The sequence below is a fragment of the Talpa occidentalis genome, unplaced genomic scaffold (genome assembly GCF_014898055.3).
Source record: "Talpa occidentalis isolate TD23 unplaced genomic scaffold, MPIMG_talOcc4v2.1, whole genome shotgun sequence".
Lineage (NCBI taxonomy): Eukaryota > Metazoa > Chordata > Mammalia > Eulipotyphla > Talpidae > Talpa > Talpa occidentalis.
Genome location: NW_026555331.1, coordinates 53,610,315 through 53,754,493, shown reverse-complemented (window position 1 = coordinate 53,754,493; position 144,179 = coordinate 53,610,315). Strand labels below are relative to the sequence as shown.

The window sequence follows — 144,179 nt, the reverse complement described above, 5'->3', positions numbered from 1 at the left end:
TTAGCTAATATCCAAAATGAAAAAAGTGACTGTTGGATTAAAACTGATTAGATAGTATAGAAATAAAGAATGATAAATTTGTAGAAATGATCCAAAATGAAAATCAGAGAAAAAAAAAATGAAATGAATGCTTGTGACCTGAGTAATAACCTTGAGTAGTGTAACATAAACAGTGAGAATCCCAGAAAGAGGAAAGAGAAACAGCTAGGGACAGAAAAAAATAATAAATAATGTCTAAAACTACTCTGTTACTCTTCAATAACATTTATAAACGTTAACTCAAAATGTATATATAGCTCTGTATATAGGAACAAATATGCTGCAACTTCTAGAAGTGAACCAAGGGAAAAAAATTGGGGCTGCTGATGTAGCCAAAGATTTCTTTAGACACAAAACACATGAACCATAAAGGAAAATATTCTATATATAGTTACACTTTGTAGAAAACTTTAAAAAGTCAACTAACTGTAAGAATTTTTGACCTATATACATCTCATAAATGACTTATGTCTAGAAAAATATTTTTTAAAGATTGATTTTACTTATTTATGCATACAAGAACTTATTTATGCATATATAAGAACTGGGCATAGGCCAGAGGTACAGGAAGGGGGCAGTGGTGAGAAGATTCACCAGAAACAGAGTGCGGAGCAGAACAGGCAGATGTACTGAAATACACTGCTGAGGGGAACAGCAGCTGAGACAGGAGAGATCTGCTGCACCATGTAGGTTAGCTCCCTGACTGGGGATGGAACTTAGGACACAAGCTGGCAATAGCTTGATAATGCTGAGACTAACTCCTGTGGCAACAGGGAGGTCCCTAGAAAAATAATTTTATATTCAATTAAAAGATAATAATCCAATAAAAATTGAAGATGTATAGATGATTCATAAAAATATTTAATACATTATTATCAGAGAAATTCAAATTCAAATTTTAATGATAATTCACTATATACCATCAGAACTACTAAAATTAAAAAGTCTCACAATACCAAGAGTTGGTGAGGATATAGAGGGGCACTAATATTCTCATATTGCTGGTAGAATATAAAATGTCATAACCACTTTGGGAAATTATTTGTTTAATTATTGCAATTAAACACATTTACCAGCAATTCTTATCTAGGTAGCTGCCAAGATAGATTAAAACATATGCCCACACACCTCCCCGGTGGCGCAGAGGTTGAGCGCTGGGTTGCGATGCTGCCCGCAGCCTCTGAGGCATCGGTTCGATCCCCAGCTGCTCCCCAGCCACTGGAGGAGGGTCCCACATGGCGTGCAGACCTCTCCTGCCGCCCGCTGCTCCCCTCAGCAGTGTACTTCGTTCCTTCTGCCTGTTCTGCTCCCCGCTCTGGCTCTGGTGAATTCTCTCACCCTCCTGCGCTTCTGACTGTACCCATTGCATGTATAAACAAAACAAACAAACAAACAAATAAATAAATAAATAAAACATGCCTCTATTAAAAAAAAAAAAAAAAACATATGCCCACACAAATATTTGTACATGAAACATGAATGTTCATAACAGCTTTATTTATAATTGCTCAAAACTATAAATAACCAAAATGTCCATTAACAGATGAATGAATAGAAAGCTATAGTTTACCTTTATGATAAAATATTATTTATCTAAAAAGAATAAACACTGATGATAACAAAACAACATAACTTCCAAAAACATACTAAGCAAAAAAGAAATAAGACACAGATGAGCATCTGTCTGATTTCCTTTATATGAAATTCTAATCTGTATAAATCTATACTAATCAAACAGATGATATCATTGGTTTCCTGGAGCAGGGTTTAAGGATGATTGACTGAAAAGAAGCCAGGGTAAACATTGGGTTATGGAAATATTTTATATCCTGACTGAGGTGGTGATCAGTTAAGTGTATACCTGAATAAAAACTCATAATCTGTATATTTAAAATTGGTGCATTTTGTGTATAAAATAAGCCTAAGTAATACTGATTAAAAATATATATATATACTTGAGAAAAATAGTTGACATTGAGATCTTTAGTGATATAAAGTGAATTTTCATTAAATGAGCAGACACTAATTTTTGAATAATTTTTTGTCCAATAGAGATGAGCAAATGTGGTATCATGATCTGTTTGCCAGATGATGCTAAACCCTACATCACCCTCATTGCCAACTAGATTTTAACTTTCCCATCTTTGATTGCAAATGCAATGAGATTAGAAAAAGACTCTTTGAGAACGCCTGTGTAAAAATTAGGGAAATAATAATTCTATGCATTATTCAGATTATTATTATGAAGGCAAAACTTTGCTCATTGATTTAAGCATATTTCATTGCCAGGGATCTCACTCACAATCATTCCAACTACCTTCTCGAAACTCAGTTTTTAAGGTATTCAAATATTTTATCATTTACATCTCATTTAAATATAAAATTAGTACAATTCCAGCAGAGTTGTAAGAAATAGCATGAAAGGGGCAACAGAATATATTTTACATGATTCATTTATTATATACGTACGTAAAAGCTTTGAGAGATTAATGCTTTCCCTACCTATTTGGTAATTCCAAACATCCTGCCCACCCCCAATATTAACTTAGCACATTTAGATTTGACATTTAAATTTACTCATGATAGTGCCTTTGATAGCTGGAAAGATTCATGAATAATGAAATTTTGATGTTAACTAAGGCACGCACACCTTCATTCCTCATTTTGGCTTTGTGGCCGCCACTTACATGACTTACAAGGACTAACTAAAATATATCACAAGTGTTCAGAAATGATCATGATATTGAAGCAATTTATGTGTTTTCCAGAAAAAGGTACAAAACCCCCCAACATTATACAAAGAAATATTCATAATTTGTTAAGTCTGTAAACCAGATTCAAGGCCAGTTTAATCTCAAGGCAGAGTTATAAAACATGCGGCTATTATAGCAGAGTAAGATAAAAACCATTATGCACATTTTGTGGTTATCCAATGATTTCTCTGAGGAGATGCTGAACAAAGAATACTTAAATTAAAACCATAGATGGGCATAATTTTGATACTTTAGTAAACTTCTGGGCTTTAATAACTAAGTCATGAATCAGATATGAGGATTTAAATATTTTAGATTCAATAGGTTCCATATTAAGACTGAAATTCTATGGAAATCCTTATAAGACTCTCCAGGCAATAAAACCAAATATGTGGCTTTGGTTACCACTGAGTTGTTTTTCTTTTTTTAAATTATGAACATTTGCTCATACCTTCATGGTAAATATCAATACACCATAATAAAATATTTTATATAATACTTGAGCAAATATACAACTTTAGGATACATGAAACTCATTCTTGGACAGTTGTAGTAAGTAAAAAGAGGTTATAAAGAAGGGTCTAAAATTAATACATAGTCTTCAGATGTAAAAAGACTTTCCGTAAAGTCAAAGGGGCATTGTGTTGCGGGTGAGGAGAGACTCTTTAGACTTTGGAGTCATTCAAGTACATTTTTCTACCAGGGGTTGTAAATGGACAATTTTTAAATGACAGTAGCAACATTTTTTTAGATTTATTTTTATTTTATTTATACAAGAGCTTGGGGTAGAGGTCAGAGGTGCGGGAGGGTGAGGGAATTCACCAGAGATAGAGTGGGGAGCAGAACAGGCAGACGAACCAAAGACACTGCCGAGGGGAGCAGTGGGCAAGGTAGGAGAGGTCTGCTGCACCCTGTGGGAATCTCCCTGGCCGGCTGGGAATCGAACCCGCGTTGCTGAGGCTGTGGACAGCTTCACAGCCCTGTGTTAAACCCACTGCGCCACCCAGGAGGCCCGGACAGTGACAACTTTTACCAAGCAATTAGCTTTTGCTAACAGTTGAATTGGTATTTCTACTAGAAAAGAATGCATTTTAGTCTCTTATTGCCAAAATTACACCCAACTGAATAGATTTCTTTCTTTTTTTTTTTTTTTTTTCATGAAACACGGAGTTAGAGGCAGTCTTCTCAGGACTACAAAGTCACCAGTGGCGCAGGCTCCTTCCTGCTTTATGTTCAGCAGCCCATCAAGCAGCATTCATAGGTGTAGTTATGGCTCCATAGTCACAGACTGGATACTCTGCAGCCAATACTTCAGGCAGGAATAACTGGGAGCACAAATGTTAAATCCAAGTGAATTCAATCTCTTTTAAAAGTTTTTTTTTTAGAACTCCTAAAAACAAAACAAAACAAAACAAAAAACCCACCTTTGGCCTCCCTGGTGGTGTGAGGGGTTAAGCACAGCATAGTGAAGCTATCCGCAGCCTCTGCAGCAAGAGTTAAGTCTCCAGCCGCCCAGGGAGCTGACCCATATGGTGCGGCAGATCTCCCCTGTCTTGCCCACTGCTCTCCTCAGCAGTGTATTTCAGTCAGTCTGCCTGTTCTGTTCCCCACTCTGTCTCTGATGAATCCTCTCACCCCCCATACCTCTGGCCTGTACCCCAGTTCTTGTATGCATAAATAAATGACTCTTTAAAAAAAAAAAGCCGCCTTCATTTCATGGCCATGATTGCCACACATCCCTTGTAGCTGCAAGAGAGGCTAGGGAATTTAAGTTTGCACCTGGCTACATACAAACACCACCAAAAGCTGGTTACACCACAAAGATGAAGGGGAGAATAAACAGTGAGTAGGCAAGTGGAATGGTCTGTCACAGTGCACAAAGGTTTTGACTAAATAATATAAACATTGCATCTGTCTAATATGGTGGGGATATTCTCCCCCTAAAAACAGAAGTTCTTTTGTACTTAAACTTTAAATTATTTGCTCCCAGGGCAAATGTCATGCATTGTTGTTTAACTTTCTTAGTCAAATGAGTTTGGAAATAGTGTGTATGCTGGATTTAAGATAAAAATAGAAATGCTTTGTTTTGGCAACAGAGGCATCTGGACCAAATTTTTTATAATATAGGTGAACACCTTTGCCAAATTATCTCATAATATTTAATGTAGTTAATATTCTTTCAAAAATCAACTTTGTATACAATAATCCAAATGGTTCATTTTTTAAAACCAGTTAAATGGCTCTGGTACTGCTATGATGAGGTATTTCCAAAAGACCTTGTAACTAAAATATAACACTTATAATTAATCCCTTTAAAATGAATTGTACATGTGTGTGTATTTGCATTAAACATAATTAGCTAACCACAGCCCACAGCTTGTGTCTGTGCAGTGTGTGTAATCTGTTTATAGAACAGAGCAGATGACATAATGTAGATTTTGGCGAGTAATCACATTCTCTTTCCACAAACAACATCTGAAATGATGAAAACAACATACAGATGAATAGCTCTCAATAGGTAAAATCATTATAACCCACATTTGCCAACACAATTTTAGTCAAGAGGGAGGTAATGATTCAAGTGCTCGATATTTCATTTTAAAAGGAGAGTAACTCTCAGGCATTAAGAATGTGGGACCAGGAAAGCCTGCAATTGCAAAGCTGAGCTAAGAACTGAACCACATGCTTCAGAAAATGCCAATGCCTATGATCCTATACAGAGTCTTAATCTCATTGAGCCTTTTATTTTATTCTTTGAAACAGAGTTCTCATAAGAGCTGCTTCTCCAACAAGAAAAAAAGAAATATCATCTAAAGATGTAGAGTCCTCCCTTCTGAACTGCTTCCTACCTCATAAAAACATGGAAATTCCTTACTCTACAACCAGTATGGAAGGGCAGGTCTCCCCCTAGATTGATTCAAAATGATGACTGTGTTACCATTAATCACTGATTTTTGCACTATATCCTGTTAGGGTCCTGACTGCTCTTAATTGAATGTCCAGTTACTTTCTCATAATTAAAGTTTTCTATTTCCTAAAGAATTCATTTAATTATACTTATATGATTTCCTGATTATAGAATACTTCCTATTCATTGTATGTTGTATTGAACATTTAGACAGATAATCATAAATTTTAAATTATCTAAAATTATGTTTGTTGCTATATAGACACATATATATATTTAATAATGAAATATCTAAACTCTGTATACAGTGGGAATTGAGATAATATCTATTTTCTAATACCCTAAATGATTTCTTGAATATCTGTGGTATCTTCATCATTTCTGTTACCCATAATAACATAATTGAAATCTTCTATTGTTCCATTTTTTATATAATTAACATCAGTCTTATACAAAAATAATATCTGTGTTTCTGATTAAGCTTTTTATATCAATTGGGAAGTTTTCAGCTTACAGAAAAAGGACAAAGTTTCAGTGGGTTTAGAAAAAAAGAGATTTACTACCTCACTTAACTAAAATTCTTGCTATAACAGGGTAGCATGTTAAAAATTGCATATGATTTCAGATGATTTGTCTTTAATAAAAGAATGTAGAGTGACAGTAAGATATACTCTTAATTATGGCCAATAGGCAGATTCCTTTTCTCTCCAGTTGTTTTTTTTTAATATTTTATATAATTCTTACATCATTTTTCATTTTTGCACAATGTATGCATTTTCATTTTGGTTATATTCCCCATACAATTGCACCTCCCCTTATTTTGACCCTAATCCTTCCTCTCCCCTCCCCGCCACATAGTGTGTCTCTGGTTTATAGTTTCTTGTTGATTTTGATTTTTACTTTGTATTAATTAGTCTTTTTCTTTCTGACTTATTTTGCTGAGCATGATCCCTTCTAGCTCCATCCATGTTGCTGCAAACTGCAGGTGTTTATCTTTTTTGATTGCTGCGTAATATTCCATTGTATATATGTACCACATCTTGATTCAGTCATCTATTTTTGGGCATTTGGGTTGTTTCCATAGCTTAGCTATTGTAAATAGTGCTGCTATAAACATAGGGGTGCAGGGGCCCTTTGGAATTAATGTTTCTGTGTCCTTTGGGTAAATACCTAGGAGTGGAATTGCTGGATCATATAGAAGCTCTATGTTTAGTAGTTCAAGAAATCTCCACACAGCTCTCCATAGTGGTTGGACCAGTTTGTACTCCCACAAGCAGTGCAGGAGAGTTCCTTCATTTCTTAAGCACACCCCAGAATTGAGCTGTAATGCCAGAAGTTCACCTTCCTGCAGCTTCCTGCAGGTTTGCTCATCTCTAGCATCCCCAGTCAAAAGGGACATTGAGACCCACCTTGAACCATCAGGTTAATTGGGCACTGTATTTCCCACACTAATCATATCAATCGCCCTGTCTTCCCATGGCCTCTTGAATATAACAAAGATTTCATATGCGTCTTAGGCCTTCTAAAATCCCTAAGGTTAAAACATTTAACCTGACTTGAATTCTCATCATATACCAGGTAATAACCTAAGATTCTCAACAGCTCTGTAAGGTATTTAAACATAATCCCCCTTCTCAATAAAAGTGCAAAAGCATACTTGCAAGTGGATTGCATGAGCACATTTCTCACACATTCAGCATTCCTCATCTACCTAACATCATGGCTTGCAGTTAACATGTGGTAACATTTTGTACTTTTATTTTCATGAGGCTTCAGTGACTTTTGGGTGAGGATCTTGAAATAGGCAGTTTTAACAGCCTCTTATATGATTTCTACCTGTGACTCATCCATTGATAAATAGTTACTTAGGGTTTTTATTCCTTGTGCTGGCAACTGTACTCGAATAGAGCTAAATTGTCAATCTCTCTCTCTCTCTCTCTTTTTTCCTTTTAAACATCCTTGTTTATTTTTTTTCACAATATAGGACTTTTCTGGTCAGCTGTGGTCACCATAGTTTTCCACAACCAAAGTGCCCACAATCCTCTACCATACTCCATCTTGGTCTCCTCCCGCCCTGTTCGCTACTCTGTCACCTCCCCCAACCCCTCTCCTTTCCCTCCTGAGTGTCTCAAAAATCTATGGTCAGCTTTCAAGGGTCAGTTTTACAGTTTGTCTGCTCCCTTTTTCAGTTTCTCTAGATTCCACATGTAAGTGAAATTATCTTTTAAAAAGTGTTAATATTTTCAGTTACAAAATGGCCTTATTCAATGTATCTAATTACTTCCAAAGCTACTAAAAGAATTAGTTTCTATTTGGCTTGTCTGTTAGGATCAGGTCTGTCCTTTATCTTACAAGAGAGTTTGTAAAAATTAAGCTATCATCAGTATGGAGGAAAGGTGAGAAACACAATGGTTTGTATACCCTATTGGAAACAAATTTTTAAAAACTTTAATTTGTATTTGGCATGTGTGACTGATCTAATATTTATCACCAAATTGTTGCTTGTGTGTCCAGGCTTCTAACTTTGGTTTTTACAATAGGCTGTGCACAAGGGACTTTTAAAGAAATGTTTCTTTTTCTGTAAGTGATGTTTTAGAAGAAGGTAGAGTGATCTCCTTATAATCATCATTACATTAAGCAACACTATATGTTGTTTAACTGGTCCTTGTTTGATTTTCTGGAGATGGTTTTTAATATTACAACTTTAGAAATGAGGATAATCTAATGAAAAAATAATAATTGCATTCTAATTAACATATAAAGATCGTTACAATAAGCCCATTTCTATATTCATTTAGACACAAATGAAATTTTGGATCAGGTCTCCAATTTCATTTTACGTCGATATGTTAATTAATAAAAGTAAAACAAGCTTCAGAGAAATTCAATTCTATAAGAAAGTCTTTCAAAAATTGAAATTAAGAACTAATAAAATTATGTAGCTTGCACTGCTAGCCAACTTGTATCTATTTTATTCAGATTCTGAAAATCTTACTGTAATATTAGTCATTACAAAATAAACTGCCACACCAGAACACATTTATTTAGCACCCTTCTTTTAGCACTGTAGGGGCAGGAATGGGCATAGTGCAGGTTTTCGGATCCAGCAGACCTGGTAAAGGAGGAGTTAGAGTCCTCAGTGGCTTTTGCAGGTCTTTTATATTGGGATTACCAGGTACCTGGCAGGCAGGGGCGCTGGGGGGCCGGGAGGCAGGCAGGCCTCCCAGCCCCCAGCAAGTCTTCCCTCTATCTGGGTTCTCTGGTGTTCTCTCTGCTTCTCTGCTCTTCCGTTCATTCTGCTGCTTCTCGGCTTCTCTTTCGGCTTCTACTGGTGTCCCTGTGACACTGCCCTTAAAAGCCCAGTCTTAGCCCAGGTGAATCCCATCTACCTAGGCCCACACCCTACTCCAGGTGCCCGCCATCAGGCATACATTGAGGACCGCAAGGATCCATCATCTATCCTGATGGCGGGAGGGCAGAAAAGCCTGACATTTTTCCTTACCCTACAAGCACCTAGGGAGAAAAGTGTATGGATTCGAGGAGGCCGGGAGCCTGCCAGCCTCCTGGCTTCTTGGCCCCCTGCCTGCCCTGCACCTGATTGCTTCACTACAAATGGTGTAGAAAGGTCATTAAAAGCCTTAAAAAGGTACTGAGGACTCCATGACTCTACCAGTCTGTCCTGATCCATAGAGAACCTGCCCCGGGCCTTGCTGGTACTACAGTGCCTAATTCTTGTATGTGCTACATATCCTTAAAGAAATATCTCATGTCCTAGTGCCCAATACACTCTTTAGATTAAACATAAGAAGAATGACAATGCACAAATACATATTTATAGTGAGCAATTTCACCATTTTAAAAAGTGTTATTTCTAGCACACGTTTTCATATTTTTAAATATTCCAGAAATAATTGAAAGTATTATTGAAAGTAGATAATTGAAAGTATTTAAATTGAAATTAAAAGTAACACGTTCAACAGCACTTTCATTCAGATTATCTTATAAAAATTACAAATCAAACCACAATGCAATAAGATCTCATACCCATGAGAATGACCCATATCAAAAAGGCCAAAAACAACAAGTATTGGTGAGAATATGTGGAGATAGGAAACTTTGTACACAGTTGATGGGGATGCAGACTGCTCCAGTCCCTATGGAAAAATAGTATGGATGTTCCTCAAGACATTAAAAATAGACCTATCATATGACTCAGATATTCCACTTCTAGGTATTTATCTGAAGAATACAAAAACACTAATTTGAACTATTTATGTACTCCTGTGTTTATGTCAGTTCTGTTTATAATATCTAGCAACTTAAGTATCTAAGGGCAGAGAAGTGGATCAGAAAATTAAATATTAAATATATAATGGAATAATACTCAGCTGTTAAAAGGGATGAACTCCTGTCATTTGCAATAACATGTATGGAACTGGAGAAGATAATGCTAAGTGAAATAAGTCATAAGGAAACTTATATCTGATGTTCTCACTTATGTGAGAATACCAAACGATAATGAATTTTAACAAAAGTGAAGCAACTAGAACGGGAGGTAGTATGGTGGGAGAGGGGCATGGAGGAGACCCAATGGAACATGATGAAGGAGTATCGGGACGCTGGTTGTGGTAGTGTTGTGACAGTATGTACTTGTGGAGGTTTGAACATATAACCTCCAAAGGCACAACGATGTAAACCAACTTTACTTCAATAAATATAATTTTTAAAAAATTACGAAGGACCTCCATGGTGGTGCAGCGGTTGAGGGCTGTGCTGAGAGAACCTGACTGTGTTGTGCTACTTGTGTAATGCAGTGATTCAAGGCTTAGAATAAAATAGACTTGGTTTAAGCCCCAGCTCTATCACTTCCTTGCTGTATTGACAGGTTAACTAACTTTCCTAATTCCCAGCTTGCTCACATGTGAAATACAGCAAGTATTAAAATCAACTCAAAACATTTGTTAAATTAAATAACAGTCAAATATTGTCCTAGAGCAAGAGATCTGGCAAAGAGCAAGTTTCAGTGATGATCACTTTGCTATTCATCATTGTGATACTAAGTGTGAATACTATTTTTTGTTGCTGTCCACAAATCAGGAAACAAAGGGACATCAATTAAGTCGAATCTATCTAAAGCCATGTAGTTAAGACTGGATCAAGAAGATGTGGTAGATATACACCATGGAATATTACTCAGCATTCAAGAAAGATAAACACATGCAATTTGCAGCAACATGGATGGAGCTAGAAGGGATCATGCTCAGCGAAATAAGCCAGAAAGAAAAAGAAAAATACTGGATGGTCTCACTCATAGCAGGAATCTAGAAAACCTAAATAAGGGACCAGGAAAAAGAATAACTATAAGAAAGAAAATATCAAAATCAACAAACAACTATGAACCAGAGACGCTCTATCGGGGGTGGGGAGCAGAGAAAGGAGGAATTGGGGTCAAAATAAGGGGGTTGTAATTGTATGGGGAATATAAAAATAAAATTTAAATTAAAAAATCATTAAAAAATAAATAGGGCCTCCCCGGTGGGGCAGCGGTGGAGCGCTGGGTTGCGAAGCTGCCCGCAGCCTCTGCGGCGCCGGTTCGATCCCCGGCTGCTCCCCGGCCACTGGAGGAGGGTCCCACATGGCGCGCAGACCTCTCCTGCCACCCGCTGCTCCCCTCAGCAGTGTACTTCGGTCCTTCTGCCTGCTCTGCTCCCAGCTCTGGCTCTGGTGAATTCTCTCACCCTCCCGCGCTTCTGACTGTACCCAGTGCTGGTATAAATAAATAAATAAATAAATCTTTAAAAAAATAAAAGAAAAACAGAGACAAGCTTGTTTTTTAAAAAAAAAAAAATAATAAATAAATAAATAAAATTTTAAAAAAAGTGGTGAATCTGAGCTTGAACCCCAGGCTGTATGACTCCCCATAAACAGAACATTAATACTTAACCACTAAGCTAAGCTATCACCAGGCAGTTGCATTCAGATTCCACTATCTGAGACACATTTCCCTTCTTATTTTTCCTTCAATAAATTCAGCTTTCTTGGTTCCTTAAGTTGGCATAAAACTTGAATAGGTCAAATGACCTTCTACAACTAAATGAACAGTTGATGGGAATGGTGTCTACTAATTCTCAATGTGGTTCAGGATTTCATACACTCTTGACTTGAAATAGGGTCTTTCCTTTGCCTTCTGTCTGGTTCTTTGAGGTTCTGGAAAACATGTATACAGAGATAACAATATTCCCCTTCATACTTAAAATACAATACGTGTATCTATCCCTACTTAAAATATAGTACCAGGGAAGGTAACACCTCCCGAGGTATAGGAGTTCACCACTCATCTTCCTTTCTTAAACATTTTCTGGGTTGCAGTCTCAGCATTGACATATATAGAAAGAAAAGCTTACGGAAGTTAAAACATAACCTGGCCGGCCACCTTCAGGTTTCTGTGCAAAAGTGAAATAACTCCCTGGTTTTCTACATGGTGCTGAGACTGGAACTTGACTTGGAGGGAGGATAGGGGAAAGAAGAGGTTTTCCCACCTTTCAGTTGGATAGGTACTTTTTTGTTGCATGGGACAAAACATGGATGCGCTACACATTCTCATCTTCAGACCTGGTCCATGCTGTGTGGGGGCTCTTGGACAATGTAGGCAAGCAGGATAAGGGAGTCCCTGGGCTCTGAGAACACAAAATTAGGTGTTTGTCTTATTTCTAAGGAGGTAGAGACAACTGAATGAGCAATGATTGTTCAGATTGATGAGTTCTGTAATAGAGATAATACATGGCACCAAGGAGACTCAGATGCGAAGTAGATAAATCCAGTGTTTGGATGGTATTTGCTTGGAGGAAAGAAAAGCACAAAGTAAAATATCATGGAATGCTGGCTGTTCAGCCAACACTGTATTTATGTAAGTTCTAGACTAGATACATAGACATGAGTATCTATCCCAAGAAGGAAGACAAGGTGACACTTAAGCACAAAACCCTTTGTGGAGGACTAAGAAGCATTGTCTTATGCAATTCATGTAGAGGGAAATGGAAAAGTACATTTTATCCCAAAGCACATAGAAATGTGCTTTTTAAATATGAGGTGAGAGTAAGAGAGTAAGATTTGGGTTCTCATCCTGTTTCACTTGCTACTATATACAGCAAGTAAAATCCCATGTCTGGATCCCATCCCTCAGCCATGAGCAAGATGGGTAGAAAACATGGACTCTGAAAGGCGCTCTAGTGCTCTCTGGTTCTGTGTCTTAGTATTCAAAAGAAATAACAATTGGCAGTTCCAGTGAAATGGTTACAGTCATAGGAGGCAGAGACATGTCCTCTATTATCTTCTGGAAGAAAAGAAGCAGCCCTGAGCAATGACAGTCAGTGGGCAAATCACAAATGCTGGAGATTTAGAAATAATAGCTGTTGAGTAGTTTTAAATGTAAAGTCTCAACCTCATATCATACCAAAAATAAATGAAATTATGTTTTTGCATTAAAACAATGCCAAAAGGCAAAGAATGAGTGTGCAAATTAAACTTGAACAGTTAATTCCAGCAAGGAAAAAATAGGTTTGCACATAAAGCTAAACTAAAATGAATAAAATTAACATGGATGATGGTTCTCAGCATTCACATATCTTTAGGTCAGCTGTTTATAATAAACTTAAACTTTAAGTTGATTAATTATTTTATTGAACTGACTTTTCTTTTGAAAATAGTTACATCAAATAGCTTGAAAATGGATCCAGATGTAGTTGCTTCTTTGACATTATTTGGGTTGTATGAGCAAATGGAGATAGATCATTTGATTAAAATAGTTAAAAACTCATTTTATGCATTGAAATATCTGAAAAAGTCTCAGTTGCAAAAGCATGATAATAAAATTAAAATGACAACTAGCCTATTTGTAATAGTGGATGACTACCTTGACGTTTTTGCTAATTACTGAGAATTAGTGTATGCAGTGACTCATTTTTGTAGAGATAATTCTTTCTTTTAAAGGAAAGTGGAAATGTGTGGAATTGTCATGAGTGGTAACTCTCACAGCTGTTACAATAGGTCTTTGTTTACAGCGGCAAAAAGATTATGGGAATTTAAGTAATTGGAGAGAGCATTTATTTAATTATAGATAGTTTCACTATAATTTTAGAGGAAATACCACACAATTACATAAACACTGAATATAATATCTTTTTAATTTGCATAGTGTGTTGTTAGATCTATACTCTAAAAATAAGTCAGAGCCATAATTATATATACTTTTGAAGTTAATACCTGATCTTTACAGCAAATACAACCCTCTGTTATTTTATTTGTAAATATGTTAGCATATCACCACTTTTAGCCACTAATATATGATGATTTCTTGAGGATAATTATTTCTATTCCCTGGCCCTTTAAAAAAATATCGACATAGTTTTACCAGGTTAATATTTTGGAAGAACATAACTTTTAGAAATTCCATGCCTGAAGTTCTTTGTGGGATACACTTTGTACTATTTGCAATATATCTGTAAGGCTCTATTTCAAGAGTAGTTCTTTCTACTCTGAACTTCAATTGATATGCTTATGCTTTAATAATTTTATGCATGCATACTGAAGTGGTTTTTGAGTAAAGTGTATGTTGCTAATATAATTTTCACAGTGTTTTCTATAATGTACATTTTTATAACTGTTAGATCAAAGAAGTGATTTACTCATCTGAATTTACTAAAATATACAGTGGCTCTTTGAATAAAGAGACATATTTTGTTAGCCTAAATAAAAGTTTCTGGGAAGTGGAGTGCATTTTATTTTTATTTTTATTTTTTTTTTTTTTTATAGAGGCATGCTTTATTTATTTGTTTGCTGGTTTGTTTGTTTGTTTTGTTTATACATGCACTGGGTACAGTCAGAAGCGCGGGAGGGTGAGAGAATTCACCAGAGCCAGAGCGGGGAGCAGAGCAGGCAGAAGGACCGAAGTACACTGCTGAGAGGAGCAGCGGGCGGCAGGAGAGGTCTGCACGCCATGCGGGACCCTCCTCCGGTGGCCGGGGAGCAGCCAGGGATCGAACCGGCGCCACAGAGGCCGCGGGCAGCTTCGCAACCCAGCGCTCAACCGCTGCGCCACCGGGGAGGCCCGCATTTTATTTTTAAATATTTAAATTGTCACCATAAATCTTCATTGCTCTACTATCAAGACTGAAGCATAGGGATTCACACATGAACTGACTTGCGTTCCACCTGCAGAGAATTTAGAAACTCTGAAGAGAGATAGGACACATGTATCATCAAGAAGATAAAAAACAAGATAGAAATTCACAAGTTTTATAACAGATGAACAAATTCTGAAAAGATATAATGCAAAAATGTTGAGCATTAAGACAGACACGAAGGGGTTAGGTCTTTTACACTTTTTATTAATTCTCACTCTCAACAAAGTGCTACCTGACATTTTTATTCACAGAGAAAGTTGAAGCAAAGAGAAGTTAGGAAGCATGAGAAAGAAAAGAAATGAAAAAGTTAGAGAAAATAATCAGAGAGCAATCTCTATTTACTCTAGAATTTTTATCTACAGGTGATGCACATAAATATTCTGCTTGAATTTTTATTGATTTGCAACTTGGTTAGGCACCTAAGATAAGATATGACATGATGTGATATAATAAGCTAGATAATGTGATATACATGTATGTGTAATTGCAAATCCATATATTCCTGGGTATGTGTTTGAGTGTTAGCAGCTCTCATTGAGGCAGGCCATAATGTTATTTGAATAAAATGCAATATCAAAATCATAAAAAAAAGAAAGAGAAATTCCATTCAATACAACAGCCACTTCCACTCACTTCCCAGCATCCAGACCATACACTCCATCTTTTCATTGGGTATTGTTGATGATCTTTGTGTCTCTCCTGCAGGAACAAAAATCCACAAAATTCCTTCCTTTTCATTCTGGATTCTGTTCTCTCTTTCCTTACAAGAACGTTTCCTCTGTTATCTCTCTTTTTTTAAATTTTTTTATTTAAATTTTATTTTTTATATTCCCCATACAATTACAACCCCCTTATTTTGACCCCAACCCCTCCTTTCCCCGCCCCCCACCCCCATAGAGTGTCCCTGGTTCATAGTTGTTTGTTGATTTTGATATTTTCTTTCTTATAGTTATTCTTTTTCCTGGTCCCTTATTTAAGTTTTCTAGATTCCTGCTATGAGGGATCTCTTTTTAAAGTTGCTTGCATTGTTAACTTTTCACTCTCTTTGAATCTTGGATCATACTGATGAGTGTATAAAGTTTCTGTTACGTATTTCATAAAAAAGTAAGCCTCTTCTGACCTCATTTTCCTCTACAACTAATGACATGCTCCTTTTCTTCAATTTATAAGACTCCTTGGCAGAATTGTCTCTATTTGCCACTACAGAAAAAAAAAATCTGAACACATTCTTGGTCAGACTTTTCACAACTTAACAAAAATTCTTTCACCAAGATCATTAACTATATCTTCTTTGATATGTGTCTTCTCAGTCCTTGTCTTCATCATCCTTCACCTGTTATCAGCAATAGCCAGAGTTAATTGCTTCTACTTGAAACCCTTCTTTACTCTGGCTTCCAATATACCACATTCACCTGGCTTCTCTTCTCTTTGTCCTCTCCTTCTTAGTATCCTTTACCATTTCACCTTCACACCTGATCTGTACACTGACTGCTGGGAAGCAATTCTTAGATATCTTTACATTTCTATTCATGCTCGATCCTTTCATGATCCCATCCAATCACATGGCTCTAAAAATGGTCTTTAGGGGCCTCCCCTGGTGGCGCGGCGGTTGAGCTCTGGGCTGCGAAGCTGCGCGCAGCCTCAGCAGTGCCGGTTCGATCTGCACCCATGGGGGGAAGGTCCCACATGGAGTGACAGACCTCTCCTGCCGCCCGCTGCACCCCTCAGCAGTGTACTTCGTCACTCTGCCTGTTCTGCTCCCTGCTCTGGCTCTGGTGTATTCTCTCACCCTCCCTCGCTTCTGACTGTACCCAGTGCTTGTATGAATAAATAAATAAATCTTTAAAAAAAAAAAATTAAAAATGGTCTTTAGGTTGAACACTGCAATCAAATACCTCTTCCTTATCATCCAATTGTCCATTTGATATGCATACCAGTCTTATCAAATGAAAATAGAGAACACAGTAAAGTTGGAATTTCAAAGGTAACTTTTTTAGTATAAGTATATACCATAAAATATTTGAGGCAAACTTAAAATTGTTTTATATTTATCTGAAATTCTACTTTAACTGGATATCCTCTACCTAATAATCTTGCCTCTTGATATCTCTATATCTCCACTTTGATGTCCAAAAGGCAACTCAAATAAGAAATATCCAAAATTGAACTCTTGACATTCCCGTTACACCAAAAACATTGCAGGCACCTTGAGTCTTGTCTTTTTCTCACATCACAGGTAATTTATCATCACATCCTATTGGATCTAACCTCAAATGGTGCATATTCAGAATGACTTTTTCTCATGGCCCTGTTGCTATCATTACTAGCCCCCCATAGTTCTCTCTCTTGCTGCCAATAGATTCCTTTGTCTTTTCTCAAAATAGCAACCAGAACACATAAATGGATGGGTTAAGATTTGGTATCAATAATATAGGTGATTGTTTAAAATGACAGCACCAACCCTGGAAGAAAAATCTTTAGAATTAAATAAATACAGACTTGAATTTTACTCAGGTTGTCTTTAGTAACTTTTTTCTAGTAAAACTTTGCTGTCTACTGAAGATTTTCTTCCAAGGTTGATGATAGAATGATAAGCCCTTATTTATATCCCTGGAGTTATATCATAGTACAATGAAAATACCAAAAATTCCATACTGCATAGCCAAAGACTGAATTTTTTAAAAGGTTTAAGAAATTTAAAAGATCAACAATTCAAATAGCTATTAAATGTCTATGTACTCTGTTTTCTGAAAAATAATAATAGTTTCCCACTTATTGTGTGCCAGAACTTGGTCTAAGTAGTTTTTAAAAGTCCACACTGTTCTAACTCCATTTACAAATAATGAGTAGAAATGTTTCTTTTTTAATTTTTATTTTCTTTCATTTAAGGTAATATTTGGATGTCCTCATCAGGTATTGCCACCATAATGCACCCACCACCAACTCACCCATTGTCCACTACCATAGTCCGTTGGGCTTCCCGCCCTCTTTGCTCTTCCTCCATTGCCTCCATTCCTGGGTGCTTCAGTTCTTAAAAAAAGGAGTAGAAAAGTTAAGTGCCTTGCCTAGGGCCAGTAGTTTAACTTTGAAATCCCCCATACTAACCACAGCTCAAGAGCATTAGGGACTTCTCCATGTGAGTTGTTCAGAATCCTTTTTTTGTTCTCCTAAAAGCTAGAGGTGCAATGAACATGTCCATGTCTTAGTTATATGTACTTCTTTTATTTCTTAAAAATTACCTTTGCAAGATTTTACCGCTGGCCTTTTGTTTTCAGGTAAAAATATGTAAATGACCTTGAAAATATAAATTGGCTATTAAAATTCATACATCCACACATACACGCATTTCCAGAGTTTGAAAGGGCTATTCTGTTGACAACTATAGTCTCAACCTGCAGAGAATGTTTGGAAGATTAGAACTTAATAATTATGCTTTTCTGTGACTCCTTGAAATTATGTTGGTTAAACAATGCAACTGTATTCTGAAGCCCAACAGTTATTACTGATGAGTTAAATAGTAGGCTTAGTATTATTAGAGGGGTGTCTCTTATGGTGCTTAGGAGGATTAAGCAGCTGTCCTTTGTCTCTTTTGGAATTCCACAGACCCAAGAAGAAAATTGGCACAAACTCATGATGGAATCCATCCACCAAAGAGCATGACATCCCTCCCATTCTTTTCTGGCCACACAGGAGAAACTTTTCCAACCTAAACAAAGAGATTAAATAAAAAGTCTAATTAGCAATTATGAGTCAGCAGTTCTGCAGTTTAATGCTGATTGTGCTCATCATCTGGCAGTGAAAAGTAAATCTTCATTTAGGGCTCCTGGATTTCTCTAAAAGAGTGGTTCATGGAGTCAGTCATGGATCATGTCACATGCTGATGACAGAATACAATGGCCATGATCAGGAGGACAGTTGGCCTCACTCTCAGACAGACTTTATTTTTAGTGAAAGGAACTTGTTAAGTAAAGCTAGTTCCTTTGGATGTAATTTCATACAAAAAGGCTAAGACAGAAAGTGTTGAATATTTATTGTCAAAATATCACCTTGATTTACTTAAGACAGAAATAGCCAGTTTAATTTTTGTGCTTTTCATAATAGCAAAACAATTGATTAGAAGACTGATTTTTGTTCACTTTTCAATTAATTGAGCAATATACTTTTGGGAAGAAAACAGAAGATGACTGCCACATTGGCTAGACATAATTGTCTTTTATTTTTAAACTAAATTGAACACATGGTCTTTTTTTTTAACCTTAATTCAAAACCAATGGCCAATGAATTAAACCATCAAAAATTGGAGAGTGATTTCCAGTATTTTTCTTTCAAATACAAAAATTGTTGGCAGCTTACATGCGGAGATTAAAAAATTAAAATGATGCTAAACAAGTCAGCAAATTTAGAAAGATATCATTACCACATCACAGCATTGTCCCTCATTCCTGCACTAATCACTTGCTTACCATTCAGCACAATTGGTATTTAGGAAGACATGTTTGCTATCTGACTGCAGTGACTAAAGAACCCATAAGGGAAAGTCCTTGCAAAGGTTATCTGTACTATTCATTGAATGTTACCTGTAGCAAAATGAACCCCAATCTAGACCAAAGCAAATGTTCTTCCAGTTCACAGTTTATGTTAATAGACATTGCTCTAAGAGCTTGTCTCTTAGAGGACATACACAGCTATGCTAGCTACAGCAGAGCTTAAAGTAGTAAAAACAAACAAAAAGGAAAACGCTGAAAGTCTATCACAAAGAGATCATCTGGTAAGAATTTTCCCACAGAAAGATCACTATAGACAACCGTAGTGATGGATTGAGAAGAGGTAAGACTGGCATCAATAAGGCTTGGTAAAAGAGCATTGAGGTGGTTTGAGCAAAAATAATAATCGCAAGGTTATTTACATGTTCCAAGTAATGTTCTAAAAATATACCACAGTTCATTTAACCCTCCCAACAATTCTATGCAGTAGATATTACTATTGTAGAGAAATAGAGAGGGTAAACAACCTTCCCAAGATCACACCATAGTAGTGAATGCAAACTCCAAAACAGGCAGTCTGAGTCATTGTTTTAACAATGATTAGCTATGCTACATACTATATGTTCTCAGTAAGCATAAGAATAGAAAAAGTGTGAAGAATTGCCACAGGAGAATTTTCCTGGAAATATAATCTCATTTCCTTCTACCAAACTGCCATCACCTATGCTTTGTGATTCCAGGGAAAAGGTATTGTATGGAGACTAATTTCTATGTAAGAAATTCCAAAGATAATATTTGAGAAGGGAATGTCTTATATTCCACATTCAGTTGACAGAACAAGTTCCATTTTCATCAATATGTTCTCAGAGCTATTTGTATTCCTAGAAAAGTTTAGAAATATTTGGAAGTAGGAGAGTTGTATGTATTTCATAAAAATATAATAGACCTTTATCTGCTCTAAGAGAAATTTCATTAAGCACTGAATTATGAAATCTAATATTATAACAGGTATTTTTATCTTTTTATTTCATCATATATATTTTCATGTTGTTATTAATCCCGTTGATTTAGTGCCAAACTAAATTTTTGGTTATTCCATTATCGTTTTGAGTATGCATCATAAATACAACATTTTAGCAAGGATAAATGGTTTAAAGTAAGGCATTAATAGTTCCAAATTTAATGGGCGCAGATTTCTTTTTATTGTGGCCATCTTTTTTCCCTCAATTGGGAGATTAAGTGTGAGCTATAGAGTAAGGTTATTAGTGCCAAGACTTATAAAACAGTCATACTTATACCAAACCTATTAGAAATGGTTTTTTACAATGTCAGTATAAGGGCTACTGATAATTTAGAACATGGTGATCTTTCTCTTGGTTTCTCCTTAGAAGCGTTATTATATGCTTTTAATACATGTATCCTTATAAACAGTTTGTTTCATTGATTACCTGTAAAAAGAAAATATAATAATCTTTTAGATACATTATTAGATATATTATCATCAACATATCTATTTTGGAATAGTGAAAAACTGAGCATCAAAGACTTAAGTATGGTATAGCACATTTTATAATTTACCATATGTGCTTTGTGCAACATCAAAATTTTCAGAACTTTATAAATGTTCATACCTTGTAATAAATATGCTAATTAGCTGTAAAATACTTTCACTTTCTGGTATGTCTTGGGCATGTCAATAACCTTAAAATACTGTGATTCTTTCTGTAAGCAGGAAATTATCATAACAAATGCATTCTCAAATTAAGCCTATCATTGGGTAAATTTAGAAACTCTTTTTATGAGGGATCAACTTCAAAATTTCCATGTACTATGGAAAAGCATTCTCTGTTTTATTTTTTTTTTTATTTTTTTATTTTTTATTTTTATTTTTTTTTAAATATTAAATTTTATTTTTATATTCCCCCATACAATTGCAAACGCCCCATTCTGACCCCAGATTGTATTTAATTTAGAGGTATAGGATCACACCCTTTCGGTATATGTAACCAGACCACACCCACCACCAGGGCACTGAAAGTCCTCCAACATTGTTCATCTGTACTCTCCCCAATTTTCTCTCTCCCCACCCCTTCCCATCTGGTAGCCTCAATTCTACAGTCAGGTTTCTAGGATTTGTTATTTGTTTGGTTTTATCTGGCCTTGGTTTTGTTTCTCTATAGTCCACATTTAAGTGACAACATCTGATATTTTTCTTTCTCCCTCTGTATTATTTTGCTTAGTATAATCCCCTCCAGTGCCCTCCATGTTGTCTCAAATAGCAGGCATTCATCTTTTATTAATATAGCTGAGTAATATTTTGGAGTGTATATATATATATATATATATCATCCTAATCCACTCATCTGTCTTTGGGCATTTAGGTTGTTTTCAAAGCACACCTACTGTAAATAGTGCTGCAATGAACACAGGAGTATATATATCTGCAAATAATGTTTTGGCATTCATTAGTAGATACCTAGGAGTGAAATTTATGGATAATATGGTATATCTATTTTTAATAGTTTGAGAAATCCCCATGCTCTTTTCATAGGGGCTGGACAATTCTGCGTTCCTACCAACAGTTAAGAGGATTCCTTTTTCTCCTCACCCTCACCAAAACTTGTTCAACCAGGTGTCCTTTAGCTTTATGGACATGCATATTTAGTTCCTCCCCAAGTATGGGAAGCTTTTGTCTATTATTTATTTGATTAATGCAAGTCAAAATTACACATAAATTCCATTTCACAACTATTGGTGTATAATAAAAAAGTATTGGGAAGAAATTAGAATTTTCATATGTTTCTCAAAAATTACCATATGATAAGCAGCAAGTATACTCCCAAATATGTATTCAAAATACAGAAAACAGGTGTTCAAATGAAAACTTGTACATGGATGTTTATAGCAGTGCTATTCTCAATAAGCAAAATATGGAACCCCCAGTGTGTATCAGTGAATGAATGAATAAATTATGGAAAATACATACAGTAAAATATAAGTCAGTCATATAAAGGAATTGAATAACTGATAAAAAGCTACAGTGTGTATGAATCTTGAAAACATTATGTTATGTGAAAGAAGCCACACAAAAAAGTCACACATTGTATCTTTCCATCAGAAGGGGAAAATTCACAGAGAAAGGAAGCAGACTGGTGGCTGCAAGGGGCATGGGGAGTTAAAAATGACTGCTTAATCAGTACATGTGTTTTTTGGGGGTGGTAATATTATGTTTGGGTATTAGGTCGAGATGCTATGAATGTACTAAGTCACTGAATTATGTATTTTAAAATGACTAATTTTATACAGGGTCAATTTTGCCTCAATTTTAAACTAAAATCAAAATTTACCTTGCCCCTAGAATATATAACATCTGATGGCACTTTTTATAATAAAAAAAATTTAAAAATCAGAGCCCTGCACATATTAAAGGGCAAAATAAGTCACTTGGTCAGGTGCGGGATCTCTTCTAATCTCAGCTATCTAGTCTAGCTAGACTTCCTGGGCTCTGGACTGAGGTTTCTAGGCTCTGAGTCAGAAAGAAAAGACCTAAACTCTCTTGATAATGTGAATTCTCTTAGGTAAGCTCCCAGAGCCCCTAAAATTTTCTGTTATATGTGTCTTCCTAATCCTAATTACCATCCATCTGTACCACAAGAGTTTGGTAATCTATTGCATTCCGATCTCTCAATCTAAACTTCCACTCTTAAAAGAATAGCCTAAATGAAATGAAACCATGTGGGTCACCTTTATATAAATCCGTCTAGCACTTTTTTTTAAAATATTTTTTTTATCTATGCATACAAGAGCTACGGTACAGGCCACAGATGTGAGGGTAGGTGAATGAGAGGATCCACGAGAGACAAAGAGGGGAACAGAACAGTCAGACCAACTAAAACACACTGCTGAGGGGAGCAGCAGATGAGATAGGAGAGGTCCGCCGCGCCATGCTGGCTGTTCCCCGACTGGCCGGGGATTGAACTCCTGTTGCAGGGGCTGTGGACTGCTTCATAGTGCGGTGCTTAACCCTTTGTGCCACCAGGGAGGCTCCATCTAGCACATTTCCCTCACTGTCCAGATTGTCCCCACAATCTAGCCAGATAAATGTAAATGTCTCTTCCTAAAGTCACACTCAACTAGAATTTGTGTCGTTACAGCCCTGCTCCCACCAAGCATTAATTCTTTTTAAGACTAACATTAATTAGTATTATTTAAAGGCTGCTTGATTTAAGCTAACTTCTGATCCTTCTTTATGAGTTTCTGGCCTTGGGCTTTCATTAATCTATGTTAAGAATGTTAAACTGGGCCTCCCCGGTGGCACAGCAGTTGAGCGCTGGGTTGCGAAGCTGCCTGCAGCCTCTGCAGTGCCGGTTCCATCCCTGGCCACCAGGTAAGGGTCCCACACGGTGCAACAGACCTCTCCTGCCGCCCCCTGCTTCCTTCAGTAGTGTACTTCGTCAGTCTGCCTGCTCTGCTCTCCCCTCTGGCTCTGGTGAATTCTCTCACCCTCCCACGCTTCTGACTGTACCCAGTGCTTGTATAAATAAATAAATCAATCTTTAAAAAAAAAAAAAAGAATGTTAAACCCTGTTCTTGCCATACTCCTTTTCATAATAATTTTTAATAAGCTTGAAAATGCTAACACACAGTCACTCCCAAACTACAGCACTATTTCTGTGTCCAAATATTTGATTTCTAAGAAGGATATATAAAGGCAGAGCATGGGTTTTGAACTTCATGTAGGGAATTGCTAAAATGCAATATTGAAAAATTGTAAAATTTGTGGTTCAGAAATGTTGGGCCAGTATTTTGCAAAGCTAATTAGCAGAAAAGTCTTGAGTATTTTTCAGTCACCAAGTAAACATCACTGCCCTTACAGAAGCCTTTAATTTGGAGACATTCTTGCTAGAGTTAGAGAATGAGTAGAGTTATGTGATAAGATCCCTTTCCATTTTCACTTTTGAAAAGACTTTTACCTTGTCTATGCCCATTTAAGCATGAAATTCTAATGTTTCATAAACTTCCATAAGATAGTGACTTCTGCAGTTAAAACTAGCAATTATGTGATTACCAGCAATTTCATATGCGCTGCTCATTTGATAGAGCAGAAAATATAAATATTACCACCCTTATTTTGAGATGAGAAGTTATACAATCAAAGTGTTTAATGCAAACTGATAAGCCACTAATCTGGAAATCAAAGCCATGTCTTCTGATTTTCATATTTTCTATTTTTTTTTAAAATTCTAAAAATTTTTTTTAGATTTATTTATTTATTTATACAAGCACTGGGTACAGTCAGAAGCACGGGAGGGTGAGAGAATTCACCAGAGCCAGAGCAGGGAGCAGACCAGACAGACTGAAGTACACTGCTGAGGGGAGCAGCAGGCGGCAGGAGAGGTCTGCACGCCATGTGGGACCCTCGCAGGGGGCCGGGGATCGAACCGGCGCTGTAGAAGCTGCGGGCAACTTTGCAGCCCAGCGCTCAACCGCTGCGCCACCGGGGAGGCCCAAGATTTTCATATTTTCTAAATGCATTATACAGTTTCTAAAATGATGTGTTATACCTGACATCAGACTATCTGTATGTCTTGATCATTCAAGTCAATTTCTGTTGTTATATACACAATTTATTTGTTATATTAAAAAAATGTACAAAATGAGTGAGTGTTTCCAAACATTTCATGAGGCCAATACTAGTCTGATACCCAAGTCAGGCAGAAACATCAAAGAAAGAAAGAAAGGAAGAAAGGAAGGAAAGAAGGAAGGGAAAAAGGCAGGGAGGGAGGGAGGGAGGGAAGGAGGGAGGAAGACATCAATATGCCAAATTAACATAGGTACAAAATCCTCAACAAAATCATAGCAAACCAAATTCAACAATACATTAAAAAGATAGTATATCATGACCTAGTGTTAATTACTCCAGGAATGCAATGATGATTCAATATCTATAAATCTATTATAATTCACCGCATCGACAAAAGGAAAAATTAAAATCATATGATCATATTAATAGATACAGATAATTCATTTATTTGACTAGTTTCATCATCCATTCATTTAAAAAAACCAAGATATAAAGAGCATATTTCAATATGATAATGACTATATATGACAACCCACAATTCACATCCTACCAAGTAGTGAAATAAAAAAACTTTTCTTCTAAGATAAGGCACAAGACATGTATGTCCACTGTTAAATAAAGCATTGGGAGTCCTAACTAAAGCAATTAGACAAGAAACTTATATAAAAGGAATCCAAATTAAGAAAAACATGAAGCTGACAATACTTGCAGATGACATGATAATATAGATAGAAATCTCTATAAAGAGTTAGCTAAAAACTAATTGTAAACAAATAGAATAGTGAGGTAGCAGGTAAAATCAATCTACAAAAACCAGTTGTGTAACTATACACTACAAACTTCTTAGAAAAGAAAGAAACCAAAAATCAACCCCATATACAAACACATGACAAAGAATTAAAAATTTAGGAATAAGTTTTATTCCTGTAAAACATATACTTTAAGTTTTATATAGTATAAAACATACTATATAAAGATAGATAAACAAAATCTATTGTTAAAATATTTTCCTTGCTCATGAATGGGAAGAATTAAGGAAGAATTAAGGAATTAAATGGTTCATCATGGAACAATGATGTAAAAATAAAAAAAATTAGTATTAAAGAAAGTGAAAAACTGTTCATCATGAACAAAGCAATATACAAATTTAATGCATTCCCTATAAAGTTTTCAATGGCATTCTCAATGAAATAGACCAAATATTACTGAAATTTATATGAAACCATGAAGGATTAAAATAGCCAAAGAAGTTTTGACAAAACAAAAACAAAAATAGTAGAGGTATTATACTTCCAAACTTCAAACTATACTACAAAGCTATAGTAATCATAAAACATATGTATGGTGTTGGAATAAAAACACACACATTATCAATGGAACAGAATTGAGTCTAGAAATAAGACCACCATTATATGGATGGTTAATTTATAACAAAGGGTGCAAGAAATCCAATAAATAAAGGAAACTCTTCACAAATGGTGTTGGGAAAAATCAACAGCCAAATGCAAAAGAATGAAATTAGTTTTATATCATACACAAAAATTAGCATAAATGGATTAAAGATTTGGAGGTAAGACTTGAAACCATAGATGAAATCATAGACCAAGCACTCTATGACACTAGTCTCAGAGATGTCTTGGGAAAATCAAACATGAGGAAATACAAACATGAGAAATCAAAAGCAAATATAAACTCACGAGTCTTTATCAAGATTTCTCTACAGAAAAAGAAACCATCATTAAAACAAAAAGATACTAACAAGCATATGAAAAATGTTCAACATCAGTAGTTATCAGGGAAATGCAAATCAAAACTACAGTGAGATACCTCATCACTGCAGTAAGAATGGCCTACGTTAAAAAAACTGGAGGGCCTCCCTGGTGGCACAGCAGGTTGAGCACTGCACTATGAAGCTGTCCACAGCCTCTGTAGTGCGGGTTCAATTCCCGGCCATCCGGGGAAATACCCACATGGCATGGCAGATGTCTCCTGTCTCACCCACTGCTCCTCTCAGCAGTGTATTTCGTTCTGCCTGTTTTGCTCCCTGCTCTGTCTCTGGTGGGTCCTCTCAAACTCCACACCTCTGACATGTACCCCAGCTCTTGTATAAATAAATAAAAATCTTTAAAAAAAAACTGGAAAAAAGCAGAGAATGTGAAGGAAAAGATAAACAGTTGGGATTACATCAAACTAAAAAGCTCTGTACAGCAAAAGAAACATTAACCAAAACAAAGAGAGACTCTACTAATTGGGAGAAAATTTTTGTTCTCCACAAAGATCTACAAAGAACTCACATGACTCAACAAAAACAAAGTAAATAATCCAGTCAAAAATGGGCAGAAGAGCTAAAAAGACACTGCTCCAAAGAGGAAATGCAAATGGCCAACAGGTATATGAAAAAATGTTCAACATTGTTTATAATCAGGAAAATGCAAATCAGAGCCACGATGAGATACCACCTTACATCAATAGGAATGGCACATATTAAAAAAAAAAAAAACTAGCAACAGCAGATGATGGTGAGGACGTGGAGAAAAAGGAGCTCTCCTACATTGCTGGAGGGAATGCAAACTGGTCCAACCGCTATGGAAAGCTGTAGAAAAATAATACCTGTGAATATCAGGAATAAAGTTTTCTAATAATGTCCAAAGAAAGTGAAACAAACCTCCTAAATATACAGCAGTGTCACATGAACACTCTACCACTAGGAAACTAATATAACAATTTCAATTTGAATAATCCATACTAATATCCCATCTTCCTGAAGGAAGAACATGTGTAGGATATTGGTGAAGAAGGAAGGGTGGCTGAAAACTTTGGCTAATAAGTATGCAATTATTTTTTTTCAAGTGGGCAAAGCTTTTATCTCAAGAAATCTACTGAGCATTATATAATATAAAGACTACACCTATTTATTATTTTATTTTTTTAAATTTTATTTTTATATTCCCCATATAATTGCAATCCCCTTATTTTGACCCCTCTCTCTCCTTTCCCCACCCCGCAGTGTGTCTCTGGTTCATAGTTGTTTGTTTATGTTGATTTTTTCTTTCTTTCAGTTATTCTTTTTCCTGCTCCCTTATTTAGGTTTTCTAGATTCCTGCTATGAGTGAGACCATCCGGTATTTTTCTTTTTCTTTCTCGCTTATTTTGCTGAGCACTATCCCTTCCAACTCCATCCATGTTGCTACAAATTGCATGTGTTTATCTTTTTTGAATGCTAAGTAATATTCCATGGTGTATATGTACCACATCTTCTTGATCCAGTCATCTGTTTTTGGGCATTTGGGTTGTTTTCATAGCTTAGCTATTGTAAATAGTGCTGCTATAAACATAGGGGTGCAGGTGCTCTTTGGAATTGATGTTTCTGTGTCCTTTGGGTAAATACCTAGGAGTGGAACTGCTGGATCATATGGAAGCTCTATCTTTAGTAGGTTGCGGAATCTCCACACAGCTCTCCATAGTGGTTGGACCGGTTTGCACTCCCACCAGCAGTGCAGGCAATCAGGGAAATGCAAATCAAAATTACAATGAGCTACCATCTCACACCAGTGAGAATGGCACATATTAAAAAAACTAGCAACAACAGATGTTCCTGAGGATGTGGAGAAAAAGACTACACCTATTTAAATGCCTTATTATCATCCTTTGGGATGATAATAAAAGTGAGAAAAGAAAAATAATCAGATTTGTGAGTACTGATCTTCATTTATCAAGTACAACTTCATACAAATATCTGTCTCTTTAGAAGAAATACTTTATGTGGTTAAAATAGTGAATACTTACCCATCTAAATCTTTTGTATCAGAGTAGGATTAAGACAGAGGTCTTCAATCTGCCCACCTTGACTTTAGTTTGCTTTCCTTGTAATATGTCAATTACAGTTTTAAAGCATGGTAGTGATGACTAAGTATTCAGTTTTCAACCACTCTCTAGCTATGTAGAAATTGTGGCTACCTTTTCATGCCCCACTTTACTGTTTAATCTAAATGGCATGGAGTCTCATTTCTTCCCTTAATTCAAAATCAAACTCACATGATTCCAGAAAGATTAACATTTAGTTAAATAGAAAAGTGATTGGCCTCCTTGGTGGCACAAGGGGTTATGTCTCAGCACTATGAAGCTACATGCAGCCACTGCAGCACAAATTCAATCCCCGGCCAGGGAGCTAACCCACATGGCACAGCAGACCTTTCCTGGCTTGTCCACTGCTCCCCTCAGCAGTGTATTTCAGTCAATCTGCCTGTTCTGTTCCCTACTCTGTCTTTTGTGAATCCTCTTACCCCTCCACCTCTGGCCTACACCCCAGCTCTTATATGCATAAATAAATAATCTTTAAAAAAAAAGTGAATGTGTGGTTTAAAAATGTGCTAGTGAAGTAGAACACATTACTCAATCAGAAAAATATGCTAAATTGTCTGGGAACCAGGTGGAACCAAGTATCTGACAACTCAGTTTCTATTACTTCTGAATGTTTTTTAATATTTAAAGTTTTTTTCATTCAATGTAAACACAGATACTCTAGAGGCCAGAGTTGTCCATTCAGTACTGTAGTACTTCAGTGCTGTACTGCATACAGCCATTAGAGCAGAAAAGTGTGGAAAACTAAGTGATGTTGGAGAGACCTGTCACATAAGCTATTTCTGCAGGCAGCCTTTCTGTCTGTTCAGCTGGGAATGAAGCAGAACTACCTAGATGATGTTTGATTCCTTTTCTTTAAAACTGAGATGAAATCTCAAAATAGTCTCATAAGTATATTCTATTTTTTTTTTGTTTTGTACATAGCATCCAAATTTAATTGAAAAAATTAACATTTCTGTCTTTGAAAGTCTGAGGACCCAAGGCTCCAACTCAATAAATAATAACTAAAAAAATAAAAAATAAATTGGTAGTTTTATATCATACTTCATCATACCGAAGAAAAATGCCATATTCAAAATTCTCAGAATTGTTCCTTTCATCTCTTTCCTTCTATCTTCTATTGATTTATTCATTTAAAGTATTTTTGAGCATAGAGTGTAATAAATGCTAGTGATATAAGAGAACAAGACAGTGAAAGGTGGGACTAAGATGCTAACCTTCCCTCCTCCCATGGACACATGGAATGTACATAAATACATGGAGCAATTTCCTCAGAAAGAAATGCAGAAACCAGCTGAGTAACTCCTACACATCAAATCAAATAAAAAATATCCACATTAGCATGCATATGAGACTGAGAGATGGTTTTGCCATAAGCCCCACTCCCCACATAGCACCATACAGTTGAAAGGCAGCTGCCAACTCCAGGATTCTCCCTAAGGCGTGAATTGTTTTGACCACACATTTAGCAGTCAACTTTTAGGACTCCTACCTGAGGGACAGGCCCCAAAACACTACTTCTGAAAGCCCGTGAAGCTTGTGTTCACAAGACCCACAAGACTATAGCAAACAAATGAACAGTTCTTAACGTGTAGCCTGCAACAGGTAGTTTGCTCTACAGCTCCCCACCACCTGGCTGAGACTCTCAGAGCTCTGGCATCTGGTTTTTTGAAGCAGATTAAGCTCTGGCATCAGATTTTTTGAAGACTTACTCTGGGGAAAGATGTACTAAAAGAATCCTTGAACTCTGCTATCTTTTGGAACCAGTCTAAACAAGTATCAAAAGAAGGCATTCATTGCAGGACTGAGTTTTTCTACTTTTGCCATAACACTATGCTTTGGGGAAATCCATTATTTCTTATTTGCTCTATTCATAAATATGAATTATGTTTCATTCACAGGAATGTTGGAATATTTAAGGGCTTAAAATGAAAGGCACATGATGTTCAACCCCTTTCCTCACTACCTGTGGTGCCTCTACTATCAACAATGTAAAGAATGTCTAGAATGTTTTTGTGTGTGGCTTAGACACACTGGCTCTGTTGCGATGTTTCTGTTTCTGTAGAAAACAAAGAATCACCAATCGACAGCAATCTGTAAAAAAAAAAACTGAGGACCACAATCAAGATTCGATATTACTCTTCCAAAGAGTTCATGCTCAGATATATTTTTTATCAACTTTTTGCACTAAGCACAAATAAGAGGATGCAAAAAAATTGGTAGGTAGAGATATTTATTTTCCTTTAAGCTATATAAACCAGTATAAACCATTTTAAGAGTCATGCTGATTTATTTATTTATTTATTTATTTATTAGAAATAGATTCAGAGAACTATCAGATGATTTCATGAAAAATCAGAAAATAAAAATATTAAAGTAGTTAAAAGATTCTATAAAAGAAACCCCACACTTAGGCTAAGTAGGAATAAAATGAACTCCTCTTCATATTCACTTATATTTATTGTGTAGAAATAATCTGAAAGAATAATAATTGAATGTTTATTGAAAATGGAGTGACAGAATTTTCAAAAAATAGTCTGAACTATGGAAAGAAATAGAAATATATTTTCCTAAGGAGTAGGAGACTCATAGATATTCTAATCCCCTGACTTGTCTCGGAATAGTAGCTTCTTGGTCACACACACTACATTTATATGGGTAAAAAATGTGTTGTCTTCTTCTTCCAAGTTTCCAAATAGTGGACTGGATCACACTTAGAAATGTCTTTCTTTTCACCAAACATACTAAAGGAGTCTTAATTGGCTCCCAATGAAAAACTAAAAAAAAAAAGGTTTTGTGATGAAGGAACAAAGTAGTTATTTTATAAAGAATTATAAAATAGGACATATAAAGTTTTCAGTGATTTTTGGTAGAGAAATTCTGCTCCACTTATTCTGTTACATAAAAATACTTAAACTGCAGTATTATATTATACCAATGAGGGGAAAATCATGTAAATCCTTTTAGAATATGTTCATATGCTCGCAGGATATAATTTACTACTTTTTGAAGTCAAATAAGGGAAATATCATTAGATTTTTATTTTTTAACAGGGATTATCAACATAACTTTCTCCATTTCTGGTTGGATGTGATACACATCAAAATGGAATTCCTCTGAATAAATTCTTTCTTCAGTTTCCAGGAATTATTTCTTATATTTATTAGTACATTAGCAAAGATTGATTAAAATTTGACTTGGGAGTGATTCTTGTTCTGAATAGTATTTGTAGGACTTATTCTCCTGCATTTTTTTTTAACTTCATGCATTTTATTTTCATTTGCCTAAAAACTAAAAGAGCCTTCACTGAGATATAATAAAATGGGAACTTGGTACTTTGTAAATGGAATATGAAAAATCAGTTTAGAGAATAGGATTTTCTTAGTTTTAATTTTTAAAATGTATTAATTTTATCTTGTTTATTGAGGTAACGTTGGTTTAAAATACTATATATGATTTAAGGATACATGTTTGTACCTCTTCAGAATGTATATCACCACACTATGCTAGCCACCATAATCATCCACTATATGTTTTCTTTAATTGAATGCATAAGAAAAGTTGAAAGTGGATTTTTAGCTTTTTGGTTATGGTTATATTTTGTTTTACTAATGGGATAATTTTGGAATGTCATTGCCATTAGTGCAAAGGACTTATTCTAGTTTCATTGGATAGAGGTCAAGGTAGAAGGAGAGAAAGAGAGCTAGAAAATATGATTGATGGATCTCCATGTTGCAAACATTTCTTCTAAAGGATAGATTTATATTCTTTCTGATTTATTCCACTCAGCATAACCCCTCCACTTCCATCCATGCTTTCTCAAATAACAAGATTCATCTTTTTCTGATAACTGAGTAGTATTCCATCCTGTATATACACCATATCTCTTTTTTAATCTGTTTTTTTAAATTTTATTTTACATATTTTTACCCAAAGGACACAGAATCATTAATTCAAAAGGGCATCTGCACCCCTATGTTTATAGCAGCACTATTTACAATAGCTAAGCTATGGAAACAGCCCAAATGCTCAAAAATAGATGACTGGATCAAGAAGATGTGGTACAGGGCCTCCCCTGGTGGCACAGCCGTTGAGCGCTGGGTTGTGAGGCTGCCCCCAGCCTCTGCAGCGCCAGTTCGATCCCCAGCCACCGGCAAGGGTCCCACCAAAAAAAAAAAATGTGGTACATATATACCATATCTTCTTAATCCACTTATTTGCCATTGGGCACTTTAGTTGTTTTCATAAGTTGGCTATTGTAGCTAGTGTTGCAATGAGCATAAAATTGTACGTACCCTTTGAATTAGTGTTTTTGATTTCTTTGGGTAGATATCTAGGATTGCAATCAATGGACTATGCTGGAAGAATATAGGTGCCATGTTGGTGGGTGTGATGTGGTAACATACATCTGAAGAGGTGTGAACCTATTTCCTAAATCATATACAGTGTTGTAAACCAACATTACCTCAATAAAAAAAAAATACAGCTAAAATAAAAGGAATAAGACAGCCTGGAAATGTGTGCCAGACTTCACACTGAGTTCAGAAAAGAAAAACAAAATAGAGGATTATGAGGTGAGATTTTTATCCTCACCCCAGTTCAAATGACTATATGTACTCTCCAAGCACAATATGTAGGCAAAGAGGTGCCAAGAGGGAAAATATAAATAAAAGATAGAGTTCTAATGTGTAGCCCTTTATTTATGTATGACAGAAATACAGAGGAGAAAGTGACATATCAAACATGTATTATTAACATAAAATAAATACCTTTTTAAAAGATGATAAAAGTTCATAAGCATTTTAGAATAATCTGATAGAACAAATGTTTTAAAAATGCAACTTCATGTGGAACAGAATATATGCGTCTAAATAACCTTTTCTGAAATATCAGAGAGTTTTATAAGCCCAACAAGGGAGAACTATCTGTAAAATTTTATGTAATATGGACTTTCTCCTACTTTTAATAGAAATGTGCCATTTCTATCTCTGGAGTCCTCCTGTCAAATGTCACTTCTCAGATCAGCAATTCAATAATGCCTCCTTTTTTTGTACTTGATTTTAAGAATCTCAGATGTTATTCCAGAAGTATACTTAGCTCTTATAAAATTGTGAGCCAGAAAGTGGACACAAAGTCTACACAGTATTTTAAAAGTTAATCCCATTTTAACTAACAATCAATCATTGCTCAACTGAAAATAAGACATTTATTCATTTTTTTCTTTGAGAGACGGAAGAAATGATGCCTCACAAATAAAGTTATGTTTTCTCGACTCATTATCCATCTGTGTGCATGATTGCCTTCCTTCTTTCCTTCCTTCTCTCCCTTTCTATTTTCCTTTCAAAAACTTGTCAGAAATAGGCCAACATTTTTTTAAAAAAATGTATTCCATTCTCACTGGTGTAAGATGGTATCTCATTGTAGTTTTGATTTGCATTTCCCTGATTACAAGTGATGTTGAACATTTTTTCATATGCCTGTTGTCCATTTGCATTTCATCTTTGGAGAAGTTTCTTTTTAGCTCTTCCACCCATCTAGGGTACCTGCACCCCTATATTTATAGCAGCACTGTTTACAATAGCTAAGCTTTGGAAACAACCCAAATGTCCAAATAGATGACTGGATCAAGAAGATGTGGTACATATACACAATGGAATATTACTCAGCAATCAAAAAGATAAACTCATACAATTTGCAGCAACACGGATGGAGCTAGAAGGGATCATGCTCAGCAAAATAAGCCAGAAAGAAAAAGAAAAATACCGATGGTCTCACTCATAGCAGGAATCTAGGAAACCTAAATAAGGGACCAGGAAAAAAAATAACTATAATAAAGAAAAAATCAAAGTCAACAAGCAACTATAAACCAGAGACACACTACCGGGGGGTGTGGGCCGGGAGAGGAGGGATTGGGGTCAAAATAAGGGGGGTGCAATTGTATGGGGAATATAACCAAGATGAAAATGCATACATTGTGCAATAATGAAAAATGATGTAAGAAATATATAAAATAAAAAATACATTAAAAAAATGTATTCCAACATGGAAAACAAAACAATGGAGCAGAATAGGGATAGTTTGGGTAGTGGCCTAGAGTCCACACTTCCATTTTCCCTCTCTTAACTTCACAAACAACTGCTATGATTAAAAAAAAGAAATTAAAAATCTTATTACTCACAAAACCGTGTAGTCAAAAAATTGATAATATATGATGCAATTATACAATGTCCAACATATAAATATGCTAAAAATAAAAAATTGTCCAAGTGGATAGTGCCATTTACACAATAGTGTGTTGAAGGCTTTTGTTTGTGTTTGTATTTTGCCCCACACTTCATATCATAAATTTGTTTGTGTTAACATTCATCAGTTTGGGAAATACATTTTTAAAAATTTAATTCAAATTTATATTTGGGATTTGAACTGAGTTTTGATAGCAGTGGGACCTCCCTAATAATCAAAATGGCAAATGACAATTTCATTGGGCAAATAAATATTCCACAGTCTTCTGTGGGCTTGCATTCCCCTGGATAAAAAGAGACAAAAGATATTTGATGTTTTGAAAGGGTTCTTTGATATACACTAACTTCTCATTTGCTTTATTTTTAAGAATGGTTAGCTCTGCATGACTAGTTCAACAAAGAAATTATGACATTAAATCATCAATTGAATTGTTCTTAGGCACTGGTGAAAAGTGTCTGCTTATTCATTATGAATTTTTATCTACTAGGGAAGTGATTATCTATACAATTTTTAGATAAAGAATAAAAATAATTATTTCTAAGTTTTTGTGCCCTTTCACATATTAAGTATTTATTGAATTTCTAATATGTGCATATTTGCCATTACTGCTTTTAACTACATAACAAGAAAAACAGATATAGTTGTAGAAGTTTTATGAAACTAACAGAAACATTTCTTCATATATTTCAATATTGAGGCTAATTATATGGCATTCACATGATGAATAATCTATTTCTCTAGCAGTTTGTTCTTAGAATAAACATAAGGGATTATTTAAAAGGAGTTGTTCAATGTAGTCATGGATATTATATACACACTTTTTTTCCTCCCTCATTGCTTGAAATAAAAATAATAAATCTGTTTTTCCCCTTCTGGTAGGGTGGCAGACATAAATTTATGAAGTTTTAGTAAGAGTTGAAACTGACAGGTGTGATTTTGCAGTTTTCCATTCTAATTCAGTTTTAAAATTATTCCGAACTACTCTTATGAGAGTGCTGGTTTTCTTGTTGAAGTATGTAAACATTTTGTCTTCAAAGGAGGAATTTTGGATAAAAAATTAAGATTTCTTCTGTTCTAAATGAATTATAAGTATACATGAATAACTGTAATGATTTTGAATCCTATTGAACTGCTATACAAATATACAGACCTAAAATAAGCAACCGAAATACTTTGCAATATTTTGAAATGTCATATTCTCTTTATACTTTACTACTTTGCAATCTTTCCCCCTGTTAGTTTTTTTACTTTCTACATTTATAATTATTTTCCCTCTAGTAGTCTACCTTTTGTCATGGGTCTGCTATTCAACTTTAAGGATACTGATGAGACAATAACTCTTTATAAAGAGATTTCTGTTGCCTTGATACAATCACCCACATTTCAACGAGATAAGTATATATTCTTTCACAAAGTTTTGAATTTACTTCAATGATAATTCCTAGAAATTTTGCACAATGATAATTCTTAGAAATTTGATAGTTCTTAGAAATAACTACTCATGTATTTTTCTGACATGAGATTCTCATCTAGAGTGTGAAATTATTTTATTTCATTCTTCTGTGTTTCAGCTTTCAATACAGCACCTATAATACTACACAGTTGAAAGTGGAAGTTCAGATAAAAGTCAATAAATGGAATGAGTATCAGTTTCTCATTAGCTCATAGCGAAAATAAGATAAGCATGATTTTTTTTCTGAACTAGCATCACTGATTCATACAAAGTAAAATCCACTAGAAATACACAGGAAAATAGCAGAAATATAAATGTAGGAAAGATTTGGAAATGCCACACTTAAGTTTTTGAAAGACTGAATATTGACGATGATGCTATTAATCATATCTAACATTAATTGCCCAACAAGTTGCTAAGATCTTTCCATGAGTTATCTTATTTAATATTTTATTTTTTTAAAGATTTATTTGTTTATGCATACAAGAACTGGGGTATAGGCCAAAGGTGTGGGGGGATGAGAGGATTCACAAGAGACAGAGTAGGAAACAGAACAGACAGACTGACTGAAATACACTACTGAGGGGAGCAGTGGGGGAGACAGGAGAGGTCTGCTGTGCCATGTGGGTCACCTCCCTGGCCGGGGATTGAACTAGTGCTGCAATGGTTGCGGACAGCTTCATAGTGCTGTGTCTTAAGCCCTTGTGCCACGAGGGAGGGCCCCTCAATTCTAGATTTTTTTTAATTTTGTGAAATGTTTGTATACATTAATTGAGATGATGATGTGATATTTTTTTCTGTAGCCCATTAATAGATTTTGAGTGTTAAATTACTTTCATCCACTAAATAAATTGCTGTTAGTCATGGCACATAATTATTTTTACAAACTACTGTTCTATCTGCTTTTTGTTAAAAATATTTGCATCGGGAAAGCTTTGGCTATTCGGGATTTTTGGTGATTCCATATGAATTTTATCAATAATTGTTCTATTTCTTTGATGAATGTCATTAAAATTTTTATTGGAATAACATTGAATCTGTACATTGCTTTTGATAGGATGGCCATTTTGATAATGTTAATTCTTTCAATCCATGAGAAGGGAATGTCTTTCCATTTCTTTGTGTCTTCTTCTATTTCTTTTAACAGTGTTTTATAATTTTCTTTGTATAGGTCCTTTACCTCTTTGGTGGGTTTATTCCCAAGTGTTTGATTATTTTTATTTCAATAATAGAAGGGATTGGTTTTTTATTTCTTCTTCAGATTTATTGTTTGTGTATAGGAAGGCTACTGATTTTTGCGTGTTGATTTTGTATCCTGCCACTTTACTAAACTGATTGATTAGTTTAATTAGTTTTTCTGTGGAGTTTTTGGGATTCTCTATGTATGTTATCATATCATCTGCGAATAGTGATAGTTTAACTTCTTCTTTCCCTAATTTGGATTCCTTGTATGTCTTTCTCTTGTCTTATTGCTCTGGCTAGGACTTCTAGTATTATATTGAAAAAAAAAAAAAAAAAAAGAAGGGAATGGAAGCATCATACTCCCAGACTTCAAACTATGCTACAAAACCATAATCATCAAAACTGCATGGTATTGGAACAAGAACAGACACACCGACCAATGGAACCAAATAGAAAATCCAGAAATAAACCCACAGTTTATGGTCAACTAATCTTTGACAAAGGAGCAAAGATATGCATTGGAGCAAAGAAAGTTTGTTCAATAAATGGTGCTAGGAAAACTGGGTTGCTACATGCAAAAGAATGAAGCTTGATTACTACCTCACACCATGCACAAAAATCAACTCAAAATGGATTAAAGAACTAGACATAAGACCTGAAACCATAAAATATATAGAAGGAAATATAGGTGAAACACTACCTGACATGCACCTCAAAGACATCTTTACAGACACATCACCCAAAGCAGTGATAGTGAAGGCAAAGATAAATAGCTGGGACTACATCAAATTAAAGAGCTTCTACACAGCAAAAGAGACAATAACCAAAACAAAGAGAAACCCCACTAACTGGGAGAACATTTTTGCACCCAACACTAATGATAAAGGACTGATCACAAAAATCTGCAAAGAGCTGATGAGACTCAACAACAACAAAGAAAATATCCAGTCAAAAAATGGGCAGAAGAGCTAAAAAGAAACTTCTCTGAAGAGGAAATGCAAATGGCCAACAGGCATATGAAAAAATGTTCAACATCACTTGTCATCAGGGAAATGCAAATCAAAACTACCATGAGATACCATCTCACACCAGTGAGAATGGCACATATTAAAATAACTAGCAACAACAAATGTTGGTGAGGTTGTGGAGAAAAAGGAACTCTTCTGCACTGCTGGTGGGAGTGCAAACTGGTCCAACCACTATGGAGAGCTGTGTGGAGATTTCTTGACCTACTAAACATAGAGCTTCCATACCACCCAGCAATTCCATCCTTAGATATTTACCCAAACGACACAGAAACATTAATTCCAAAGGGCACCTGCACCCCTATGTTTATAACAGCACTATTTACAATAGCTAAGCTATGGAAACAACCCAAATGCCCAAAAATAGATGACTGGATCAAGAAGATGTGGTACATATACACCATGGAATATTACTCAGCAATCAAAAAAAGATAAACACATGCAGTTTGCAGCAACATGCATGGAGCTAGATGGGATCATGCTCAGCGAAATAAGTCAGAAAGCAAAAGAAAAATACCGGATGGTCTCACTCATAGGAATTTAGAAAACCTAAATAAGTGACCAGGAAAAAGACTAACTAATACAAAGTAAAAATCAAAATCAACAAGCAACTACAAACCAGAGAACACACTGGTGGTGGGGAGAGGAAGGATTAGGTTAAAAATAAGGGGAGGTGCAATTGTATGGGGAATATAACCAAAATGAAAATGTATACATTGTGCAAAAATGAAGAATGATGTAAGAATTATATAAAATAAAATATTAAAAAAAAATTGCATCGGGCCTCCCCTGGTGGCGCAGATGGTTGAGTGCAGTGCTGTGGAGCTGTCCACAGCCTCTGCAGCACCGGTTCGATCCAGGCCGGCCGGCAAGGGTCCTGGCGAGGGTCCCACATGGCACAGCAGACCTCTCCTGTCATGCGGGCTGCTCCCCTCAGCAGTGTATTTCGTCAGTCTGCCTGTTCTGTTCCTGCTCTGTCTCTGGTGAGTCCTCTCACCTTCCCACGCATCTGACCTGTGCCCCGGTACTTTTATAGATAAATAAATCTTTAAAAAAATTTTGCATCTATGTTCATGTATAATGTTGGTCTATAGTTTATTTTGTTTTGTTTTGTTTTCTTGAACTGTCTTGATTTTGTTTTGCTGCCTGGGTAAAACTAACTTCATGGAATGCATTAAGAACCTTTCTCTGCTATTTTCTGGAAGAGGTTGTATAGAATTGATATTGATGCTTCTTAAAACATTTTGTATAATTCTCCAGTGAAACTCTCTGGGTCAGGAGATTTTTTTAGCGAGTTTTAAATGATGAGAAGTATTCTGAATATCTTTTTATATTGGGTGAGTCATTGTAATTTGTCTATTTTCTCCACATTATATCAAATTTCTGTGTGTAGAGTTTTTGACAATGTCTTCTTATCTCTTTCATGTCTGTTGTATGTGTTCCATTCGTCATATGAAATTTTCTTTAAAATTAAAACTAGTTTAGGTTTCCATTTTATAGACATTTTCAATGAACCAACTATTTGTTTCATTGCTTTTTCTTTACTGTTTTTCTGTTTTGAAATTCTCTGGTTTCTGCTTTTATCTTTATTATTTCCTTCCTTCTGTTTCCTTCCAGTTAATTATTCTCTTTATTTTCTAGATTCTTGAAATGGAGGCTTAAATATTTATTTCAAAATTTGTCCTTTTATGCTATATGTATTTAGTATAAAAGTACTTTAGGCATTAAATAGATGACTGGATCAAGAAGATGTGGTACATATACACCATGGAATATTACTTAGCATTCAAAAAAGATAAACACATGCAATTTGCAGCAACATGGATGGTGCTGGAAGGGATCATGCTCAGTGAAATAAGCCAGAAAGAAAAAAAAAAATACTGGATGGTCTCACTCATAGCAGGAATCTAGAAAACTTAAATAAGGGACCAGGAAAATGAATATCTATAAGAAAGTGAAAATCAAAATCAACAAACAACTATGAACCAGAGACACTCTATGGGGGGTGGGGGGGGCGGGGAGGGGAGGGATTGGGGTCAAAATAAGGGGGTTGCAATTGTATGGGGAATATAAAAATAAAATTTATTTTTAAAAAAAGTACTTTAGGCATTGTTCTTGTATTCCATTCATTTTGAAATGCATTTTTATTTTATTCAGTACAATGTTTTTTCCTGATTTTTCATGATACTTTTTCTTTGACTATGGGTTATTAGCTGTGTTCCCTTTATTTCTCAAATGTTTGGAGGTTTTCCTGTTATCTTTTTGTCATCGACTCCGAATTTGATTCATATTGATCAGATAACACATTCTGAATGATTTTAATTCTTTTTGTTGAGGTATTTTGTAGCCTAGGTATTATTTATCTTCACAGGTATTCCATGGACATTTGAAAAGAATTTATTCTGTTGGTGGGTGAAATGTTCAATAAGTGTTACTTAGATTCTCTTAGTTGATAATTTTAGTGAGTTATTCTATATCCTTGTTAACATTGTGTTTAGTTTTTTAATCAGTGTTAAGAAAGCGTATAAAGTCTCTATATAGTTATAAATATATCTATTATCCCTTTCATTTCTCTGCTTTTCATATATCTTCAATTCTGTTGTTTTGTGCACAAGTATTTATAATTGTGATGTTCTCTTTTCAAATTGACCCATTTAACATTATTAATGTTTATAATGATCTGTCCCTGTTAATTTTTTTTCTACTTAACTAACTTTTGTCTGATATTAATGTTGTCATAATTGCTTTCTGAAAGTATTAATACGTACATAGTGTGACAGCTTTATTTGTCAGCATGGTCAGGCTGTTAATATAGTTTTTCATTTTATTTTCAGCCATCCTCTCATGTTATTGAAATTGTTTTTTGTTTTTTTATTATTTTTTAATTTTTTTACATCATTGTTCATTTTAAAACAATATTTGCTTTCCCCCACCCCCTCAGGTGTAGTCCCCATAGTTTCCTTCACCAAGGCACCCGTGCACCATCACCTCAGTCCCCTGTGCTCCTCCCTCTCTCCCTCTGATCCCTCTCCCTCCTCCTCTCCTGCAGTATGTCTCTGATTTATAATTGTCTGTTTTTGCTTTGTTGTGCTTTGTACTGTTATTATTTTTTTACACTTATGTCTTATTTGGTTCCCCTATATCCCTGCTATAAGTGAAACCATCTGATATTTTTCTTTTTTCTTCTGGCTTATTGCAGTTAGCATAATTCCTTTTAGCTCCATCCACATTGCTGCGAATGGCATAATTTTATCTTTTTTGATTGCTGAATAATATTCTATTGTGTTTACATGCCACATCTTGATCTAGTCATCTATTTTTGGGCATCTGGGTTGTTTTCAGGTTTTACCTACTGTAAATAGTGCTAAAATAAATATAGGGGTACAGGTGGTCTTTTGAATCAGTGTTTTTGTGTCCTCTGGGTAGATCCCTAGGAATGGAATTGCCAGGTCATATGGTAACTCCATTTTAGTAGACTGAGGAAACTCCAGACAGCTTTCCACAGTGGTTGGGCCAGTTTTTGCACTCCAACCAGCAATGTAGGAGAGTTCCTTTTTCACCACATCCTTGCCTCATGTTATTGAAATTGAAGTAAACTTCTGTAAACAGCTTATAGTTAGCTTTTTTAAATTCCTACTGAATATAGAAATCTCATTAGAAGGAAAAACACACAAGATAATATCTAAAACACATTAATAATTCTCATAATAAAGTAAGAAATTTAAGATATTACATATTTTAAGATGTGTAAGCACTCATACTATATAAACGACAGATTCATATGAAAATACTTGAAGATGTGTAATAATCAGTGGAGAAATAATTCAGTGTAGAGGAATGGAGAAAGCAGAGCATGTGATCTAAAACAGATAGTAAAGATCACTTAAAGCTGTAAAATATAATGTTTAGAAATCATAAGAAAAAAAGTTGATCAAACTTTTCACTTAAGGACTGTCATGAACCCATGGAATATTGTGCTGAGTTAAAAGGTATTAGTCTAGAATAAGTAGATCCACAAGAGCCCGAACCACCCTTGAGAAAGAGAAGAAAGATTCTCTGGGTTAAGGTTGTTCAGTGATCTTAGTAGCCTATGGTCATTCAGGAAGCTGCTCACCTAATCCCACATAACCCTGACCTCTGTTCAGATGGTTAACTATTAGGGTACCATGCGATAATTTTCAAGCATAACTATTTGTACAGAGACTGTCCTACAGTGTCATTCTAGTTTTTCCATGATTTGAGATTAGTTTATTGACATTTTTATGCTGTGAATGATATATTTATTTGTATGTCATGAAAACAAATGAACCTGCAAATTTAAGATAAACCATTGCTTTAGAAAAATAAGCTTTTGAGGTCCCATTTTGATTAATGGTGTACTCATCAATTTAAGTGTCCTAAAAATCAATCTTTAAATTAATCTTTAAGAAATGTTCATGCAAAAAGAAACTATACAGAAGTTTGCAAAATATTTTAATTTTTTGAAGTTAAATGTAAATGTTGAGAATTCAGTTGAAAATGTTGAGAATAAGTTATAATGCTACCAAATTAGACCTATGGAAGATTCTTGGGATACTCAAGTAATAACAGCCACATTATAAAGGCTTTACCCAAAATAATTTCTCCTTTAAAAGGATTTTTTAAATGGGGTTTATTACCAGGTATGCACCTATGGTATTTAAAATGAATCTATCCTGCATTCAAATGCTAACTCTCTAGACAATGAGAATAATTGTTCTTAACCAATTCCTTAGTTGGAATATTACTTACCATTTTTGAGCTATAAATGAGGATTTAAATTTAAGAAGCAGGCACCTAAATTTATGATAGGTATTACATGTGAGGTAATGTCCTGAGATTTCATATGTTTGTGTAAAATTTATATTTTTTCAACCTCCACAAGAACCCATCTTAGAATAATTTTAGGGAAACAGAGTTCTGAAGCAGAATGAATATTTAATTTATGGCAATAAGTGATTAATTTTCACAACAGAACTACACATAGAACCCTAATTAATGAAATTGGTAATGATTAGCTTTTTTCTGTTGAGCGCACATGCAGTCACATTATAAAGTTGATGAATTACAGATAGCTGACAGCCAAGGAAAGAAGATAATCACTAACACAGTCATTAGAACACCACTTAAGTCTTTTTATAGAGGGAAGTTAGTGGTTGGCTTCAGATTCTCTATCTTACTACCAATCGTATTATGTAAATCAGTGTGTGAAGCTGGGTCCCTCCAAGAAATATACCATATGATGTGTGCATATGCCTAATTTATAGATGTGTGTAATTAAATGAATTCAAGTCTACTAGTTCAAAGGAAAAAGTGTTTACAATTAATGTAAGATATCATTATGGAAATTATTTTCCTAAAATCAGTTTGCTTTAAATATATCCACCACCCCTCTATGGCTATGACTATATATATATTATATCTATTATTGAATTTATCTTACAGACTTTAGTGGTATCAACATAAGTGTCCTAGATAAAGATTTTGAGCAAACTTTCAGCCTGCAAAATATTCCAACAATCCAAGTGCCTAAGCACAGGGGAGTAGATTGGAAAATTGTGGTATATATAAATAATGGAATACTACTTAGCTATAAAAAAGAACTCCTGCCGTTTGTGACAATATGGATGAAACTGTAGGGGATGATGCTTAGTGAAAGAAGTCAGAAAGAAAAATAGAAATCCCAGATAGTTTCACTTAGATGTAGAATATAGAGAAACAAAGCAAAGCCACATCAATAATGAACCCTAGGGGCCTCCTTGGTGGTGCAAGGCGTTAAGACACAGCACCAGGAGGCTATTCACAGCCACTGCAGCATGATTTCGATCCCCGGCCAGGGACGTTACCCACATGGCACAGCAGACCTCTCCTGTCTCACCTGATGCTCCCCTCAGCAGTATATTTCTGTTAGTCTGCCTGTTCTGTTCCTCACTCTGTCTCTGGTGGATCCTCTCACCCTGTGCACCTCTCCAGTTCTTGTATGCATAAATAAACCTTTAAAAATAATAATGAACCCTAAAATATGACTGTGGAATTGAGGCTACAGGAAAAGAAAGGGGAGATGAAAAAGAGGCACAATAGATGATGGCAGAAAACTGAGGGAGCCTTGGTGGTGAGTGAAGTGTAGTGACATGCATCTGAGGAGGTGTGTGATCCTATGCCTCTGAATCATATACATTATTGCAAACAAATGTTACCTCAATTAAAAAAGTAAAAAAAAAATCCATTCATCCTCAACATTTACTATTTTGAAGTTGTTTATGATGCTCAAATAAATGCAAACATGTATGAAGGGATAGATATGTGTACATACATATATGTGTATACATGTATATATGTACATATATGGGTGTGTGTGTATATACATACACATGCACACAGGAGTGTATATATATCAGCATACACATATATCAGCATATATATGTATGTAGTCAGTGACATTTCATTATTCATCCATTATTAGAGAATTTCAAGTTCGCTTAAAATGGGTTTTGGTGTATCTGAGGGGAGAAGGAAGTGTTGGAGTCTGAAACTAAAATCAATCCTGTTTGGAAAAGTATAGGTAGCAGGAAGACATTTAAAAGATCAAGGAGGACATGAGAAGAAGAGCATCAACAATGAGGTGGCAATGAATTATAGTAACAAACCATATCTAATTAACATTCTTAGATTTTTCTCATGGTGTATTCTGTCCACCAGAATCAAGTATTACAGCAAATCCTAACAAATTTTATGGTGTGGTTCCAAAATTACAAATAAGTTATTCAAAAGTGATTTATATGCTAGTTGTTCAGATGCAGAAAACATTTTCCCAGATTGGTTGATAGGATCCTGGTTCAGTCCTATTTAAATAATTCTATTTAAGCAATATAGACACATATTATCTATTGTTTGTATATTGCTACATAATAAACCATAACAAAATTTAGTAAGTACAACCATTTTATTATTTATTCTACAAGGTGAACTGGTGATGAGACTTCCTGTGAGGTTATTTTGGGGTGCAGTTATCTGGGGGCTGGATGAGCAGAAATGTCCAAAATAGGTGCTCACATTTGATGCTAGCTTTGACTTGGAGCTCAGCAGGCCAGCAACCAAAGCATTCACATCTGGCCTCTCATTAGATTTGGCTTCCTATCACATAACTGTTGGTTCCAAGACAGAAAACCCCAAAACACGAAGGCCACGAGGCAGAAATATCCATTTTATCTTATGTTCTCTTTGCTCCCTCTCATTTGCTCATTCATTAATTCAACAAGCAGCTACTCGCTTCTATATTGAGCTATTCTTTGTAAGGATACAAAAATCAATAGAACATGGTTTCTATTTTCAAGGAGCTTATACACCTGCAGGAGAAACAACCATATAAATATATAATTAAAGACTGTATCATGAATGAAACAAAATAATATAGTTTTATGTGATGTGGCTCTTTTTCCATGGTACTTAATTGTCAGTAGACTATATTTTCTTTAGCTTGAAATCTTGGGTCTCTATTTTTCTTCTTCCTATTGGTCAGAGACCACTCTCAAACACCAAAGAACAACCTCAGTTTTTGCCACCTGACAGGCAGTTCACAACATGGACATAGGTGCTTTCTTTCAGGTAAGAAAATGTGTATCTCTCTGACTTCCTTGTCTGTGATCTGCTGAAAAAAAATTCTTGGCTTTTAAAAGGCTCATGTGATTAATTCACACCTACTGGTTTATGTCCCTTCTTGAGGTCAACTAATTTTGGAACTTGTTTCATCCACAAAATACCTTCATAGCAGGAGCATAATTATTATTTGACTGTACACCAGGGGGCAGGAATTGGAATGGGGGTGGGAATTTAGAACTCTGTCTACCACATTGAAGGGAAGTAGCATGATCTCTTAATAGGCAAAATCACAAAGATCTCAGGGTTGTGGTGCCCTGGCATTTCAGATATTATCAGTGTTGTATTTGTTTACAAACCAGATTAAAATTTTAAGTTTCGGATTCATAGAATTGAGTCAATTACTAATCTTCAGTCTACAGCCTCCTATCATATGTCATTTATAAGGCACACTCTTGTTTAATATTAATTTTTCTTCTATATCCTTTTCATTCCTACTCATTCCTACTGCTAAACCACCTTCTCTGTATTCATTACATATATGTGCATCCTTGAAAAATAAGTAACATTGTTTTGCATGCTTTTTTTCATATTTTATTATTTCTGTTAACATATTCTATCATTTCTCATTTCCCAAACTTATATAATAGCATTTTGATCAAGTTGTCATACACGAAAAACCTGATTCTCAGCTCTCTATTCTGGTAAATGGGTCTTCTTGACAGTTGCTGCCCAAGACACATTATTTGAAATCTGATGACTTTGTGTCATGTCAACAGCAGAGAAAACCTACTCTTCTTTGATTTTTTTCCTTAAAATTGCCGGGGGCCTTCATTCATACACATTTTGGAATCAGTACGCAAGTTTCATCCACAAACAAACATACAAATCCTGCCGGGATTTGATTATATTTCACAAACACAGTCATTTAACATTGGCATTGCTATGTCCTTTACTAGAGATTTTTTAATTTTATACTAGAGGGCTGTTGAAATATTTAGGGTTGCCCCTAGAAAAGTTTTGTTGCTCTTCTTTGGTTCTTTTAAGTTTTGGTTTCTTGCTTTTATAATTTGCATTTTATCTTCTACTATATTTTCTAGTTATTGTTTCTGATGTAGACAAATACTATTGATTTTTCCTTTGTGCTCTGGTAACATTGCTGAACTCTCTTATTTTTCCATTTTAAAAATTTATCAGCGGAGCAATCATAGACAATTCCAGGACATAACACCTGAAAAGAAAAAAAAATATATTAAGATAGCCACACAGGACCTGGATAAGAGATTCCTGTAATGGGAAAAAGAGGAAAAGTCACAAAGTATAAATATTAATTAGAAACTTCTCAATGGGTAACTAATGAGAAAAAGTATTAACTTTTACCCAGATGGTATATTTCTATGAGTCTGCAGACTCTGTTCTATTCATTAATCTCTAATGGTGAAAACCACATTTTATAATTCATTTGTAAAATTGAAACATATTTTCACAGAAAAAAATACAAAAGTAACCTTTTACTTTATAATCTAGCTAATCTGGAAGTAACTGAAGAAAGCAATTTTAAAGTTTTAATTCACTGAGCATATTTGCAGATAATTTATTAGGTAGATTAACAGTGAGTTCAAAATAATCAAAAGAAATCTTGCAGCTTAATTCTCTTATTTAGCCTGCAATTGTTACATTTTCATTTAGTTAATTCAGATTCAGTGGTTTTTAAACTCCACTTGCAGTTATTATTTAATTTATTTCTATATTAACCCTGAGTCAGATTTTTATTTTCTCTGTGACAGGAGATACCTTCAGTGCTGGCAATTACATTAAAACCCCACATTACATTAGTGGGGGTTTAGGGTAATCTAAATTTACCCCAAATTTATGTGTTGAGGTTCTAATTTGCTGTGTTACTGTATTTGGAAATAGAGTTTTTAAGTATGTAATTAAGATTAAATGGGCTCCTAAGGAAGGGGCACTTAGAAGGACTATTGTCCATATAAAGAAGAAGGAACATGAGGGATGTGTGTGCACAAAAGAAAGACCTTGCACAGACATAGCACGAAGGTGGCTGTCTGCCAGCCAACGGGAGAGACTTCAAGAGAGCAACCCTACAGGGACATTTATCTTGGACTTCTAGCTTCCAGACTGTGAGAAAATAAATTGCTGCTGCATAAGTCACTCAGCATATTATATTTTGTTATGTCAACCTAAGTTGACTGATACAAGTAGACAGATGTGAAGTATCTACATGCAAGTACCCTCAGTGGCACATTTAGGAAAACTAGCATCATTGTATTTCACTTCTTCAACAGTATCCTGATTACGGTCTTCTAAACTGGTTTCCTGATCTACTCATGGATCATAATACGAACGTTTTAAAAACACAGGTTTGTTCTACTGTATTGACACCAGGTCACAAGACAAAGAGAAAGGACTATATACTTCTTTGTGTGACCTGGGGCATGCAGAGAAGGCAAATCTTTTGACTGTGTCATGCACATAGACAGAAAAACTCTTCATGGAGACTTTCTGTAGCTTAAGACAATAATTCTACCTCATTATCATGCCAAAAATTTTACGTTTCATCATACCATCAAATGAAATCACTCATTGTTCTGTTTGTTTATAAATAGGTAAAATGGAAACAGTGTTCTACTTACTATATAACATTGTTTAGTTAAAATGAGTTACATGTGAAAAACATCTAAAAAATAACATGTAAAAATATATGCCAAATTGTGATATTTAATGGTTTGCTTATTTCCTTGTAGTATATTCTCTTGTCAAAATATGTACAAGGAAGAGATTGTAACAATAAGAACAAATGGTTATAAAATAAAACAAGTGTATGAGTTGGTAAAATTGAGGAATTCTTACAAACAAAATATTCCATTCTTTGATCTCAGGTCTTATCAAAAGAGTAATAATTGAATGCATCATGTGCTTTAAAAAAAAAAAACTGAACATTTGACTATGGTCCATTAGGTCAATTACTTCAAATTAATTGTATTTCTTTGTCAGTATATAAATTAGAATTTGAATTTTTATAATAAAATATTGTATTATAAAATGGAAAACAAAGACTATAGCAAGTTTTAAGTTTCTAAAATCACTGAAATTCTACCTCTCAGAAACACAGACTGCCATTGTTTGTTTTTGTCTGGGAAAAGATGAAGGAATAAAATAGACAGGGATGGAGTCAGAGAAATGATCATGACCATTGATTCTGAACCTTGGCTTCTAGTGTATACTGTTAAGGCCTTTGGTAAAATCACCGCACTCTTGTCATTCCAGCTATAGATGGATTTTTGTGGTCACTGGTGAATGTGTTGTGAATATGTTGCCCCACTTCACAAGAAGTGGGGCAGGCAATCAAGGATATGGGCACAGTTGATGTCTGGGCTATGAGACTAAGCCTCCCCTATGTGTTACATATATTGTTCCACATATTCATTTAATTCACCAAACTCTCTCTAGACATTTAAATATGCCAGTTGATTTTCCATTTGTCCTTGATATGCCTCCACTTGCCCCTCGGATTCTTCCTTTGATGGTAAGCCATTTCTTCCCCTTAGAGCCTGTACTTTCTCAGTGTGAAATGAAGAGTTTGGAATAGAGGATCCCTAAAATTTTGTGTCTTAACTACACTAATTTCAATGTGTACTGTGTCCAAGTATATGTTTTCATCCTTGAGAGTAAATTTTTAAATTTAATTTCCTTTATAGACTCTGTGATGCCAAATGCATCAATACAATTCCAAAGACATGTATTACATTGTTCAATGACGCTATGATCCCAGCACAATGTGGCATTGAATGATATCTACTAAAAAAATATAGTCAAATTCTTCTGATGAAATAATAACTTTAACTTTTAGATGCTACATATTGTATCTGTTTTACTGAGTTTTTGTTTTTATGTGTTTTTGTTTGTATAATAGAAATGTTACTAATTAAAATGTCCCAGAGACAATATAAATGATACCATAAATAACTTTCGTGAATTGCTATTTTATTAGAATATAGTTGACTTGGTTATTATAACCTGTGAGTATTCATAGCCAAAAAAATTATACAAAACCATTTTATACATATTTAAACTATTTTTTCAGCAAAAGCAATATTGTTGCTTAAAATAACATAGCGATGTAACATAATGACCGAAGCAAGCTGAATACACCTGTGCTTGGGGCCCATAAAAAGAGCAAACGTAACTAAAATTTAAGCTTGTGTTAAACCTTGGCTATATTTTTTTCAGAATTAATGGAAACGCGAACTTCATATGGAGCCAAATCATGAGGTGTGACTCTGCCAAGAAAAATACAACTTTGAAGGGTAAAAACAGGTGGGAAACAAATGTCTTTCTAAAAATCATTCAATCATAAACTTTTAAATAAAAAGCACTGGTGCTGTACTAGTACAGCATATTCCTTCACCCAGGCATATCCTTTTAAGCCAAGGACCTGACCTCTTCCAATAAAAAGTTTTATTTCTGATATCTCCATAATAACTCAACAAACCTTATCTAGCTATATTTCAGTCATATAAAACCGTGTGATAAATGCTTTGTTTTAAGAGCTGTGTCAGTGATAACTTCAAAGGGTGTGCTTATTGTGCGTAAGTGAAAATGGAGATAGATTTCACTATCTATTCTTTCTTCCATTTTTAATCTAAAACTAAAGACAGTGAGAGTCTATTACATTAGATGCAAATTAGATGATTTTTACAGTCTTGGAATTTGGGAATGACTCAAAAGATTTGAGCAGTATTTATGTGATGCAAGATATCTACATTGATCTCTTATATCACATCCATGCTTTGTCAAATAAGTGAGGTTGGAGTAATTTAATTTTACATACACATTCATAACTATGCCATATAATTCCAATTTGGAGAAGCTTTAAAGAATAATTGCTTTTTGTCCTAAGCAAGTTTTAATTAAAAATAAATATTTTGTGGTAAAATACAATACAAGTACCATCCAGAAAAGCACAAAGAGAAAGTAAAAATTTTCTAAAATACCCCCTTACATATATCAGAAATAAGCATAATTAATTTACTGATGCACATCCCTCCTCTACTGTCAATTATCTATGTGGTTTCTCTTCCTTTTACACACACACACGCACACACGCACACACGCACACACACAGAGTTAAAATTATAATCGCAGAGGTTGATATTTAAAATAGTACCCAGGGCCTTCCCGGTGGCACAGCGGGTTGAGTGCGGCACTGTGGCGCTGTCTGCAGCCTCTGCAGCATGGGTTCGATTCCTGACCAGCCAGGGAGAGGCCCACATGGCGCAGGGGACCTCTCCTGCCTTACCCGCTGCTCCACTCAGCTGTATTTTCAGTCCCTCTGCTCCCCGCTCTGTCTCTGGTGAATTCTCACTCTCCTGCACCTCTGGTCTGTACCCCAGGTCTTGTATAAATAAATAAATAAATAAATCTTTAAAATAAAGTAGTAACTATAAGATTATATCTTTGGGGCTACCATTTTAAGTGCCATTTTCTTTATGAGTGTATTGTTTAATGTCCTCAAAGTAATGTGGGTTTTCTTACTTCATCCCCATCTCTAGCAGTGATGTACAATTTTCCAGTTATGCAAAATGGTAGCTTGAAGACTGCTATGTATACTCATGTGTGCACATGTGCATACACACACACACAAACTATAATGGTAAGAAATGTTTTCTCAGTATCTGTAGTTTTGATGTGGGGTTTTTCTACATAGAATTATTAATTGGTAAATAAAACCAGTGGATTTCCTAATATTGAACCATACTTGCAATCTTGAAGTAAACACAATTCTTTTTTAATGTGCTATTGGGATGTGTTTTCTATTTTTTAATCTAGAGTTTTTGGATTGCTCTTTATAATATTGATCTGTAGTTGTCTGTTTGTATACTTTTAATCCAATTTTAATACCCATAAATAAGAAATATTGGGTTAAATGGAAAATTACCTAATATGTGAAAAAACATGACAGAATGACCAAAAATAATGATATTCAAAACTTGCAGAGATTACTGCATGAACTTGAGAATATTTTTCTCAAATTCTTTCCAAAATAAGATAATTATCTATCAAAAATAATGTACACACTTTTTTTCAAAAAGATCAGACTCTCACTATAAATTCTTATTATGGGTTTCTTTTCTCTTATGTAAACTTCAATCTTTTGCATATGACATGTTTTATCTTTATAATCTATTAAAATTGTAGCCTTGGTTATTTAATATAAAAGATGCAAAATCTAGCAAAGATGCAAATACAGTCACAAGCGACAGAATTAGTAAAACAAAGAAAAACAAGAAACACTTTCTGATTCTCCTTGTTACTCCTGAAGCTCAACATAAAAGTTGAGTCTTCGTTTTACTTGGCTCTATTATCACCATTATCATTGTATTGAATTCCATTGTGTGTTGCAAAGCTGAACCTCAAGATGTAGAATTATATGGCCATAAATTAGAATTATTTGACATGTGTCAATAAAATAACATTGCCAAGTACTAAAACACTTTGGCTTCATGTCAAGTCTGAGGTCAGTATTTCTAAGAATGACATAGTCCTTTTCTTGCCTGCTTATTGCTGTGGCCCTGAGGCTGTAGTAGCCAGATGTCTGGCACTTTTCATTTATAGGTCTCACAGTTATAGCAGATAAAGCCCCAATTTTTCCTTTTTTAACTCAAAATTATACTGTTTCCTATAAAACACACACTTTCTTTTATTAATATGATTTTCTTTTTCTACCATTTACTAATAAAAACAAGGAAAATGTAACATGCATTTGAATTACTTTTTTTTCACAAGAGTAAAATAATAAATATATTTAATTTCACCTCATGTTGCTTAGATTGTTTTGTAAATCTTAGATACTGTTTGTAAATCTTAGATACTGTTTGAAAATTAATCCTCCGTTAGTATCAGCCATCTGATATGTTCCTTATCCTCTTTATCTTTATACACTAAAGAGTGTGCACTACAGGGGCCTCCCTGGTGGTACAAGGAGTTAAGCACAGCACTGTGAAACTATCCTCAGCCTCTGCAGCACGAGTTCGATCCCTGCCTGCCAGGGAGCAACCCACATGGTGCAGCAGACCTCTCCTGACTAGCCTGCTGCTCCCCTCAGCAGTATATTTCATTTGGTCCACCTGTTCTGTTCCCCACTCTGTCTCTGGTGAAGGCTCTCACCCTCCCCCGCACCTCTGGCTTGTACCTCAGCTCTTGTATGCATAAATAAATAAATCTTTAAAAAAAAAAGAGTGTGTGCTACATATTTTGAAAGAATTAATGAATGAATCTGGAAGGGACATCATTCAAAACCAAGACCTTTTTAAGACTGCTTCCATAGTGTGTTTAAGACAAAAACAAAACTGATATGAATCAAGCTTCACTAGCTTGTTGAAAGACTGTTTGCTGATTTCCTTCAGTAAAATTTATAGTTGGACCTACTGTCAAAGCTTAGAGAATGGAATCTCATAGGTTTTCAGCTTTACCTTTAGTAATATGTATATATGGAGAGATGAAGATCCAAAATGTATCCTTAGGGACCACAGCAATTTCATCATTAAGTTCCCTTTATTAAATTTTAAAATCAAATTTTATTGTGGATATTATGGCCAACCACCTGGGTTTTATCTAAGCAAAATCTACATTTATAAAAATATTTCAGAAAAAAAATATCCTTCACAAAATATAGGAAGAGGCTTAAAACACAATCTAACGGGCAATTGAATTCCAGGTCAGTTCTATAAAAATGCAGTCAAAAAAGAGCAAATATAATTCTTAGACTTTCAGAAAAATATACTGATTACCACAAGGACCCTGGGGGAGGGTAATGGGGGAAGGGTAAAGAGAAGGTGGGAATGAAGGGAAAAAGGCATTGGCACAGGAGATTTGGTGGAAGGTGAGTGAAGCGAAGCATGTGCACCTAGGGAGGAGTAAAAATATAACCCCGAAGTTATAGAGACATGTAAATGACTGATAGAAATAAATGAATAAATAAAGTAAAATGGGCCTCCCTGGTGGCACAAGGGTTTAAGATGCAACCTATGAAGCTCGCCGCAGCCACTGCAGCACTAGTTTGATTCCTGGCCAGGGAGCTACCCACCTGGCACAGCAGACCTCTCCTGACTCACCCACTGCTCACCTCAGCAGTGTGTTTTGGTCAATCTGCCTGTTCTGTTCCCTACACTTTCTCTGTTGTCCTCTCACCCTCCACACCTCTGGCCTCTACCCCAGTTCTTATATGTATAAATAAATAAATCTTTTAAAATAAATAAATAAAGTAAAATGCAGTCAAAAGACAGAGATCATAAAAAGGAACCAGATTCCTTAGAGATCTGACTGATTTCAGGTCAGGCACAACAGATAAACGATAAGAACCTCAGGCATTATGTTGCACCAAAATCGTAAAATATTAGACCTTACTTAAGGGTAAGTCTTAAAGACTCAGAAATTAAGAGAACAGGTTCCACTAGCCAAAGATTGTGCAATCTGAGCATCCATAACAAGAAGTTTTATGTATTGAAATATTGAGTATATTTAAATCTCTGATCCTCATGCACACATACACAAACACACACTCCTATCACCTTCAGAGGTTGTCAAGTAAACCATCTCCATATTTTGAAAACTGATAATAAAGAGAAATAAACAAGCACATATGCTACCTTTCCTACACGGACACATGCCTCTAAATAATCCAGTCGTAAGGAATTTCCTCATCATAGAACCATCCTGTCTAATGAATGCAGATGTAATGATAGAACTAAACTTTTCTATTTTGCAATCACTTATGAACAAATAAATAGAAGAAATAATTATTAAATTATTGTTGGCACCATGAAAAGTGAGATAAGCAGTTATTTATACCTGTTGGTGGAATTAAACAATGCATTTTCTTGGAAGCTATCTTGCCAACAAAATTATTTCTGAAACTGACAAAGCCATTAGATGGCCCACGAGTCTACAAGAAATATAGAAAACAAAAGAATATGTTAAATGACATTGTGGGAGTACAGTGAACTCTGCCCTGACAGTGCTATAATCTGAAACAGTGCTTTTCAAAGAGCAGAAGATTTGAGAACTGTTTGTCAACAGTTCATAGGGCACTTGTGTCAGAAGGTAAGGCAGTTACATCCCTAAGCTCATTCTTCAGTTCTGCTGCAGGAAACTGTAATTGTCATCCAATGCAATCTCCTCACCTCACACAGACTAACATGTTGCTAGCACTACTGTACCTATGACCTACCTTATTAAAATGTATATATTTACATAAATACAAATAAAATTAGAGAACATGGAACTTGTAAATTAAGAGAAATTTAATATAAACATCAACTAATTATATCAAGTATAGTTCATGTTAATTCAAATGAATTGTAATGGAAATACATAAGAAAATCAAGAAAATATTAGTAATGTATATTTAATAATATTATGAATTGACAGATTTGTAGATGAGATAAGAGAGTTGTGGCTATATTTAATGCTTAGAGATATATTTTACAGTATTATGGATGAAATGATATGATGTGTAGGATTTGCTATGAAAAAATATGGAGAGATAGGGGAAGAGGTAAGAGGTAAAATTTAGTAAGATCAGACATATGTTATTGCTATTTAAGTTAGATGATAGAAACATTCACTTTCATTATATTAATTTCTCCATTTTCAAAAATGAAAATATAAAAACTAAAAGAATAATCAATCATAAATGAATTTCTCCTCTGTAAAAAATAAATAAGAAAAATGGAATTCATAGAAAATGTGAACTAGGGCCTCCACGGTGACGCAGCGGTTGAGCGCTGGGTTGCGAAGCTGCCCGCAGCCTCTGCAGCGACGGTTCGATCCCAGGCCACCAGCGAGGATCCCACATGGCACGCAGACCTCTCCTGCCGCCCACTGATCCCCTCAGCAGTGTACTTCATCAGTCTGCCTGTTCTGCTCCACGCTCTGGCTCTGGTAAATTCTCTCACCCTCCCACGCTTCTGACTGTACCCAGTGCTTATATAAATAAATAAATAAATAAATAAATAAATAAATAAATAAATAAATAAATAAATCTTAAAAAAAAAAAAGATGGTAGATACTCTATATATTTAAAAAAAATGTGAACTAGTGTTAGGACTAAAATAATAATGAGCAATTTTTAAAATATTTTTACCAATATTCAGTTATGATTTATTACTATCCATAGTTGCCACTTGTTTGTGTTTTCTTGATGAATACCTCACTATTAAAAATATTGTCTTGAAAGTTAATAGTATTTTAGCCTCTTCTGGACTAAGCCACTTAATCTCTTTGATATAAAGACAATCTTTTATTTTCTCTTAACATTTCCGTATTACTCTTGTAAGACGGTGTCTGTGCTTGTCGCAAGGGAACTTCTCACTCCAACAGGTCTATTCAGTATTCTCTCTATTGGTTCGAGTTCTTTGCTCTTGGAAACCTAATATGATGATCCTACATGTGTCTGTTCTTTCTGGCCCTTTGTGTGGTAAGGCACCACGGGCTCACCGCGGAAGCCGACTGACCCCGGCTATGGATGTTTAGTTTTGAAAATGTCAAATAATGCAATACTGATGGTAGGCCTCTGCCAGCTGTGCTCATCCCTCTACCAGCCTTCCCATCATGGCTTTACTAGTACGACCTGTGGGAAGTTCTGTATCCGCCAGGTCACACCATGACTAGGAAGCACTGCCTTAAATATATTGAACTCTCACCACCCTTTTCCAAGTTCCATTAATAGTCTCATTCCTTATAGGAAGTTACATTGAATTGGTAATTGGTCTTCTCCCAGGGCAATGTTTTAAACTGTTATACTATGAACTATGTAGTTAGAAAAACATTATCAAATTATAATTTAACATGGAAAAAATCATAAACTAATACTTATCATTGTTACTTAAGACACAATGATATTTTTAATACTAATCTTTATTTTCTGTTGTTCAACTATTTTTCACAGTTAAGTAGACTTTTTTTAAAATTTATTTATTTATGTATACAAGCACTGGGTACAGTCAGAAGCGCGGGAGGGTAAGAGAATTCACCATCAGAGCCAGAGTGGGGAGCAGAAAAGGCAGACTGACGAAGTACACTGCTGAGGGAAGCAGCGGGCGCGGCAGGAGAGGTCTGTGCGCCATGTGGGACCCTCACCCAGTGGTCGGGGATTGAACAAGCGCTGTAGAGGTTGCGGGCAGCTTTGCAACCCAGTGCTCAACTGCTGTGCCACCAGGGGAGGCCCACAGTTAAGAAGACTTTTTAATCCCTCCCCCTTCTTTTACATCACCTTGTCTCTTACTACCTCCTTTCTCCCACTTTCCTCTGAGTATCCTCACTTTGTTAGTGTCTGCTAGTATTTGTATTTTACTTTGCTTGCAGTTTTCTAAGGTAAATGCAGATTTACCTTACCTTACCTTTCTAAGGTAAATGCAGATTCCATAATGACTTTATCAGCTCACATTCCCACCAACACTAATTGGGTCTCTCTTTTCTTTGCATCTTCCCAACACTTATGTTGGGGGACTTTTAATGTGCGACATTCTCACAGGTGTGAGATGGTACCTCATTGTGGATCAAATCTGCAATTCTCTTCTTGGAAGCAATGAAGAACATTTTTTATGTTTATTGACCTTTTGTATATAATCTATTTTTTTTTTGACTTTATCATTTTAGTCTTCATACTTCTCTTACCACCATGTCACCCATGAATGATTACCATATTCCCTGTGTTCATTCTTACCCTGTTTTGCCCCCTCCCATCCCTTTCTTTGTGGTATGACTAATTTTTATGGTCAGCTTGCAATCTTTGACTTTTCCTTCACCTTTTTTTGGTTTTTGGTTTCTCTATTTTCCACACATAAGTCATACTATCTGGTGGTTATCTTTTTCCTTCTGACGAATTTTGGCTAGCATAATCCCTTCCAGTTTCATCCATGTTGTTGAAAATAGTGTGAGTTTGTCTTTTTGATTGCTGAGTAATATTCCATTGTACAAATAATACCACAACTTTTTGATCCATTCGTCTATTTGGGGTATTTGAGTTGTTTCCATATCGTAGCTATTGTAAATAGTGCTGCAATAAAATAGGAGTGCAGGGTTTCAAATTAGATTTTTTTGTGTCCTTTGGATAGATTCTTAGGAGTGAAATTGGTGAGTCATATAGTAGATCCATTTTTAGTGTTCTGAGGACTCAACACAGCTTTCCATTGTGACTGGACCAGTTGACTTTCCCACCAGCAGTGTAAGAGGGTTCCTTTACCTACACATCCTCATCAGCATTTTGTGTTTTCTGTTTTTGTTTTTGTTTTTTTTTTAATGTGGGCCATTCTTATTGATTGAGGTGGCATCTTATTGTGGTTTTGATTTGCAGTTCCTGATAACTAGTGATGTTGAACATTTTTTCATATGCCTGTTGGACATTTGCATTTCTTCTTTGGAGAAGTGTCTTTTTTTGTTTTTCTGCCCATTTTCTGTCTGGGATGTAATCTTTTGCGAATTGTCTGTTTATATTTGCTGCCCACTTATTAATTGGATTGTTTATTAGCTTCTTGTTGAATTGTGTGAGTTTTAATATATCTTAGTTCTTAACCCTTATCATTTATATATTGTGTCACTATTTTCTCCCATTTAATAGGAATTTTTAAATCATACTTATAATACATATACTTAAATATATTATATATAGGCTTTTAACTGAAGCTCATCCCAGATGTTTATTTTTGCTTTTATTCCCCCATAGGCATTGAGTCTCCAAAAAACATCTTTATCATTGATGTCATATAACATATCACCAGTTTATTTATATTTCATTGCTACAGGTCTTATATTAAAATATTTGAGTCATTGTAGTTTGTGCATACAAATGCATAGAACAGGAGATATTTTAAAACTATATTTCTAATGATAATTGTGAGCATAAAAGAATAAAAAGAAGAGAATGTGGAGGAACAAAAGAGAAAAAAAATCAAAATAGCTTAGAAAAGTTGACAATAAGATGGCTTTTCTCTGGCTTCGTAGTTAATGCTATCTTGCTTTTTGGTGCATAGATTTGACATCTTACTTCTGTAGTGCATTCTCTGGAGTGAGTAGGGAGTGACTTCTGTGATCCAGCTAGGACCTAAGTAAAAACAGATCTTTTTCTATTACAAACCGATAAAATGAGAAAAAAAAAGGAGACCATGAGTTTTGAGGAAATGAAAACTCAAGTTTTCCTAGAAGAGGAGCCCAGGGAATTAAAATCAACCCCAAATAAGTTTATCTGCTGTTCACAGTCATAAGTTTTGTTGGCAGTTCTTAACTCTTGGCACCATTCAGAGTTTCATCAATGGGAAGACAACTCAACATTATCCTCTCCATGCCTTGTCTGAGTGCAACGTATGGTACTTTCTGACTGTCTTCTCGCAGCTGTTGTCACCTCCCCAGATACTTCCAAGTTCCTCAGAGTCAAAGAAGGGGAATAAATCTGGAAAAGGAAATACTTTGTCACCTCCCTGGATGCTCCTGAACTCAATGTCAGATACCTGAGATTTCATCCAACTTTATTTGAAATACCCCAAAGATAAAGTGTTCCAGATCATTCATTCAAAAGTAAGTAGGGAGTAAAAGATGAGTACAATTAAGAAAATATGTGAAAAAAAAAGTTTTGGTATATATTATTAGTTCTTAAAACAGTATAAACTTTCATCTCAAACTATTTCCAAGATTAGAACAGGGATGATAAAATTTCACTAAAAAATATGATACAAGTTTATCACTTCAGTTTCAGGTTTTCACATTTTTGGAGAAGAAATTAGCTGGGATGAGAGAAGTAAAGGAAAAGAATATGTGGATGGAGAAAAAGAAATCAAGAGAGATTACAGAGAAATAAAGAACAAAGTAGAGATCTATTGTCTCAATAAATTTTGAGGTGAGTGTTAGTTGATTTATTTAGGTTACATAGAGTTAACTGATCTTTGGAAATGTTAATTAGATGATTAGTCATTGCCCACCACTTTTACTTCTTAAACTTAAGCCTAAGGTTCTCAGTTCTGAATACACATTATAACCACATGGAAATTTAAAAAATACCGATGTCTGGAAACTCACCCCAGAGATTCTTTTTTATTTGATCTGGGTACAGCCTGCAATTGTGGTTTTTGAAAAGCTCCCCAGATGAATCTAATGTGTGGCTAAGTTATTGCCATGAAGCTCCTAGGGCTGACTAAATCAGAGCATCCATCTCCAAAGTAAGGAATGAATAGCACCCCAAACTGTGGGGCCAATAACTATTTTACACTGGTGGTTCTCAAAACAAGATGTGCATCAGTTTTCTTTGGAACTTCTTATGAATGTCAATTTCTGATCTCTGTATCAGTGAGTCAAATCCAGAAGATTATGAGATTTTGAGTATTTGTATTTTGAAAAAATTTACAGATAAATCTAATGTTAAACTTGTATATAAAATCATGGACTGAGATGTTTGTTTAAACATCAGTTCATTCACACATTGAGAGTCATGAAAGTTTCTGAAATAGAGACAATCTTATTCGGTCGTATAAGTTTGCGAAGTCTGCCATAGCAAAGGACTGCAACATCAAAAACAGTTTTATTATTTCACAATTTTGGAGACTAGGAGTCCTAGATCAAGGTGTTAGGCTAATTGGTTCCTTTTGAGAATTGTGGTCAGACAAAAGAACTGTTTCATTAATCCCCCGCCACAGCTTCTGGTACTTTGCTGGCAACCTTTGGTGTTCCTGGTTTGCAGATCTCCCTGTTTATCATCTCATGACATTCTCCCTGGTTGCATGCCAGGATCCACATTTCCTCTGTATATAAAGATGCCAATTATATTAGATTAGGGCCCATCTTAATGATCTCATTTTAATTGATTGTCTCCATAAAGATCCTGTCTCCAAATTAGGTCATGTTCTGAGGTACCGGGGATTAAGACATCAGCATGAATATTGGAAGGGAACAATTCAACTTATCAGATGTCTTATTTTCTCCTCAAAAATGCATGGCATTTGTATAGTTAGCATTGTGAGTTTTCAAGGAATTAGAATTTTGTAACATGTAAGTAATGAAAATTGTTCTGAACCTAACAATTTTAATTTGTAATCTTTTTTTATAGAGTTTTTTTAAGATTTATTTATTTATACAAGCACTGGGTACAGTCAGAAGCATGGGAGGGTGAGAGAATTCACCAGAGCCAGAGCGGGAAACAGAAAGGGCAGACTGAGGAAACACTGCTGAGGGGAGCAGCGGGCGGCAGGAGAGGTCTGTTGTGCCATGTGAGACCCTCCCCAGTGGCTGGGGATCGAACCTGCACTGCAGAGGCTCCGGGCAGCTTCTCAGCCCAGAGCTCAACCACTGTGCCACCAGGGGAGGCCCTAATTTGTAATCTTAAAGACCTGAGAAAGTAGTTGCTATAGTGCGCTGACAACTCTGATGAGATAAAACTGTATTTACAATTGCTACTCTGTTTGCCAAACATCATATAGCTTGCTAAATTTTCAGAAGGCACTGGTTTAAAGACATTTGAAAACCAAGATGATGGTGGTAGAAGAGTGTAATCTTCTGCTAAAAATGTCAAGCTTTTTTCTAATAAAAGGTTTCTAGAGTCCATGAGTTCTTTTATAGCCATAAGAAAGAGGTTATAGAGAAATACATAATTCTGAGAATAATAAATATTCCTTGTTACTCAACAGATATCAAACTCATTTTGACAGACATACCAGGTGACAGCACATAAGTTTTTCTGGGATAGATGTGAGGTCATTAGTGAGCAAACCACTTAACTGATAAAATTGATCTTGTCAAGATAAGATACAGAACATTGTCTTTTCCACCCTACAAGTTTTAACTAGAAATAATTTGCCAAAAAATTGATAACCTGTCAACAAGTCTAATTAGCATAAAATCTGAATAAGGTTATTCAAATCCATCTCAGCAAACCAATGTCTTATGACATTTTTAGGGAAAGATCATAAAATAACATCACCTTGTCAACATAGAGGAAAATGTAGTTGTAGAAGGTTCAAATGTTGACAAATTCATTAAATTAGTGAATTCAACAAAGCACTTTCAGTGCTTCTTTTATTTTATATCTAGGAGAGAAGAAGAGCTAAGGGAGAAATGGATGAAATTGGGGTAAGAGCTAGTTTCGAGTACTGTCATCGTTCGCTTATTTGGGAAAGTGCTAGAGAAAGAGGATTTAAAACAGAATAAATAAACAAATATATTTGCACCCAAACACTGAGGAGCGGAATTGGGATTTGTTCTGACTGCTTCATAATTCCTCTTTTGGGACTTTGCTTTAAAGTAGAGTTCTGTCTTAAGCATTCTGCTTCCCTGAAGAAATTCCATATCCTGTAAGATAAGAGACAAGAGACTGGGAGTGGGCGGGAGGCTTGAACTGTGTGAATGCTACCTTTCCTCTGATATACAAAGGCAGCATAGTTTATGTGCATGTATTTTCCACCTAGAGAGAAATGAACCCAGAATTGAAGGGACATTTTGGCTGACATCCTCAGTTGGGATGTGGAAAGCAAACAGAATAAGGTTATTTGAAGGTTAAGCTGTGTTGTATTGATGTAGTAATGTTGTCTTTAGAACAAATTAGCTCACTGGGACTTGGTGACACAGTGGAGTATTAAACCCTTCTTTACAAAAAGAACATGTGCAGGTTGTTTCTAGCTTGGAAAGTGCCAGTAAAAAATTACACAAAGATCAAGCTTGAAAAATGTTTACGTTGCAGAAAATCATTTAAAAATGGAATCTCAATTTTCTTGGCGGCTCAGTTTTTTAAATGGGCTATTTATTCTATGCTCCTGCAGCATATGGTTTATTGCAGTTTATATGGTGTATTGGAACTCCATGAACTTAAGCACCTTAGGGAACGTTTGTTTTTATTTTTTTAAAGGTGGTTGGACTGAAATTCAGTATGAATCATGTAAGAGAGATTTAGAAGCACGTGAAGATAAATGTTTCCCATGTGACACAGAACAGCACATCTGGAAGGTGATCTTATATAAATAAATACCTGAAAAGACCATAGTTTTAGCAGATATCAATAAAGAATAGGATCGTGGTTTTTTCCCTTAATTTGAGAAGGAAATATAATTTTTACATTAAAAAAAGAATATCTTTGTGTGCTAATTTCTGGAAGCTCTATTTGTGTAGAAATAGTCCTACAGTACTACAGTAGAAATAGTCCTACAGTCCTACATTATTTTACTTAAAAATTCACTCCCTTACTTGTTCAAAACTATTACCAAGTGTCTACCTATTACAGTTGCTACTCTGTAAGGTTCTTTAGATACATAAATAAGACAAACTTTTTGTCCTAAAATATTTCTTAGGTTAGTCATCGATAGGTTTTTAAATTTTTTTTTATTTATTTATTTATTTATTTATTTATTTATTTATTTATTTATTTATACAAGCACTGGGCACAGTCAGAAGCGTGGGAGGGTGAGCAAATTCACCGGAGCCAGAGCAGGGAACAGAACAGGCAGACTGAGGAAACCCACTGCTGAGGGGAGCAGTGGGCCCGGCAGGAGAGATCTGTTGCGCCATGTGGAACCCTCCCCGGTGGCAGGGGATCGAACCTGTGCTGCAGAGGCTGCAGGCAGCTTCACAGCCCAGTGCTCAACCGCTTGGCCACCAGGGTAGGCCCAGGTTTTTTTTATAGTGGTCACTTTCACACATGTCAACTGATAGCCCCTAAAATAATTATATGTATTAAGATGTTACTATAATATAAAGAATTATTCCTAACCTCTACCTAATCTTGTGAAGAGTTTCTCTTTTCTCTTTTTGCATCATTTGTAAATTCACTTCCACTTTCTCTCCCTGTTGACTATTTCTGTATCAGCTGCTAATCTTTCAATTTTTTAAAAAGATTTATTTATTTATACAAGAACTGGGGTACAGGCCAGATGTGCGGGAGGGTGAGGATTCACCAGAGACAGAGTGGGGAACAGAACAGGCAGATCGACCAAGGTAAACTGCTGAGGGGAGGGGTGGGCGCAACAGGAGAGGTCGGCCGCGCATGTGGGTTGCTCTGTGGCCGTGGGGGATGCAACCGGCACTGCAGAGGCTGCAGACAGCTTCACAGCGCTGTGCTCAACCACCTGAGCCACCAGGGAGGCCCCTAATCTTTCAATTTTTTTTTTTAAGATTTTATTTATTTATACAAGCACTGGGTACAGTCAGAAGCGTGGGAGGGTGAGAAAATTCACCAGAGCCAGAGGGGAGAGCAGAGCAAGCAGACAGCGGGCGGCAGGAGAGGTCTGCACGCCATGTGGGACCCTCACCTGGCAGCTGGTGATCGAACCGGCGCTGCAGAGTCTGTGGGCAGCTTCGCAACCCAGTGCTCAACCGCTGTGCCACCGGGGAGGCGCTCTTTCAATTTTTTTTTGTAATTTTTTACTCCTGCTAAAAATAGAAAATATTCATTAAGTGATAAACAATTTCATTTCAGGTTTGAACCAAAAAATCTTCCATTTTATTTTCATAATTTTTCTCTTCTTTTTCTTTTAAAGATTATTTTAGTGCAATCTTAGTACCCAACAAAATTGAGTGGAAGATAAAAAGAATTTTCCCTGTGCCTCCATCTCACATATGCATAGCCTCCCCCATTATCAACTCACTCACCAGAATCACACATTTACTACCATGGATGAAACTACACTGAACTTTATAATGAACCAAAGTCTATAAGGTTCACTCTTGGTATTGTACAATCTATGAATTTAAACAAATGCAATATATCCATCTTTATGTTATCCTACTGGTTATTTTCACTACCCTAAATATCTTCTTTGCTCTGCCTATATATCCCTCCCCCCAAATCACCAGTGGCAATTACTGATTTTCTTTATTGTTTCCTTAGCTTGGGCATCTTGATTGCTTCCAATTTTGGGCTAATATTGATAAAGCTATATAAACATTCATGCACAGTTTTTTGTGTGGACATAGAGGTAGTCTTTAAAGTGTTAGTAGCCTTTTGCTTTCACACTAGCAATGAGAGAGTTCCTGTTGCTCTAGTGTCCCCACCAACATTTGATGTTGTCTGAGATTTGGCCATTCTAAGGAATGTGTAACAATATCTCATTTTTTTGAGTTTGCATTTCCTTGATAACATACAATGTGAAGCATACTTATTAATGGTTTAAGAATATATTCTCTCTCTACATATAAAGAATATTGCATATCTATAACTATAAATATGTTTAAATATACATTATATATAATAAAAATAAATATATATACATTTATAATTATTTATTTCCAGGTTTTGTTCCAACATCATAATTTTTTGTTTTTGTTGTTGTGATTGTTATTTATTTTTAAAACAAACTCAGTCTTGGATTTTCAATACAGTAAGAATTCACAGTTTTTTAAAAAAATATTTTGGATATCTATTTTTTAAATTTTTTATTAAATTATCTTTTACTGAAGTAGCATTGTTTTATACCACTGTATATAATTTTGGGATACATGGTCATTTATTAAGTAGGTAAGTAGCTAGTCAACACCCATTACCAAAGCACAATAATCCTCAACCATAATCCATACTCACCTATTGGCTCCGGACTTGCCACCCCCTTTCTCTGGTAATCTCAGTTCTTAACCTAAGATTTCTAGGGTTTATTTTGTGTGTTCCTTTGCTTTGCTTTTTGTATTCCACATATAATTGAACTCATCTGGTCTTTCTTATTTATTTTCCTTAGCATAACTCCCTCCAGTTCCATATATGTTGTCACAAATGGTTAAGATTTCATCTGTTTATGACTGAGAAGTATTCCATGGTGTATATGCACCATATTTTCTATTTCTACTCATCTATTTTTGGGCACTTAGGTTGTTTCCATAGCTTGGATATTGTAGATACACTTGTATTTTTTAAAATGTGACATTCAGTGTTTCCTAATACATAACTTTCTCAGACTGCCAAAGAATAATAAAAGGGACTTAAACTTTCATACAGTGAGTAAATTAGGAATTATTAGTGAAGAAACTAGGTAGAACTTTCATCCTTTGAGAAAAAAAATACTAAATACATTTAAGATATAGCCAGATAATCAACCAACAATTATATTTGCAGTCATTGAATACTAGTAAATAATGTATTTCTCAATACCTCCCTCACCCATTATTTCAGTGACTAGCATAGTGGCTGGTGTACAGTAGTATTAAATAAATACTAACAAATTCTAATCACTCTTTTGGTTTTCTTCAATAGTTTTTATTTTAATATCTATAACATCTACTGTTTCTTATAATATATGTCCCCATTGATTCATTAGTAATAAGATGATGACAATTATTTCTGAATTTTAGAAAACTAAACACATATATTCATGGTTGGCAGTATCTAGTATGAAGCAAACACTGCTATTTGTATAAATAAGAATTGTCCTATGAGCTTTAACTTCACAGGTGTTGCCACTAAGACAGAAAGGAAAGTAAAGGGAAACTTTGGGTATAGCACTTAAACTCTATGGGTTTCTGTGTTGGCACATTAAATATTATCTTTTTTTTCTTAACATCAAAGCTTTGAGTTAATTGCATTAGCAAGATAGATTGGATATACTATCTTGCCCACCTTAATGTCTCTGTGGTATAATGTCATGCATGTTTCCTCCACAGTCACTTCACAATTCAACACAGATCATCCAGAAGACTACTCCATTTAGACATTTGGGAAACTAAGTTCTTTCTTTCAAGTGACTTTCATCTTCTTTTAGGACTTCAGAATCCTCATATTGACTCTGTTTCTAAGGAACAGATAAGATAAGAAAGAGAAGACCAGAATCAAGGAAGTGTTGGATTTAACTCCCAATCAAGATAAAAATTATAACTTTATGATTCTATAAACTTGCTCTTTCTTAAACCATACTACCATTTTCCACTGTATCACAATCTGTTGACGTTAAGCATTTTTTCATTGCATTATTCATTCAACAATGTATCATCTATTGGTTCACACAATATGTTAACTTATTGAATTGAATGTTACATTTTCTAACATAGCCATTTCTTGCCTATAGATTTTACTTAAAAAAAAAGAAGCATCTAAAGCATGTTTTTATTGGCAACTTCCTCCATATTAGTTTTCTATCTGTGGTTCTGTAAGCTTAGTGTCATACATAGTTTGCTTATGTATGGAGTTATTAGTTACAAAGATATGATTATTTTATTTTGAATGAACATAAGAAAATAACAGAATATTGAGTTACTTTCTATTTTATGCTTTTCTAACGAAACAAAAAAGAAAAAGATTCAGCTATGTTTAAATTGCAAAAGCAAATCATTTCTGATAAAAATGTTCATGTGCTACTTAGGAAAGTTTTATATGGCAAGATGTCTGATTCCTGATGACAACTGAAATCCAGACTATTTTTCTTAAAAAGAATGGACCTGATGAGTATGCTGTTGGGTCTAAAGAAGAGGAGAGATTTAACTATAGATGAGAATTTGAGATTATGAATTTATGAATTATTTATAAAACCAAGAAATCAGGCTCTCAGCCTACAAATATGTTTAGAATAAGAGGAGTAGCCAGAATAATGGAGGACATTAATGCTTATTGTGTAGATAAATGTCTTATGAATTAATTCTACTTTAAATGGATGCAAACATCTTATGAATATTGAGAGTCCCTGGTTTTCTCTTGTCTATGCTGCCTAATACCCTAAAATTTCTATGTCAAAAATGATTACTTGAACCTAATTTTTGAGCATTTTCAATCAAACAAAAATTTTAAGATTAACCAAGTTTCTTCTCACTCATTTTAAAGCTTGTCTGAAAACCACAAGTAATTTATTTTCTATATCACTAATAGTATGCTTTTGAAACTTCTTATTTTTTTTTTATTGTGAATTGTACTCAATGTTCTACAAAACTTGGTTAGCTGCATGCCTTCCCAGGACAGAACTAGACACAGGAAGAGGTGACTTTCTAATAGATACCTAGGGTCAACTCTGCCTTTGAATGTCCATTCTCACACAGAATGTGTTATGCTGAATTCAATGAACAAAATGGAAAATTATACAAAGTAGTAGACAAGAGAGTTTAATTATCAAATTTAACATAAAAAATTCCAAAATCACTGAACCAAAGCAGAGTACAGCAAACAAAGCAACCACTTTTGTAAGGACAATAACCCAGCTTTTAGTTACAGTTAGTTATAAACATTTCAAATTATATACATAAATGTATGTACACATGATCCATTTAATGATATCTTTTGCTTGTATGTTGTTTTGCAAAGCTCAAAGCATGGTAATTGGCAGAGTAATCTATCACAGAGGTAGGGTAGATAAATATTAGCTTCTGTCCATGTTGTTATTAAGCTCTTTGCATGTATTGTCTCATTTAATATGCACCAGCCTATGAGTAGATGCTACTCTTGCTACTATTTTAGACCTTTCCCTTGTGTCCCACATTGTCACTAGTGCTGAGAATTCAAGTACTGTGATTCCAGATGTCTCTTCTTCACTACATCGAAGTACCATAATCTTTAACTGATTCTTTTTCTCATAGGTAGCCATGGTCCATTATTGAGCAGTTTATTCCTGAGCAAAAGATAAAGAGCAGGCATGGACCTTGGTATGTATCTATTTCAGACATGATTATATCTTCAAAGGAAATTATATGTTCATAGAAAAGTGTACAAGTAATGTGTGAAATAATTAATATATAAAGTTTTATAAGAATCCAATAAATAGAAGGCTTAAATACAAACACGCATTGCTTAGATTCTAATAAATACTTCTTGAGAAATAATATGCCCCAAGTTTTAATGGTTATTCAGATAAAAGTAGGACCTCCCCATAATCTTATTTCAGCTAATGACATGTGAAATCATTTCCTTTACAGCAGCCATTTCCATAAATACCAATATTTATGTTTCCAGTATAAAAAAAAATCATAACCCTCTTAGTTTCAATGTGCTTAAATTTAGCACAAGGTTGCCAGATGAACCCCTGAAATAGCACCTGACCACCTATCTTAATTTGTAGACTAATAAAATCTGGAGCCTTAAAAATGCCATCACCTTGTTTGACTGCACTGAACTGTGAAACTTGGAAGAATGTAGAAACCAGAACAGGCTGCTAAAATGAAGTCATCTTGCTAAAGGTACGAATAGTAATGGGGCATTATGCTGACTGGTCTGCAAGCATATAGTCTAAAATCTGTGTATTTTGGAGCTCAAAAATAGATCCTGTGTATAACAAAAACAACATTATTCTCAAAAGTTGGAGGAGTTGATGGATGTTGCTTCTCCAAACTCTGAAAAATTAAAATAGAGAGCCTCTGGAAACTTCTATTCAAGTAGCATGTCCTGGGTTCTTAAAGTAACACTGATGTATAGAGAAAGAATAGTCTGAATAGGCTTACAGAAAGTGAAAATCCATCTTTGCCTTTATTTTCCATATTTGAAAAAAAATAGAATATAAAATCTGACACACTATTTTTTTTTGCCTCTCAATCATTAAAAAGGTTTATATCAGAACCATTTAAACTACAAATTGTATTTGCTTTGTTTTTGGTGAAAAGATTAAAATTAAATTAAATAGCATTGTCCCAAGAATCTTGTGGAATTGTTTACCTAGAACTTGATACTTTGTTGATAGAAATAGCAGAGTATATTGAGAAGTTTCAGGAGGCATAAAAGTTACTTCTTTTGTAATATATACTCTTTGCTCTTATGTGTGCAATCTAAATGATCAACATATGTTGGATTTTCACATTTGATTTTTTTTAAATTGTCAAATAGAAAGATGCATGTATATTAAAAAAAAGCCCTCATTTTCAAAGATGTGTCTATTCCAGATTTCCAGATGCTTCAAAATCAAACATGCTTCATGTTAATGTGTAGATTAGAAAATGTTTCCCTCTTAGAAAAGGCACACTTCATTTTCCTCAGTGGGAAGTGTTTGCCTCAATAGTCTTTACCAGCCATCTTGGGTGGATTGATAATCACAAAATGAGCTGTACTCCTAGCTCACCAAGTCACTTCACCCTTTGGTATCAGCTTTCTTATCAGGAATATGAAGAGCAAAAAGTTAAAAGTAACAGCTGATATTTCCTAAGAAATTGCATGTATCAGGCACGACAATTCTACAAGTTGACTCCAAATATGAATCCCATTTTTGGATGAGGAAAATTAAGATGCAGAAAATTTTAAAAAAATTAAAAATTAAGATGCAGAAAAATTAAATACCTTATCTAAAACTCTCATAGGAATGGGGGAACTAGATGAGGAGAGGAAGGGCAAGGAGGGATGGGAACAAAAAAGGGAGGGAGCACAAGGGTCTATGGTTATGGACTATGGGGTATTTGGTAGTGGGTGCACTGTGGCAACAATGCCTGAAGGGAGTATCCTACACTACTATAATGGAAGCAATGATGTAAACCAATGCTAACTCGATATAAATAAATAAATAAATGCAATTCTCACAGATAAGGAGTGAAACCTGAATTTATTTTTTTTAGAGGTTGTAACTCTTTTTTTTTTTTTAAAGATTCATTGATTTATGCATACAAGAACTGGGGTTCAGAGGATTCACCAGAGACAGTGGGGAACAGAACAGGCAGACTGACTGAAATACACTGCTGAGGGGAGCAGCGGGGGAGTCAGGAAAAGTCTGCTGTGCTATGTGGGTTGTTCCCTGGCTGGCTGGGGATCGAACTCGTGCTGCAGAGGCTGTGGATTATTTCATAGTGCGGTGCTTAACCCCTTACGCCGCCAGGGAGGCCCAGAGTGAGACCTGAATTTAAACAAAGGCACTGACTCCATAGCATATGCAAAAATACAATTATTCTGCCTTCCCAAAATGCTTTCTAGCAATGAAAAAAAAAAGAGTTCCTACCTTGCCATTACATAATTTATTTTTTTAATTTTATTTTTATATTTTATTTATGTATACAAGAGCTGGGGTGCAGGCCAGAGGTGTGGGGCAATGAGAGGATTCTCCAGAGAAAGAGTGGGGAGCAGAACAGGCAGATTAAGTGAAATACTCTGCTGAGGCGAGCAGAGGGGCGAGACAGGAGAGGTCTGCTGTGCCAGGTGGGTCACCTCCCTGGCGGGGGAATCAAACGCGTGCCTCATTAGTTGCAGACAGCTTCATAGCACTAATGCTTAACCCCTTGTGCCACCAGGGAGGGCCCATAATTTATTTTTTAAATCAATGTGCTTAAATTAGGATTATGCCTTTCCATATTTTCTATAGCAAGCAGTCAATTAAAACAAGTACAAATAAGTTCATATTAAACACTTGTGATAACTTACAGTTTATTTTTCATTTCTTTAGTTCTTTTGAGAGCAAGAGTTGAATTACTTTCTATACTTGTAACTGAACAAATAAAAAGGATATTATAACTTTAAGAAAATAATTTCTTTTAAAAAAAGGAAGAAAAGGTGACTTATTTTCATGTCCAAGCAGCCTGCCAGAATTGAGATACAGAAGACAAACATTCTTATTATTCTCAAAATTGTATCTTTTTTTTTTTAAGATTTATTTATTTATTTATACAAGCACTGGGTACAGTCAGAAGCGTGGGAGGGTGAGAGAATTCACCAGAGCCAGAGCAGGGAACAGAACAGGCAGACTGACGAAATACACTGCTGAGGGGAGCAGCGGGCGGCAGGAGAGGTCTGTGCGCCATGTGGGACCCTTGCCGGGTGGCCAGGGATCAAACTGGTGCTGCAGAGGCTGCGGGTAGCTTTGCAGCCCAGCGCTCATCTGCTTCGCCACCGGTGAGGCCCTCAAAATTGTATCTAATAGATGCAAATTCTAGCTGAATAGATAGGTAGACACATAGATCATAGATATAATTAATTCTATGGAATAAAGTCATGTGCAATAAATGGATGTTAGTAATTTAAATGGTTCCAAGAACTACAAAGTACCCAATCACATCATGAAAACACTGACTCAATAGAAACAGAAGTATTTGTTAGATCTAACTCACCCTAATAGCACCAAATGATTGTTTAGCTCTACTTATAAAAAGCAAAATTATTAGTTATTATTTAGTTTAAAGGAAAGTTTCGAATTTTATCAAATTAATATAAACCTTGTATTACTTTGTCTCCTTCCAGCCCCAAATGAAAAATTCCTACATATTTCATTAAATGTTTACTGTGTGGTCACAAATAGATTCTGTTGGTTTTATGAGGACAGTCCCCTATTTCTTTCCATTCTAATTTTTTGCTCCTTCTATCATACTACTTATCAAATATTCCTGTCACTCCCTCTTACTGCTGCCTCTAGTAGTATTACACTTAATACAGAGAGTGCAAAGCGCAGTGCCTTCAGTGCTAGAAGGGATAAGTCTACATCCCATATTGTATTACAGTACTGGAACTCCATTTTTTTTTTAACTTTTGGGTACATAATATTTCCTCTCATATTTAGTTATGAGCCCATGGTAAAATTAGACCAGTATGCCTTGAATAACAGAGTCCAGGTTCTTTTTCAAAACATCCTCTTCCCTTCTGACTTTGTCTCAATTTTCTTGACTGCCTTCTTTCTCAGTCACTTGATTTCTTTCCAAGAATATCACTTTTTTAACCAAATATATGTCTTATGGTTACCTAAGTACACCAAAATATAGACAGCAGTAAATTACACATCTTTTCAGTGGTACAACTCTCCCCTTTTGTATATTTGGAAAAGTAAGATTAAGTCAGATGATGATGTTTTGACTTAATCTGTTAAACCTGTTCTCAATTATGTTACTTTTCTGAGTAAACAGTACAACATAGGTATCGAGTATGTTTGGCAGAATTGATATTTGCATGTCAGTCTCCACTGTATAAACTGTAACTGTAAATTAGATGCTTCTCTCCCCATTTCTGCAAATTAGGGTTTTGATGGGACATTACTAAAATGGCAACAGAGGAGATGCCTGCTTTGATACTAAAAGGAACATCTAATATTCAACCTTCTAAAAGTGTGTTCTGGGACTTGAAGTGAAGATGGAACACCTGTTGCACATCAGAGCCCTAGACAGACCTAACAAGAGGCATAGAAGAGAGTTTCATTTCACTAAACAGGAGATGGGTGGAGAAAAGTACCTTGAAGCTGCATCGGGATGGGGGAAACAGATGTCATGACAGTCAGCTCAGCCAGGGTCCCTAAAAGGGACATACTTGTGGAGGCACATACTTGTCAGAGAGGAAGTACCTACTGAAGGGCTAGCATGCTCCACCCCTGTCAGGGCCCCAGTAAAAAGAACAGAGAGGGTACTCTGAATGCACACCACTTTCCTCAGGACTCAGGACTGGTACTGACCTCACGAAACCACACAGTGCCCAGACTGCAGAATCTTTGCTCTGGATCACTAGAGAGGAGGAACATCAGTGGCACCACAAACATGAGTCTTACCTTCCGCCCACTGCACAAACCAGCAATTGGAACTCTCCAGGCTTCACCAATGCTTCAGGCATAGCAATACTGAAAACAGGTGTCAGCGTATATGCAAAATTATGGTAATCAAAATACATGTTATTGAAATAAAAACAGACACACAGACCAATAGAATCAAATTGAGATACCAGAAAAAATTCACACTTACACTGACAGCTAATCTATGACAAAGTAATCAAGAACATACAATGCAGAAAGTCTCTTTAACAAATGGATTGGGAAAACTGGACTTCCATATGCAAGAGAATGAAACAAGAACTATTCTTTCATACCAAATACAAAAATTAATTCAAAATGGGTTGAAGACTTGGACATATGACCTGAAGTCTTAAAAGATATAGTAGAATTTATATGCCATATGCTCCTTGCCATTTATCATAGAGACCTGCCTTATGATCCAGCAATTCTACTCCTAGGTATCTAGCTGAAGAACACAAAAACATGAATTTGAAAGGATATATGCATTCCTATGTTCATTGCACCACTATTTATAGTTGCTAAACCATGGAAACAACATAAATGCCCAACCACAGATGGGTAGATAAAGACCTGGATAAAGAATTTACATATGCTACTGTCATTCTACACATGAAATCTTGCCATTTGAGACCACATGGATGGAGTTAGAGAGGGTTACCCTTAATGAAATAAGTCAGAAGGAGAAAGATAAATGCTGTATGATTTCACTTATATGTGGAATATAAAGAAATAAAATAAATGAATGAAAATGTAAACCAAAACAAACCCAAGAAATCTCACTATAAAATTTGGCTACCAGAGCCAAGGGTGGAGGGTGGATAGGGAGCAAATGAGAGAGGGGGTCCAGCAGACTGTATTGGGGGAATTATAGGTGCTTTTGTTGTGCATGTGGGGTGGTAACACACATGTGGAGAGATGTGAACCCATACCCTTATGCAATACATGTGCTGCAAACCAATATTACATCAATATAAACTAAAAAACAATTCAAATGAGGAAATTAGGGGAAAATAGGTTTTAAAACAATACTTAGTCTACAGACATTTTAAGAGAAAATTTAAAAATGTGTTTATTATCTCTGTTATCACTAATTACTCAATAAACAAGACACTTTCTACATTATTATATATTATAGATTTTAATTTTCTATAAAATACATCAAGGGAGGACTAAGAACTAATAATTATTATTCAATATGTGCCAATTTTCTATGATTGCTATATTGATCTAAGTTATCATCTTTTAATTTTATGACTGATGAAAATATATAAAGTAAATATTACATTGCCAATGTTATCAGTAAAGGATACAGGCTTAGAAAACGTTTCCATTCTTTTAGACATGTAACTTCAATATTGAGGAAACCAGTTTGTTTCAAAACCATATTTTTTCATTTTAAAACAAGTAGCCTCATATGAAAAAATGTTCAGCATCACTTGTAATCAGGGAAATGCAAATCAAAACTACTATGAGATACCATTACACCAGTGAGAATGGCACATATTAAAAAAAACTAGCAAAAACAAATGTTGGCGAGGTTGTGGAGAAAACGGAAATCTCCTGCACTGCTGGTGGGAGGGAAAACTGGTCCAACCACTATGGAGAGCTGTGTGGAGATTTCTGGACCTACTAAACATAGAGCTTCCACAAGATCCAGCAATTCCACTCCTAGGTATTTACCCAAAGGACACAGAAACATCAATTCCAAAGGGCACTTGTACCCCTATATTTATAGCAGCACTATTAACAATAGCTAAGCTGTGGAAACAGCCCAAATGCCCAAAAATAGATGACTGGATCAAGAAGATGTGGTACGTATACACAATGGAATATTACTCAGCAATCAAAAAAGATAAACACATGCAGTTTGCAGCAACATGGATGGAGCTAGATGGGATCATGCTCAGCAAAATATGTCAGAAAGAAAAAGAAAAATACTGGATGGTCTCACTCATAGCAGGAATTTAGAAAACCTAAATAAGGGACCAGGAAAAAGACTAATTAATATAAAATAAAAATCAAAATCAACAAGCAACTATGGACCAGAGACACACTGCAGGGGATGGAGGTGCTGGGAGAGGGAGGATTAGAGTCAAAATTAGGGGTGGTGCAATTGTATGGGGAATATAACCAAAATGAAAATGCATACATTTTGCAAAAATGAAAAATGATGTAAGAATTATATAAAATAAAATATTAAAAAATAAAAAATAAAATAAAATAAACAAGTAGCCTCCAGTGAAATAATTGAATGTTTGTAGTTTCTGCACTGTCATCTTTAATTTAAATAATAAAGCGGTTCCAGAATTCATATTTTTATGAATTATTGAAGACATTTTTAAACTCCCTTCTCTTTTAGTATTCATGCTCTTCACACCATTTTATTTTTAGTAGTATGTAGCATAGGCACCATACACAGTGTTTCATTTACAGAACAATGGGCAATGCCATTTTTTACATGGAAGAAAAATAAATGGTAGTCTTTTCTTTTTCATTATATGGAGGAAGAAAGCATGGTGGGCATTAGAAGTAAAATAATTGAGGAGGTAGTATCTTTGTTGATAAAAAATCTGGTAGAAAAGAGATCAGTGTGTCTGGTTAAAAAGAGTAAACTACAACTTCCTCTGAGTTAAAATTTTTTAATTAAATTTTCCCTGTTAAATTAACTGTTATGTTTTATGTCTCCTGACTAGACTCTGACTTATTTACATGGTGCCTTTATTAAGGGTAAGTTAAAAAAAAAAAAAAATATATATGTATTTCTATAACATAAGAAAAAATATATAATGTTAAAGAAGCCTAGAAATTCACTAAAGTATTGGGAAGTGGGTTCATTTGTGTTATCGATATAATCCAGTCAAAACACAAAACAAATAAAAATAAGAGAATAAAATAGAGGAACTCTTTATTCAAAAGAATAAAAAGATCATAGTGCCAACATAAAAGTACAGATTGGGATCCAAAATAAAACAATGAGATGACAAGACAGTAGACTAAGAAGAAAATGTAGCAAACAGAATGTGAGTAGGAACTGGCAAAGAACCAGGGAAAAAAATGAAAAAAATGTAGAGGTTTTAAAAAACCGGAACTGAAACTGATATTGTATAGATATGAATTGAGTCTAAGGAAAATCTTTCATTGATACACTTGAGATGTTCTTGTCAAATGCAGAAAAAAGGCCTATAATATAATAATAGATAATAAATTAAATATAGAGATAGATACGTATCTATGAATATAAATATAAAAACAGTTGCTATTCCTGCTCGGGACAAAATGAACCAGAATAATTAGAGATGTTTTGAAATATTGTTGTGTTAAAAAATGTAGTCTGTATGTTCCAGCAAAAAGCAATTATGAGAGAGTAACAAGTAGACTCACCCTGGAATAAGACGTGAGATGAAAAGTAAACACGTTCACAGAGATTTGAAAAAAGATATCTTATAATCCAAGAATTCTGAATTTAGAGAAGTTATTAGTATGCAGAAAAATCTCAGCAATGCAAAAGCATAAAAATATAAAACACATTTATATTTCCTTTAAAGAAAGTAGTCAAGGGCCTCCCTGGTGGCGCAGGGGTAAAGACACAACCTATGAATCTGTCCAAAGCCACTGAAGCAGGAGTTCCATCCCCCGCCAGGGAGCAACCCACATGGCGCAGCAGACCTCTCCTGTCTCACCGGCTGCTCCCCTCAGCAGCATATTTCAGAGACTGCTCCCCAGTCTATCTGGTGAATTCTCTCACTGCCCCACACCTCTGGCTTACACCCCAATTCTTGTGTGCATAAATAAATAAATCTTTTTTAAAAAATAAAATAAAATATCTCAATAAAAGGCAAATACAGTTGGATTAAAATTTTAAAGTTCAATTTTTTAATGTGCCCATTGACCATCTGTATGTCTGCTTTGGAGAAGTGCCTAGTTAACTATTCTGCCCATTTTTTTGATTGGGTTATTTGTTTTCTTTTTGTTGAGTTGTATGCGTTCTTGGTTGATCTATGCTATTAATTGCTTATTAAATGTATAGTGTGCAAAAAAAAATTTAAAGTTCAATATGTGCCTTCTTTTAAAAAATTGTGTTATTATTCTTTGAGGTCAGGCTGGTTCACAACACTATATGATTCAGTACAGATTTCCAGCTGTTTGGACACATGTTACCATACCATACCCACCACCAAAGCATCCATGATATGCTTCTTAAGAAAGAAATAAAATAACAAAAGTTAATAAAATAAAATACAGGAAATTATACACCACACAGTTTTTAAACTAATTTGTATATAAAAACTCACAGTATTTGGGACTCCCCTGGTGGCGCAGCGGTTGGGGCGCTGGGCTGAAAGGCTGCCCGCAGCCTCTGTAGCGCCAGTTCGTTCCACAGCTGGCCGGCAGGGTACCCCCCGCAAAAAAAAAAAAAAAAAAAAAAAACCCCTCACAGTATTCCATCCCTTCAGTAAACCCCATTTGGTCTTGATTTATGATTCTTCGAATGTGTGGTGGAATTCTATTTGGTAGGATATTGCATCTGTGTTTTCATGGATATTTATTGGTATGTAGTTTTCTTTTTAGCGATATACTTGCCTGAGTAATGTTGGTGTCATTAAACATGTTTGAGAGCATTCCCTCTTCTTCAATTTTTTTTGGAAATTTAAAGAATAAATACCAGTTCATCTTAGAAGGTTTGGTAAAACCCACACAGGATCCAGCTGGTCCTGGGCTTTTGTATTTGGGGAGCCTTTTAATTATTGGAATTGCCTTGCTTGTGTTTGGTCTGTTCAGGTTTTCTATTTCTTATTTAGTCTTGGAAGTTTATATGCTGCCACGAATTTGTTCATTTTCCAATTTGTTTCATAGAAGTACCTTATGATCTTCTGTTTTTCTGTGGTGTCTTCTCTTTAATTTATGATTCTATTAAAGTTTTCTCCCTTTTTCCTAGTGCATCTAGCTAGCAGTTTAATTACTATGTTTATGTTTTTGTGTGAAAACAGCTCTTTATTTCTTTGATCTTTTGAGCTGTCTTTGTATCTTCTTTTTCATTTATTTCTGCTTTAATTTTTACTATTGCCTTCCTTCTACTGGCTTTTGGTTTTATTTATTCTTCTTTTTCTCGTTCCTTATGGTATGAGGTGAGATTATATATTTGAGATCTTTCTTGTTACTTGATATAAGCCTGGGTTGTTTTACACTTCCCTCTTAGTACTGCTTTGCTGCATCCCATAGGTCCCAGTAGGTCATGTTTTCATTTTTGTTTTTATCTGTCCAGGTACTTTAAAATTTTTCCTATAGTCATTCAGTAGTGTGTTCTTTATAAATGCCTCCATGAAGGTACATAATTTGGTGGAAGTGTAGTTGCTAGAATACCATCTATCTTTTTGACTTCAAATCTTCTCTTCAATGTGTACTTGGTTTGGATGCCAGTTTTCCTTCACACAGATGTGAGCCTGCACACTGTCTGCTCCCTGGGGTCCATGACTGAGCTGGGACCCTGCCTTCTGTGCCTCAGCCTGATCATAGCCTCCTGTCATTTCTCTAACCCACACCCTATTCAATGAAGTGTGAATCTGCTCCATGTCCCATAGGAGGCAGTGGGTACTGGTTTCTGGTGTCCAAGACATGCTTTGGTCTCACCCCAAGTAATGTGACTAGGTGCAGTGTGCCTCTGGTTGACTGTTAGATGTTTCTCTCTGGAATTTTGTAAGGTGTCACCTACTCTATCACCATCTTGTTTATATCATCTCTCAGGAACCATGATTAGTTGTTACTATTACCACTTCAGGTATTAATGAGGTTTATTTTTGTCCATTCCTTTTCAAGTATCTGGGATTTATATCTAATAATAAAACAATCATAGCTGACTTTTTTTTTTAATTTTTTTTTATAGAGGCATGTTTATTTATATTTATTTGTTTGTTTGTTTTGTTTATACATGCACTGGGCACAGTCAGAAGCACGGGAGGGTGAGAGAATTCACCAGAGCCAGAGCGGGGAGCAGAGCAGGCAGAAGGACCGAAGTACACTGCTGAGGGGAGCAGCGGGCCGCAGGAGAGGTCTGCGCGCCATGTGGGACCCTCCTCTGCTGGCCGGGGAGCAGCCGGGGATCGAGCCGGCGCCGCGCCGCAGAGGCTGCGGGCAGTTCGCAACCCAGCGCTCAACCGCTGCGCCACTGGGGAAGCCCCATAGCTGACTTTTAAATTGGATGTTTAAAGCTATACCTTTTTATGTGATGATTTTTATGTGATGATTTAATTTATTCAATTTATTGTTTTTATGTTTGTCTCCTGATTTATAATATTTTCTATTTAATGCTTATACTTTTATTTTCCTATTTTCAGAGTTTGATTGGTTAATTTGCTTGATTTTTTGGTCATCTCATGATTTTAAAACTACCTGAAAATCTGTTTTTCTATACGATATCCTTATTTTATTTCAAAAACATTTTATTTTTTTTCCTTTCAATACTGAGGATTAAACAATACCTATACTTTTATTTAATGAAATAAGACATTGATTACCTTATCCATATCATAATTATAATATCCATATCATAATTTTATTAAAATTTAGTTCCAATTTTTCCTATTTACACAGTGTATCTTTTTTATATTGTATTTAATTTCAGAGTTACATTGGCAGAAATTGTTGAGATAGTCCTGGATTTCTTTGTTCACCATTTTTTCCTTACATTGTCTGTCAAACTCTATTTTTCTTTCAGCACTTTCAACTGTTGAATAATTTTGTTCAGAGGCCATGAGAATATATATTTTATAAATACTCATTAAGCCTGGAATAGTATTTTATGCAATGGTAAAGTTTTATTTTAACACTGTGAAGACATGTTTTCTTTATCTTCTTGCATTTTGAGTTTCATATAGAAGCCTGATGAAAGTTTTATTTCTGATGCACAGTAGGGAACTTTTATTTTGTAATTTCTTTTATATTTGCACATCTCAGAAATTTCAAGAGGTCTGCTTAGCACTCTACATGAAGACATGAGTTCTTAATCTCAAAATTTTTTTTTAATACCTTGCCTTTATATTTTGCCCCTAATCTCTTTTACTTTGTTCTAAAATTCCTATTAGGTTGACAATAGGTATACTTTCTCTTTATCTACATTACCTTATCTCCAGTACTTCACTCTGATCTTTTGCTCTGCCTTCAGGAAAATATCCTTTTATGTCAATTGCCAATTTTGTGTTGTCTCAGTCACTTCTAGGTGCTATAGCAAACTATCACAATAGGTACGAAAGATGATGGAATATCAAAACTTCAAAGGAAGAAGCATTTATTTATATTTTGATTCACTTGCCTTTTCATATTGGGTCAGAATGAAAAATAGAGAGATATATCAGTGTTTCTTGTTAATTAATGACTTTGGGGAAGCATCTAAGTATGGTAGCTAGTTGTCAGGAGAAACAATCAAGTGATTGAAGGGTTGGGATGTTCAATTCCATAGCCTGGACTTTCTGGAAGGGGAGAGTGGCTGGATATTTGAATTCAACTGCCAATGGTTTAGTCAATCATGCCTATGTAGTGAACTCTCCATAAAAACCCAGGAAGAGGAGCTTTGGGGAACTTCCAGATTTGTGAACATGTGGATATTTAGGAGGAGTGCCCCTGGCAGAGGCAAAGAAGATCACACCCTTTCCCCTTTCCTTGCTCTCTGCACCTCTTCCATGTGACTATTTCTAGATTATGTCCTTTGTAAGAAATTGATGATCTAGTGAGTAAATGGGTTTCTTGAGTTCAAGGTGTAATTCCAGAAAATTAATCAAAGCTGAGGTAAAGATAATGGGAATCACTGTTTTCTGTAGCTAGTTGGTGAGAATCACAGTTAACAGCCAAGGTTTGTAGCTGTTGTATGAAAAGGAGGGCAGTCTTGGGGGACTTAACCTCTGTAATCTGGTAGACCACATTAGAATTGAGCTGAATTGAATTGAATTACTGGACACCCTGATGGTGTGAGTGAATTGGTTGTTGCTGTTGGGAACCCACACACTCACATTGGAATTGGGCCCAGGAACCCAAACCACTCCATATTTAATTACCAGTTCTGATACTGATGAAGATGTCTTTTGAATTATTTTGTCCAAGTTTATCATTTTTCTGGAACTTTGATAGAAACTTTCATCTTACTTCTATAATGGTTCTCTCTCACTCATAGTTTTATATTCTTCTGATTCTGGTCTCCCAGAAATATCTCTGTGCTTCTAATTTCAAGACAACCTTATTTTTTCCCATTAGACCACTATTGTGAATAAATTTCCTCAATAAATATATATTCTCTTAACTTTTTAATGGTTTTCACTGGGAGATGAGAGGTAAAAATACATGAATTTAGTTGTACCAACTGAACCTGAAGATTGAATTGCTTTTTCTCAGAAAAATCTTTTTTTAAAGATTTATTATTTATTTATACAAGAACTGGGGTACAGTCGGAGGCACGGGAGGGTGAGAGAATTCTCCAGAGACAGAGTTGGGAACAGAACAGGCAGACGGACCAAAGACACTGCAGAGGGGAGCAGCGGGCAAGTCAGGAGAGGTCTGCCATGCCATGTGGGTTTTTCCTGGCTGGTTGGGAATCGAACCTGCACTGCAGAGGCTGCGGACAGCTTCACAGCACTGCGCTCAACCCGCTGTGCCCCTGGGGAGGCCCTCAGAAAAATCTGATATGCATATCAACTATAGGAAATAAAATATTCAAAACTATGGTTGCTGCATCTCTTGGGGAATAAAGAATTCCTTCTACTGGTTAGTTTGGAGATCGTAAGAAACAAAACTAGATTAGGGTTAGGGTTAGGGTTAGGGCTAGGGTTAGGGTTAAAAAATAAAAAAAAAGAAAAAAATTAAAAGAAAAGAAAAAGAAAACTGGACATGTAAGATATACATATTCACATTTATCTTTAAAACTGAAGGCAGGGCCTCCCCTGGTGGCGCAGTGGTTGAGTGCTGGGTTGCAAAGCTCCCCAGGCTCTGCAGTGCCGGTTTGAGGTTTGATCCCTGGCTTCCGGCGAGGGTCCTACATGGAACGCAAACCTCTCCTGCAGCTCACTGCGCCCGCTGCTCCCCTCAGCAGTGTATTTCATCAGTCTGCCTGTTCTGCTCCCCACCCTGGTTCTGACGAATTCTTTCACCCTCCTGCACTTTTGACTGTACCCAGTGTTTGTATAAATAAATAAATAAATAAATAAATATATTAAAAAAAAAAAACAGCTGATGGCAACTCTTATGAGAAAATGTTGGAAGATGAATAATCTGCCATTTTTGATCTTTGGGGATGCAAATGTTCATTTTTATGTTTGTTTTCCTTTAAGTGACCAGAATTTAGTAAAGGGTAAGTTGTGTACCATTTTGGGAAGTGAGAAGCCATATAATTACAATCAAAAATATTATCTAATAAATAATCTAGAATTTGAATAGAAAAATGTCCTATTAGAAATAATCAAAATATATAGTCTTTGGGATTTTCTTTCTCTTTGTTTTTAGTCTATTTTCCAATATTTTAGGTGCAAAAAGCTCCATTAAGAAATGCTAGAAACTTTCTGGAGATATCAAATCAACTTAATGGTGATATAGACCACTGGCAGAGGGATTAAGTATAAAAATGTCACAAGATTCATTGACATTTGTATGATAATTTTGAGTGGGGAGGATCAGCTCAAGATTCACCAATACAGATACTATAACTTGGAAGCCTAAGCAAATTATTTATTAGTAATACCTCAAATAATAAATCAGTGACTGACAGAATCTAGATTTAATAATAGTCCCAGCAAGGAATCAGTCACCAACATCCATTCCATGATCACACCATGCATCCCTTTGTTAAGTCACCTAATAGTCATTATCTCTGTGAAATGAAGTAAGTGACGGAATTGTTGCTGTTGTTAAGTCCAGACTGGCCTGACAGGTAACTTTTTTCGTAATTTCAATTTGCCGCCTTCATTGGAGGTAGCAGTGGGGCAGACTTTAAGGTAACATCACATGGAAAAAAATTACCAATTGTTCTCCATTGGAGTATGCAGCATTTTAGTTTTGCTTGCTCCTTGTTAGTATTTCATCTAAAAGGTAAAAACTTATGAAGTTTTTCTTAAATGTCATGCTACATCCATAGCTTGCAATGCTGTAAGATTATTACTCATGTAGTATTATTTTCAAAATAAAACACACTAGTCTCTGTGCCCCCGGTGTGATTTCTAACTATGTGTTATTTCCAACTGAGCATTATTCAGTTATCTTCAGATTTCCCATAATATTGTTCCCAGAATTTGAGGTTCTCAGGTCTAGTTCCCCAGCCAGGAATGGATCCCAGGCTGCAGGGGCGGCCCTGAGACCCAGCCACTAGACCACCCCGGGCTGGTGTCTCATGAAGCCACAGCAGGAGCTTTGCTGACTCTCAGGCAAGTAAACAAAAAGAAGTAAATTCATTTAGAGAGGTATCAATAGATGTAATGAAAGGTTTATTAAGGAGAAAAAGAACAGAAACAAACGAAAACTCCATGTCCACGGACCAGGCCAGGGAAGGGCAAGGAAGCTGCCATGGAGTCATGCCTCAGGGAATATGTACCTTATTTCCCTAATTATTCTAAAGCCCCATCAGTCTCCTGTGACTGGTTAGTTCTTGGTCATCTCATTCACTGTCCTGATGTCTCTGCCCAGAATTACATCTTGCGTCACAGCCTTTTTCTTAGAGTTTTTTTTTTTTTTATTGCCCTTGTTTGGGAATGTCCTGCTGCCCCTAGTCTGGGGGTGTCTGATTAACCCCTTTGGAATTTGTTGCCCTTATCTCTGGAGCCTCCCTTATTCCTCTGAGGCTTTTTCCTATTCTATTCTGACCCTAGAAGCTCTCTGCTTGCCCTATGACTCAGTATTTTCTATGAAACTCCATCAGCATTTATGTCATGGTCTTTTAGTTATTTAGCTTTGTGTCTTTTTCTCTAGTATTATATTTTGTGTAAGGAAATGCATCACAATAAACAATAAGTAATCTAGTTTTGTAAAATATCTGTACCTAATATATATCACTGACTAACTAAATGGATGCTTGGCATTTTTCTGGTCTTGAACAGAGGGCTTTATTTACATTTGGAAAGTATACCTGGAAATTGACAGTAAACCATCAATTATTAAAAATGCCATAGAAAAAAATGTTTTCCTTATTTTGTGCCACTGTTCTATTTGCATTTGGCATTTCCTTTACTTTAATCAAAAAGCAAAATATTTGCCATACTAAAATCACTGTTCTTTCTTAAGCTTGCAAAAATACAAACTATAGTACAAGAAAAAATTGGATTGAGTGAAAAATAGAGGCACTTGTGTGCCATACAGTCAGTATGAGTGTTGCAGATATTATAAGTAGAGGGAGAAAAACTAATTGATTCATGGTATTTTTTTTAAAGTGTGTAAAACCTCACTAAGGCAGCCATATATTGTTCTCAGAAGTTCTATCCTGTGTTCTATACTTTTATTTCATGGCTTACCTAAGAAAGGACTTTGTAGGTTATATTTTCTTATTTTGTCTAGGAAAGGGAACTACTCTTCTGTTTGCATGTTGTTTGTATTTTTCATTTCCATTTGCAAAAATAAGTTGTCCACAACAGTCACAGCGAAAACCAAACACCAACAATAAAACAGCTCTTGTGTGCTAAAAATGCATTTAATTTCACATTTATCTCAGCAAAGAGAGCACATCTTGTTCAGCTATGTCTCTGGTTAAAAGAATGAATACCTGGATTCAACAATGATGCAAATGTACTCCTGCTAGAGAAATAGAATTTTTAAATTGTTGGCAATGATACTTCCTTCAGTATAACACGTAGGAGAGTTTGGCGCTAAATAGAAAGAATTTGTAACAATTAGTGCTGTGCAATAATGAGATGGACTATCTCCATGATTGATAAATTCATTGTCTGTGAGAGCATTTCACAATGCCTTACTTAGAAAATTGTAGAGTTAAACAAATGGTCATTAAGTGTTTTCTATTTCTATTTCTCATTTACAGTGCCTGCAATGGGAGAAAGAGAAGATAGGATATGAAATATGTATATAACAATCTCTGTGAACTGAAGGAATTTATTCTCCATCCTATAGACAACACAGACAGCATAAAAGGTTCAGTCCTAATATGACTGGAACTGGTAAGTACTCTAGAATTTCAGATTTGACCAGAACTAACTATAAGAAGAAACATGGTTAGGATTTAATGAGAAGCTGGAACATTAGGTGGTGCAACAACAAAGGTATACATGGTATACATTAATTGGGTAGATTTAAAGAAGCCATCTCCCAGACAGAATAACTCAAAGAACCAAGAGGAGGGAAACCGCATGAAAACCTCTGGGGGTGTATTAGGAAGACAGATTCCATGAGTTATATGTACTCTCATTCATCTCACTTAGTATCAGAAACAATAAAATTGACACCATCCTGAAATAATCAAATCTGGGGGCTTCCCCAAAACATTACATTTGGGACCAACATTCATGTATATTCTCTACCTTACCTTCCCAGGTCTCATGTTATGAAAGCAAAAACTACCACCATTTATGGAAGTTAAATGATCTCTAAGTAGAATTTGCTAAGAGTCGCATACCAGTTTGGTCATTTTTACTGAATCATCATGCACAGCATAAACAAAACAAAAATAACAAATATTTGTTAAATCTGTGAATAAAAGATGTAATTTTCTGTATCCCTAAGGAAGTCTGTCTTCAAAACTTCAAATTCCTCTAACTAAATGTGATCAAAACACAATAGCAATTATCTGCTATGATTTTTTTTGTTATTGGAAAGATTAGTTAGCTATAAAATGGTATACTGATATTTTAAATTCAGAAAAAATGCTATCCATCTGATTATGGTTTTGTGGTACTCTTTTCCAGTTTGAAAAATAGCTTGTTTTTCTTAAAGTAACTGGCCTTTGAAATCATATTTTGCTGGCCACAAATCGGTGTTAGTTTACATATAAGCCAGATGTCCAATGCTGACTTCAGAGGTTAACTATTGAAGAGTGAGTCAATGGAAGCCTGCATAGAAGAACACTATAATACAAATCAAGTCAAAGAGATCAGATTCTCATTAGGAAAACCTCCATCTCTTTACAATTTTTGTGAAACATTGTTTTGTGCAACGTTTGAAATCCTGATGGGGAAAAAACAAACTAGACTTTGGCTGACATTTACAGCAAAATTGGATCCTCCATCACAGCCCGAGTGTGTACAATGAGTAGGTGTTTTAGGTTAGACAATGGGGGAGTTCTTCAAGTCTGTTTTACATCAGTTAATGTTGGCAGGTAATGCCCTTATTGCTGCCACTGTTTTGTTAAGAAAGAAGAATGTGGTGTAAATCCCCTTAAAATTAAAAATCAGGCACCAGCCTGCCCCACCCCCAACATGAGTTCATTCTACTAAAATGACTTCTTTTAGAATAGTTAACGAAGGTCTCAGACTCACACCTTTCTCCACCCAATTACTGGAAGTCTTTTATTTTCTTTTCCTTTGTGGGCTTCATGGTGACAACCCTAGAGTGGAATGTGAATGCCTTTTCTTAACCTAAGTAATGAATCATACCAGATTTGTGGATAATGCTGAGGCTCAATATGAGACAGAGGCAAACACGTCAGGGAAACCAGTGTAAAGAGAATTTGACTAAATCAGACAAGGTTATTTACTGGCAATGTTTGAATCAAATGCAGCCCAGAATCCAAGGTGAAAGCACACTGCCCTCCAAAATTGCATTTAGACTGAATCAAAATCAATTTCTTGTATTTCTCAATCAACGAAGTTGTTATGCCACTTATTTGATTCTTAAAAGTGTTTGGTTCCTTTAAAGACACCATACGTTCACATTGAAAATACAAAAGATAATAATCAATAGTTTTTGGAGTGAACCTTAAAATCCACTAGATAGAAAGTTGATTTTCTCAAGCCACCCTAAAGAATTCCAAGGACACAATAGGAAAAGCAATTGCCCTTCAAAACAAATGTAAACAAAGAAATTCATCCAATTTATTTTTTAAAAACTTAAAAAGTTAAATAATGAATAATCTCTGAAGTAATTCAAATTTTACAAATTAAGACAACAAGTTTTTGATGCTAAATTAGATATCTTATTACCTTTAAATTATATTTAACAAAATCAGAGATACATGCTTCTTCTTTGCCTTCATTTGAAATGTATCCTGAAAAAGGCAACAGTCTTTAGATACTTTAGATACTTCTCACACAATCGTCTATAATAAGAATGTAATTAAAAAGTAACTATATGGAGGTAGTCACAAATTTATTCATGTTTTCTCATTTTTGCCTTTTTTAAACTCTGATGGCTTGATTAAATTACTAGGTTTTCATTATTCTGGGTACCATACTGAACACAAAAATAGTCAAGAAGCCAAAGTGAAAAAAAAAAAAAAAGAAATTAACTATTCCCTTTATGTTTGGTTCCCTGCTTTGCATTTCTGTTACCATGAAGGGGTATTTATGTGTTAGATTTTCTCAGGGATTTTGAATATCTCACTTAATAGGATGGGGAGTCCTTGAGGACAACCATCACTGATAATGTCTATCATTAATTAGGTCCTTAATATGTTCAAATCAAAGTTTGTGTAGGTTACATATGTTGTTGCATTTTTTTTCTTATTAGAATTTTCAGTTGAGGGCCTCCCCGGTGGCACAGCGGGTTAAATGCTGCGCTGTGAAGCTGTCCACAGCCTCTGCAGTGCCTGTTTGATCCCGGCCGGCCAGCGAGGGTCCCACATGGTGCGGCAGACCTCTCCTGTCTCGCTGGCTGCTCCCGTCAGCAGTGTATTTCAGTCAGTCTGCCTGTTCTGTTCCCCGTTCTGTCTCTGTCTACTGTTTCTCTCATCCTCCCACACATCTGGCCTGTACTGCAGTTCTTGTATAAATAAATAAATAAATCTTAAAAAAAAAAGAAAGAAAGAAAAAGAAAAAAATGAGAAGCTCTTGAGATAAAACCGAATGCTATCTCTGCTATTGTTTTATGGGTATTTTTAAGATTTATTTATTTATTTATACAAGAACCGGGGTACAGTCCAGATGCATGGGAGGGTGAGAGGATTCACCAGAGACAGAGTGGGGAACAGAACAGGCAGACTGACGAAATACACTGCTGAGGGGAGCAGCGAGCAAGGCAGGAGAGGTCTGCGCGCCATGTGGGACACTTGCTCGCCGGCAGGAATTGAACCGGTGCTGCAGAGGCTGTGGACAGCTTCACAGCGCTGCTGCACTCAACCTCCTGTGTCACCGGGGGAGGCCCTATTTTATTTGTAAGAAACAAGAATGAATATGGAAATGGATTGGAATTAATTGTTCCTGCAAGCACTTCTTACCTGTCTGTTTCAGGGCACCCTGGGCTATGTTATAAGGCACACATCTGTCTCTGTCTTTAAGTTGTTCTCAACCCAGTAAGAAAGATATGAGCAAATACACAAATCACTCTTTGGGGCATAAGAAAGAAAGTGCCACAGACAAGTAGAAAGTGTATTAGAGGGCTCAGAATTACTTACTAAGATGACTGGAAGATAACATTAAAGGACTGACATTTGAGCTGTATTTGAAAGAAAGGGTAAGATTAAAGAGATACAGATCATAAGAGCACTTCCAGGTAGAAGAAATCAATAAAGGCACAAATCCCAGGAAGAACAGATATTTTGAGTGAAACACAATTCTAAGAAAATAGAATACATGTTAGGAAAAAGAGGAGTCAAAATTGAAAGAGTGTGGGAGGAATTGATCTGGAAGGGCCTTAAAACGAACATAATGGATTTGGACTTTCTTTGGCAAATAATTGCCTTAAATCCTTCCTTAGAACCTGATGTAGAAGAAGCAGTTTTCACAGAGAGAACAGCAAAATGTAACTCATGCTTACAACTATTTAAGATAAACCAAGACAAGCTTTGTAACTAAAGGCACAATTTTGAGTATTCTCTTCTGTGTGAATATGGATCCCAGTCTGAGACAAGTAATGCTAAGTAGCAACCAGATTAGGTTATTGAGAAACATCAGTGGGAACAATAGATTTATGAAACCTGAAGTGTGTTAATTAATACATAAAATTCAGAGTCATGTGATAGTTACATTCAAAGAAAGACAAAAATAAATAGTTGGTAGTAAATTGATTCCCCCATCAAAAGGCAAAGGAAATTGTTTTTCAGTCTTATTCCAAGAAACTAGGATATGTTATTGAATAGCAGAAAAGTAAACACCATTAAAGTTGAAGTCCATGTTGGGTTTCCCCTTTATACATGAAGAAAAAGTGTTTTGGAAGTGTATGTGAGTATATGAGGGTGGCTTTATGTGTATGTGAATACACAGCAGTATTTCTCCATATCCAAGGACAGTTTTATTAAGTAACAGTCCTTTTACTGTGGACAAATGGCATGAGGAGAATGGAAGCCAGATGTTTACATGCAGTCCAGACAAAAAAAAAATTCATAACCAATTATTATGGTTATCTGTATATATAAGAAAATATTAATTATCCCCTATAAAATAGGGATCAAAATAAACTAGCTTAAAAATTATATACCCCCTCAATCCAAGACACAAATATGATGGTTATATTTATTATTTCCTTAATTAAACCAGCAGTGTTACAATTTTAGATTTTATGTAGAAACAGTTGTTAGTAGTTATTTTTAATTAATATTATAAATGTAATATAAATTTTGCAACAAACATTCTATAATTTAAAACTGGTGGTTCTGTAATTGAAATCAAAAGTGAGTCTATGTATCTTCAGACTGAAGTTCAAATCTTACACATGGTTAATTCATAAATAGCTCAATTTTCTCGTTCATATTTGTTATGAAGGCAAAGATGACAGCACATGTGAATTTCCATCAGGAGTACTTTCTTTCAATAGCTACATTCTACTGTTTCCACTGTATCCTGAAGAACAGCAACTTACACTTAAACATCTCTGTCTTTGCCAAATTTGCTTAAGCTGTGAAAGGTTTACATTGCTTTTAAATGTAACTCATTGTCTCCTTATTTTAAGGGATACTGATCTATCCTAGTACTCAAGGAAAAAGTAGACAGACCAAAGCTTAAGCACATAAACTACCTCAAACTCAAAAGTATCAAGTCTAACTAGTGGATCTGTGGCTGGGCATCAAGTCATCAGAACTACTGGAAAAGAAACCCACACATACAGACAAAAAGACAATGTGAATCAGATGTAGGTATTAGGTGACTACCCATTCCAGTTTACTGTCCTAGTTTTAGCACTGAAATACCCCGACCCCTGGAAATCCCTGGGCTTTAGTGATAGTTGTGGAATTACAGAGGGAAAAGTATAATACCTACAGAGTAGCTCAAAAGCTACAAACTGAAAACACCGGTATTTATAGTTTTAAGAAAACAACATAGGACCTCCCCTGGTGACGCAGCGGTTGGGCGCTGGGCTGTGAAGCTGCCCTCAGCCTATGCAGCACCGGTTCAATCCCCAGCTGCGAGGGCCTCACATGCTGGGCAGACCTCTCCTGCCGCGCCCGCTGCTCCCCTCAGCAGTGTATTTCGGTCATTCTGCCTGTTTTGTTCCCTGCTCTGGCTCTGGTGAATTCTCTCACCCTCCCGCACTTCTGAGTGTACCCAGTGCTGTATAAACAAATAAATAAATAAATCTTAAAAAAAAAAAAAAGAAAGAAAACAATACAACACAGAAAGCCATTTTGGTTCAGCATAGTGGGAAGGGAATGCTAAAGTACAATTGAAGATTGAATCCCAAAAGTCCAGGATGAGACAGGCAAGCATTTCTCAATCAACTAAAAGTTTTTTGGTCTCCCCAAAAGTCATCCTATCTGGTCAAAAAGAACCTGGATTAACTAGGGCACACCACACTAATGAACACAGTTGTAACATTCCTCCCATTGTTCTGTGATACAGAATAGTTACATTTGCTGGTTCAGATTGTATTGAATGTGCCTTTGGACTAACTAACAAAATGTGCCTTTGGATGTGGTACAGATACACAATGGAATATTACTCAGCAATCAAAAAAGATAAACTCATGTAATTTGCAGCAACATGGATGGAGCTGGAAGGGATCATGCTCAGCAAAATAAGCCAGAAAGAAAAATAAATAATGGATGGTCTCACTCATAGCAGGGATTTAGGAAACCTAAATAAGGGACCAGGAAAAAGACTAATTATAATGAAGTAAAAATCAAAATCAACAAGCAACTATAAAGTAGAGACACACTACATGGGTGGGGGAGGGGTAGGAGGGATTACAGTCAAAATAAGGGGATAAGGGGGATGGGAATTGTATGGGAACCATAACCAACATGAAAATGCATACATTGTGCAAAAATGAAAATGTTGTAAAAAATATATAAAATAAAATTTTTAAAAATTGCAAAAAGATTGCAAAATATATATATATATATATATATATATTTCTTGAAGAAAAAAAACATATAATTTAGGATGATAGTCAATGCTTGCCTTCCAAAGCTGAAAAATGGTGGACATTATAGACATGGAGAGCCTATATAATAGAACTGTAGACATAAAAGACCTGATCGGCAAATAACTGATCTAACAAACTCAATGTAAATACAAAGGGGATCAACAATTTTTGAGATATGAAAACTAATTTTATATAAATCTAAATACCTGCTACTGCTAAATTTAAACCCTACATATTTATCCTAAAATGCTTGTGTTAAGAAAACTTTATTTTGATGTCATCACACTAGAAGAACACAAAGTATCTATAATCTGGGCTTGATTAGAACAGAATTGCAAGTCAACATGCTTTCTATTTTTAACTGTTCAATATTACCACCAAGTAAAAGAAGAATGGCCTAAATATTGCAGGCAGCTCAGAGGTGTATTTTTGGCAGAAGAAAGAGAAGTACTAGAAATATCCTACTGTATCATTGGTTTGAAAATAATTATTAAAATATTGTTATATTTTTCCACACATATAATTTTAGAATTCCTACTTACAATCACTATTAATTGCCACTGTTAACAAGTCTTATTGTTGCTTTATTTAAACAGTAGCATGTAAATAACAAAAAGTTAAATAAGATGAAAAATACATAATTTCAAGTAAACACTTATTTTAGTAGTGCATATATGCACAATTATTACATAATATATTGTTATGTTCTTCTTTGTTTGATATAGCTTTATCACAAATTAGCTCTCTAAAAAGCTAGTTATATCGAAGTCTGAATTCTAGTTCAGTCATTTACAACTAATGCATGCTTGGGGAAATAACTGAATATTCCTTAGTCAAATATTCCTCATCTTACAAAATAATCAAAAAAAGTAATAACCTTTTAAAGAGTGTCAAGTCAGATATGGTAGACTGTCCTACAGTGAATAACCAATAAACATTAACATTTCTTTGATTATAATTGTCTCATCTGTAATAATAAAAAAAAAAAAGATGACCAGGTCTTTATGTTGTTTTCCATTGTGAAGTTCATCTTGACTCTGTGATCCAAGAATCCTCAGATTGCTTATTGTTAAGTCCTTTTCCTTCAAGTTCTTATAATGCTGTCTGTGTGGAATTGAAGTTCAGGTTAAGGCATTTCTGACTCTTTTTCTGGTCAATTCTTGAGTCTATCTGCAAAGTTAAATTGTCCTAACTGAGGTACTTTCTCTTTTTTTTTAACGTTTCTAGTATTTTCCACTCACATTATTTCCTGTCAAGAAAAAACATGCCATTTGCTTTTAATTCCTCCACTTTGGCAAGAATAGATTTGTTCTAAGTTATCTGTAAAAGCTGGATGCAAGGAGTACCCATACTCTATGGGCAGGAAAGCTCTGCAGGCTGGGAATTACTGGATGGTTTCTCTTTAGGAAAAGAAGTGATTTGAGGGATGACTTTTTGGAAGCATGTCCTTTTGCTGCTTAATGTAAGTGAACTAGTAAGAAACATTTCTCAGTGGAGAAACAGGAAAATACAAGAAAGAGATCTTCAGTTTGTTTCCTAAAGGGATAATTATCTAGTGGACTTGTGCCAGGAAACTGATCTTTCCTATAGTTCTTTCCCACTCCATGTGCAGGGTCAATGCAAATTGTGTCATCAGTAAAAGAAGCCAAACTGGAGAGAAATGTGAGGTTGGGTTTGTGGTTAGTGTGACCATGAGGCCAAACAGATTGGTGGTGCCAGGAGTTTCAGAGGGAGACAAGGATATAGCCAATGTAATAATTTGCTTTTTGACTCTCAGGCCAACATGGGGACTTTGGAGGATGAAGTGACCTGAAACCTCTCTTTAAAAAAGATGGACATAATTTTCTTTAAAAATAGTAAACTTGAGGGAGTTCTGTGCCCGTCCGGACCTCACCAAAGCTGTTGTGTGGAACTGAGAAAGGGCTGTCCCACAGTCAGAGGTGAGCTGAAGGCCCTCACAAGCCTGGCCCCGCCTAGCAGGGAGTCAGAGTCCAGAGGGGGATCCAGCAATTTGTAGCCCTGCAGACAATCCAGCCACTGCCAAGGCAGTCTGTGGGACCTCAAGTCCCACCTCTGGAATTAAACAAATACAGAAGGAGGAGATTTTCAGGGACAGTGACCATTAACATATCGTAATACCACTGCCCTACTGGACTTCTGGCATAACAGTATTGGACTCGATCGGACCACCAGTTCCCAACATCCCAGAAAGAGCACACCAAAGAGATGCTGGCAAGTACCAGCGACACAGTGTCCCAATGCATAGGACAAATTAGAAAACAAGCAGCAGGGAGAACAAAAATTACAAGCAACCAATCACATTCCCAGAGAAAAGACACATCATAAAAAGACAATCAAACACCAGACTGCAACACCAGTGACTTAGCGGAACTTATGAGTCTTCCCAACAGAGAATTTAAAATCGCCATGATTAAAAAACTGAAAGAAGTCGAAAATGATAGGAGGGAAGTGAAAGAAATGCAAGAGATCAAAGGATTAATGGAGGAGCTAAAGAACTCTGGCAAAAACAATGAAAGCAGAATAGATGAAATGAAAGAACGAGTAAGTTCTCTCGAAGACTCAGAAGTAAAAAGAACCAAAGCAGAAAAGGAAAGAGATGTACAAAACAAAAAGAATGAAGAAAGACTTCAGGAAGTATCTGACTCCATAAGGAAAGGAAATATAAGAGTTATAGGAATCCCAGAAGGAAAGAAGAGAGACATAAGAACAGAGAAAATATTCAAGGAAATAATTGAAGAGAACTTCCCAAACATGAAGAAGGAGCTGAAAATAGACTTACAAGAAGCAAGAAGAACACCAAACTTCCACAATGAAAAGAAAAATATAGCAAGACACATAATAGTAAAGCTCCCAAGAATCCAAGACAAGGAAAAAATAATGAAGCTGACAAGAGGGAAGAAACAGATAACATACAAAGGAAAACCAATCAGGCTGACATCAGACTTCTCTGAAGAAACACTACAGGCAAGGAGAGAGTGAAAGGACATAGTCAACAGACTCCAAGACAACAGATGCCAACCAAGAATACTCTATCCCGCAAAGCTTTCCTTCCTCTATGAAGAAAGAATAAGGACCTTCACAGACAAACAGAAACTCCAGAATTTCATTACGACTAAACCCCCACTCCAAAAAATACTACAGGGAGTCCTAAAGCCAGAACCAACAGAGGGATGAATAAGAATGAAACAAGACAAAAAAATTAAAAATAAATAAAACCAGAGAAAAGACAAACAAAATGGCAAATACAGATGCTAACATATCAATATTAACTCTAAATGTAAACAGACTAAACTCTTCAATAAAAAGAAACAGAGTCACAGGCTGGATTAAGAAACAAAAGCCAACCTTGTCTCCAGGAAACTCACTTAACTACAAAAGATAAAATTAGACTGAAAGTAAAAGGATGGAAAACAATCCTACAAGCAAGAGGACCAAAAAAGAAGGCAGGAACATCCATACTTACATCAGATAAAACAGATTTCAAACTCAAAAAAGTATAAAGAGACCCAACAGTCACTACATTATGATCAAGGGGACAATACTTCAAGAAGAAATAACACTCGTTAACATATACTCACCAAATGAAGGAGCCACCAAAATACATCAGACAACTATTTATCATTTCTGAGAACAAACATCAGAGAAAACACATATATAATAGGAGACTTTAACACACCACTATCAACAGTGGATAGATCAACGAGACAAAAAATAAGCAAGGACATTAAAGCTCTAAATAAGGATCTAGAGCTCATGGGCTTAACAGACATCTATAGAACACTAACCCCCCCAAAATCTGAGTACACATTTTTCTCAAGCACACACGGATCTTTCTCTAGGATCAATCACATACTGGGACACAAGACAAACATCAACAGATACACCAAGATTGAAATCATACCAACCATCTTCTCTGACCATGAAGGCATCAAACTAGAAATAAATCAGAAAAACAAGGCAAGGAACCCTCCCACCTGATGGAGATTGAAACCCACACTACTGGAAGACCACTGGATTAATGAGATCAAAGAAGAAATTAAAAAATATTTTGAGTTGAATGACAAGGAGGATACCAATTTCCTAAATGCATGGGACTCAGCAAAAGCAGTAATAAGAGGAAAATATATAGCAATACAGGCTCCCATCAAGAAACAAGAAAGAACTCAAAGAAACAACCTAATCTCACATCTCAAAGAACTAGAAAAAGAACAACAACAAAAAAACCCTAAAACCACTAGAAGAAAGGAAATAATAAGAATCAAAGCAGAAATAAATGAAATAGAAACTAAAAAAAAAAAAATCCAAAAGATCAACGAAACCAAAAGTTGGTTATTCAAAAATATAAATATAATAGACAAACCCCTAGCCAGGCTCACAAAGGAAAAACAGGAGAAAGCACAAATAAATAGGATCACAAATGAAAGAGGAGAAATCACAAGTGACACAGCAGAAATCAAATAATCAAAAACTACTATGAACAGTTAAATGCAAACAAACTCAACAATCTCGAAGATATGGACAATTTCCTACAACTTTACAATCACCAAAAGCTAGATAAAGAAGAAATAGAACACTGAAACAGACCAATTACAAGCAATGAAATTGAAATGGTAATCAAAACCCTCCCCAAAAACAAAAGCCAGGACCAGATGGATTTACAAATGAATTCTACCAAACATTCAGAAACAAATTAGTGCCTATCCTTCATAAACACTTTAAAAAAATTGAGAAGGAAGGGATAATACCAAACACGTTCTATGAAGCCAACATTACACTAATACCAAAACCAAACAAGGACAACACGAAAAAGAAAACTACAGGCCAATCTCTCTAATGAACACTGATGCAAAAATCCTCAATAAAATTTTAGCTATCAGAATCCAACAATGTATCCATAAGATAATTCAGCACAACCAAGTAGGATTTATTCCAGGGACACAAGGATGGTTCAACATCCAAAATCAATCAGTGTAATCTAACATATCAACAAAAAGAAATATAAAAAACATATAATATCAATAGATGCTGAGAAACTTTTGACAAAGTACAACACCCATATATGATAAAGGCCCTTGAAATCCTTGAGATACAAGGACCATACCTCAACATCATAAAAGCCATCTATGACAAGCCCATAGCCAATATCATTCTCAATGGTGGAAAGGTGAAAGCATTTCCATTAAGATCTGGAAAAAGGCAAGGATGTCCACTCTCACCACTGCTTTTCAATATAATACTGGAAGTCCTAGCCAGAGCAAGAAGACAAGAGAAAGACATACAAGTAATCCAAATAGGGAAGGAAGAAGTAAAACTATGACTATTCGCAGATGATAGTATATATATATACTATATATAGAGAGAGAACCCCAAAGACTCCACAGAAGAACTAATCAAACTAATCAATCAGTTTAGCAAAGTAGCGGGATACGAAATCAACACGCAAAAATCAGTAGCCTTCCTATACACAAACAATAAATCTGAAGAAGAAGAAATCAAGAAAAACATCCCTTTTTTATTGAAACAAAAAAAATCAAATACTTGGGAGTAAACCTAAGAAAAGAGGTAAAGGACCTATACAAAGAAAACTATAAAACAATGTTAAAAGAAATAGAAGAGGGCCTCCCCGGTGGCGCAGTGGTTGAGTGCTGGGTTGCGAAGCTGCCCGCGGCCTCTGCAGTGCCGGTTCGATCCCCGGCTGCTCCCCGGCCACCGGAGGAGGGTCCCACATGGCGCGCAGACCTCTCCTGCTGCCTGCTGCGCCCATCAGCAGTGTACTTCGGTCCTTCTGCCTGCTCTGCTCCCTGCTCTGGCTCTGGTGAATTCTCTCACCCTCCTGCGCTTCTGACTATACCCAGTGCATGTATAAACAAAAACAAACAAACAAACAAACAAATAAATAAAAGCATACCTCTATTTAAAAAAAAAGAAATAGAAGAAACACAAAGAAATGGAAAGACATCCCCTGCTCATGGATTGGAAGAATTAACACTATCAAAATGGCCATCCTACCAAAAGCAATTTACAGATTCAGTGCTATTTCAATAAAAATTTCAATGGCATTCTTCAAAGAAATAGAACAAATATTGATGAAATTCATATGGAGCCACCAAAAACCCCGAATAGCCAAAGCTCTCCTGAAAAAAAAAAAAAAAAGAAGGGGATGGAGGTATCATACTCCCAGTCTTCAAACTATACTCCTAAGCCATAGTCATCAAAACTGCATGATATTGGAACAAAAACCAACACACAGACCAAAGGAACCAAATAGAAAATCCAGAAATAAACCCACAAATTTATGGTCAACTAATCTTTGACAAAGGAGCAAAGACTATGCAATGGAGCAAAAAAAGTTTGTTCAATAAATGATGCTGGGAAAACTGGTCTGCTACATGCAAAAGGATGAAGCTTGACTCTACCTCACACCATGTACAAAAAACAACTCAAAATGGATTAAAGAACTAGATATAAGACCTGAAACCATAAAATATATAGAAGGAAATATAGGTGAAACACTATATGACATACACCTCAGTAACATCTTTTTTTTAAATATTTATTTATTTATGCCTACAAGAGCCTGGGTATAGGCCAGAGATGCAGGGGGTGAGAGGATTCACCAGAGACAGAGTGGGGAGCAGAACAGGCAGACTGACTGAGATACACTGCTGAGGGGAGCAGTGGGTGAGACAGGAGAGATCTGCTTCACCATGTGGATTTCTCTCTGGCTGGCCAGGGATCGAACTCGTGCTGCGGAGGCTGCAGATTGCTCCATAGTGCCGTGCTTAACCCCTTGCACCACCAGGGAGGCCCCACCTCAGTAACATCTTTAAAGACACATCACCCAAAGCAGTGATAGTGAAGGCAAAGATAAACAGCTGGGACTATATCAAATGAAAGAGCTTCTGTACAACAAAATACAAAATCTGTGCAGCAGGATACAAAATCAAATAGACACCCCACCAACTGGGAGAAAATTTTTACATGCAGCACTAATGATAAAGGACTGATCACAAAAATCTACAAAGAGCTGATGAGACTCAACAAAAACAAGGTAAATAATCTAGTCAATAAAGGAGCAGAAGAACTTAAAAGACATTTCTCCAAAGAGGAGATGCAAATGGCCAACAGGCATATGAAAATATTTTCAGCATCACTTGTAATCAGGGATATGCAAATCAAAACTACAATGAGATACCATCTTACACCAGTGAGAATGGCACATATTAAAAAAACTAGCAACAACAAATGTTGGCAAGGATGTGGAGAAAAAGGAACTCTCCTGCATTGCTGGTGGGAGTGCAAACTGGTCCAACCACTATGAAGAGCTGTGCGGAGATTCCTCAACCTGCTAAAGATGGAGCTTCCATATGATCCAGCAATTCCACTCCTAGGTATTTACCCAAAGGACACAGAATCATTAATTCAAAAGGGCAACTGCACCCTATGTTTATAGCAGCGCTATTTACAATAGCTAAGCTTTGGAAACAATCCGAATGCCCAACAATAGATGACTGGATCAAGAAGATGTGGTATGTATACACAATGGAATATTACTCAGCAATCAAAAAAGATAAACTCATGCAATTTGCAGCATGGATGGAGCTGGAAGGGATCATGCTCAGCAAAATAAGCCTGAAAGAAAAAGAAAAATACCAGATGGTCTCACTTATAGCAGGGATTTAGGAAACCTAAACAAGGGACCAGGAAAAAGACTAATTATAATAAAGTAAAAATCAAAATCAACAAGCAACTATAAACCAGAGACACACTACAGGTGGGTGAGGAGGGAGTAGGATCAAAACCAGGGTGGGGAGGGGTGGGAATTGTATGGGAACTATAAACAAGATGAAAATGCATACATTGTGCAAAAATGAAAAATGATGTAAAAATGTATGAAATAAAAAAAGTAAACTTTGGAGAGTTCAGATAAAGAACACTATATACAATGGTGAAATCTCATGAAAGAACTGGACAAATTAATGTAATGCAAAAAAATACCTAGAAACAAAAAAAGATGATGCAAATTACTGGATATGAACAAGTCAATGGAAATTCCCATGCCATAAGCAGACAGGTCCTTAGAATATTAAATCATTGTTCATTAAGAGATTGTGGGTCCTTTCAGAAGTGTTGGAGTGCAAGTTTATAGGATCACTAAGAATACCCTCAGTGGTGAAAGGCAGTGTCTACAATTTCAGTGGATAGGATACAAATGCATATTAGTTTCTGTGTTTTGGGGAACTTAAATTCCCAGGCCTTTGAGTATGTGTTTTGGAGAGTGGGACATGGGATATTCTCACTCTGTGAAATACCAGATACTGACTCATTGTTCCTGGAGTCGGCTGCTGCCTAGGTTATTTGGTGGTGGTGTGAGAGAGGACACATTGGGGAAAGTATGATGTAATGTAAAAGAGTTAAACATTCAGAGTTAGAATTTTAGAGATGGGACATCTGTGTTTGGAATTTAGTGTTGACATAGGAAATTACTTGATTTGTAGAAAATAAAAGGCAAATAGAGAGGGAGGGAGGAAAGGAGGAAGTGATGGAAGAAAGAAGGGAAAGAGGACAAAGGAAGGGAGAGAGAGAAAAAGAATGAATTTTTTTTTTAAGAATGCACACTTGTGGGAGTATCAAATCAGGGAAGACTACACTGTAATGTCTTGTAGGGTCTGTTTTTGCAAGTGAGGCTTCTGTGGCAGCAAAAAGTAGATGCAAAGCTATCCTGAATTGAATATGGAAGTCATTTGTTGGACCCATTCCTTATTTTATGGTGTGTCAGACCCTTGAATTCATGGAAAACAGGGAGAAGAGACACAAAAATCTTGCTACCAAGGTAGATTTGGAATCCAAGAATTACACTGAAAATTAATAAAGATAGGATTGCAGACTATATTTTCACCCTCAGTAGAAGAGCATATGTTCAGTCTGCAGCAAGTAAGAATTGTTTATAATTAGATAAATCTGTATTTTTAGCAAACTATATTTTAAAGACATCATTAGACCCTCCTAGTGTTCCACCAGAAAATAAGTAACAAGAGAATAAAGAATTCTACCCAGTCCATCTCTTCAACTTCTACTTTTCCAGCCCCTTCTTTCAGTTTGCTGGTGGGGGCAGGGGAAATATTCTCATCACTCACAGTGCTTTATTAATAGTCATAACAGTTCCTAAAGAACTTGGAAAATATTTTGCATGGAACAAACTTTGAAAGAAGACACTGAGTGACTCAAACGCACTTATTCTCACAGATAATCACTAGTACATTGATGCAGCCTGTGTGTTTTTGTTTTGTCATACAAAGTACTATCTGCCCAGCTAACACCCAAACCCTACCTGATACCTGCCAGAAACACCAACATTAGAGTAGGCACTTTAGCTTGAATTTATTTCTTAGTCCCAAAACCAAATATCTATGATTTACTCCCTAGATCAGTTATATTCATTCAGTGAGTCCTTTTGGTGTCCTTGACTCCTGAGGCAAATTGGTCTGCAGCTTCACCCAGCTACCTACTATTCCCTACCTGCCAACATGGTACATTCAACGTCCATGTATTTTATTTAGCCCCACTAAATCTTCATTCCACCATCCAGAATGCCAATATTAAAATAAAAATTGCTCTTTTATATATGACCTCTAAATTCTAAACTTTTATTTTGTACTTTTAGAATTCCCTTTCAGAATTTCAATAAAAACCTCTATGCACTGCCTTCATCCACTTAGCTTGTTTATTTCCACATGGCCAGACATTCAAGACTAACTTTAAAAAACAAATCAATTTTCCTAATTGCCAGTAAACATCATCAGGTATGAGATGTCTTTGGGAAATGTGTTTCAATATCCAAACAAGTCTAACAAACTTTTGTACCAATACTTCGTATAATGAGACCATTTTCTGTACTCTCTGTGAAGACTACAGACATAAATGAAAAATTCTAAAACTGTTAATGCACAATGACATTTTGTTAGCAGATAAAAGTGCTAGTATTTTGGGTCTCCCTGTTGGTGTAGGGGTTAAAGTCTCAGCAGTATCAAGCTATTGGCCACTGTGGCATTAGTTTGATACCATCAGGGAGCTGAACCACATGGCACAGCAGACCTCTCCTCTCTCCCCTCAGCAGTGTATTTCAGTAAAATCTGCTTGTTCTGCTCCCCACTCTGACTCTGGTGAATCCTCTCACCCTTCTACCCCCACGTCCCTGGGTTACACCCCAATTCATGTATGCATAAATAAATAAAACTAAATCTTTTTTAAAAAGTGCTAGTATTTTGAAAACAAATTAAGACAAACAAAACATAAGAGAGACAGTTTTGTGAAGGAGAGTGGTATCATGAACTTTGGGAACTGAATGAAATTTCAATCTAGTTTGACCATTTTTCTGTGTGAAGAATTACCTCTTCAACATATAAAATGCTTGATTAATATTTTGAGTGAAAGGACTGTTGCAAAAATGACTTTATTTATTTATTTATATTTATTAAACACAGTTATTTTGAATATAAATCCCATCATGCTATTTCATTCCTTGAACAATTTTTCTGAATCTTATGAGATAAATCAATATGACCAAATATATTAGCACATGCATGTATGCATGCACACGAACACACACACACACACACACATTAAACTTATATGTAATGGATAAAATGTGTTTTTTTTTAATCCAGTAAGTAAATCTGTTTAAAGATAAAATTCTTAATTCTCCCTGACTAAAGTTAAATAAAACCTAGACTGATTTTTGGTAATGTAATAAAGCCCCTGACTATAAAAATAGTTCAGATTATAAGTATAAATAATTTAAAAAGAAATGCAGCTTCTTAATTTCTTTGCACATAGCAATGTAACTGGATCAAATTCAGATTTTTACCACCAAGGAAAGGTATCAAAAATATAAAACAAATAATTTTTTATATATTGAAAGCCACTTAACAATTTTCCTTTCAACCTTTCAATGTCACATTTTTCTGGAACATATAGCAAGAAACTTCAAGCCATTTTCTTTTCTTTTAAAGATTTATTTATTTATTTATACAAGCACTGGGTATAGTCAGAAGCTTGGGAGGGAGAGAGAATTCACCAGAGCCAGAGCAGGGAATAGAACAGGCAGACTGATGAAATACACTGCTGCAGGGAGCAGCAGACAGCAGGAGAGGTCTGTGTGCCATGTGGGTCCCTCGACAGTGGCTGGGGATAGAACCGGCGCTGCAGAGGCTGCAGGCAGCTTCACATCCCAGTGCTCAACTGCTGTGCCACCAGGGGAGGCCCTCAAGCCATTTTCATGTAGATCCAAGAAGATATCACATATTTTAGATTAAAATGAGTGAAAGCACGTAGAAAAATTATCAAAAGTATTACAAAGTCTTATACCTCTTCTATGAACAGTTTATTTCAAATTAAAGGTAGTGTGAAAATAGCTCTCTTTTTTCAATATAATTTCAAAGTCAATTTACAACAGGATATGTATTAAAGAACATTAGACAAATAATTTCAATTTGTGTATTTGGATTGCATCATTTCTGTTTTACTTTTTTAATACAGTGCTTTATCCCTAATAGACATCAGTTTCCACAGATTGCTGTATAAGAATAGTGGAAACTTGAGAAATTAATTACAACTACTTGTCAGTTTCAATAATTAACATGATTTTAGGTATGTCAGACAGATTCACAGAAAGATCTGAATTATAGGCTTAATTTACATACTTCCTATTTTTGACAGCTGGAGCTAAAAATATTGGGTGTTTCTTTTCAGTTGCTTTTCAAACTGTACAAGCAGAAAAATAAATGACAAGAGAAGTTTAACCCCATAAAACCTTTCCACTTTGACTTACTCTTTTATAATAGTTTAATGAAAATATAGGTAGAGGTCACATTTATAATTTATTTTATGAGTGCTGGCTTATTTTTTGTACAATTATACAATTTTGTACAGTGCTAATGGTATACAAATACAAATTTTAATCTTATTATATTTTTGGACACCATTTTGGAACAATTTTACATTATTTTTTCTTTGGGAAATTTTTTGGGGCAAATGTCACAGTAAAAACTTAAGTGATATTTGAATTTATATTGGATCATAATAAGGTATGCATCTAGCCTTTCCTTAATTCTACTCTTCTGCATAGATGTAGATAAAGATAATGACAACTTGTTTAAAATGTTCTTATTTAACACAATAATTTCAGTTCTAGTAATTTATCTTAAGGAAAAGAGTATGAGTAATGGTTTTCAAGTTATTTCAATTATAAGCTAGAAAAAAAAATTCTTAGTAATCCAAAAATCCAACAAAAAATAGTTACATAATTTAGAGTCATTTCATAAGATAAAATAAGCAGCAACCATTAAAAAATTGCACTTTGGTAACATATCTTGTGATATCAAAAATGTGTAAATAATCACAATCAAGCTATGCAGGCATAATACTCATCATGCTCCTGAACAGTATTGGAATTTGATCAACAAAGATTTGTATAATTCAGGCCTTTTACCTTATAGAACTCCCCTCCACACATACAGATATGATGAAAATATATTTTTGACACAATTATTAGGAAAAATATAAGCTCTCTGGCATGGCAAGGAAGTCTGTGGGCAACGAGAATTGAGAAAGTGGGAAATAGAAGTCAATAAACTCAGATATAAACTTCCACATATTCTGAGACTCCCTGAGTCAGGAGAGCAACTCTAGGAGGCCACTTCATAGGAGGCTCATGTGGTTATGAAGGTCAAGAAACTGTTATCTGCTAACTAGAGAATCAGGAGACTGGTGTTGTCCCCAATCCCAGGCCCTGGGGGGCACTGGTGTCAGTCCCAGTGCTCAGAGGCCAAAGGCTGAAAAAATCAGACTCTCTGATGTTCAAGGGCTGAAGAGTGACAGAGCTCAGAGAGCAAATTCATCCTTATTCTTCCTTTTTATTTCACCCTGGCTCTCAACAAATCGAATGATGCCAACCCACACTGGTGAGGACGGATCTCTTTACTCACTGGGTAAAGGTGTTTAGGAAAATGGGGAGTTACTGCTGAAGGTATGGAGGAAGGTTGCACACCTTGAGAATAAACTAAAAATTATTAAATTGTGATGTTATTAAAACTAATGGGTTAATCCTTGATATGCAAATAATTTTTGATATGTAAATTATATCCCATAGTTATTGCCAACAAATTGTTATTTTTGTCTTTAAAATGTTTTATTTTTACATTTAAATATTATATCCATTGGAATTTATTTTGCTATAGAAGATGTTGTAAGAAGTTGACATTTTTCCTTTATGTCTTACATCATTTACTGAATAATCTAATTTATTCATAAAGATATGAAATGCCATCTTTATAATTTGGTCAACTGCCACACCTACATATGAACTCATGTTAATTTGTTGCATTCCTGTGTTAGTACCTCCTTTAATCCCACCATTTTATAAAATATTTACAGTTTTATTGCTACTTCTCTCTTTACTCTTTTTCAAATTTATTTACTATTTCAAATATTTTGCTCCAATATTTTAAATTAATAATCATTAACATCAAGAATACAATTAGTATTTTACTTGTACAGAATTAACAGAACATACAAAAATCGTCACCTATACTCATTTTATTGATGCATATTTTTCATTTACAAACTTTGGTAGAGTTTTTAAATTATGTTTAATACTAAATACTTTGTTATTGCTGATACTTTAATGTATGATATATTTTATTACTTTAGTCTGATTCTAATTTTGTTTAAAATTAAACTACTTGATTTGGGTCTGTTTTGTTTGTTTGCTTACACTTTTAATTGAAGTACTGTTGTTTTACATCATCTTTAGTATTTTGGAGGGAGTGGATCTCCCCCTTCAGGTATAGTCATTGCAGTAACCCACCACCAAAGCATCCAGGTGTTAATTGGATAGACGATTACTCAACATTTTTTTAAGTTTTTTTTTTTTTTAAAGATTTATTTATACAAGAACCGGGGTACAGGCCAGATGTGCGGGAGGGTAAAAGAAGTCACCAGAGACAGAGCGGGCATCAGAACAGCAGACTGACGAAATACATTGTTGAAGGGAGCAGCGGGCGTGGCAGGAGGGGTCTGCCATGCCATGTGGGACCCTCGCCGGCCTGCCGGGATCCAACCCGCGCTGCAGAGACTGCGGGACAGCTTCACGGTCCAGCGCTCAACCGCCTTCGCCACCAGCGGAGCCCTACTCAACATTTTTTAGTTTTCAGATGACTCTTTTATTTACAAAGTCAACCACCTGAAAATGAAGTTTCAATTATTGTTTTCTAATATTTGTTCTCTTTTTTGTGTATTTCCATTGGCCAGAAGTTCTATTTTTCTTAATGCATTCTTTGTTTTATCCTGACATTATTAGACGTCTTTTTAGTGCTATTCTACTTTTTTATTTTTTTTGAGGAAAAAATATTGACATATCTTGACAGCATTCCAAGCTAGGGGAGCAGCAAATGAATGTAAACTCTATGACCTAAGAATGTTCTTGGTAGAGTTGAGTAATTAAGTCAAGGTCTCTGGAGGAGGCTCAAATCAGGGATGCCCTCCAAGGCACAGGGTAACAGTTCGCGTTTCCTGGAAGGTCCCTGGCTGAAGGTCAGCAAGTCCTGTGTCCCAGGAAATACTTCAGTTCTGGGCAAGCCAGTTGAGTTGGTCACCCAACCAAATGGAGGACCACGTAGATCACGGTGTAGGGTGTATGAAATTGCTCAGGCTTTTACACCGCTCGCCTCGGTGGCTACCTTCTGCGGCCTTAAACCGCGGAGACGCTTGGGAGCTTGGGCTCGGGGTGCGCATGCCTGATGGCGGACACTAGAGTACGGTGTGGGCCCACCTGCACCCAGAGGCCCCAATATAAGGGCAGCGTCACTCAGAGACGTCATGAAAACGCCAGAGAACGCCCAGAGCGCCCTGGCCCAGGTCTCCCTATGTTGCCCACCTGCACGGCTGCCCCTACACAAGGTAAGGAATTTGCGAGGCGTTACACATGCAGTAGAAGCAATTGCAAAGTTTCGAACAGAAGTTTAAACTCCGCAGTAATTTAAATTGAAGAACAGGAGGTTCTCAGTAGCCAGTTTTCTCGATTTCATCCGGGAGCATTGATACTTTGGTTTCTGTTCTGTGGTCGATATTAAATATTATTAATTCAAATTAGCCCACGTTCACAAATTTATGTGTGGGACAGTGTGAAACATTAGATAATATTTTTATTAGGCATCTGTATTGTCTTTGGTTTAAATGTGACGTTTTCCATTGTTCCCTGGCTAAAATCATTATTAATGGTATTAGCAAATATTTTTTCAATATAATTTAATTGTTTTCAATTAAATTAACATCTGTTTAATTATTCATTTACTGTATGTTCTTATTTTATTTTTCTGGATTTTTGTGTCAAATTAACTATTTTCTTACTAGTATAAACACATAAGACTATGAATTAAATGAACATAATGCTAGACCTCCCCAAAGAATCTCCACACAATGCTTATAATATATTTTTAAGATATTCTGTAATTTCATTTTGAGTTTTTATTTTATGTGGAGGTTGCTGTAAAGTGTGGATTTTAATTTTGGAAAGTTATTTTTTTGTTTAGTCTTAGCATTTTTAATTCCAGTTTTATTGAATTTTAGACAGAAAATGTTTTGACTTTCTCATGGTTTCTTTTTAAAAATGTGATATGAGTACCTAAACAGAAATTACTCTCGTTTTATTTATTCATTAATAATTCTTTATTACATTGTCATTATTGTGCTATTTGCTCTTTTGATTTTTCTTTTCACTCATTTTTATTTTGTAAAACTTCTATATGGTTGTTCATTCTTCAGGTTTAAATAACTTTAAATAGTATGCCATGTAAAATGAGCATATCATATATATATGAAGTCTGGATATTGAGCAGATCATTTTGGTGAATGTTCCAAGAGCAATTGAAAAGAAGATGCATTCAGTTGTTGGGAATTGTGTAATCAATAAACAGCAACCAGGTCAGGTTGAATGGTAATGTTCAGCTCTCCTATATCCTTTTTGAAAATCTCTGTATTTGTTGTACAATTGAGAAAGGTTGAAATCTGCAAGTGTGGATTTTTCTTTCTTTTAGTTCTATTAGTGTCTGCCTCACATATTTTTTAAGCTCTGTTAATATGTGTGTACAAATCAAATTATTAGGTAATCCCCTCTTTATTTCTGGCAATTGTCCTTGTTCTTGAAATAATTTTTCTGATAGTAACATTGCCATTCTGGTTTTCATTTGAGTAATAGCTGTATTAAATAGCATATGCATGCTTTTGCTTTTTATACATCTATATTGTTATATTTTAGGTTCATTTTATTTTAGATTATATGTAGTTTGCTTTCTTCTGCAATTTGACACTTTTAATTGGTGCATTTAGGACATGTTTATTTGATGTATTATATGGTTGCATTTTGGTTTACCATCATATTGATTTTCTGTTTGTCACTTTTATTTTTCATTCTTTTTCCTCTTCTTCCATCTTATTAAGCTTATTAGTTTTTTGACTTTCTACTACTATAGTTGTTTTTTTTTTTTTTGTCATTGCTTGAGGGTGATAATAGACATAACAAGTTTTTCATCATCTACTTAGTCTAGTTTACCATTTCAAGTGCAATATGGAGAACTTAGAGGATTGTCATAGTGTTCCAGCTTAAATGCTATATGACCTCATTTCTATACATTGAGAACACAATCAACCAATATTAAAATGCATGCTTTAAGCAATCATTCATATTTTTAAAAATATGAGAAAAGATAGCCTGATATTTTTACACAGATATTTGCTATGTCTCTTATTCTTCTTTCATCCTTACAATTTCACATTTCTTTCTAGTATAATTTTCCTATTCCTGAAAAACTTTCTTCAGTATTTATTTTATAGAAGGCTTGCTTTTAGTAAATTATTTTAACTTTCTTTCATTTAAAAATACCTTCATACCTAATGTAGATTTTTCTTTGATACAGATGTATGGATTAACAGTCTTTCTACACTTGAAAAAATATTCTTCAGGTGCCTTCTGTGGTTTTTGATGAGGAATCTGAAGTCATTTGATCTTTTCCCAATATAGAAGATGCTGTTTTTCTCTGGCTATTTTCAAAGTTTTTTCTTTGGTTTTCCTTATCTGACAATAATGAGTGTTTATCATTTTTTTGCCTTTCTGAATTTCTTGAATCTGTAAATTTATGTCTCTTACCAAATTACGTTTTCAGCAATTACTTATTCTGCATCACCCTTTTTCCTTTCTTCTCCAACAATCCTATATAACATGAGTGCTAAACCCTTTGAGATTGTATTCTGTATCCCATAGGCTTTATCCACTCTTTTTAATTGTTTTTCTTTTAATATAAGTTGCAAATTTTCTATCCATCTATCTTTATAGACTCTTCTTTATCTTTTCCATTTTGCTACTAATTCCTGGCAGTGAAATGTATTTTATTTAATTTTTCATTTTCAAAATTCCCATTTAATCTTCATAGTTGTTTTATTTCCTTGTGGACAACTCTGCCTACATTCATTTCAAGAGGTTTTGCTGTTATTTAATGAATGTGATTATATAATAGCTGCATTAAGGTCCATATTTTGTGATTTTACCATCTGAGTCATCTGTGAGTTGATGTTTGCTTATTAACTTCCCCTTAAAAATGTTGAAATTGTCTTGGATCTTTGTATGTTGAATAACTTTGGTTATATAATAAATATTTTCTCTCTTACGTCATGAGAAAATTCTCTGCGGAATATTGAAATGTTTGTTGTAGCTTACATTCAAATTCAAGCCTTTAATGGGCTGTGGTTTCTGTGTCTATTTAATTTTCAAAGCCTCTTCAGTGGTCTTTAGATTAATTCTACATGCAGTTGTAGGCATGGGTAGTGGTCTACGCAAGTGTTAAATTCTCAAAACTTTTCTCAAAATATATTGGATCAGTTCTCTACATGCATAGTCTGGGATAGTCAATAGTCAATCAATGATGGACTCTTTCTCTTATTACCTCTTACTATGGTTTTCCCCCATACTACTGGGCACCCATGGAACCCAGCCCTCTAATAAAAACTTAGAGTTTTGGGGCTACCAAACTAGATCTGCCTTGGAAGTGAGCAGGCTAGCAAATAGGGGAAGAGGAAAATAGTGAGGATTCCCTCTATACTCCTTGGCACATAGGGATCCTCTTGTAAGAAAGAAGGACTTTCTTAAAGTTTTAGGCATCTGCATGGGAACCAAAGGTGCAAACATTCATAATCATGACCAGAAGATAAAAATTTAAATAAAAGAACTCTCACAATTTCTGCCCCACAAAGGCTCTTCAGACTCTTCACTGACATATGGCCAAAAAAAGTGGGAAGAGGGAAGAGGATATTTTTTAACTTTTCTCTTCTGTGGCTGCTGTGAAGTTTAGTGATTTGAGCTATCCTAGAGTGTAAGCCAAGAGATATGAAAGAAAAAAAATAAGAAATGAATTAAAACTTACCATTTTATCTGAGGCAGAATAGCAATAGCTTTAGGGAAATCTTTTGCAAAATAGACTGATGTGCAAAAGAGTAAATTTAAGAAAGTAAGCTGGCAATCTAAACCAAGTAAACACATGTATGTTCCTTTAAAATCTGCTTACCTGGAGTACAAGAATGTTTTCACCTTTAAAATAAGTGACTAAGATGGTGCTTCCATTCCAGGCTTAATGTGATGTCATAATGTGGGGAAGGTTGGAGGGGGTGGAGCAGTTGGGCTATGACTTCCAGCAAGTTAGTACTCAAAGGATATGGTGAGGGGGACAGGCAAGGCAGGGACCCTGAATTTCTTGTACCTAAATAACTTCTGACAAAGTGCTTATGCATAATGAAACAGCAGCGGGAGACTCTGTAACACATCCTGTTTTCATCTTGCCTTCACTGTGTTGCTTGTTTTAAAATTAAAATGTTTTAGCATTAGAGAAGATGATTAAAGAACTCTGTAATTTTGAGTATGGTCAAGTTCATACCTCTGTTTTCCAAATCAGTTGTTACAAGAAGATAAATGACTGCAAATAGGCTATCGATCATCTTCTATATATATAATACTTTATTGACTCAGAGAAATGCTTTCCACTTTGTAATAACATTAGTCGATATTAAGAATTTGAGGTCTTGCTAAAACATTTTATAAAAAGGAAGGCTCTTAGAAATGAATAGGTAGCCACAAAATAAAGCAAAGAATGTGTTGTGACAACCATATAATGGGAAATTCACTATAAATTATCCACATGAAACAGTGCAACTAGGAGGATATATTATCTTCTACTATCAAAAATATGCTTTGTTCGGCATTGCACATAAGAGTATTGGCAGGAAAATAAAAGGCTCTTGGATTTGTCCCAGCTGTGTACTTAACAAAGCCCTACAGCTGCTTTTTTAGATCTTTTGTGGTAAACCATGTAGTAAGAGAAAGAGAGTGTATTGTATCATAAACATTCTCATTCATGTTCTCCCCAATTTTCCTTCCACCTCAGATTCCTTTCAAAGTGCCGATCTTGGCCCATTATCAGAAAGTGAGGAAACTAAAGTTTTGCAACTAGAATTTTAATAAATATTTTACAATTTTAAGTCTACAGTGGATCAGACTGAACCAGAAGTCAGCGGTAAGGGGAACAGAGGGAGGTACCTGAGCAGTCCTCCTGGCCCCAGCCCTCCAGTGACATCTTCTGCCCTATAACCTCATGCTTCTGTCCATGTGGGTAAACAGAGTCCAGTCACTTGTCAGCAGTCACAAAGTGGATCTTGCAACATCCCTATGCATTTGGTATCAAGAAGCTTTTGGAATTTCTGGGCTTATCAAGATTATTGACCACACAGCACCCAAAACAATTTAAAAAGGACACAATACACTAGAAGCTTAATTTTGTACAATTTCCTTTGTACAAAGCAGCAGAATATATCTTTTAAAGCAGATCAAAAAGCAAGTTCCACTAGATCTTTCCTTTTCCCCACAAGAGAAACTCTTGGAACAGAATTCTCATTGTTCTCCTTTCCTCCTTGATTAAGTAGTGAAATATGAGTTCCATGATGTCCGGTTCACACTGCTGATTTTATGCATTTAAATTGAAAATAATCATTTTCTGACCCCCTCCTCTTTCATTCTTGGTCATTTTTCTTAAACTAGACAGTAGAGAGAGGATGAATAAAATGAAAACTTTGGCATCTTGGATCTTAATCAACCTCCAGAAAACTAAGCTAACAGATTTTGTGAAATATACAGGAGATTGACCTCTGAAACAACTTTGGTGATTATTTCCTGGTTTTCAATCTGTTGTAGAAAATGTGACTGAGATAATGATCTATTACCATAAAATTATGGCAGACAGTATATCCTACCAAGGACCTACAAACAGGCAACCGTATTTTGGGGGCTGCAAATAAACTCACTTGTTTTTTCCTGGTAGATTCTTTGCACACACATAGCCTCCTCTGGCACCTCCAGTAAAAGATATTCAATATCTGGGAGAGGTGCAACACATTATGCAACCTCTCTCTTTTTTCTGTGCAGGCAATTCTGTTTGGTCAATGGTTTGGTATAATGGCAGAACACTGAGTAGAGGAAAATAATCTCCAAAATTCATCAAAATGACTTATGGATAGATTTCTGTCCCTCACATTCTTTGGCAATTAAGATTTGATATCACCATATTCCCATTAATTTATGATAGAAACTACAGAATGACTCGAAGTGAATTGAAAACCCCTCTTATATGGAAGAAGAGAAATTAATAACTCAACAACTCTCAGAGAAATAAAAATATCAGTACTATTCCAAATAATGGGCATGAGTAATTGAAATCTAATGATACATATAATTGCCTTAAAAATATATGACTGAACTTTCTGAAAAATTTATATGAATAAAATATTCTATCCAAAAATGATCGACATGCCTTTTGCAGCAACATGGATAGAGCTGGAAGGGATTATGCTAAGCAAACTAAATTGGAAGGAAAGAGGTAAATATTGGGTGGTTTCATTTAAATGTGGAATATAGAGAAACTAATCAAAGGGTTAGGAAAGAAACAAAATTTGCAAGCTGACCAGAGATCTGAGGCATATAGCAGAGGAGAGAGAGGGATCCAAACAGGGAGGGAAGAGCATGAGGGACTGGAGTGATGAATCATGGGTGCTGTGGTGGTGGGAGAACTACCGGGACTACACCTGAGGAGAGAAATCAAATATTGTCCAAAAATTACAATGATGTAAGAAAATAAATTAAATATTCTTACATATTTTTCTAGATATATGCTTTGTGGGGAAAGCTGATACACACTATCCACTCAATTTTAAAATTAAGGAAGTCAAGCAAAATTTTCTAAATTGTTATCCAATCTAAATTATCCACTCTTGTCTCTTCCTAAAAATGTTCATTTTGCACCATTTTGTCTTACTTTGTTTACTTATCTAAATTTTAAAGACTACTTTTATATCAAAGATGTTTATTTACTTTTACTTTTTTATTTGGGTAACATTGGCTTATAACACTGTATACAATTCAGAACCATAGGATCACACCTATTCAGATGCATGACATCACAATATACACACCACTAAGACACCCACAGTCTTGCGTTATAGTCCATTGTGGCCCTCCCCACCATGTGCCTCCCACTCCTCCCCACCTGGTAGCCTCAATTCTGGATTTGTTATTGGTTTGATTTTGTCTCACCCTTTGTTTTGTTTCTGTACATGCCAGTTATAAATGAAACCATCTGTTATTTATCTTTCTCATTCTCACATATTTCCTTACATTAGCCCTTCCAGTTCCATCTGTGCTACTGCAAATGGCAAGCATTCCTCTGTTTCACAGCTAAGTAGAATTTCATTGTGTCTATAGACAGATCTTCTCAATCCACTCATCTGCCTTCGAGTACTTAGGTTGTTTCCATAGCTTAGCTATTATAAACAGTGCTGCAATGAATGGAGTGCATATATCCTTTTGAATTAGTGTTGTTGTATTCTTTGGGTAGATAGCTAGGAGCAGAATTGCTGGATCATGTGGTGGATCAATTTTTATTCTACTTTTAATATTTTGAGAAGCCTCCATACTACTATCCATAGGGGCTGAGCCAGTCTACATCCTATCAACGGCATATAAGTGTTCATTTTTCTCCACAACATAGTCAATACGTTTTATTTCTGGTATTTTGATATGAGGCTGAGGAAGTATATGAGGCTGAGGAAGTGTTGATTTGCATTTTGCTTGTAAGTGATCATGTGCATTTTTCATATGCCTGTTGGCTATCTTTAAGTCATCTTTGGATAACTTTATTTAGATCTGCTGCCCAATTTTGGAAAGGGTTGTTTTCTTTTTGTTGTATGACTTCTTTATATAACTTGGATATTAGCCTTTTGTCTCATGTGTGATATATAAATATTTTCTCTATTCAATTGAATGTTTTTTGTTTGTTTTACTAATAGTTTTTTCTCACTAGATGGAAGGTTTTTAGTTTAATGTAGCCCCATTTGTTTATGTTGACTTTTGTTTGTCTTGCTGTTAAAGATCAGTCCACAAAGATGTCACTGAAGCTAATATTGTGGAGTGTTTTGCCTGTTTTAATTAATGTAGTTCATGGTTTTGGGTCTTATATCCATGTCTTAAATGTAGTTTGAGGGTTTTGTTTTGTTTTTTTTTTTTTTTTTTGGTAAGTTGTGAGATGGTCATCTAAATTTATTCTTTTGCATATGGTTGTCCATTTTTCCCAATACCATTTGTTGAAGAGATTCTCCTTTCTCCAATGTATATTTTTGGTTTCTTTGTCATAAATTAACTGTCCAAAGATGTGTGGGTTTATTTCTGGTTCTCAGTTCTATCACACTAGTCTGGTTATATGTGTTTTTGTTCCAGTGCCATATTGTTTTTGTTACTATAACTTTGTAGTATAATTTGGAGTCTCTGTGTGTTACTGCCATTCTTCACTTTTTTGGTTGGGATTATTTTGGCTATTCTGAGACTTTTGTGGCTCCATAAAAGTTTCAGTAGTGTTTTTTCTATTTCTTTGAAGAATGACATTGAAACTTTGATATTTGCATTAAATATGTGTATTGCTTTAGGTAATATGTCCACTTTTAACTATGATAATTCTTCCAATTCATGAGCAGGGAATATATTTCCATTCCTTTTATATATCAGCAGTTTCTTGTAGTTTTCATTGTATAGGTCCTTCATTTCCTTTGTTACATTTACTTCTAGATATTTAATTCTTTTGGTTGCAGTTGTGAATGGAATTGTGTTCATTTCTTTCTCTTCTAGATCATTGTATATAGAAAAGCAACTGAATTAGGTAAATTGCTATTGTACCTGCCACTTTGCTGTATTAATTTGTCATTTCAATTAGTTTTCTAGTGGAGGATTTAAGATTTTCTATGTATATTATCATTTCACCTACAAATAGTGATACTGTTATTTCCTTCTGTCCAATTTGGATTCCTTTATATTTTTCTCTTGCCTAATTGCTCTGGCTAGGAATTCCAATGCCCAATTGCATAGTAGTTTTGAAAATGTACATCTTTGTCTTCTAACAAATCATAGAGGAAAAGCTCTCAGTCCTTCACCACTGAGTATGATGTTAACTATGAGTTTGTCATACGTGATCTTAATTATGTTGGGTAAATAGATAGGAGTGTAATTGCTGAATCATATGGTAGATCTTTTCCTTATCTTCCCATTTTTTGAGTATTTTTTTATCACAAATGAATGTTGAAACTTATCAAATACTTCTTTCCATCTATTGATAGTAACATGATTTTTATCTTTCCTTTGTTAATGTGGTAAAATATGTTGATCAGTTTTCAAATGTTGAACCTTTCTTACATCCCTGGAGTAAATCCCACTTTGTCATCTATATTGTCCTTTTGATGTAGGATTGGATTGGGCTTGCTAAAATTTTTCGAGGGTCTTTGCATCCATGCTCATCAGGGATATTTTCTGTAGTTTTTTGTTTGTTTGTTTGTTTGATGATGTCTTTGGGTTTGGTATCAGTGATGTTGGCCTCATAAAATGTGTTTGTAATCATTCTCACTTTTTCTATTATTTTGACAAATTTGAGAAACACAGGCATTAGTTCATCTTTGCCAGTTTGATAGAACTCAATGGTAAAACCATCTGGTCTTAGGCATTTATTTTTGGGGAGACTTTTGATTACTGTTTCAATTTCCTTAGTTGTAATTGTGCAGATTTTCTGTTTCTTCCTAATTCAATATTGGAGGGTTGGAGATTTCTGAGAATTTTTCCATTTCATCTACATTATTCAAGTTGCTGGTATATAAATGTCTATAGTAATCAGCTATAATCCTCTGTTTTTATGAAATGTCTTGTAGCTTCTCTTTTTTTCAGTTTTTATTCTATTTCTTAATAAATCTAGTTATAGGCTTATATATTTTGTTGATTTTTTCCCCCCAAGAACCAACTTTTGGCTTTATTGGTCCTTGCATTGTTTTTTGTTTTCTTCAATGTATAGACTTTAAATTGTGACTCTAGTAACATAAGAGGTGACACTAATAATTTGTGAAATCGATTGACAATTATTTTTAATTTATATTACACTTCATATTGAAAATTTCGGAACATTGTGGGTCAGTTTGGCAAATAGCCTTACTTAAAAAAGAGACTAGTTAAAGAGACAACTTTTGTATAAAAAACTATTATATATAGTTGAAAGAACAATTAGAAAAATAATACACATGTTATATTATGAAGGATTTTTGCTAACATGTTGTGAGTTTTGGGGTGAAAGTTTTAACATTGAATTATATAATGGAAAAGAGAGCTAATTATATTCACTTCCATAGGGAGATAATTTTATAGACTAGATTTTTTTAATGGTCTCTAGTTGACATATAACATATTACTTCAGATGTACACCATAATGATATGATGTGTGTGTATATCTCAAAATAATTACCATAGTAAGTCTAGTTAATATCCATAGTAACCATGCAGTTACAATTTTTTTCATAAAGTGACAATTTGTAAACTCTACTCTTTTAGCAACATTCAAATGTTAAGTAGATTAAATTTTTAACCATAAAAATAACCTCAGTAACATACACTCATCAAATTTTTTTTTAAGATTTATCTATTTATGCACACAAGAGCTGGGGTACAGGTCGGGGGGGGGAGGGGTGAGAAGATTCATCAGAGACAGAGTGGGGAACAGAACAGGCAGACTGACTGAAATACACTGCTGAGGGGAGAAGCGGGCAAGCCAGGAAAGGTCTGCTGCACCATGTGGGTTGCTCTCTGGCCAGCCAGGGGTCAAACTCGTGCTGCAGAGGCTGCAAACAGCCCCATAGGCTGCGTCTCAACCCCTTGCTTCACCAGCGAGGCCCTGTCAAAAATTTTTTAACACCAAATTGTATTTCTTAAATAATTCTAAAATTTATAACTAAACTACAAAAAAGAATTCCAGCAAAATATTTCTTTTGATTTCTGTAAGAAAAATTTTACAGGTTTTTATAATAACTTTTATAAGGAGTGATTTTTTTTTTTGTGCAAAATTGAGTATAAAGAAGTAGTTCACACGGGTGGGTAAAAATGTGTATTATAGATTCAAAGCATGAAACTATAGAAGAAAGGTTGTCTTGGAGAGACATATAAAGAGCAAATACATGAAACAGAGAGGTACAGGTGTCTATGGCATATTGCATGGTCTTGTCTGTACCTGAAGAAGTGCTATGGTGGATTCAGTTGTAGGTTGGGATGACAATGTAAAAGGATATATTCTGGGCTATGTGGTATGGCTATTCCTAGGATGGCCGTGGAAGGTCCTTAAAGTGTTTGAATAGATGTGTGTATGATATTCAGTTTGTTCTTTATGAATACTAAACTAACTGCAGTATTTGAATGCACTGGAGTGAAGAAATTTACTAAAATACTACTATAATTGTCCAGGTGAAGACTGATGATTAAATACTGAATGATTGAGAGCCTGATTTAATTAAAGCAATAATAGTAGAAACAGAAGAAGGGACAATAGCAAAATGTTATAATGATGAAATTAATGGATAATCTGAAAAACTTCATCTTTTCACTCAGTTTCCCATGAAATATAAAAATTACTTTTGCTTTGAAAGACTATTGCACAAACACTGAAGAATCTCAAAAACTAAACCAAGTGAATTTTGAGAACTACTATAGTAAGTACACAACATCAGTTTGAGTTTTTCTCGTTCTTGAGTAAAAAGTTCAAAGTCATGTACTCAGAGTCTATTTAGTAGTACCATGCTAGTGTCGAGTTGACTAAAAGTACACGTTCCCATCCAAAGTCAAACACACTGCCAAGCTTTAACTTTATAATGAAACTGCAGTGTGCCAAACAGAAAATCAGAGAGCTGCATTTCCTCTGAATTTCAACATACCAGTTGACCTGTGGATGCATACTGTCCTGATTTGGGAATTAAAGAAGAGTCTTATGAAGGCCGTTTGGCTCAGATGGTGAATAAGCCTGCACATGTGATCTGATACTTTTATGTCAGTGATTTACTTGACTGTCTCTTCAAATTAAGCTTCAACTACCTTACCTTTCTTTATGTCAGTTGTTCTTGCTGAAGTCTAAATAAAGGAAATTTAATCCAATCAAACCATAGACAGAAAATAAACACCAAAGGAGTAAAGTAAACAGCCTGTGTTATTGGAATTCCAAGAGTTCTTTCAGTTTGGCCAGCTCTGCTCCTAGGAGTCTCCGGTGGGACCCTTGGTAAGTGCATAAACAAAAATCCAAGTACTATCAAATAATTGTCTGGCAATATCAGAAAATTTCCATCTTATTTAAAAAGAAAGCACCCTTTGGTGTCAGTGAGCATAACATAACAGTGAGGAAATCCACATTGGCATGCAATGGCTTTTCCCCATTAAGCCGTAAAGGGCAGGCTGACTTATGTTCATGGCTTGCCAAACAAGTTTCAGCTGAAGTTAGGGAAAATAGAAAGTGCCTGGGTATTCATTGTTTAATAGAGAACACCAGATATATTGAGAGACAAGCAAAAGGCAGCAATTTATTGACTGACAAACATGCTTGAATGAAAATAGGGAACCAGAGGACTGGCCATAGAATAGATTTTCCTGTAACAGTTTGCAGCTGAAAGTTCCTGGAAAAGACCACCCTCCAGACAATGGAGAACTACTCATGTGTGCATGGCACAGGCAATCTCAGTGGCCCAAATTTTCAAGCCAGACAATTAGGAAATTATATGACTGGAATTTTAAAACCTGTGTTTCTACTTCATATATCACAAAGCACTGTATTTCTTATACTGTAATATTTTAAGCATGAAATTCCACAAGAGCAAAGTATAATGAAAATTGTTTTTTCTAACCATTGAAATCTGTTCTTATTAGTTTTAAGTAACTGAAAACGAATTATTGAACACATAGTATTTCTTGAATTATTGAACATATAGTATTTCTAAATGGGTTTGTGTGTGTGTACATGTATATATGCACACAGTTTGTATGTATGTATATATATATATATATATATATATATATATATAAAAGCACACACACATATACAGAGAAGGAGAGGTGGGGGGCAGAGAGAGAGAGAAAGAAAGAATCCCTCACTTGCAGGAAGGAAAGAGAAATGATTTACCAGTTTCTTGCACATGCAATTAATTTACTTCTCAGAGTAGCCCATTGTGGTATTTGAATTCCATTTTGTAGTGGAGGAAAGAGGTTAAATGTGTTTAATAATTTTTCTAAGCTTATAGAGATAGGAGACACTCAAAGATGGGATTTCTTTTTTCACTTAAAACCTCTGACTCCTAAGCCCTGCATCCCTAATGTTCCCCACTGCTTACTTGCATCCCATGTTTTGATAAGAGAAACTCCTTGAGATTTAGCTTAATGGTGAGGTAAGATTTATTTTTGGCTTTTATTTCAATGGTTTGTATTCAAGTGAATGATTTTAGAATACTTAAAAGTATATAGTGTGTTTCATAATTTAAAGTATCATCCTGGGATGAAGATATCTTTTCCAATTCTGCCATAGCTTTGCTGTGTGACCATAGGCAAATTTTTTAACCTCCCAAGACTCACTTTATTCATGGGTAAAATATGGATAACAACACCAACCTCAGAGGTTATGATATTAAGTGAGGTAATGCATGTACACACTTAGCTCAGTACCTGGCATACAATGTTTAGTAAAAATTGGAGATGATACCGGATAGATTAAGCCCCCTTAACAACCAATCACCAAAATATCAGTGACTTTAAGTAACAAAATTAACTTATTATTCACTTAATTATCAATCATTGGATTGGTCAGTTGAGTTCTAAATTAGGCTTACTTAAGAGAATGAGGAAAGTTCCATTTCAATATCACACATGCTTCCTTGGCCATCTCAGTAAAAGAAGTGAAAATAGTGATGCACACAGTTAGTGCTTAAAACTTTCATCTGTGAGCGAAGCATACTTCTGTTTATAGTGCATGAGTCAAAGTTTCATACCTCTGGCAAATTAACAGGCGGTTTTACAGGGTGGGAGGTGCCCAGAGCCAATCACAATAATTAAAGCAATTTCTACCATAAATATGCAAAAAGAAATATTAATGTAAATCCTCTTTATCGAATAGTACTTAATCAAATCATTACACATCATAAAAATGGGCTATCGAAATTAATATACCATTCAATTTAGACTTTGACAGTTGCCCAATAATATTATCCGTAAATTGTTCTCCTTCTGATTCAGAATCCAATCATTAATTTGCCATATAGCTTTAGCTTCCTAAATTGCAACAGCTCCTCCTGCTTTTATTTTTCTTGAATTTCATGATCTTGACATTTTTTGATACAATCACACTAGTTACTTTATATTGTATTCTCCATTGTGGTTTTGCTTCCTATTTCCTAGATATGGGCTATGCATTTGTTTTGGGAGAGTTATCAGGAAAAATGCTGTGTTCTTCTCAAGGGATATCAGTAAGCACCTAATGTTGGTTTATCACTTGGATAACCATGTGTCTGTCAGATTTGTCCACTATAAGAATACTTGATAAGGGCTCTGTATTCTAAGTATTTTAATAATTAGAATTTATAATTATTTATCATTCTCATCAGTCATTAGTATTAGTATCTTGATAAATTTTGTTGAAATCAATTATTGCTATCAGATTGCAAATGGTCTTTTTAAAGACCATTTCTTATTAGTTGTCATGCTATTTTATTTTATTATTTTTTTTAAATAATAAATTTTATTTTTATATTCCCCCATACAATTGCAAACGCCCCATTCTGACCCCAATCCTTCCCCTCCCGCCCCCACCCCCCAAAAAGTGTCTCTGGTTCATAGTTTTTTGTTGATTTTGATTTTCACTTTCTTATATTCATTTTCCTGGTCCCTTATTTAAGTTTTCTAGATTCCTGCTATGAGTGAGACCATCCGGTATTTTTCTTTTTCTTTTTGGCTTATTTCGCTGAGCATGTCATGCTATTTTAAAGTAGAGATTTCTCTTCTCCCTTAATCTGTTCACTCACTCATTCATTTATTCATTTTGATCAGCATGCACTCATAAATTCCTATTTAACCAATGGCTCATAATCCACTATGACCATATTCACATTTTACTAGATTTGAATAGTTGGTTTCTGTATTCTCTTGGCTCCATCATTCTTTGAGCATTTCCTATTTTCTCACATCAAAATACGTTCAAGTCTCAATTATGCTTTTTCTGCCCTTGTCTTAAAATCAGTCATTTATCTAGGAACCCCCGGTTCCATTAAGTGGGAACTACTATTTAAGGAACAAGGTCTGTATTCATTGTGCTCATTGCTTCAGGAGTGTCATAGCTTCCTGTGTCCTCTCAGAGGCTACTATTAGAAAATATACACACATGCACATTCACAGACTCACTTATATGTACATCTGTTTCTAAATCCATTTACATATATGTCTTTTTACTAGATTTGTATATATGCATATACCTATAATCGTGTGTATGTATATGAAATCACGCATTTACCATCATACCTCCAATTCTAGTTCAACTTCACACATTTTATTATGTATCCTTCACTTCAATCCTTTTGACTTATTGGACTCTTATTTTTTTATCAGAAACAATTTGGAAATTATTTTTTAAATTAAATGAATTAATAAATTAATTGAAATTAAAATTAAATGAATTAATAGTCCTTTTTACATGTGATTCCATTTTATTTACAGCAAAAATATGTATGGAATAACTAAAGTCAGGATAAGAGGACTTAGAAAATTTATAGTTTTGAATAATGATTTGTGTGCCAACTAATTTACAGAGTAGACCAAGAAATGGTTTCTGTTGCAACTTTTGATCACTATTTCAGAAACATATATATATATGAATGTATATGAATAAAAATGAGAGATATATGTTAAGAGGTATATGTTTTCACCAGCACTGCATTGATTTTATTGATTTATTGCATTTATATATGTGTGGAAAGGAGAGAGAAAATATCTACAGAGGGATTTTTGACTCCCACCAAGATGGAGCAGCCTCATTCCTCCAGTTTCTCTTAGTAAAAATTATAAAACAAAAACAACAAAATAAAAGCCTAGGAGCGCTCTGAAAGGTGGAGGAAGAGAGATTGCCTAGGAACCTCAGGATTTAAGAAACAAGTGGTGAGTCATTTGGGCTTCTTTAATTGCCTCCTATATATGCCAAACAGAGCACTTCAGAAGCCTTCCATCCTCAACTGCCAACAGGCACAGGAAAAAAAAAATTCAAAAATATCCTCCTCCCTTTCATCAAAGGATAGAGAAAGAGTGATCTGTCAACAGAAAACATTTTTCCTACTACAGCCCGACATTAATGGAAAAACCACACCATCTCTTCATGGGTTTCAATGGAGCCCAGCAAGGATTGGTTCCCCCACCCTACTTCTTCAAGAGTAAGCAAAGTACAGTCTCTGTTTCTTCACTGGATGGCGTCAGTGATTCCAAGCAGGGAGCTGAGTCTCCACCCCCACCCAATATCAACAAGACTAGTAAAGGGTGTACAAGACAGAGCTAGTCATCACTGCTGGTGTTGGCAGGCCTGGGGAGGCGGCACCAGTAGCAATGAAATGAATGAGGAGTTACAAAACTGGGCTAATCTAGTCAGTAATCTTTTCCCACCCTGGTGTCAGCAGCATTCAGTGAAGGACAAAACCTCTATTCCCATATATGTATCAACAAAGCAGAAAAAGATGGTGGCACTTCACTTCTCTCCCCTGGTACGGTCAGGGTTCAAGGGGAACGGAACTTTTAAATCAACTCTGCAGCAACAACTCAGTGAGGCTGAATATTGACAATGATCTTGACTCTCAGGCTACAATTCAGGAGGGTGATGGACTCAAAAACAAAACAAAAAGGCTGAATAGATTCCAGAGGCTCATGATACAATATTAAAATGTCCAGCATACAACTAAAAATCACAGGAAGTCCCCACTTCAGTAAGAAAAGACAATCAAGAATACCAACATATAGATGAATCAGATGTCACTTAATTTCAACAGAGCAAGGGTTTCATCTGAAACCCTGGTGGTCAAAAGGAAGTTCACATTTTGAAGCTGAGAGAAGCACTGTCAGCTGAGAGTTCTGTATCAAAAATAAATTCTTGGGGTCTCCCTGGTGGCACAAGGGGTTAAGCACCACACTATGAAGCAATCCACAGCCTCTGCAGAATGAATTCAATCCCCAGCTGGCCAGGGAGCAACCCACATCGCGACGCATACCTCTCCTGTCTCGCCCACTGCTTCCCTCAGCAGTGTACTTCAGTCAGTCTGCCTGTTCTGTTCCCCACTCTGTCTGGTGAATCCTCTCACCCCCCACATCTCTGGACTGTACCCCAACTGATGTATGCATAAATAAATAAATCTTAAAAAAATAAATTCTTCAGGAATGAGAAAAAAATTAAGACATTCTCAGAATAGGGAAAACTAAGATAATTTATTGATAGTGTCTAAAAAAGTAACTAGTGGGAGTTCTCTAGTCATACAGACAACAATATTGTTATGGGCCAAGCTGCCTTTCCCCCTTAGATTCATCAGAGGACTGAAATATATCTTTTTTGTATATATCAGTGTTCTTCTCTGGAAATCAGGAATACTCTTGTCTGAGACAACAAGCTGGCAAGTATAAACCAAAGATGTGATCCTGGTTTGCTGTGCTGCTGCTGTTTTGTGACAGAAATGTGGTCCTGCTCCGGAGCCTCAGCACAACTGCTCATAGAGAGTCAAAGAGAGAATTGAGTTTCTGCATTGAGCTGATATGCCACTAAGAGGAAAACTTTTCCAGCTTCCCCTAAGAGAAGATATTTGGCTTATCAGTGCATCTGGTTGACATCAGCAGCATAGCAGAATAAGAAGGAACCAGCAACCCTGCCCTAGAAACCAGAAGCAGAAATCCTTTATGAGGTAGACAGAGCTCTACTGCTAATCACCTAGGACAGCTGTTTGACCCAAGCATCTGAATCATTGAATATAAAAACATAAAGAATATAGACAACAAAGTGCATTTCTGAAGCACCATTCACAATAACCTAAGTACCCACTGATGGATAACTGAATAAAGAAGAAGAGGTATATATGCACAATGGAATATTACTCAACTATCAATGTAAAAAAAGATGAAATTATGTCATTTGTGACAATATGGATAGAACTGGAGATGATTATGCTAAACAAAGTGAGAAATAGGAAAACAAATGTTGAATGATTTCACCATAAAGAAAGCAAGTGATCAGACAAAACTAAAACAAATATTATACTAATATAACAAAATGGCAGTTACCAGAGGGGAAGTGGGTATTGGATTGGGGGACCAGATAGAGGGCAGTTGATTGGATGTTGGTGGAAGGTTATTAAAATTTTGGTGATAGGCTTGGTGTGATATCATATATTTGGAGAGGAGTGTAACTGTACTTCTAAAATTTATGTAATATTGTAAATCAGTATTAATTACCTTAATTAAATCTACCAGGAGTACTCTTCTAGAAGAGATACACTTGATGTGAAATGTTTTGAAATTAAGCCCAGAACTAGTCAGGTTCCTGGCAAATAAAGAAATTCTGTATTCCTCAATTTTGCTCAAGAAGGTCAAGGGTGAGGGTGGAGGAATAGTAGTTTGGGGTGTGGAGGTGTGTTTTAAGGAAAAATCTTTTCCTTCATTCCTGTCTGAATATTCAAAGTCTGGAACACATCAAAAGCAGTTAAAAATAAAATGGATTGTTTTACTTATCTGTCATCTCAATGTAGTTTCCATATTATTTAAAATAGCAAGCTATCTTTGGGTGACATTAGCCTTGGTGATGTGAATTGCAGTTTTCTTCATGATGTCAGAACTTAGTTATTTAGTAAGTGGGAGGAAAACTATGTAACAATATGTACCTTAATAGGAAGAAAATCAGTTGTAATGAATAAACTAGAGTTTACATTTCCTCAGTCTCTATTTTTCATCTAATATTACCCCATACTATGGAAACCTCAGCCAAGATTTGAATTTTATTCTTTCTGGCCCTGTGATTTCACTAAGAAATGTGAAACATTTCAGTAAGAAATGTTCAGGCTAAGACACATTAATAAATGCAAATAAATTTAGCTAGTATTTGCTTGGCTGATTCTCAAAGAGGATCAAGAAAGGAAATAGAGAACACCAATGATAAACTATTCAAAGGAGCATTTTGAAATTGGCAGAGTTGCAAGAATGGTATTTTAGAATGGTTTAGATATATAATTTGTTTTATGGAATGTTCAGAGAAAAGAAAATGATCAAACCATGATTTCTTAGACATAGATGGTAAGGCAAATAGTCTATTTGATATATAGCAAATATGTTTAAATGATTCCAGCCCATTTCAAATAAAGTACAGGACAAGATTTGTTGGAGAAAAGATCTGTATAAATCATAAGGAGGTATTTGGAGTTAGATTAGACTTCACATGTGATGTCAGGGGAAAACATTATTTTTTTTATTTTTTTAAGGTGTTATTTAATTACCAGTATGTGGACTGCTCTTCTGGTCTCTCATAATCACTAAATTTAGGTTAAGCATGACAATTATATGTGCTTTATTTAATGACTTGTTAGTGTTTCTCTCCAACCAAGACAACCGAGAAAGGACTTGGTGAGAAATGAGTGCCCACAAGAAGGGGACTGGATGAACTAGTCCTGAAATTCTATGACTCATTAGTACCGCATACAATTTCTTTATAGTAAACATATTAAGAAAAAGGAACACATTCAAACTCTGCATTTCCTTGTTAGTGTAGAAAAATAAAATATAAGGGCGATTTCAGAATAACCAGTGTTTTCATTTTATTTTCTTATTTGGACATGACTTTTTCATTTTATTTCACTTTGTTTGATAATTTCTTAAGTTTTCTGCCAATCACAATGCTGAAGTCTAAAGAAGCTAACTGACATGATTTCCAGGTTACCCAAATAGGAAAATAGTGGAATGCTTACAGGATTTGATTAGCATAGTTTATTTTCCATATCAAGTAACTTCGGTCAACTGAAGAAAGTTTCACAAACATGAACTACTAGAATTTTAGAGGAAGTGAATGCAGTGAACCACCAAATCTCTAGGGTTTGTTTTAACCTCTGAGGTAATTCTATCTTTACAGTTGATCAGTGACATAGTTAAGAATTTAAGAGAAAATATTCTGTTTTGCTGGGATTGTCTCTAGATGTTTAAATTCAAATAAGTGAAAGTCAGAGTCTCAAGAGTTTCACTGGAATTCATAAATGTCTCTTCATTAAACAGTGCTGTTTTTGGACTAGCTGTATCACCTTGGAATTTGTGTTAATGAGGAAATGGTCATTTTGAGTGTTCTTCTGACTTAGCAGAGTCCTTTGTTGTTCACGAGCTAGATGGAAGAAAACATGTGGTGACACCAGACCTAAAAGTTTGCTCTTTACTTTGATCATTGTGATTCAACTTTACTTTGATTAAAGTTTTTAGAAAGAATATGCTTTGGTTAGTCAAATTTCGGGTAAGATGATTAGCCTAATTTTGGGTAAGCTGTTCCTTCCTATCTACCAAAGTCAAGACTTTACAAGTCCTTTAACAAAACTGAGCTTGTCAACAAAAAGAGACTTATAACACTCTTCCTGTTTACTTCATGTTTGTTTTGAGGCCATGATAAGCTAATAGATGTAAAACTGCTTTGCATAAAGTAAATCAGTATATGGGAAAATATATGCCTGTTTCTTTTCATAAAGTAAGTGCAATTAAAACCATCCTAGTTAAACAGTGATAAATCTGGTGATTTTTCACACTTTCAAATTAAAAACTCATAGTTAATATATCAATATAATAGCTGAATCAATGGCTTTGAGGTATTAGAAGAAAATTACAGACTACAGATTTTTTGCCCTTGGGGTTTAATAATATGTTGTGTGGAATTAATAATTTGATTAAGAAATATTTCCCAGGTGCCTCCCTGGTGGCGAAAGAGGTTAAGATGCAACCTATATGGCTAGCCACAGCCACTGCAACACAAGTTCGATCCCCAGCCAGGGAGCTACTCACATGGCACAGTGGACCTCTGCTGACTCACCCATTGCTCTCCTCAGCAGTGTATTTTAGTCAGTCCACCTGTTCTGTTTTCTACTCTGTCTCTGGTGAATCCTCTCACCCCCCACAACTCTGGCCTGTACCCCAGTCTTGTATGTATAAATAAATAAATAAATCTTAAAAAAGAATTTCCCAAATAATGTAATGACTAAGCAAGTCTTGTCCACAGAAATAAATCCCACCTTATACGAGCCAGAATTATGGGAAAGTTACTCAGCTAAAGACGATAATCATTTTTACACCCAAAATGCTCTTTAAAATAGTTTGAAAATTTTTTATAGTTTAAGGCATTTTCTCCTTAACATTATGCAAATAGATATTCAAAATAATAGTTTATTTCTGGTGTATAGTTATTCTATTAAATTTTTCAATTTAATTTAATTCAAATTAATGAAAATTGCAAGGGATCAATCATTGTGGTACCTGGATTTTGATAGCTTGATGAATAGATATGAATTTCTGAATTTCATGTGCACTGTAGTTGAATAGTTTTAAATGTCCGTACTCCTGTCCAGTCTTGTATATAAAGAATTCAAAACAAAGATCATTCTCTGATCATATCACTCTTTTTCATGGAATACTAAGGAAATCTGTTAAGTAGGAAGATTTAGTAAAAGATTTCACAGTACAGTAGTTACAGAAAAGTTGACTTTTTTAATGTGAAGAAACGCTTTCAATAGATGGCTAAAAATAAGCAGAAAAGTTTTAGTACATTTCTGCCAGTTCTGCAAAATAGCACACCATTCTAGCATAGTCCTAAAAAAAAAAAAAAAAAAAAAAAAAAACAAAACACAAAAAAAACCTGGGACATTCTTAAAGAATATAAACTTAGGGAAACTTTCTAAATGTAGAAATTAAGTAAAATTGAGGTCAAAACACATACTATGTCTAGATACGTAGACCTGGCTGAAAGCTTACTCTTAGAACTTATTGTCAATATAACAGCAATCAGTTTGAAAATGTTTTGACAACATTGTTGCTGCAGACTTACATATTTCCTGTTTGTATATCACAGAATTTTGTTATGACTCAACCTAGACTGAGTTTGAGGTAGGTTTGATTTCTAGGTAAGAAATCAATTATTTGGTGTCTTTTAATCAATATTTGGGGCAGTGCTTATACCTATAACAGTCTCAGTAGCTCAGGTTTTACTAAGCAGCATTTTGGAAACTATCATTAATGTTCTGTGAACAAGAATCCTTAGCTGGAAGGGATCTTTGCTTCTTATATCTATGACTTAAGTGTTCACTTTTCTCTCCAACCCCATGCTTTGGGCTTTTTCTTTGTCAATATCATTTGGGATCATCTCTACCATGAAGTATGGTGCCAGCTGGTATAGTGATCTAAAAGGCCTTCTCGGTGAAGAATTGAATAAACTTTCTTTTTTAAAATTAATTTGGGGGCCTCCCCGGTGGCGCAGCGGTTGAGCGCTGGGTTGCGAAGCAGCTCACAGCCTCTGCAGCACGGGTCGATCCCCGGCCACCAGACGAGGGTCCCACATGGCGTGCAGACCTCTTCTGCCACCCGCTGCTCCTCTCAGCAGTGTATTTTGTCTGTCTGCCTGTTCTGTGCCCTGCTCTGGCTCTGGTGAATTCTCTCACCCTTCCGCACTTCTGACTGTACCCAGTGCTTGTATAAATAAATAAATAAATCTTAAAAAATAAATAAAAATAAAATTCATTTGGTTAAAATTATTAAGATTTTTTTATAAGAAAATAATGGAAATCCTGACACCTGTTCTAGTTTTAGCTATTGTTTTTGTCAGAAATGTGTTCCCTTTTTAATCAATAGATCTAGCCACTGATACCAAAGATTGACACGTAACTTGGGATGAAAAACTATCTCTGTCACCTCAGTGATTGCTTTAGGAAAAGAACAGAACCCAACCTAGACTACATAATTCCTCCTACTTTCATATCTAGAACATGTGAGACAGAGTACTTTGCATCTCTGGGGATGGAAATCTTGGTATGTGAAGCCACTCTGCAATACAGTTATGCTTCCCTTTCAACATAGTGAGAAGGGAGGAAAATCCATTCATAGACAGTATGAAGCCAAGTCGGGGGCAGGGGAATTCTGATTTTGTTTTCACACCCCTTTTATGAGCTAATAAATTCCACTTTTTAACTTAAAAGTGTTTAAGATGATTTCTGTCACTTGCAGCTGAGAGTATTGACAAATAACTATGCACTCCCTAAAATAATAAAGCTATTGAAACAGGAAATAGCACAGAGCAGAGATTATTTATGTAAAAATTTTTATAAATTATGCCTGCATATTAACTTGAAAACTGTATTTACCAGGTTTACAACTTCTTGTTCTTTTAACCTGTCCAATTTGCTCAGATTTGGTTATTTAACTAGATCGCTCAGTGTTTCCAAATCTCATTTAGATTGCAAGGCTAGTAAGTGTACAGAAAGATTTCATGCACTTTACAGATCTTTTTATTCATTGAGCCTTTCAGTTACTCAATAAACATTGATTGACAGATCTACTGCATTCATGATCCATATTCTAGGCACTGTAGTGGCAGACCTTGAAATATGACCATGAATCTTCATCTTTCAGAAGGGAAAGGAGAGGTGGAGGTTGGAAACAGGGTGGGGAGGGGGTCAAGGGAGGAGGAAAGCACTGTGGCCTATGGTGAAGGACTATGGGTGCTTAGGTATGGTGAGAGTGCTGTGGTGACTACAGCACTGAGGGGGGAAATCCATACTGACATAATGTAACAGGGTGGTCCCCAGGAAAGGGGGAGGTTCCCTGCCCCACCCAAGGGAGGGTGGAGCTGAGCAGGAAGAGGAGAAGCTGCAGAAGAGACTGAGGAAGGAAGCAGGATGGAGCCAGGAGACCTGGAGGAGGCACATGGAGCCTAGAGACACGTGAAGAAACTGCGCTTGTCTTTTGGTCGTGGACTAGGTGACACAGATGTGGGTGAGACCCGTGGGGAGGTGACAATGGCAGCTTTTATCTTGATGTTGATTTTGCTCTTTTCCTTCCGGGCTTGTCTGGTTGTTTGTGACCCTTTTCTGTGGGTCCCCACTGGAAGATGCTTTAGACTTGTAGCAGGCTTTGGGGCCTTGCTCTGGGCCAATCCCATTTGGATGGACTTTTACCCACGAGGGGACGGGTAACTTTGGGTGCTTCATTTAGAAACTAGACTCTTTGCCTTACCTGTATTGTTTCCTAGTTTTATTAAAGATCCTTCCCATTAGTCTCATGTGTTTTGTGTTGATGCGGCGGATGGCAGAACCCATTTAGTATAGGCAGGTTTGTGGGGGTCTGGGGTGCCCCTCTCCCTGTCCTATAACAATAACACAAGCAAGAATGTAAAACAATATAGTACTTCAATTACAATACATTTTAAAAAATAAAGCAGAACAGCCTATTCTAGCAGCTAATGTTATAGTAAGGGATTGACACCTACAATTGGTTATGGGAATTCAGAGGAAGACCCAGCTAGTAACTCTGGAAGGTTGAGAAAGTCTCAGAAGGATTTACAAAGGAGTTAACATATGAACTGTGTCACAAAGAATGGAAATTTCCCTTTCTCTGCCTGCAATGTGTTACCTTCCTTATATCTGCATTTGAAAATGGAAACACTTAAAACATTAAAAGATGGCCTCAACGCTAATAATTGGAGTTAAGAAAATTTTGGCTTGAAGCATATATGAACAGGTGAGAAAGACTGTAATGTTCAAAAACAGATTTTATGCTATAAAAATTGGAATCTGATGAAACAATATGAAAAGCAAGATGAATTGAAGAGAGGCCTGTTTTGTATTTCTGGGTAGAATTTGAATTTTTTGTTCCAGGACCACTTTTTAGACATTATTAATAATTCTGAAGGCCTTGCATAAGTCCAGGAACATTGCCAGCATTTCAGGGCATGAAACTATGAATCTCTTCACCATGGTTTTTTAATCATTTCAGTTCTGAAATTAACTTTCCACAGACTGTTCATATTAGTGTCTAGTAATTCATATTAGTTGATCAGGAAAGGCAGGTTTTCAGATGATGGTATTGTTTTCAAGTGCACGCTTTTTCCAAGGAAATAATTGTTTACATGCCATCAAAACAAAATTGGTAATCAAAATAACTCTATTGAAAGTTTCAGACCTTGTATGTTGACTTTCTCTGAAATTCAGAAAAAATGTATACATATTTTAAGTGCATTGTCTTGGCTTCAACTTATGTCGTTGAATGCCATTTTATCTAGAACTGAGTTTAAATAATTTTACTACAAGGACTAAATCTTAGGGTACAGCTTTACAAAACAAAGTTTAATTTTTAAAGTGACGTGGTATCAGCTAATTATTAAAATTGTCCAGATACTTTATGATTTTCTTCATTGTCAAACAGAATAATTGCTGTGGCTTGCATGAATTGCAGGAGAAACTCTTTATGTACAAATTATTTTTATGACCTCATTCTCATTGAGAATGAGAAGGAAGTGGTTAGAGTGGAACTGGATACTCTTCAGACCAAAGAGTCAGAGGGAAGATTGCAGACGGGTGACTAAAATGAAATGACACTAGAAAAAACAAACAATAGAAAAATAAAATGGATAACAATTGTATTTATGCACAAAAATATAAGGAGAGTTTAAGCCCTCTAAGGTGGTAAGTCTTTATAGGGGAAGGTAGCAAAAAAGTTGAAATTATTATTAGTTATCTTAAAACACTTTCCAATAATACCTCCAACCTACCAACTTATTTTGTGATACAAGCTTGTATCTTTTTTTTTTTTTTTTTTGAGGACACATTTCACATTTTATTTACATTTTAAGACTAACTTTAAAATCTCAAAATCGCATATCCATATACCTATTTCCTTTTTGTTGATTTCACTTAAACTTAAATGCATGGTTTGTCAAACAAAGACTGTACACAAATATTTACCATGTCCGTTACGTGTAACACACAGGAACTGCTTTTAACAGAAATTGATCAGCCTCTCCCCCACGACATTTTTAAATTTACATTTATAATTACAAGTATCAAAACAATCCTGAACATATTTTTGATACTACTAGTAGTCAGCACCCACACCGCTTCAAAAATTAATACAATTTGCGACAATATTCATTATACCTGCTACTTTAGACAATTTAAACTGCATCTCTTTTTCTAAGCAAGATGGATGAAGCATGCTATTTAGCTTTTCCTTCTTGAGATTTTCACTTTTCAGAAATACACATGCTTCCAAAGCCATCCGATACTTCTTGTCATGCTTTCATCTTATAAACCTGAATTCAATTTTGAGCACTCTAGGTTTATGCTGCGATGACAAAGCCTTAACAAGAGAAAAAAAAAATGGTGCTGCATTTTTCCTCTTGTTACCTGAAGACAAAATGGGTGTACATATATTAATTATATTCTTTAAAATGTCCAGGTCATGTTTATTAGCTGGGATTCTTTTACTTAATGTGTGGGTATTTTGTATTGTGATATTTAATCAAGACATTAACATGAGTAGAAGGTTGTTGATTTAAGACAAGTTTAAGATGCACTAAAATTATTGTATGTTTGTCCTTCTGGTGTCTGTGGAAGATTCATATTTTCTTTAGACATCATTAGACGTCTTAGCTCTTGAAGTACAACTTTAATGCTATATGAATTTTGCCATTTTGCTAAGACTGGTATGCTCCGTGCATCCACCATTCCACTGGAATTATTTATTTCATTCATATTAATTTTGGTTACAAATCTAACTGATGGAAGAACTTCTGGGTATTTAGGTCCACATTCTACTTTCAGGCTATATATTCTGTTTTCATAATTTGTCCTTGGTGGCCCAATAATCATGCCTGTCCACCTTGTAAGTGTTATATCTTCATCATCTTCAAGACCCCAGCTAACTGTACCATCGCCAACTCCTTTTTGTCCTTCTTCAAGTTCTTCCAACAAGCGAAAATTACGAGGAACTTTAGCTCCTGTGGAGATCGCCATCTTCTCCTGCAGCCTGACGCACAACAAGCTTGTATCCTAAGCATTCTAGCATAGTACTGATTTTATTTAAATTCATTGAAGTCATCTTTAGCCTAGATATAACAACAAAAACTTGGAGGACTGGAGTAGATTCTTTTCACAATCATTTCCCACTTAGTCTCACATTATCTCTCGGCTCTCTATAAACCACTTATTTTCTGGAATATCCACTTCATTGTTAAGTGTTGAATGAGGTCAACAGATCTGCCAGTAAATGGTTGAGGCCAGAAGGACCTTGTCCTTTTTCTTCTATCAAAGGACCACATGGGATGTTTGGATGATTGCTAAACTAAATAACATGACATATGCATATTTTTCTAATTGTCTACTGTCTGTAGACACATTACTGAAACTTTGATTTATTGTGTAATTTCCGTCAAGAGTAAGCTCCTAATAAAGTATTCTAGCTCACTGTGATCTGATAAACCCACTAGTATATGCTTCTGCTTGACCATTAGACCATAATTATTCTTAAGATTAGTATTTTAACAATCTAACTTCATATTTTCCAGTGTGAAAACTGACATCAAATATTTTCACAGACTATATTTATAGTTTTTAATATAAATAAAAATAATGACTTGTAAGTAGTTAAACCTCTACCTTCCACCTTTGCTAATTTCATATAGCAATGTGAAATTCTGGCTTACTCACAACTTTTCATATTCTCATAAATGAGTATTTGGTAACTTACTGTCAATTAGTTTTCAATATATGTTTGTGTGGATTAAAAAACCCTCAAGAATACTCATTTTTCCAAGGAATTAGGAGATATAATTATGAAAGTAAGTTAGAAAACAAAGGATGCAAGTAAATGAATTTTTGAAAGTTGTTTGCTTTGGAGAGTCTAGAGATAGCTGAGAAATTGAACTTGGAATTTTTTAGTTTCCACATGGATGGCTTAAATTATCACAAGATTATCACTTCCACATGTATGGCTAGTATTTCTGAAATAATATTTTAAGATGCTTAAAAGAAAACAACAATGACTCTGGGTTAATGAAAACCTTCAAAGGTGGGAGGTTTGGCAATATTACTCTTCTCTCCATATTTATTATTGACCTGATATGCAACCTTCATGAAATTATATTTTCCTCTCTAGTTGTAAAACTGACTACTGTAAAGGTATTGTAAAATGAAATATTGACTTAATACTGCTAAATATTGACAGTTCAAAACATGAAATTCTTTATAATCACTGCTGTTCACATGAGAGTAGTCCACATATTGTTTCTGGAACTATTCATCAACAAAGTCAGTCTCCCATTTCTTCAAAATCTTATCTAAAAAGAGTATGAAGTCTTGCCATTTGTGACAATATGGATAGAACTAGATGAGATTATGTTAAGAAAAATAAGTCAGAAGGAGAAAGACAAAGGGTGATCTTACGCATATATAATGAAACAAATATAATGAAACAAAACAAAGGAACAAACAAAACATACCATAGAAATTTGACTTGGAGTGATGACGGGGTGAGGAGTAAAAGGGGACTTTTTTTACTCCACAATTTACTATGATGGAGGCACCTTGGTGGGTGTAGTGTGGTAGCGTATATATGAAGAGGTATGAACCTTTACCTCTGAATCATATACAGTGTTGTGAACCAATGTTATCTCAGTAAAACAAATAACACAATATAAAACTCCCACCTTATCAAGAAATGTTAGAATACAAGTTCTTCAAAAGTTAGATAATTCTTGTTATCATGCCAACCAAAACGAATATTATGCAACATTAGTATGGTTGTTTCCATAGTTCCTTCTTTAAAGGACTCTTTACCTTATCATGGTATTCGATATGTTCTGCACAAGGAAGATGAATGTCCCAGTGCAGGACTAACACCTCTTAAGACCACTAATGTCATTGCTCTTGACTGCCACAAAGTGGCAGTGTGCCCACTAACTTCTCCATTAATAAACCCATTGTTGACCTTCAGAATGAGCCTGGGCAAGAGTACTCCTCAACTTTAGAATTAGCCAGATAAAATACAGGAAACCCAGTTGATTTAAATTTCTGATAAACAGCAATATATTTACACTAAAGAATTACTTGTTGCTTACCTGGAATTCAAATTCAGCGGAAGTCTTATTGTTAAATCTGGCATCTCTACATGATCGATTTGACTCTTGCAATCATGTAACCTTTTGAAGTTGATATATATCCTTCATGTTTTATTTAGTTACATAAATTTATTGAGTTAGATAAACTTGATAATTAGGGGAATCTACATTTCCTCCTTCTGTGTAAGTTCCATTTATCACATGTACTAAATGCACATTTTATTCTCATGGAAATGAATGTCTGCAGGTATATTTGCGGTTTATTTTTAATGCTGATTCTATCACTGATATTAAACAAATAGGTATTTATTGATCAGACATTAAATATTTTGGTAAAATATTTTGTGTGTCAATGGAGTTAGAAGTAACTCTAAAAAAGGGCAGGAATTGAGCTGAGTCTTGAACAAAAGGAAAGAACTAGATGGGCAGAATGGAGACACAAGATCCTTTTAGATGGCTGAGCTGGCATTTTCTATAGCAAAATAGTGTTTTATGAAGACCTGAAAAATTTAGTACAAGGAATTAGTCAGATTTTTGAACATTAACATGATCTATCCATTCTAGTGCTCATATTATCTTGACCATATATCATAGGCATTTAAGAATGAATTAATTGACTTATTTAAAAAATAAGAGTGACCCTGATCTACATTGAGCTATCTTTTTTTATTACTATTAAGTCTTATTTATTTTTATTGAAGTGCCATTGGTTTACATCCTTGTGTTTTGGAATTTTCTTCCCCACTTTTAATGAAATCACTCTGTGATTTATCAAATTTCAGCAAAACTCAATCCTAACTTCTACTGCATCAATTCTCTATATACTTTTTTAGTCCAGATATGTACCAATTTTGTACAGTATTGGTAGGAATACATAGGAACTAGCAGCATCCCTCCTCTGTCAGTGTAGCAGACTTTCACAAGACAATACAAAGATCAGTTACAAGTACTTATCCAAGTACTTGAAAGCCATAAAGAAATTTTAGCCAAAGAGAGAATAGTGTTTCAATATGTCCTTTTTAATAAATGTCCCTCTTTTATTTTCCTTGTCTTATCTTTTTTTAATGACAAAAATTGCCTTATGGTCAATTATTCTGCAAAAATGCTTGTGGCATAGAACTTATAGATAAACTACCTAAAACCATATTTTGCCATTTTAACAATTTTGCAGATTTAGGTAAAACTATTCTACTTTAGGAAACCATTACACCAAGCTTATTCTATTGTCATCAACATTTCACTTTTGGGGGTATTAATCTAGAAAAAAATGTTTATTTGTCACTCCTTTCTAAAAGATTTTGAGGTAGCTTATAAGTAAAAGGTTAAGAGAGGTTCTGATTATTAATTAAATTTATGTGATTAGCTGGAAGTCCTTCATCGTGCTAGAAAAGAACAGCTCATGTGATTTAAACTCTAGTGAGAAAGCAAAATAGGAGATGAGTGGTTACAGCGAAGGCAGAGGTAGAGTTATGTTCTTTAGCAATGAACCTTTATAATTCAGTTAGCAAGAAATGTTTGTAAATATTCCAAGATGCTAACTGATTGAAAATTTATATATTTTGATGAAATACAGAATTGAAGATAGGATTTACATTAACACTTAAGGAAATTAAGTATCTTACTAGTAACTGAATAACAGACCAAATTTGGCATGAGGGAGGACAAGGAATAAAGACAGGGGTGACGATGCCTGCATCTAATTCGTAAACCCTTAATAAAAGGACAGGTTTCACATGTACTGTGTGGAGAGAACTTGAGAAACAAAAGCTAATTAAACCCAATGATGCTGGCTAAGTAATGAAGGGAAAGAATAGTAAAGAGCATATAGAGAAAAGACCTATTTTTTATTTTTTTAAGATTTATTTATTTATGCATACAAGAGCTGGGGGACAGGCCAGACATGCGGGGGGTGAGAGGATTCACCAGAGACAGAGTGGGGAACAGAACAGGCAGACTGACGAAGTACACTGCTGAGGGGAATAGCGGGCAAGTCAGGAGAGGTCTGCTGTGCCATGTGGGTTGCTTCCTGGCCGGCCTGGTATTGAACTGGTGCTGCAGAGGCTGCGGACAGCTTCATAGTGCGGTACTTAACCCCTTGTGCCACCAGGGAGGCCCCCAAGACCTATTTTTTAATATATGAAGGTTACTATAAATCAATGAGAATAAGTCTAAACCTAATTTATAAAATCAGCAAAGGATATGGGCAAAATTACATTGAAACAGAAATATAAATATCCCTTACTCTCTGAAAAGATGGTCAAACTCATTAAGTGAAGTGCAAATTTAAGATACAATGAGATACCATTTTTTATCATCAAACTGGTAGGAGTGATAAGAGATATGGAAGAAGGCAGGACAAAATGACAGTTGATGGTGGAGCAGGGGATAGCTATTTTATTTTTTTGGTAGGGGTGGGGGAAGTATGGACAACTATAATGTGGACCATAGCAGTGGAATAGCAGGAGAAATGAAAATGAAGAGGGAATGAGTAAAAGGTAACAATGAGGATAGATGATTTGCTTGAGGTGTTTTGCTAAGGCTGACGAAGTTAGATGTGCCTACAAAGGAGTGAAGAGTAAAAGAAGCCTCCTTTGTTGTAAAATAAGGCATAATTTTATGATATACTACCACTTGCATATAGTTATTTTTACGAGAAGATGGATGGAGATAGATGAAAGAGTATATAGAAAAAAAAAAGATGGGTGGGTACTTGCATATGCAAATATGCAAGTATTATTTCTGGAAGGATCCACAAAATTCTGATGACAGTGTTTGCTTCTGAGGGGAGTCAATTAGATGACTGGAAGATGAGTAGTGAAAGATTACTTCCCTTTGTAATGATTTTCATCTTTGTATCAAGTTCCTGAATCACCCATACATAAACAAGCAATTCATTGTTCACAATACCATATAAGTTGTGCTCAACCTGAACATGATTTCATTTTTCCCTTTCAACTTATACCTTATAAGTGGAGATACAAATATAGGATATCATGTGCATATTTTCTTAAAATTAGTTTAATTACTTTTAGAAGACTACCATCAGAAAAGGATTTCATTAATCTGAGAACTATGTGAAATTTATTAGCTAATAAGGCTCTTTCTTATAATCAGCATAAATCAAAATGTGTTTTCACAATTGTGGTGGATTGAATTGTGTTCCCAAAATGATATGTTCAAGATCTAACCATCAATATATGTGAATTTCACTTACTTATAAATAAGGCTTTCATATATGTAATCAAGTGAAGATGCGGTAATAATGAATTAGGACGGGTCCAAATCTAATGCCTGGTGTCCTTATAGAAAAGGGAAATATAGAGACAGATACACAGAAAGAATATCAGGTAACAGTGGAAACTAAGACTGTAGTAATACAGCTGTATCAAGGATTGTGGGGAACCACTAGAAGCAAGAAAGGATAAGGAAGTGTGGTTCCCTAGAGTCAACAGTGGGAGTATATCCCTGCTGACACCTTGATTTGAATTTTCGGTCTCAGGAACTATGAGAGACAAATTTCTGGTTGTTTTAAACAACCCAGTTTGTGTTATGTTACTACAGACACTTCAAAACTAACATAACAACAGTGATACTTCATGAATGATGTAGGAAATGTTTCTTGGAAAAATAGTTGAGATTTCAGAAATTAAGGATGATACATATTCATAGTAAAGAGAGATTAGAGCAGTACAGAATATCTTTTAAGGGAACAAGATAAATTATGTCAAATATGACCAAACTGTTTGAGTAGGAAAGATAAACAAGGAGATAACTGAAATAGACCAGGTCTGCGCAGAAAAGTGAAATAAATATAAATGTGAATAATTCATTTCTCATATGACAAAGATGCTAAATGGATAAAAAGAAAAGACTATTTAATACACATAACTGAGTTTGTTTATCACAGGGATCTAGTTGAAAGAAAGCACCAATAGCTTTATTCATGTAGAATGAGCACATTCATGTTGGAATAGGTGTTGCAACAAAATACTGAATACTTCTTAATTTTTAAAAAAATGACGCAACTTTAATTGCTCCATGTTTTGCACAAGGCAATGAGTAATTGCTACTCTTTTGTTTATTTTTAGATAAAAGATCTGCGACTATAGATCTCTTCTTCATGACATTTCCACAGAACACACTCTTTAAGATTTACATCATTTCATCACTCAAGGTAATTTATTTCCTAAAAATACCATAAAGTCTATTTAAGTCATTTCCTGTCTCCCAATGAAATGAAAGGCATCTCTGAAGGGATTTCAGTGTATCCTTTTGCGTGTGTGTGTTTTATATTTTTACATTTTCCCAGGAAGAAAAGGAGACAGTGACTCAATTAATACCGTATGCTTATCCTCTCATTCTTGGTTTTGGTGATCATTTGAAATAAATGGAGGTTGTTTGTTCAACTCTCTCAGGCTGGTGCTTATTAAATAACAGCCCTCATCTGCCCTCTTGTTTTTGTAGTCCACTCATAAACAAATAGGGCGCCAGTTCTCACCAGTCAAATTAATCTTTGGGAGCTAATTTTCCCCTAATTCCTATTTATTTCTGCTGACATTAAAAAAAAAGAGAGACATTTTTAACACTGATAAAAAGTTAACATTCTTACAGTCTTTATATACTGCTGAAGGTCCTCACACATTTATTTAAAGATGAACTGTCAACTCCTTGGACATTGGAATGGGATTGGTGAGTTACATGGCTCTCTGACTGAATTGTTAAGCATTCTTGAATCAAATGCTCAGAAAAAACTGGGAGGTTTCCACGCATCATCAGTGTATTGACAATGATTCAATGCACTGATATTATTCACATTTCCCTGGCTTTATTGTGTATTTCTATATAATCTTATCACATGTAGGTTCATGTATCTGCCATCACAGTCAGGTTATTTAATTCCATCCTAGAAGGATACCTTTTTCTTTTTTTTAAATAGAGGCATGCTTTTATTTATTTATTTGGGTTTTTTTTTTTTTTTTTTATTTGTTTGTTTGTTTGTTTTGTTTATACATGCACTGGGTACAGTCAGAAGCGCGGGAGGGAGAGAGAATTCACCAGAGCCAGAGCGGAGAGCAGAGCAGGCAGAAGGACCGAAGTACACTGCTGAGGGGAGCAGCGGGCGGCAGGAGAGGTCTGCGCACCATGTGGGACCCTCCTCCGGTGGCCGGGGAGCAGCCGGGGTTCGAACCGGCACCACAGAGGCCGCGGGCAGCTTCGCAACCCAGCGCTCAACCACTGCGCCACCGGGGAGGCCCTGGTTTTTTTTTTTTTGGTTTATACATGCACTGGGTACAGTCAGAAGTGCGGGAGGGTGAGAGAATTCACCAGAGCCAGAGCAGGGAGCAGAGCAGGCAGAAGGACCGAACTACACTGCTGAGGGGAGCAGCGGGTGGCAGGAGAGGTCTGCACGCCATGTGGGACCCTCCTCCGGTGGCCGGGGAGCAGCCGGGGATCGAACTGGCGCCTCAGAGGCCGCGGGCAGCTTCGCAACCCAGCGCTCAAACGCTGCGCCACCGGGGAGGCCCCAAGGATACCTTTTTTAACCAAACCTGCTTCTCTCCTGCCTCACCCCTGTCTACTCCCTTCTCTCTAACCCCTGAGTATCATGATCTGGGCTGCATTTTGGTAATGTTATCATTTAAAATATTATGTTAATGGAATCATAGGGTTTGTAAACTTTGGAGACTGCCTTTTAACATTCAAACAAGTGGTTGCATGTATCAATAGTTGGTTCCTTTTCTTTGCTATCCATGGATCCAGAGTTTCTTTAACTGCTCACTTGAATATCTGCGCAGTTTCTAGTTTGGGGCTATTATGAGTAATGGTGCTGTGAACAAATGTGAACATATTTCTGTTTCTCTGGAATAAATACCCAGGAATACAATTGTTAGATAATTGATACAGGCACATTTAATTTTGTAAAAAGTTTCCATACTTTTTCTACCCCCCAAACTTTTTCCTATAGTAATCTATCATTTTACATTCCCACCAACAACACATGAATACTCCAATTTCTTGTCAAGATAGCCAGCATTTGGTGCATCCTTATTTTCTATTTTAGTCATTTAGCTAGGTTTTTAGTAATATCTCTTTATAAAGTTTAAGTTTGCATTTATCTGATGTCTAGTAAGATGGGCATCTTTTTTGTGCTGATTTGGCATCTGTACATCCTCTTCGATGAAATGTCTGTTCATCTCTTGCCAATTTTCTAATTGTTTTCTTACTGTTGAATTTTTATAATTCTTTGTATGTTTTAGATATTCATCTTCAGTTAGATAGGTGGTTTTCAATTTTTTTTTTCCATCTGTAGCTTGTCTTTTCATCTTTTGTGATAGCCCAATTTATCATTTTTCCCTTTACTGTATTAAGTCTAGGAACTCTGTACCTAGTTCTGGGCCCCAGATATATTTTTTTAAAGATTTGTTTATTTATGCATACAAGAGCTGGGGTGTAAGTCACCAGAGGTGCGGGGTGGCGTGGTAGAGAGGAGTCACCAGAGAGAGTGGGGAGCAGAACAGGCAGACTGCGAGGGGAGCAGCGGGCGAGACAGGAGAGGTCTGCTGTGCCAAGTGAGTTAGTTCCCTGGCTGGGGATGGAACTCTGCTGCAGTGGCCAGCAATTGCTCCATAGGGCTGTATCTTTCACCCCTGCACAACCCGGGAGGCCCTGGGTCCCAAAAGTGTTCTAGTACATTTGACATTTAGCTCCACGATCCATTTTGAGCTATTTTTTTTTTTTAATGTGAGGTAATTTGAGTAAAATGTTATCCTACCTCATTGAATTGCTTTTGCATCTTTGTCAAAAATCAGTTGAACTCATTTGTGTAGGTTGAATGCTGTTTCTCTATTCTGCTCCATTGATCTGTGTTTATCTGGTAATACCACACTCTGTTGATTACAGAAACTACATAATAAACCTTCATATGAAGTGCAGTCATACTTCAAAATTTACTGTTACTTTTAAAAAAATTAGCTAACATAGGGTCTATGTTTTAATATAGATTTTAGAATAGGCATATTTTTATTTTAAAAACTTGCTGGAATTTGATGGAAGTGCATTTAATCTATAGATAAACTTGGGCCTAATTGGCATAAGTAATATACAGTATCTTCCAGTTTATGACATTAATGTCTCTTTATTTTAGATCTTTATTTTCCTTCAGCAGTTTGTAATTTTCAGCACAGACATATAATGATTACATTGATTTATTTTCATATGTTCAACCAGTCTTTAAACTTGTGATAAATCACAGTTGTTGGATTTGGTTTGTTAGCATTTTGTTGAGAAATTATACATCTAAATTCAAGAAAGATATTTTCTGTAGTTTTCTTTGTACTGATTTTAGCACCAGGGTAACACTTGCTCCATTAAATTAGTTGGGAAAGTTTCTATCCTCTTCTAATTTTGAAAGATATTGTGTAAAGCCAGTGGTAACTTTTCTTTAAGTATTAGAATTCTCTAATAAAAACATTTTGGTCTGGAAGTCGGCTTTTTAATTATGAATACAGCTCATTTAAATAGTTGTAGAACTATTCAAAATATCAGTTTTATCTTGGTTGAGTTTGATAGTTTGTGATTTTCGAAGCATTGCTTCATTTTCTCTAAGATTTTGAATATTTGAATGTAAAGTTGTTCTTAGCATTTTCTACTATCTTATTAAATGGCTATGGGATCTGTAGTGTTATCTTTTAGTTCATTCCTAATAATGGTGATGAAAGGTTTTTTTATTTTCAGTCTTTGCAGAGAAATGAATTTATAAATTTTATTGATTTTTTCAAATACTCATATTCCATTAATGTTCTCTTTTCCTATTTTCAATATCATTGACATTCATTCATCTTTATTGTTTCTTTTTTTCTTCCTTTGGGGGAGAGGGGGGTTACTTAAAATTTTTCCATTTTCCAGTAATAGGAAATTAGGCAATTCATTGAACTCTTTCCTCATTTCTTTTTTTTTTTTTTTTAAAGATTTATTTATTCATGCATACAAGAACCGGGGTACAGGCCAGATGAGCGGGAGGGTGAGAGGATTCGCCAGAGACAGAGAGGGGAACAGAACAGGCAGACTGACAAAATATACTGCTGAGGGGAGCAGCGGGCGAGACAGGAGACGTCTGCCAAGCCTTGTGGGACCCTCGCCTGCCAGCCAGCCGTGATCGAACTGGTGCTGCAGAGGCTGCAGACAGCTTCACAGTGCTGCGCTCAACAGCCTGCACCACCAGGGAAAGCCCTCTTTCCTTATTTCTATTGTGAGAATTTAGTGTTATACATTTCCCTCTTAATACTTCTTTAGCTACATCCCCCATAGGTTAAATTTTCTAAAATTCTGTATACTTTTAAATTCCTTTGAGACCCACAGATCATTCAGAAGTGCATGATTTAATTTCC

The 144,179-nt window shown here is 35.4% G+C and overlaps 1 protein-coding gene and 1 long non-coding RNA gene across 4 annotated transcripts; both read right to left on the bottom strand.

Moving 5' to 3' along the window:
- Positions 1–46,151: 46,151 nt before the first annotated feature.
- On the bottom strand, positions 46,152–110,811 carry LOC129145297 (uncharacterized). Of its 3 annotated transcripts, none has more exons than XR_008550636.1 (4): positions 110,797–110,811; positions 66,922–67,093; positions 64,628–64,748; positions 46,152–47,559 (listed from the first exon to the last, which is right to left on the bottom strand). It is a non-coding gene; the product is annotated as an uncharacterized LOC129145297 (long non-coding RNA). The 3 variants fall into 3 exon arrangements; XR_008550638.1 differs by lacking the exon at positions 110,797–110,811 and adding an exon at positions 110,656–110,789; XR_008550637.1 differs by lacking the exon at positions 46,152–47,559 and adding an exon at positions 62,563–62,678.
- A 22,429-nt stretch (positions 110,812–133,240) lies between these two features.
- Positions 133,241–133,690, bottom strand: LOC119249724 (ubiquitin-conjugating enzyme E2 variant 2-like). Its single transcript, XM_037517185.1, has one exon. The coding sequence runs from the start codon at positions 133,688–133,690 to the stop codon at positions 133,241–133,243; it is 450 nt and encodes a 149-aa protein (XP_037373082.1).
- Between the last annotated feature and the right edge of the window lie 10,489 nt (positions 133,691–144,179).

Bases quoted from the DNA above. Each gene is read 5' to 3' on its own strand.
- LOC119249724 (XM_037517185.1), bottom strand. From the start codon at position 133,690: ATGGCGATCTCCACAGGAGCTAAAGTTCCTCGTAATTTTCGCTTGTTG.